The 141,996-nt window shown below is 52.7% G+C and overlaps 3 protein-coding genes across 9 annotated transcripts; 2 read left to right on the forward strand and 1 right to left on the reverse strand.

Annotated features, from left to right (window-relative positions):
• Window positions 1–23,288: 23,288 nt before the first annotated feature.
• Window positions 23,289–83,285, reverse strand: FAM120B (family with sequence similarity 120 member B). 6 transcript variants are annotated; one of them, XM_081044791.1, is made up of 12 exons: window positions 82,789–83,285; window positions 72,556–72,725; window positions 71,508–72,233; window positions 67,361–67,541; window positions 57,843–57,944; window positions 54,768–54,940; window positions 51,711–51,803; window positions 39,637–39,843; window positions 38,327–38,435; window positions 35,984–36,076; window positions 30,284–30,335; window positions 23,289–24,506 (listed from the first exon to the last, which is right to left on the reverse strand). In XM_081044791.1, the coding sequence occupies exons 2-12, from the start codon at window positions 72,652–72,654 to the stop codon at window positions 24,494–24,496; spliced, it is 1,848 nt and encodes a 615-aa protein (XP_080900917.1). In that variant the 5' UTR covers window positions 72,655–72,725; window positions 82,789–83,285; the 3' UTR covers window positions 23,289–24,493. The 6 variants fall into 6 exon arrangements, with proteins under 6 accessions (XP_080900917.1, XP_080900913.1, XP_080900912.1 ...); XM_081044787.1 differs by having other exon boundaries at window positions 23,289–24,305; window positions 71,508–72,725; window positions 82,789–82,878; XM_081044786.1 differs by having other exon boundaries at window positions 71,508–72,725; window positions 82,789–82,878.
• On the forward strand, window positions 46,452–46,887 carry LOC308496103 (calmodulin-binding transcription activator 1-like). The gene has a single exon (XM_081044792.1). It carries the CDS (start codon window positions 46,512–46,514, stop codon window positions 46,752–46,754), a length of 243 nt encoding a protein of 80 aa, XP_080900918.1. The 5' UTR covers window positions 46,452–46,511; the 3' UTR covers window positions 46,755–46,887.
• Window positions 83,286–96,441: 13,156 nt separating the features above from the next.
• DLL1 (delta like canonical Notch ligand 1) lies at window positions 96,442–104,403 on the forward strand. Of its 2 annotated transcripts, none has more exons than XM_081044373.1 (11): window positions 96,442–96,609; window positions 96,758–97,051; window positions 98,011–98,071; window positions 98,296–98,553; window positions 100,262–100,322; window positions 100,782–100,912; window positions 101,030–101,199; window positions 101,288–101,504; window positions 102,590–103,370; window positions 103,523–103,640; window positions 103,724–104,403. In XM_081044373.1, the coding sequence occupies exons 1-11, from the start codon at window positions 96,556–96,558 to the stop codon at window positions 103,727–103,729; spliced, it is 2,151 nt and encodes a 716-aa protein (XP_080900499.1). In that variant the 5' UTR covers window positions 96,442–96,555; the 3' UTR covers window positions 103,730–104,403. The 2 variants fall into 2 exon arrangements, with proteins under 2 accessions (XP_080900499.1, XP_080900500.1); XM_081044374.1 differs by having other exon boundaries at window positions 103,526–103,640.
• Window positions 104,404–141,996: the final 37,593 nt, after the last annotated feature.

Genomic DNA, 141,996 nt, shown 5'->3' on the forward strand with positions numbered 1-141,996 from the left:
TCGGGCTGGGGGAAGGGTGGAGATGGGGAGATGCTGATACCTGTCCCCCTCCAGACCACTGGTTACTGGGAACTCGTTTCTCCTCCGAGCAGAAGCCCAGGTGTAGAGGTGGTAGGGACACACTGCAGGTGCCATCAGGAGTCAGGGAGAGCCACGCCCGCGACCCTAAGTGCTTTGTGGAGTTTTTGTTTTGTTTTGTTTTAAAGATTTTATTGGGGAAGGGGAATAGGACTTTATTATTGGGAAGCAGTGTGTACTTCTGGGACTTTTCCAAATCAAGTTGTTGTCCTTTCAGTCTTAGTTGTGGAGGGTGCAGCTCAGCTCCGGGTCCCATTGCTGTTGTCAGTTGTAGGGGGCACAGCCCACCATCCCTTGCAGGAGTCTAACCGGCAACCTTGTGGTTGAGAGGACGCACTCCAACCAACTGAGCCATCCGGGAGCTGAGTGGCAGCTCAGCTCAAGGTGCCCTGTTCAATCTTAGTTGCAGGGGGCGCAGTCCACCATCCCTTGTGGGAGTTGAGGAATTGAACAAGCAACCCTGTGGTTGAGAGCCCACTGGCTCATGTGGGAATCGAACCAGCAGCCTTCGGAGTTAGGAGCACGGAGCTCCAACCGCCTGAGCCACCGGCTGGCCCCCGCTTTGCAAAGTTGGTGTCCCTCCACCCCTCCCCTTCCAGCTGCCCATGGGCAGCCCTGGCTGATGTTCGGGCCGCCTGCGTTGCTAGGCCCAACCCCTGCCTCTTCTCCAGGCCGCAGACGCTGGGTCCCAGTCCTGGCATGGAAGCAAAGTACTGGGTGGGAGAGGTCCGTGAGCAGCTGGGATGCAATCGTGGTGGGGACCCGACTGGCTGCCCTTTCGGGCCTCTTTGCGGAGACCTATCTCTTCACGTCCCCACCAATGCACATGCCACACAGGAGCCTCACACTTGGTAGGTGCTCAGGAAATGCCCGTAGATTTGCTGGCCTACTAGCTTTGTTCCTATTACTTATTTAGCACATAAAACGTGTGAAGACCAGTCCTTGTCTGTGTCACACAAGCTGGGCGGGGGTAACGGGCACTGGGAAGCCCAACAGAGGCTGGGACATGGAGGTTGTGGGAAGAAGCAGCTGAGGGGCTGATGGGATAGGAAGCCTTGAACCTCAGCTTTGCTCAGACAAGCTGCCTCCACACTCTGTTTTCACCTGACAACCAGCCCGATGGATCCACTGATTCTGCCCTCCTGGAGGGAAGGCGTGTCTGTGCATGTACATGTGCATATGTGAGTCTGCATGTGTACAATGTGAATGCATGCACGCGTGTGCACATCTAGTATGCACGTATCTGCACATGTGAGTGCACGTGAGCACACACATGCACATGTGTGTTTGCATGTGTGCATTTCACAGCTGGGGTGGGTGAGGGCTTTGGGGAACCACACACCCACACAGGTGCTGTTTGTGCCTGAACTTTTCTACCATGTCCAGCGCGATGGTGGGTGTTGGTTTTCCTCACCTCCCCGCCCATGTGTGGCACCATTCGTGGCTTCCTGTGGATTTTGCTAGTGACACTGGACACATCGGTCATTTAAAATTCCTTATGTTTTAGGGAGATGGTATCTTCGCTCACATATGTTTTTCTCTGTCTATTTCAGTACACAGTGTGGGCAGCCTTCTGGGGTGCTGAGAATGTGCTGTGTCTCTGTGACAGGGACACACGCATACACAAATGGAACAATCCATGGAGCTCTGCGTGTATGTTAACACCATAGTAAACAGTATATAAACATAGTAAACAGGCCGCTCTCCAGGACTGTCCTGGGAATAAAAGATGCCTCCAAGTAACCAGAAAGCAAAGCCCAGGCTCTATTTAATTTGAAAGGACGTCCCTCTGTGAAGCGTGTCTTCCTGTGGCTCTATGCCTAGTTCAGTTTAAATTCTATCGTCATGAAAACACCAGAAGTCTTGTTACTGGATGTTATGAAAGCTAACAACAAAATTCTCTGTGATATTTAAATGTGCCTTGATTTGGATTTCTTGTCTTTGCGGGATTTCTGAGGCCCTTCTTGGCACCTTCCTGGTTTCCTTGTTGCAAACCCATCTTGAGGCCTGATGCAGAGCTCCTGGCCAGCCGTGCTGGTCTGCGGTCTGTGCATTTGGGGGACCGGGGAGAGCTGAGTGGTGAGAACACAATCCTGGGTCCAGCAGGATGGTGGCCGTGGGACAGGTTCCTGGAAGTGCACTGTGGCACCCCGACGATTCTGGGACAAGCACCTTAGTCGGGCTTACTGCGTCCCCTCTCTCGGTGCGTTTGTCCCACTGAGCAGTCAGTCCCTGAGGTACCCCACAGTGGCAACCGCACCATTGCTCCGTGCGCTTCAAAGCCGCCCCCACGCTCCACTGAGGCTGCTCCCTGTTGTCCTGTCCCCTGAGCAGCACGACCTGGGCCGAGTCCCCTTTCTTATCCCGCTTTTCTGGGGGGTCCCCCGGCATGCTGCCATCACCCTGGCTGCTACAAAGGGGTTTCAGCACAGCCCATCGCCTTGCTCAGGCATCTTAGCACTGAGGGGTCTCAGAGGGAAGCCCCTAAAGCTTATTTGGGGCGTTTCCTGCCAGTTCACACACTGAGAAAGGCTATGTATCTGCCTGAACTGACAGCTGCCAGCCCCCACACTGTCCCTGGGTCTCTGCACGTGCCCACACTTCCTGGAGCCACACCTGCACCACCAGGGCAGCCCCCTCCATCTTCCAGGGGTGCGGGCGCTGCAGCTGTGATCAAGGTGGCCGCTCTTCAGGACTGTCCTGGGAATCGGGTGTATGTAGCCTTGGCTGGCTGGGCCCCAGGCCTCAGTCACTGGATGCAGATGGGGCCAGCACCCTAGCCAGGCTGTGGGTCATGTGTGACCTTCCGAAGGACACGTGGAAGCGTCTAGAGACATTCTGCTGCTCACAGGGACCTCAGCGCCCTGGGAGGAGGGGCGAGGGACGTGAGGTTTGGTGAGGACCTCAGTGGCTGAGCTGCTGGGCAGACAATCCTGTGGGTACCCCAAGGTCCTATTAGGCCTCCCGGGCTGGGGACACCGCCGTGTCCCCGGGGACCCACGCTTGCTCTCTGTCCAGCAGCAGTCACCCCTCCCAGTGCAGCACCTGCAGCTGCCAGGGCCTGGCTTGTCCCCTGCCCTCGACGACTGTTTCCTTTACTTCTCAGCCTGAACGTGGTCCTAGGTTCCTGTGAGTGTCTCTTCCTTTTCGGAGGCCATAACCGCCCAGTTCCTCTGCTCCCCATCTCGGGGCCAGGCCTAGAGAATGTGAACCCCCTGCCTGAACCCTAACACTGATCCAGTGCACAGGGTCTCCAGGTCCCCAGGGGAGGGGCCGCACAGCCTCCTGGGCAAAGGGGGAGGAAGGAGGGGCTGCTGGGTGTATAGGAGCCCCAGGGATATTTTAGCACCAGGAAGCCCCTGCCTACACCTCTGGTGTTGGCTATTCCCGGTCACATTGGGACTGTCACAGGAGCCAGCGCTGGACGGACATGAACTGAGGCGGGAACAGCCCTGGGCCAGCCATGGGCTCTTGTACCTGCACAGGCGTCACCGTGGAGTTTGGGTTTCTTTGATTATAGAGTAAAAGTTACACCAAAATACAAATGTTCTGTCATTCATCTATCGTTCGACAAATACGTGATTCCCAGCTAGTGCTAGGTGTGGTGCATGCTTTGTTTTCCTTAGAGGATAATTGAGCATTTCTTCGGCTGTCACTGAGAGTTTTCTCGAACTCCCGGGCATGCTGGGACTTTTCCTGCAGGTCTTAGTGTTGGGCCAGGCCCCTCCTGTTCTGTGGTTTTACAGCAGTTGGGTGGAAGCCTCTCAGCTGATGAGCTCATGCAAATGCCATAGATTAAATTGTGCAGCAGTGCTGTCAGCTTCTCATCATTGGATGCCATTTGGTACAGGGATTTGTATGCATTTAACCGTTTTATATGTCTAATAGCTATTTGTCTAAGAAGCTTAGCATAATAAACACTGCCGGCCTCATGGGCCCTGTGTGCTCAGCATTTCCCTTGGATTTGCAGCCTCCAGACACCACCTGTGGTCACCATCGCCTCTGCGTCATGGTGGGGAGGGAGCAGGAGCCTGGGCACCGCGTGGGATTCCTCAGCGTTTCTGTGCTAACACGTTCACTTCTGCAAAAGCTGGGGAAAAAAAGGAAGTGAGCTTCAACAATGGACTGCTACTAGTTTGGATCAGGACAAAGTGAATGGTTCTCTGGGGCCCTGAAAACCACACACAGCAGGGACACTGAAATACATGCGGTGTCCTTGCCACTCAGCTCAGGAAGAGGAAGAGGTGGGACAGGTAGAGGTGGGACAGTAGGAGGTATGGTTGGAGAGCTTCTCTGTCTTTCTTGTTTTCTTGAGGCTGGGGTTTCTGAGAACACCAGCCTCTAGCCCCTCTCCCTCCCCGCACTGCTCTCAGCCTCCAACCTCACCGTTTTTTGCCCTCCCTCCTGCCTTGGACACATGACTCCCAGTGGCTGGGAAAGTTCCAGCATTCTGGGACCCGGTTCAGCTGTAGCTCGGTCTAGACAGGGTCTGTTTTCTGCATGAGGCCCAGATGGACCGCATTCAAGAGACGAGCCCAGAAATCTGGACCCTCAGCCCGGGTCTGCATGTGGCCAAAATCCACCAGAGTGGGACCCGGGAGGTCACTGCTTTTGTTTCTTTGGAAGCCCACACCCACTGTCCCAAAGTGTCAGGTGTGCAGGTGGCCCCTGCTTGGGGGGCTGTGTCCCCTGGTGGCCTGAGGCTGGATGCAGGGGGTCACGTGCTGGACGCTGTTCTGGGGGCTCGGTTGGCTCACGGGATTTGCTATGCTGGGCCCTCTGCTGGGATTCTGCCTCGGTCACCCCTCGTAGGTGAGGACCAAGGATTGCTGACACCTGCTAGAAACCAGCCAGAACTGGGTTGTTGTGACCTGGGGCTTACAGCTTGCTTCCCAGAGCTCAGTTTTCTGACCTGCAAAGTGGGCTAAAGGCATGTTGGGTGCCCAGCCGGGGGCCTCACTCCTGGGCCCTGGGCCCTGCATGCAGGGGGGAGCAGCTGGCTGCACACAGGCCTCCAGACCGTGACTCACTGTGCAGAAACAGGTGTGCTTGGAGACGGATGCCTCAAGACCTAGAAGGTGGTACTCTGACCACCCCTTGGGACAAGGCGGGCCTGTGTTAACACCTTCCCATGACGTTTGTGGTGTACTTTCCACCCTTCTCACCCAGTGCAGACCCCAGCCAATCACTGGGGCTGCTCACAGTCCAGGCCACGCAGGGCCGTCTGCGTGACAGGAGCAGGATGGCTGGTGTCCTTCCAGCAGCTTCTGGCTGCACCCCAGCTGTAACCCCATCGAGTGCTCCAGGGTGCAACATGGCTGCTTCAATCGGCTCGTTTGGGCTGCCGCGCTGCCGCACTCAGTGCACATATGTTGAAATCAGTTGTGATCCATGGCTGGGCGGGATGTGGCTTTGTGAATGAAGGGTGAGGGCTAAAGTGACTGGGGACTGGCTATGCACGCCCCCGGCTGGGGTTGGAGACCCTGGAACTTGCTCCCACCAACTTCCCGTGATGGAAGTGGCTTTGCAGAGGATCCACAGGAGTCACCCAAACTGGCCCCCAGTGGTGCCTGGGACCCCGAGCCTTTGTGTCACTGAAGATACACACAGGCCCCTGAGCGTGAGAGGGGGTGCTGAGGTCCACTCTTGGTGGCCACAGCTGACCTTTCTCAGCTGCCGAAGGCCAGCCCAGCCCCAGGACACCAGCTGCCCTGGGCTAGAGAGTGCCCCCTCCTCTGAGTGTATGCAGGTCTGTGATTCTCTCCCTTGATCCTGGAACCATCACGAGGTGTGATCCCACCCAGCTCCCACCCTCTGACTGATGTGCTGGGACAGAGCTGCGGGGTCGCAGCTTCAAAGGCTGTCCCCACACTTCTGCGGGTGGGGTGTGCTCAGCACCGTCCTGGTGATCTCGAAGGTGGGAAGTCCAGCTGCACATCCCTCTGCTGCAGGGCCCAGGAGGCGACCAAAGCCTAGAAAACAAGAAACCCGTCTCTGGTGGGGACCTGCTGGGGGCGCCTGCGCGCAGCTGCCAGCCTTGCTCAATTGCTGGCAGGATGAGCCGGTGGTGCGGTGCGGGGCGGGAGGGCGGGCGGGCGGTGTTCAGCTGTGTCGCCCATAACCAGCTGCGTCAGCAGGAAGTAGACCTGCTGAAGCAGGCTCCCAGGTGAAGCATGCATGCAGTTGGTCAGCCGAAACGTTGCCTTCCGCCCTGGATTTCTCTGGGGTGAGGTGCCCTGGCCTTCAGCGAGCTCTCGAGTGCCGCCCAGTGTCATCAGCAAAGTGTCTTGGCTTCTCACAGCGTGGCCCTGGCCAGCAGCACCAGCAGCCACTCAGACCTTGTTCAAGTGCAGGTTTTCAGGCCCACTTGGTCCTGGACTCTGGCTGGGGCCCAGGTCTGAGGGCCACTGACGTGGTGTCGAGGCTTTAAATGCAGTCCTACAAAATTGCTCCAGGAGAGGAGGCCGAAAGAGGCTGAGCTGAGCGCCCACGATTGCCCCATTCCAGGCGAGAGACCCAGACCCAGTCTTGTTGGAAGAAGGCAAGTGGCTGAGTGGGCACACTTGGGGTGGGTGGGAGTCCTTCAGGTGTCTGAGGGCAGGACAAGTGCCCACATAGTGGTGGTCCAGCCAGAGCCCCCACCCCTCCCTCAAAGTTCAGCCAAATCTCTGCTTTCCAGAGCCTGGCTCGGCTCCTCACCTACAAACAAGATGCAGGGACTGCCTACAGGTGGGCAGGAGGATGTCGCCTGGCCTTGCCAACCTCTGTCTTCTGCTCGGGACAAGCAGAGCTGGGTGGTGATGGGCCGCCCAACAGGCATCAGTGCACACAGAGCCCCACGTCCCTCTGCCGTTGCCTTCCCCCAAATCATGGGGACTCCTGAAGAAGGGGGATGGATAGAGGTGTCACGGTGACCCCGAGAGCTTAGGGGCTGAGGAGAAGTGGGACGAGGCAGTGCTGCCCAAGCCGTGACCCCATGCTTGCCTGGGGAAGCTCTGAATGAAAACTGGATGTACTTGTGCCAGTGGGCATGCCCACGTGTCCGGGGGAGAAGGGCTGCTGGGAGCCACATGTGTACAAACAGCCACACACACGAAGGCCACTGTGCTGTCCACAGTATCTGCAAACTGTGCTAAGTGTGTTCCGTGTACTAATTCCATTCCTGCTGTAACCAGGGCTGGCGGAAGCCCTGAAGGCCCTGTGGTCTGATGGAGTTTGGGGCAGGCAGAAGGCCATTGCATGGCGGTGTCACCACCCTGAGCATGACCCCTGACCCCTGCGACGTGCTCACGAAGGTGCTTGTTGCCAGGCTGCCGATCAGAGCGCCCCTGGTCACTGCTGTGATGGCGAAGGTTCGTCCTCACAGGGCTGAGCGCGCCCTGTGGCCAGATCTCGGTGCGACCTCCAGTGACACCAGCTTCGGTCCTGCGCCTGGGGGTTTGTGTGGGGTCCTGAGTCTGCACGAGCCCTAGGGCTCCCCCTAGCTGAGGAAAGTGATACTCAGAGAGGGTAACTTGTCTACGGTCACAGAACCAGTGTCCAAACCACCCTGGGCCCCACCAGCAGGTGACTTTTGATTCTGGAGTTGGTTCTTTTTTTTTTTTTTTTTTAAATATTTTATTGGGGAAGCGGAACAGGACTTCATTGGGGAACAGTGTGTATTTCCAGGACTTTTCCAAGTCAAGTTGTTGTCCTTTCAGTCTTAGTTGTGGAGGGCACAGCTCAGCTCCAGGTCCCATTGCTGTTGCTAGTTGCAGGGGGCGCAGCCCACCGTCCCTTGCGGGAGTCGAACCGGCAACTTTGTGGTTGAGAGGACGCGCTCCAACCAACTGAGCCATCCGGGAGCTCAGCGGCAGCTCAGCTCAAGGTGCCGTGTTCAATCTTAGTTGCGGGGGATGTAGACCACCACCCCTTGAGGGAGTCGAGAAGTCCAACCGGCAACCTTGTGGTTGAGAGCCCGCGCTCCAACCAACCGAGCCATCAAGGAGCTCAGCGCCAGCTCATTGACTTCATTCTAGAAGTCAATTCTAGAGGGCGCAGCTCACTGGCCCATGTGAGAATCGAACCGGCAGTCCCAATGCAGAGAGCTCGTGCTCTAACCAACTGAGGCACTTGTCCACCCCTGCACTGGTTCTTATGGAGGCAGTGTCTGCCTCCCCCTTGTGGGGCTGGAGGAAACTGTGTGCCGCATGGGGACAGACTGTGTGCCCAGGCAGTGGGGGCTCAGCCCTGATACCCGGCCAAGCCACAAGGGGTATCTGTGATTGAAACCCCCGCCTCTGCTGTCTTCTCCTCCCCTGACAAGTGCCCTCTGAAGTGGGAGCCCCTTATCTGCGGGAGCCTACCCCTTGCTGGGCTGAGAGGCCTCAGCCAGAGGGTCCACTCAGTGAATTGTGACCAATCCCTCGGCGAGGGCACCTGGAGCCACAGGCTCCCAACATGGGCACTGAGCAGGCACTGAGCAGGAGAGGAAGATTCCAGGGCTCCAGCTCGGACACGAAGGCGCTGTGCACTGGGAATGCTTGCAGGGAGGAAGTTCTGCAGCCAAGAGCGAGAAAGGGCTTGAAACAGAAGCAATGTGGGAGTGGCGCTGACCACAGCAGGGACCACAGTGCAGGACGCTGGTTCAGCTGTGGGTGCAGGGTGTGTGCACGTGTGTGCAGGCCGCGTGTGTACAGGAGTGCTGTGTGTGCACAAGTCGCCCATGTGATGTGTGCTTGTGTGAGTGGCTATGTGGTATACGTGTGCATGTGGGGTGTGCGTACGTGTGTCTGAATGTGTGTGTGCATGTGTGCAGACTGCCATACGTGTGTGGTGTGTGCATGTGGGCTTCGGGATGTGTGAATGCACGTGTGTGTGAAGGAGACAGAGTGCAGAGTGTCAGCTCATGGGACCACAGGCTTCGGGGATTCTGGGCCTCCCCTAGGGAGCACAGGCAGTTCAGCCTTGGGGGGAGGACCCTCCCTCAGCATGAGACACAGGAAAGGGCTGGGACAGGGAGGGAGGGGAGTAGGGGACAGGGATAAGCGGCTTGGCGGCACTCAGCCAAGGCCCAGGACACTTGGACACTGTTCCTGCATCCCCGTGTGCACACTTGGCCACTCACAATCACAGCACAGACCCTCCTCCTGTTTGTAAAGACGCATATTGACAAGCATGTGTTTCATTTAACCCAGAAAGTTTACAAAGTCACAATCATAATCACACAGCCTAAACAGAACACCTATCCCTGGGCAAACCCCAAACTGGGTCAGGCAGTAGGCACTGGATTTGGCCCTGATGTACGGCTGGTGACTCACGGACGTCCCTGCACAGCTGCTGGGATGGCAGCTTCCAGAGCCAACGCTTGCCCTCTGGTCACAGCCCTGGGCTCCAGCCAGTGAAACAAGGCACCTGGGAGGAAATGGAACGCGGCTCATTTGCGGGGCTGTGGCTTTCTGCGTGTTACAGACATTCCGAAATACAGAAGGGCACTTTCTTTCATCTGCCCCGTTTTGAAGCATTTGAGACCCGGCTTCTCAACTGTCATCCGTTTGCGCTCAAATAAACTCATTGAAAAAGTACCCGCTGTTTCTTTTCAGATCTGTGAGAACACACCCGAGAAACTTGTGTGGGCATGTGGGGGAGCGAAGGGGGCAGGAAGGACTCCTCAGACCCGGTGAGCAGAGCCCAAGGGTCCCACAGTTACAGACAGAGTGACAGTGAGAGCCACTGCTGGTTGCCAGAAACAGGTTTCAGCGCGGAGCCCCCAAGAAAAACTGCACATGTTGGCCCCCGACAACCCCTCGCTCTGTACTTCCTGTCTGTGGCCCTCTTGGGTGCACCTGGTGCCAGCAGGTGTCAGGAATGTGACGTGACACTGGGGCGGGGATATGTGAGCGTTTCCCCCAAATGTGCATCCGGTTTTCAGAACCCGAGAATTTTCAACCTGTGTCCTTGGTTGCAGAGCCTTCAGTTCTGCTCAGGGTGACTTGGCTCCACCGGACAGCTCACGTCCGCCCACGTCTTCCCCAGGGCTTGTCCCACACACCCACGGGCGCGGCCCCCGGCCGGCTGGCGCCGAGGACGGTGTGAGGCCCTGCTCAGCCCTGGGCACCGCGGACCTCACTGCTGCCTCCAGAGAGTGACCAGGAAGCGCAGCCAGGGGCTTGCTGTGCCTGTTGAATCCATAGAGGCGGCTGAGGGGTGGGAAGCCTGGGCTGCAGTTTCCTCTGCGACTTGATCCACGGGGAGACCCCCCCATGTCAGGAATGGACTGGAAATCACCCGTCTGCTCGTTAGGGGTTTGGCTGCACACCGGACAGAAGCAGCCAAGTGGAGCCGGGCCGGCTGCAGGGGCCGTGATGAATTCAGTCCATGACTCGGACCTCACGGCCCCTTGGTCCAGCGCCCGAGGCGGGAGGCCTTGCTGCCAGGGTGAGTCCGACTGGGCGGCGGAGCGTCGCTGTGCCTCAGGGTGAGGCCGTGTCCCTGGGGTGCGACCCCAGCTCCAGCCTTGACTACAAAGAAACCAGGGCCCCTGGCTTGCTCTTTCCTGGCTAAGCAGCGGCCTCCGCGTCCCCTCCACGCTTCATGTGGCCCGGTTGGGGACGCTGTCCTTTGTGCTCAGCTGCTGAGCCCACCCGTGTCCAGGACCACTCCGGGGCCCACGGGCCTGGCGGGCAGCAGCGCCCCGCCCCCCACGGCGCCCCGTGTGGCCTCGCAGGACGCGAAGCGGGTGGCCAGGCGCTCGCCCCTCACGTGGACCCTGGTTTCAGGGTCAGCATTTGGCAGCGCGGGAGGAAGGAGAGGGTTTGCAGCATTTTAAAAACAGAATGATGCTCAAATTCTTCCCATGTTTCTCAGCATCTACACGAGTATTTTTCTCTTTTGCTCCATTAAATGGTAATTTGGATCAATAGACCTAATATTGAGCCATTCTTACTTCACTGAAAAAAACCCAAACTTTGTCACAATATAGAATCCTTTGAACACACTGCTGGTTCTGTTTGCTAATGACTTAGGATTTCACATTGCTATTTATATATTAGTTGGTAGTTTTCTTCTTACTGATCTCTTCTGTGTTAATGTTATGCTTGCTTCATAAGAAATGGGAAGGTTTCTGTTTGCAAGTTTACATGCTGCTGAAACAGCACAGTGGGCGATCAGCATCTTCCAGTCTTCACCCTGGAAGTGGGTCTTTTATGTGCATCTGTTGCAAGTTAGAAAAAACTGAGATGTGAGGAAATTTCTATTTTAACCTCAGTTGAGATAATGAAGTCTAATACCGTGTTTCCCCGAAAATAAAACCTAGCCGGACCATCAGCTCTAATGTGTCTTTTGGAGCAAAAATTGATATGACTTGGTATTATATATCATAATATATTATATTATAAAGACCCAGTCTTATACTAAAATAAGACCAGGTCTCATATTAATTTTTGCTCCAAAAGACGCAATAGAGCTGATGATTCACCTAGGTCTTATTTTCGGGGAAACACGGTAGTAGGAGTTTTACTCTTAAATCCATTAGGTGCCCAGCACATTTGTTGGTTCATTTGGAAGCTGTTTGAAGGCCACATTTCAATTTTATTTAAATAACACTATCTTATGCTCAGAAGCCACAATAGTGAATGACACCAGAAAATGTGATTTAATAAGCAACACAGTGCCTGCTTTATGGAGCTTAGAATTCTACAGAACGAGGACTTGCCTGTTGGGCCGCTGGACACGCACAGCAGGGTGGGTCTGGGAGAAGCCCCAGCAGCAGAGTTCTGAAAGGTGGTCGGGAGGCGGCAGCTGGGGGCCACTGCTCAGCTCAGGAGAGGCTGTGCTGACAACTGGGGCCGCAACAATGATTCCCAGCCTGTGACCGAAGGGGTGGGGGTGGGGTCACTTTCTCATGCCACAAATGGACCTTTAAGACGATTTAGTGAAATTTTGGGGGCCATTGGCACCCACTGGCAGAGAGCGTTGTGGTGGCCTGGACCCTACGTCTTCTGCCAGCACGTGGGCGTGAGGGGCTGCCCCCACGCAGTCCTTCAGGCACACTGGACACATCGGATGCCGAGGTGCTCCATGTCACCGCACTGGGCCCACAGCCAGGGGCTGGCCTCACGAGCAGACCCCATGCTCTGCCCTCCTGCCTGGTCCCCTGTGCCTACGCCAGGTGGTGCCACTACCTCGATAACACGTGCAGGGAAGGAAGGGGACATGCTCGGGGGTGGAGGGCGGTCGCTGTGGACACAGCTCACCCACAGCAAGGCCTCCATGCACCACGGGTGTGCGAGAACGAATGTCCTGAGCTGCAGAGCAACTTCGGATACACAGCTCGTCCCACCCCAGACAGACGCAGTCCTGGACCATGGGCCTCGTGTCACTCCCAGACGCTGGTCACCAGACTGAGACTGGGGGGGGGGGGCGGGGGGGACACATATGCAACCCAGACTTTGTGTCACTCAATTTAGGGCTCAGAAAATCCCCAAATTACAAAAGTTTAGTTTTGCTCCAGATGCTCATTCCCAAGCCAGGGGTCTGCTGGGGGTCCGGATGGCTCTGCCACCTGTGCCTGACCTTTCAGCACATGGTGGGCGCTCTGCCCCCTCTGGTGACTGCTGGAATACACCCCAACGCCCTGCAGCTTTTTCAATTCAAGTCGGAAATAATGGGACTCTCCAAGGGCTGCACAACCTGGAACCCCTGGGGGCAACATGGAGCCCTGACCAGGGACACCCAGACCCAACTGGTTCCCATCCAATGAGCTCCCCAAACTGCATGGGGGCAGACGTTCCCGCTGCAGGGTGCTGTCCGGGCCAGCTGGAACTCTCTGGGGGCAAAGGCTCAGCCCTCAGAAATCACCCTGGGATTCTAGAACGTTCCCCTGGAGTGTGTGTGTGTGGGGGGGAGGGGGGGCCAGGCAAGCAGAAACAAGCCCCCATCCCGCTCTTGATTGGTCAGTGAAACTCCTAACTGTACGTGCTCTGAACTGTGTGGAGGGGCCAGGCCGGCGGTTGGGGGGACTAGAAGACGTGAGGGAACCTGACCCCCAAAACCTGTTCCCCTTCTCCCGCTGCCTCCCCTCCCCCAGCCCACACCTCCCCTCCCCCAGCCCCATTCCAGAGCACAGATAAAAGTGAAACCTGAGTACTGAATGTTTGTGGTGCCACCGCCAATCAAGGGCTCTGTCTCCACGGTAACGGGGACACTTCATCAGCTCAGGAGCAGATGGTCAGTGAGCAACAGGCAGCATATGCTCCGTGAGCCCCGACATGGGCACAGATGGAGGGTGGGCAGGACTCCGGAACCTGACATTTCCTTCTCTGCCGCTCGTTGGCGCTGCGTTGTCGCGGGCCGCAGGGATTAGCAGGGCTGCTCAGCACCCCACAGGGAGGAGGGACACTCCATGCTGTCCAGGGCACCACTGAAACCCCAGGGCAACTTCAGAGGCACAAAGCGAGTCTGGGCTCTAACGGCGGGCTCCCGAAGGCCCTAAATCATGGGGTTCCCCTGTACGGGGGTGAAGGAGAATGAAATGTCCCCTTTAGCGTTCCGTGGGTGGGGCTGGGGCAGAGACAGGTCCCAGGGGAGAAATGGACTTCAGACTCAAGGTCGGCTCACATCCCCGCTGGCTGGTTGCTGGTATGTGGGACCCAGTGATTCACTCCGTCTCAGGCCACAGCCTCATCTGTAAATACTCTGAATTTCGTTTGACTCCTTGAAAGGAGGTTTAAGTATCAGCCACACCAGGGCCCACAGAAGGGCCTGGCAATGAAGTTGGTAACTGCCAGCTGTGTCACAGCAGCTGCCTTTTAGGGAGCATATACTGTGCACAGACCCTGCAGACACCTTGGGCTTCCCCGGGCAGGTGTTGTCACCAAGAGGCCAGCAGGCGGGCAGTTCTCTGGAAGGCAGTGCTCCGGGTCACTGGACAATGGGCAGGCCTGTGTCCCCAGAGCTGGGAGGACAGCCTGCTCTGGGGCTCGGCAGTGGCCAGGGAGAGCACACACTTCTGTGGACACTCCAGCGAGCTAACATGCGCCCCGGGCCCTCTCTGTCCCTTGGAGCTGCTCCGGGTTGAGCTGGGCGGCCAAAGTGCACCTGTCCCCTCAGCCTCTGTCCTTGGCCTGTTTGCGCTGACAATGCCATGGCTCACTGCACTTAGTAGCATCGCAGACCACGCCCTGGACCCTGTCCCTCCGGGGAAGGTCCCCGGCACTTCCTGCTGGGGCTGGTGCACCCAGTCCTGCCAGGGAGCCCGAGGACGTGCCATCCAAACGCTGCCTCCAGGTCAAATATGGCAGAAGTCATCCTGCCGCTCAGTGACCAGGCAGAGGCGCAATAGCTGTCCTTCCACAACAAAGCACAGAAGAGCAGCCGCCACTGACCAGAGGGACAGACGCAATTTGTTTAAAAACAAATGCCCGCGTGCTCTGTGGGTGCTCTGGGGCCCCTGCCAGTGCCACGTGGACAGAGGGACAACAGGGACAGCTAAGGAGTCTGGGGATGGTCTCTGTGTGTGTTTTCTCTCAGGTCACTTGTGTTCAAACATCCGCCTCCTCACCGCCCGCCTAGACCACAGCCCCGAACCTGAGTCCCAGCGCCCACAACCACAGCAACGGCCAAAGAGACAAAGCCACGTCTCCCCATCCACCTGCAAGGGTCTTCCAGGAAAGGATGTGTGAAACTGCATACATTTTACAGATGAAAACTGTGAGGACAGTGGCATTCCAAGGACCGCAGCCCCACATCCCGGATTCCCTTGGGCCTCACCATATCACTGACACGTCCGTGGGCAGGGCTCTCTGGAGGTGACAGTGTGCAAGGACCCTGGGAGGTACAGGACCGGTGGAGGGCCCCACCTCCTCCGGCCTAAACGCTGGGGAACGGTTCTTACCCTGCCCATCTCACTGCATTAATTAGATGGACACTGCATGGCGTTAGTGTGACTGCACTCTGTGCAGGTGGGCAGACAGCGTACCTTCTCTCCGAGTGCAGTTGGAAAACCAAACCCGCAGCGCTGGACTGTCAACCCAAGTGTTTCATCTGGAGTCAACTGCATCTGGCGCTGATGAGTTTTCTAAGACTTTAAGGAAGGCTAGTGATTTCACGGTGTGTGTGTGCAGGACGATTTATCTTCTCGATTCTCTCCATCTGTCTCTGTCTTCCCAGACTGCCGGGAGGCCACATGCAGGTGGCTTTCTGGTTCCTTGTCTTCCACACTGTCACTGTGGGGCCTTTGGAGAGCACCTCGGTCATTTCACAGCTGAGCATCTCAAATGCCAAGTAACCTCCACCCTCGCAGCTGTAGCACCACCTCCAGGGAGCCCTCCAGGATAGCAGCACACAGGTGTGAGACCCGTGTTTGGGTCATCCCAAAGGCCACCTGAGAACCGGACGATTGTGAATGCCCCCACCCAGCCTGCTCACCCTGCTGACTCCATCCAGGCCATTTGGATGCCAATGTGGATGGACAGTGGGCTGCTGCGACAGGGACCTCCAGTGAGCTTCTCCACATCAGGGTGGAGGGGAGTTTCAGGGTTTAGTCATGGCTTGACATGTGGGAAATGTCCCATTTTTTCCATCGAGTTTCTTAACATTTAAAGTCTTCTGCAGCTCAGAATGGAACACCTTTATCTGATGACTTTTCTTCTTGTTTGTACCTTGGCATTTTCCATGACAATAAAATGCAACACTGGTCCTGATTCCGACGTGGGGCGAGGGCGTGCATGGCACACGCTGGGTGCTGGGTACAGGCTGACTGAGCAGATGTCCTTGGACACTGTTCACACATTAAGACCCAAACAAAGTGCAGCGAGCCTTCTTTGTTCCAAAGCATAACACACTCCTGTTTGTCTTTCATAATAAATGCCGCAGCCCTAAATTTCAGGGTGACTTGCTTGCTCCTGAACTGTTTCTATACCACCCTGTGAGCCACGTCACTGCAAACGACTGACTGCACCTTCACGATGCTGTCCCGATTCTAGTGAATACCTCGGCGGGTTCGGCCCCGGAGCTCCTTGACAGTGGGACTGTCGCTTCCTGTAGCCTCAGCACGGGGCACACAGTAGTTGCTCAATAAACGTGAATGACTGAACAAATGACTGAACAGGTTACAGGAACCCTGTAGCTGCCGAGGAGTCTGTTTTAAAAAGCTTCAGGTTGAATTAAAAAACTGACATAAAATGGTGTATATAAATGAAGAAGAATGACACTGAAATAAAAATGGCCATCACAAAGAAAATTGTTTTGTTTGCAACTTTAGTAAAAGTTTAAGGAAAGTGGATGAAAGCTCTAGGCGGGCTCACTTTGTTACTATGCTCATGTGATGGGGTCGTGCCTGAGATTCAGGAAGACGAGCTGGTTCACTTACCTTCTTTCCTGTATAACGTTATTCCTCTGAGTCTTTTGCTGATGGTTTCTCGAGATCTTTTCCATGAGGAAACAATGAAAAGACAAACTCCCTACTGTCCCGGCGGAAGTGCAGAGAACAACTTCCACCAATCAGTGGGGCAGTCTGGCAGGTGATGGGTCAGCTGCTGACAGCTGGCCCGAGCTCTCGGCAAGGCCGTCCGGGTTACCTGTACAGCTCAACTCCAGGCATCATGGACTCTTTCACTCAGGGCTCTTTTCAAATTACCAGGGATGTGCCAGGAGCTGTGCCAGGCAGGGAGGGGGCTGCACAGGCAGAAGCCTGGCACCTGGGAAGCTGTGGTATGCGGGGCAAGGCCGACCCCGAGCTCACCTACCTGAGCTAGTGGTGTCTGTAGGAGATGATCTGCAGTGAAGGCAGGGATGTGGGTCCCAGGAGGCAGCATTCCCACCCTTCGCCCCTCACCCGCTTTGGACTGTGTTACATTACTTGGCAGACCACTAAAACCCCAATTGTGGATTTTTTTTTTTTTAGGTGTCCTCAATAATTTTTAATTTTTGCAAAAGGGTCCTGTGAACAAAATATTTTTTTTTCCTGTAAAGGACAGTTTTATTTTATTTGTTTATTTATTTATTTTTTTTTACATCCCTCACACCGTGATCCCCCTCCCCCCATCCACCACCACCCCGACCTCACACCGAGCCATCATATTATACACATAAAATTATAGTTGGCATTCATTAATGTTTAGCTTCTGGTGTACAATGCCATGACCAGGCATCCACAGCATCCCTGAGGTGGTCTCTCAAACAGGACACATGTCCATCGGACACCCAACAAAACCAATTGTGGATTTTCTAGGCTAGCGTTAAAATTAGCTCACTTTTCTTAGCAAACGCCAGCTGGCATGAGCGGGTGCTGACCCAGAGAACGCCACTGTGGGGTCAGCCTGCACAGGACACTGGGGTGCTGGAGCACCCCCCGGCAGTGTCCTCCACACACAAATTGACAGGGAGGGACCCCCCCACACACCCTGAGGCTCGTCCTAAGGACAGGGCATTGAGCTGAGCCAGCCACCCAGTGGGCTGGCCCACGTCCTGGCTCCCGTGCATGTGACAACCAGAAAGACAGCTGCTGAGCCACTGCCCTCCAGGCACGCCGTCTACTCCCCATCCCTCAGTTTGCGGTTCTCAGACTCGCTGATTCCTCCATTTCTTTCTAAGCACCTTTAGCTGTTCAGTCCGTGGTGACTTCTCCAAAGACGGTGGAACAATGGCTAGAAAACACCAGTGAGCACGAAGGCGAAACTACAGGCTTCAGGGGTCTGGCTGTGAGTGATCTGCTTTTCCAACCATGAACTTATCTGCAGAAATGTTTGACGTTGGCTAGTTTTGAATCAATTGCCTCTGCATCCCTCATATTTTAGGTATTTAATTTGACCATTTTAGAATAATTTTTAACTTTTTCAGTTACAGTCCTCATGCAATATCGTAGTCTCAGATGTGGGGAACAGTGGTTATTTTATATAATTTATGCAGTGATCCCCCTGACTAGTCTAGTACCCACCTGACACCACACATGGTCATTACATTATTAACTATATTCCCTTTGCTGTACTTTACATCCACATGACTATCTTGTAACTTCCAATTTGTACTTCTTAATCCCTCCCCCTTTTTCACCCTAGCCCCAAGCCGCTCCCTCTGGCAACCATCAGTTTGTTCTGTGTATCTAGGAGTCTGTTTCTGTTTTATTTCCTTTATACTCCACATGTAAGTGAAATCCTATGGTGCTTGTCTTAGTCTGACTTATTTCTGAACTTGACCCTTTTAAAGGCTAAGAGCGGTCTATGAGTTTGAGTGGTGGCACATTCCAACCCAACATCACCACGAAGGCAAAGAGAAAACAACAAAAGAAACAGAAACGTCACAGGATGGTTGCCCTTTGGGGAAGAACGAAAGTTCATTTAGTTTTTCATTTCTAGGACTTTTACAATTGAGATTTCTACCCATTGTTATTTGACATCTTTCGTATTTTTCTAGAACCTACCTGGAGCATGCCTGCTGTCCCTGCCCTTTGCCCTGAGGCTGCTCAGACCTGTGGGGCAGGTGTCTGCACTGGGGGGAAATTCGCAGAAACAACCAGGAGGCCCCCTCCCCAGCACCTTGCAGGCCCAAACCCAAACCGCTAGCCAACGTCACAACTCTGAAAACCCTGTTCTAAGGAGATGATTTTACCCATCAGACTAAGGGACGTTTGCACGCGAGGCAGGTGGCTCAGGGGCAGGAGGGTCCCGCCCACTGCAGGCCCCGCCCCCACCCAGTCGAGTCCCGCCCACTGCAGGCCCCGCCCCCACCCAGTTGAGTCCCGCCCACTGCAGGCCCCGCCCCCACTCCCACCCAGTCGATTCCCGCCCACTGCAGGCCCCGCCCCCACTCCCACCCAGTCGAGTCCCGCCCACTGCAGGCCCCGCCCCCACCCAATCGAGTCCCGCCCACTGCATGCCCCGCCCCCACCCAGTCGAGTCCCGCCCACTGCAGGCCCCGCCCCCACCCAGTCGAGTCCCGCCCACTTCGGGCCCCGCCCCCACCCAATCGAGTCCCGCCCACTGCAGGCCCCGCCCCCACCCAGTCGAGTCCCGCCCACTTCAGGCCCCGCCCCACGCCCAGCCAGTTGAGTCCCGCCCACTGCATGCCCCGCCCCCACCCAGTTGAGTCCCGCCCACTGCAGACCCCGCCCCCACGCCCAGCCAGTTGAGTCCCGCCCACTGCAGGCCCCGCCCCCACCCAATCGAGTCCCGCCCACTGCAGGCCCCGCCTCCCCACTCCCACGCAGCCTCGCCGTCCAAGGCAAGTGCCCTCCCACGAGCTCACCTTTCCAGCATCTAGCGTCACACACGCCAATTTTCTGCAGGAACAGGTGAGCCGCGACATCTGCGCAGCCACTGCTCCCCTCCATCCACTCCCACAGGCAGATCTCTAAACGGGCGTCTTCAAGCCCAGACCCTCGAGGGAACCCGGGCTCCGATCTCAGGCTCCTCCCTCGACGCCCCCGCGAGCGCCGCGCAAACGCCCCGTGGCCGTGACGTCACCACGCCGGCTCGGGCCGCCGGTGTCCCCGGCCCCTCTGCCTGGGCGGGTGGCGGTGCCGGGCTTCCTTTGTATCACCAAGCAGCGACGCACGGGCAGCTGGGCACTTCCCGACCCGGCTCCCCGGACGCCCCGTTGCTTTTTCCGTCTTTTCCCGACGCCTTTTTAAGAGCATGGAACACGTGGCTAAGACCCAGCCCCGGCTGTCGTCCCCCTCGTCCCCTTTTCCAGAGGCTCCGAAATTGTCACTTCAAGGAAAACGATTAGTTTTGTTACCAGTCATGAAATCTGAGCTTTCAAGCAAAATTAGGGTTGGGGGCCCTTGTGAGAGCCACGGCGACTGCAGGGCTGCCCAGGTTCCTCGGCGACACCGGTGGCGCCGTCCCCACGGTTAATGAACTGGACGAGACGACCCAGCGCACCATACACCCCAGAAGACAACCGCCCGCTACCAAGCGGGCAGAGGACGGAATCCGTGCCGCGTGTAAGTCCGCGTGCGGGGGAGACGCGCAGCGGTGGCCCCGGGGGCGACGGGCGCAGGCGCGGACCGGAAAGGCTGCGGGTCGGCGGAGCTGCGTGTCCCTCGCGTCAGCGCTGCACTTTCCACCGGTGAATGCGGAAGCACGCGAGGGCCCAGTAACTGCATCTGCCAACGTGTAAAACAGTACTGTCTTCTCACTCTTTCTAAAAAAACGATGGGGCTGTTTGCGTAAGTTAGCATGTAGTTGGTGTATTTTTTAAAAAACGAGTTTTCCCTTCATTTTTAAGTTTCAAAAAAGTAACCTGGAGTCTTTAATAATTTTTAACTGTTAAAGAATGAGAAGTGCTCCAAAGAGATAACCTGAATTGAGTGAGAGCCACATTTTCTCCGATCGTGTAATTTCTGCCTTTAGAATCCACAACTGCAAGGGTGGTTTATTGTATAAACGGTCTGAGGCTTCTTATAAGTCCTTCAGTATCCAAACATAAGTAGTTTTGACGATTTATCTTCACAAGCTCAGAAATACTTAGTTCAACCACTAGCTCATGATAATGTGAACATTTTTATGAGGCGCCAAGAGCTGAACTCCCTTCACACCATCCTGGGATAAATTCTATCTTAAATCAGCTTCAAGACTTGGCAAGAAGGCCAGATTCTTAGAAGGAAATAGGCTAAATCCCAGAATCTCACACAACAGCAAAGGAAGAGCGTTTCTGAAGGGGGAAAAAAAGAGTATGACTCTTGGGTAAAACCTTTTCAGAATGGAACAAAATTCTATTAACTATAAAATGGTTAGAGTAAAGAGTATTGCTGAGTATCCCTTCAGCCACTGCTCCTCAGAACTGGCTTCTTCCAGGGTCAACTGTGATGTTATTAGAGAATTTCCCTTTCACACTGAACTCACAGGTCCCCTTCACTCAACCACACAGTGGCTTGTCACAGAGCTCTCTGGGACACAAGGATAGAACTGGCTGGAGAATTAATGCACTAGCCTTATTTCAGTGGCTCAGACTTTTTAGTATCTCTTCGCACTTGACAGGCTTTTATCTTGATTTAAAATAGTTAAGAGCTGCAGCTTGAAGCGTTTAATACAGATTGGTGGCTTAATTTAATAGAATTATCTGCTTTCCCTGTATTTTAACAGCTACAGGGATCAAGACGAGTATAATTCAAGCCATTTTACACAAACTTCTAAATCAGATGTTAATGCAAAGATTGATGAAGAGGCTGAATGAATGCCAAGAAACAGATCTTGGACAGTGTTTCCCTCTTGGTACTAAATTTGTCGCATAAATGGGATTAGAAGACAATGAAACTAGAAAAAGCCCGCGAGAAAACCAATAGTCAACAAATCTTCCTGGAAGAGATTTCTTTCCTGCATTACTTTATTCAGTTTTATTAAAAACTTTACTAATATTCAATGGCCCTTAATGAGGTCACTCCATCACAGATTAAGGCTGAATGTGCCAAATATGCAGCTATGCTTAGTGGCCCGTGAGCTCTCGTGCCTTTCGAGTCACAGGCGGGGCTGTGTCACCCTTACCCTGCAGTTCTAACCCGGGAGACTAACATGCTGAGCTGGGTGCCTGAAAGGTCGCTGGGAAAATGCCAGCGTTTCTGCATGTCTGGACACCGACCTCTGGAAAGAATCCACAGCACTGCGGGCCCTCGTCGCCTCTGCCTCCCCAGGCAAAGAGGTTTTTTGGGGAAATCACAAAGACCTAAGGATCAGGCTGCTGCTGCTTTTCTTTCTAGTTCAGTTGGCTCATCAAATAGAGAAGGTAGTTGTCTTCATTTTTATCTGACATTTAACAGACCTGGCAATACCAAAGTCAGCTGGCTTTCACTGACCCCCCCCCTCGCCCCGCCCCCAGGGCTGCTTCTGCAGGCAGGTGAGGCCCAGTGGCAGGTGACAGGGAGGCTCACTGGGGAAAAGGCCTGGGACGGCACCCGAGGCTGAGAGGGATTTGGATGGGTGATGCTTCTAATAATCTAGGACCTTCTTGTGCACTTGGTTCAGCATGAGGGCAAAAAAGCAACTAAAATGTTTGCCAACTGCTGCCCGATTCTGTCATCATTTGACTAAATCCCACGGTTAGTTTGGCAAAGCGAGCTGCCATCCTAGCTCTTCTGAATGTGTCACGAAGAGCACTCGGGAGACGTGAGCCAAGGGAGAAGAGGCACGTGGCAGCGTCCGCTAAAGAAACTGAGGCAGCGGCCTGACACAGGCACCATAGGTGCTTAACTTGCCATCGAAGAAGGGATTCCAGCCGCCAGAGCCCGGGGGGCTCCCGACACCGGGGGAGAGCGCAGTCTGCTGAGCAGGCCGGGCCCCTGTCCCCTGTCCCCGCCAGAGCTGCAGCTTCCCAAGTCACTGCACAGGGTCCTCTTTCCGCTGAAGACAGTGCAGTAAGGCAGACACGACTCCATGGTAGGGAAGCTGGACTCGGGCACGAGGCGATGTGAAGACAACACACAAGGCGCAGTGCACTCCCCAACGGTGGAAATAAATAGGCACAAACAACACGCTGGTATGTCAACGGCGTGCGATGGAGGATGGGCCCGCCACCCACACGACAGACGCTTTGTTCTCCTTTTGCATTGTTTTCTTTAATGTAACAATCAGGACATACCGGTGCCTCCCTACTTATTTTCCTTCCTAAGTTGTGGCAAGTGCCTGAAAGAGCTTGAAATTTTAAAAAGTTCAAAGGATGGAAAAAATGAAATATCGAACCTCGTAGGTGCTGAAACAAAGAAAATATGACTTATTAAATCCTAGCGATTAGTGCTCTAAAAAGATGCATGTTACGTGAGACAGGAACACTGTCACTGGCCACCCGTTTGTCTTTCAGTTACACAATTCATGAAGGTATCTGTGTTGCAAAAATTCCAACAGTACGGGGAAGGCGGGAGCCCCTCTAGAAACCAAGTACCCAAAGAAGACTCAACGTGTGGGTCGGCATGCACGGAGAGCGCGGGTGCCACACCACATGCTCTGCTGGTTCAAGGAAGGGCGCGTGGCTGTGGACTCCCGTCACCACAGGGTAGAGGGACAGGCAGGGTCCCGAGATGTGGCCGGTGCCCTGGGCAGGGTCCTCTGCAGCCTCCCTGTCCCTTCGTGGGCTGGCACTGCAGCCACTGCCCCGTTCAAAGCACAGACCGCTGGCCAGTCCACTGAGACCTCGTATGGACTATGATCACAACCCTGTTTCATGACTGTTTTCATTTCACGTACATGACGTCTGGGACTGAAAGTTGTACTAAGAACATGCTAGCCATGAGGAATCAAATGCATGTTTGTATATGTTTTAATAGCAGAGTAACAACAATAAATCAACATGGGCAAAAAATCACCACTTGTTTTCCCTTTCAAGGGTGTACACATGACTCACATTTGAGAAACCCTGAGCTGAAGCAAACCCATTGAATGAACATGATGACACCAGGGCACAAAGCAGGAGGTGGTGGCCCGGGACCGGCCAGAACCAGGACCTGTGTCGCCAGAGCCCCAGGTAACCTCTCTGCACTTCGCCTGGTGCCTGAGGCCTGGGTTAGACCCCCAAGCTTCTGTGTAGCTCTAGGTATTTAACAATAGGTCCAAACAAAAAACAGGAGCAATGAAGTCAGTTTTCTCATTGGTACCAGCAGACTAATCATTTATATTTGGCTATGAACCACAAATGTGTATTACAGATCACTGTCGTCACATAAAAGGGAGATGCCAAACCCAGCCTGCCATCTGTGCAGCGGCTTCCGGGGCCACAGACGAAGATGCCTCCTGGAGCAGCCAGCAGGTACGGCCGTTGCACGCGCCTCACTGAAATGAGGACCGGCTGGCTAAATGCCTCGGAGCAACACGGCAACCGCCTACAGTCATTGCCACTTTCCAATGGGAAACTCTGAACTCGTGACCAAGTGGCATTTTTGACAAATTTAAACAAGGAATCCAAACCCAAGAGCTGTAACGTGAGGAACACTAGTGACGTGCATGGAGCAGTAAACTTTTACAAGGGTCCTCGTTCAGTGGCCTGGGCCAACCCCGTGAGAAGATAACTTGCTGTTAGAAGACATCCGCGTCAGTCGGCAACGTGTGGACGCAGGTCTCCTCCCCGCTCGTCGGGCCAGCAGGGAGCTGTAATGGCCCCAGCCCCCAGAGGCCCCTGCCGAGCACAGGAGGGCGTCTGCTTCTTCACTGCCTTCCTGAGACACGTCCCCATGGACGTCAACATTCACCACCGTCCACATCGGACATGATCCTTGTGTGGCGGTAAAGCCGTCGTCCTGATGTCTGCTGTGTCCTCACAGGCGTCTGTGGAAAGGAGGGTAACACACAGCACGCCTACTTTATGGCTCGAACATACCTGGATCGGATGCTGGACACGCGTGAAATGTGGGGGCTTCTGTGTGTTAACTGAAGACGAGCAGGATGCGCTGCCCTGACATCTGGGTCCGGGTTTTCTAAGCACTGTCAGCTGTCTGTCCTGTCTCTGCAGAGCGTCAGCTGGACCACCTAGAACACAAGCCACCGTGAGTCTCCCAGTCCCCCGCAACCTAAGCCACCCCTGGGAGCGTGAGTGTCAACGCCGCCTGCTCCTCCTGCTGAGGACAAGTCCCCAGGAGGAGGGACAGGGCATGTGCAGGGTGAGCTGTGCAGACAAGGGGCACCTGTCAGCTACAGTGCCGTGAGTGAGGCAGTCAGACCTGAGGAGGTGTGAGTGTGCATGTTCATGCGTGTACACGCCCACGTGCCCATTTGTGCATGTCTGTGCATGCATGTGTATGTGCAGTGACCTGTACAACTGAAAGGGAAGCTGGGGGATGTCCTGCCAAGTTCCAGAAGGAGCTGAGGGGTCTCCACGGCCCTTGGGGAGCTCCTTTACCGAGAGCGGCTCTGTGGTCGTCACTATTGACCTTCTTGCTGAAACCAGAGGTCACGCCCACCTGGCCTGGGCGCACTCACCGCTGCTTATCGTGGGCTGACCCCGTGGCCTGTCTGTGTTGTCCCTACGTGGTGTGTCACTCCCATGTGTACGACATGGGAAGCTGCTCCTCCCTGGGCAGCCCAGCACGTTACCGCCGGCTCTGAGACATCACGTGGTGTGGCTCTGGTGCCAGCATCTGGTCCTGGTTCCCTGCCATGACTCTCAGCTTACATTCCTGGGCCCCTCTGACCACAGCCGCTCCACCACTGCGGATGTGACGGAGCGTGTGCTCACTGTGTGTGTGTTTGCAAAATGCTGCGTGTACATAAACATTCCATCATTTACTGTCACTCGGGGAGGTGATGGTCCGAGAAGGCAGAGCGTGGAGAAGCCAGGTGCACTGCCCAAGGCCAGGCCCACAGCAGCGGCAGAGCAGAACCTGAACCTCGGTCTTCCAAAGTCTGGGCGCCTCAGGCAACGCACCTCAACGTTACCGCCTGCTCCATGTTCTTTCTCCTCTTGAATCTCCCACCCAAGTCGATGGTACTAAAATCCTAACAGCTCTAGTCAGGAGCCTGCAGTCATTCTAAGGCATTTCTCACTGCCTCCTGCACCCCTAGTTTCAAATGGCCACTTGGACTTTCTTCAGATTTTCTTAAGTCACCTTCCCCTCTATGCCAACTCTCCTGTAAGGAAACAGACCCGCCCGAGATAAAAGCTGACGGATGGCAGTGCCACAGCTCACCAAGGACCCGCACTGAAGCTGGGCACAGGCTTCCTACTACACGCGTGGGAGCTCAAGAGTTACCAGGCGTCTGAGGAAGAAAATCCAAAATGAAAACAAACAAGCACACTGAGAAAGCAACTTGGAAGAACCATCTACGAAGGAGGAAGAGAAAACAAAACAAAACACCACTGGTGCAATCAATATCCTTGTTGCAAGAGAAGATGTTGCAATCGCAAAACAAAGAAGACTGCTATAAAAAAAAGAAACCTTCTGAGTTCTCAGAATTTAAAAACAGTGAAATTAAAGAACTACTAGAAAAGATGGAAGATAAAATTGAGGAAATTTCCCACAAAGCAAAAGGACACAAAGACGTCAGAAGAGTCTAACCTGTACACAAGTGACAACGAGCAGAAAAAAATGAAAGGAAGAAAATGACCATAGAATCCACCCCAGGAGAGTTCCGTCTACAAGATGAGAATTAGCTCTGAGTCACCATCTATGGGGCAGACGGGCACAGGGGACAGGACCATTGTGATGGCCTGTGTGGCTGGGCTGCTCCCAGCTGCCCGAGTGGGGACCCCTCTGGAAGCTCCTGCTGGAGCCGGGGGTGCACACCGGCTGCGCTGGGGTGCTGGGCCCCGGCCTGGGGGCCCATCGGCTAAGGTCTGGCCAAGCAGACATGCACGCCCACCACCTTCCTTCCTCGTCTGAGGCCAGAGGTGCAGGCTCAGTCTGGAGGTTGTTACGTTAATTACACGTGGGGCCATTACACTGCGGTGGCTTTCATGACTCAGCAGCCTATGGAAACAAACGAAAACCTCAGTCTGTCAAGGCCTGAAGGTCCCCAAGCCAAATCCCAGGGCCAAGCAAGCGCAAACAGCCAGCTGCTTGGGCAGCAGCGGCCAGGCCTCCTGCTGGGCTCCCGCCTCCTCCCCAGGGGCCTCTTCTGCCAGTAGTTCGGAGGAGCCCTCCTCACCACGGCAGTTTGCTAATGCCCCATCGCATGGATTTGTGTAGAAAACAACTCTTAATTCAGATTTAATGTGCCTCAGTTTCTCTCTTCGCAAGGTGAAATCATAGTTAAGTCAGCAAAGGAAAGACATGGAGAGCTGAAGCAAGATGGCAACACGCCGCCGACGGCAGAACATGGGCACCGAAGCTTCCCTGATGCTGACCAGAGGGAACCACCTGCTGACGGGAGAAGGGAGGGGCTGACGGATGTGGCTGTGGAGCAGAGGAGCTACAGGGAAGAGGCGGAATAAGCAGGTGGCTCACGAGGGAGGAACGTCCACACTGTCCTCTCTGAACACAGGATGGGAGCGAAGCCTCAGTATACACGAGTGGACGTGCACTCAGGTGGGGCAGCTGGAGGCTGAGAGCGCAAGGCACGATGATAGAGCTGAGGGCCGGAGAAGCGCCGAGAGCGTCCTGTGCTGTCTGTCTAGAACACGTGTCAGTTGCCAGAACATGTGTGATATGATGCCTGACTTAAGGCCCCACTGACCGTCCAGCACCATGGGTGACACTCAGGACCTATCATGCAATTTCAAGGACAGAGAGGACCCTACAAACATCCAGAGACAAAAAGAAAGGTTCATACAAAAGATCAAGAATCAGAAAAATAGCAGATTCTCACTTGGGACACAGTGGAAGCCAGGAGGCAATGGAGCAGTCTACAAAATTCTAAGAGAAACAATTTTCAACCTAGAATTCTGTAACTTGGTAAACTTTCAATTAAAAGATAAAAAGATTTTCCGACCTGCAAGGCCTCAAAGATTTATGTCCTTTTTCTCAGGATAAGATTGTAAACCAAGAAAGAGGAAGATAGAGGATTCAGAAATCCAATAGGAGAGAGAGGTATACAGACTCGAAGATGGTGACAAGGGTGAGAGCCGGGAGGTGGCCGAGAGAGCACCCAGTCAGGGCCACGCTAGGCGAGTGCAGGGGGTGCTGACCAGAAAGCGCAACCAACGAGATGCCCATCGCACGAATGCATTGACAGGAGATATAGAGAACTGGGGGAGAATCTCAAGTTGGATTATGATAAATATACACAGAAAACTAATCAAACTCACAAGCAAAAACAAGAGTCGGTAAGTCTAGGAAAAAACAAATGCTGTGGGGACTCCTGATTTCCAGTTCTGCATGGAAGGAGCTCAAAGTCGCCACTCTGTCCTAACAAGGAAAAGGCTGAACAGACTGAAGAATCAACATCTCTTCTTGGATCCGTAAAGGAAGGGAACACACAGAGCAAACCACTGCCTCCCAGACTGGAGACGCGGACAAGCAGATACGGGGTCCCAGTTTCCTGTGGGGCAAAAAAGCAAATTCCTTAACTTGATAGGTAATTCCTAAAACAGAAGAAACACAGATAATTAGCAAATACCCGATTAATCTGCTGAAAACAGCCTCGGGGAAGGGAGTGATGTTTACTCTGACAAAAACTACACTTCAAATTCAGAAAGAATCAGCAGGCTGGAAATCAAGCTGAGGAATTTCTGTAGGAGACAGTGTTGAAACAAACAACAGAAAATCTGCAAGAGGACAAGAAAGATACACTTGGAACGTTCTAGATTTAACAAGGGTTCCTCCAGGACACAGCCTGTAATCCTTGTAAGAAATCACACTAGAAAACCCCCAGATCTTAGGGGTATGGACAAAGGACCACACGATGCCAAGCGGAATGGATGGTAAAAGGAAAGCCTCACACAAACAATTCTTTTGAAATTTCAGAATATGAAGACAAAAAAACAAATGTTCAGGGGGAAAAAATTCCACAAAGGACTAAAATAGGAGGAGTCACATTGGAAGCAACACACACGTGACATACTGAAGGCTAAGCTATTCCGGAGAGCCAGCCAGGGCCAGAGTCTGAATGGAAAACAACTAAAGGTCATACGTCACTCACGGGACTACCAGTGGTCCAAGAGAGCACCCCAAATAAAGCCCACCTCCCAGGATGGGCCCTGCCTCTGCCCTACCTCGCTCCTGCGACAGCAAGTTCACGCCACCTCAGAACCTCTGAAGATGAATGTCCCTTTCTGGAATGTTCTTCCTTGTGCCAGAAGGACCACGCAGCCTAGGTCAGACTGGCCCTTCTCTGTTTCTGTAACAGGGAATTACTCAAAGTTTGTCAAAACTTATTTGTCAAGCTCTCTGCTTGGGAGAAGGGCAGTGAGTCCCCTTCAGGTTTTCCACGGTGAATGGTCTGTTCAGATGTTTTAGGAGGAGCTGCAGGACGTGGAGATTTATACAAATGGCTCAAACTATCTGGAGAAGATCCCTTTTCTGGTAAACGCTATGGACGGGGTTTTAAGGCAAGACGAAGCCTGGGGCTATGCATACCTGAGCTGAGTCCGGCTGATTCAAGTGCAAGTGTACAGTCTAGCCTGTGAATGTTCAGGGCTTACGTTGTTTTAAAGGGCTCGTCTTCTGGGGGACAAGGGTGAGCATTTCTGAGAGCTGGGGGTCACGAGTCCTGGAGTGTGGCCCGGAAGGGAGCCTGGCCGTCACCCCAGCTCTCCAGGCGTAAGGGAGCCGCCTGCTAAGGAAGGGCCTGACTTTCAACTTCTAACCTAGATGTCTTTCTAGAATCAATACCCCAGAGGTTACTGGGCTTAAAATTTCAGTTCTTGGATTATCTGAACATTCTTTCATGAAAAGATTATTACTCTGAACTTGGATTCACTTTAAGTGTTTTTTAAAATCGAGTCTTCAGGGCTCACAAAGAGCCACAAGCATGCTTCTCAGTCGTGGAAACATGGCTTCTGGCTGTGTAGCTACTGACTGTGGAATGCAGGCTTCCGGACACTCCACTTCTGCCTTCTCCTCACCCGTCCCTATGGGCTTCCAGTCTGCCTGAACCCAGGCCTGTCTGCACGTGCACTGCAGTAAGAAACACTGAGCTGGAGCCGGGTGAAAATCAAACGAGGGGATGACACTACAGGAACAGACGCATGAGTCACACACTTTGTCAGGACCCCCAGGCAGAACCTCCACACAGAGCTCACTACGTCCGGGAAGGGGAGGAGAAAGGCGTCCCCTCCTTTTCTGTACAGACACTTCTGAGGGCTGAAAGATGGCAGAGCTGGGACGCTCACTCTGCTTAGAGTTTGTAACTAGGAAACAACTGTTGAGGTGCTACAGCTGTCGGACGGCACGTTGGGAACAGCCACACAGCCTGGCTCTCCTTAGGAAGGCCCAGATGTCGCGACACCCTGACTGGAGACCCAAGCAGCCCTCCTCTGCACAGGTGATGGCAACGAGTGCTGGTGGCCATGGCATCAGGCACAACCTCTGAAGAGAAGCCACAAAAGCTTTTGAATGTACCGAGGGAAAAGCCACTGCAAAGGCTGTTTTCCTTTTTGCGCAAAACCGGGCCAGTCCCCTCGTCCCCTCTAGCCTCACAGATAAGACGCCGTGGTTCCCTCACTTCCCTCTGAAGCAGGCAAGGCCAAGGTCTCATGTCCCCACTCCTCATCTTTTCCTACCACACTTTTCTGGAGGGAGCAAGTGAACTTAGCCCGTTAGCAGATTTAACGTCCAATTGTTTTCAAGTCTGGCACGTGATGCCAATGTTACGTGCACTGCATGCAGCCTCTGACCGTGGACTCACTCTGGACACTGAAGTGGACTTACCCAGAAGAGGGCGAGTGTCTTTTCCACCGCTCAGGCTCGTGCTGCCTGCTTCCTGCAATAAACAGACAGGGAAACAAACAAGTTACATTTCTGTAAGATCCACAGAACAGCACGCTGAGCTGCCTGCCCCATTCAAGTGGGAGCAGTTAGTTCAGAGGGAGCACGGTGCACGAACTGCTCCCGTCAGCAGCCTCCCCCTACCCGGGGCTGCACCTCTACACCGTCACTGCCACCATCAGCCTGCAAATGGAGCTTCCCCGTCCACAGCTCAGCTCAGGGGAACACTGCACCAAGTACGAAAAAGAGCACGGGGCTCTTTCTCCAGCTGGGCTGAGTGCCCTTCCCTGGGGCAGACAGGGCCCGTTGGGAGGTCAGGAAAGAACCCCCTGCAAGTACAAATGGTGCTCTGCCCACAAAGCCTGGTCCCTGCTGCTCACACCTCTCCCAGAAGTGAGGCTCCCCGGGTCCCAGAAATGGCCGGAATGAAGTTTCCAGGCCTACCCTTGTTATCACAGGTGATGACAGCACTGTCACAACAACCCGGCCTCCTCTGGGGAATCACCACTGGATGTGACAAGCTGCAGAAATCACAGGCAAGTTTGTAGCTACCAACTGTGGAATGTGACACGTCACTTCTCACACCAGAAGGAAGGGGTGCTGTGTTTGCACCTCGGGAGGCTTTGATGTGCAGCACCTCAGGAAGCCAGGCTCACACCTGGCAGCCGAGGGACCCTGGGGACATCCCCATTTGTGGCAGTAACTGAATTCTCACTCTGAGGCATTTTCAGTTTTTCAATAACACAAACAATTTTGCCTGTTAATTCTGTCCTGAAAATAGAGACAACTTTCTATTAGGCTACTTCAATATCTCCAAAAATACTACAACGGCAGTTCCAAGGCAGACAAAACCCACCAAAACATATGCTGGCTTAGTATAGATGACATAACCCACTCACGGTGATTCAAACTGAGAAGGTAGATTCCCTGATCCAGAAAGTGTGTGTGTGTCTGTCTGTCCACCCGTGCACGTGCACAAGACATATTTTATACAGAAACACCTGCAACTAGCAAACATCTGCATGACCCACAGCACTTGCACGGACGCCTCTCCACGTGAGCCAAAGCGACTGTGCTCGCGCTTTTTTTTTTCGTCCTTTAGGGCCCTGATTTCCTCCCGTCCACATTCCGCCCTCGTTCATCCATCAGACTCTGACTCAGCCTTCACCTGAGGGATCCTGGGGGCCAGTGTCTCAGCCCTAACACTCACATGCCACGTCCTGACCTATGTGTAACCCGTGTGTGAGGACGTTGGCCTGCCCGCCAGAGCAGGGGTGTCCTTCAAAGACCTGCGTTTCCAACGTGCGCACAGCGGTGAGCAGTTCCGAGCTCTAGCTGCCCAGGAGTTACTGATTTTCTGCCTTTAAGTGATCAGAACAGAAGAGGGGAAGGTGCTCGTCCGGCCGGGCCCCCAGCCTGCAAACAACCCTTAGAGCTCCAAGTTGTTCCTGAAATCGAGCAGCCGGAGGGAGAAACGGTTTCTGTGTGGATGTCACAAGAGCTGACCGTGTGGGTATGGATACAGCATACCCACTCCACTCCATCACTAGCTGGCAGCAAAGTGAGAACCGGGTGTCTCACTGCTCTTGCCGCTCGGTCACTCCCAAGACAGGACCAGCCTGGCCCTGCTGGTCAGCGCTGCTGGTGGCGGTGCACTGCCTGGAGCGCCGGCCAGTGTGTCTGTAGCGGCCACGGCTGTCACAGCTTCCTGGTATGTGAGCGACTGCAGGCTAAGCACCTGACGCTCCACTGACGTGTGAATGGAGTCGGGGAGCACACCTGTCAGAAAGGGGGTGTGCTGACCGCGAGCTACATTTGTATGCACTCAATTTACAAGAAAAATGCTGGGCATGTCCCAGGCTTGGCACGCCCCTGGGGCCCCTGGATGGTGTGTGTGCCCCGCCTGCACCGTGATCCCGGCCTGGGACGTGCTCGGTGCTTGGCAGTGGGGTATGACACTGAATAACAGGGCTGTGCAGGGCCCAGAGCTCAAGGAGGAAACGTCACCGGGAGTGGCGGGAGGCACGCAGGACCCATGAGGAGGCCCCTGTTCTGGGCGCTGCTGTGCCTGAGAGCCAGCTGATCCCCAAAACACGCTCGCAGCTCGCTGGTATACAGACACTCTAGCTTCTTTGCGATTCGGTCCTAAAGCTTCCCAGGCCTGTTTGAAGCTGAAAGGAGTCAGGAAGAACACAGCCCAGCTGGAGTTTCCTGTCTCCTTGGCAGTTCAGACCCAGCTTCTCAGTCCACACCCGTGGCAAGGCCAGGTCTGGGCTCCTGCTGGTGACAGCCTTACACACTCACACACACACACCACACACACACGGGGTGACAGCCACACACCCCCCCCCCGCCCCCCAGCCTTAGTCAGTTCCTGGAACCATCCCTCCCGGGAACCTGAAGCCCCCCCAGCACCGTGGTCAGAGCCCCACCCTGCCCCTCAGCTTGGCACTGTCCTCCTGGTTCAGCCTGCTCACCCCCAGACGTGTGGCCACCCACTGCTTTCTTTTCACCATCATGGTCGAGAGCACAGCCTGAAGGGCTCTCAGCCTGACCCCACCTGCCCTGAGGACCAGTCACACGTAGGATGCGAGAAATCAGGTGGCATCTGGGCCTCTGCCAGGCCAGCAGCCACGCAGCTGCAACAGCAGAGTGTCACGCAAGGGGCCTGCGGGAGGCCACCAGGCATGACTGTGGGCTTCTAGGCTCCAGCAGGAAGAAGAGTCACTATTTTGTAAATGTACACGAGGAGAAATTTCCAGACACAAATCTCTGCCAACAGATTTAGAAGAAACCTCTTCGTTCACTATAGATCCAAAGAAAACAGGTTCCCTTCTCCAATTTCAACGTGTCCACGTGACCTCTGCCATCACCTACCGAAGACTCAGCCGACAATCACGACATCTTCCCCTGGGCTGGGCTTGCTGGCCGTGCCCTGGGGACACCGGGTGTCCAAGCACAAGGCCTCATGGGGCTGGTCAGCCAATGGCCAAAAGGACACAGTCAGCCCACACAGTCAGGCTTTGGCTTGCATGCTTTTTAAATTTTCTTTTTAAAAACAGTTTTACTGGGGCAGCCGGATGGCTCAGTTGGTTAGAGCACAAGCTCTCAACAAAATTCCCACATGGTTCAAACCCCACATGGGATGGTGGGCTGCGCCCCTGCAACTAAAGATTGTAAACGGCAACTGGACTTGGAGCTGAGCTGCGCCCTCCACAACTAGACTGAAGGACGGCTTGGAGGTGTTGGGCCTTGGAGAAGCACACTGATCCCCAATGTTCCCCAATAAAATTAGAAAAGCAAAAACAAAAACAGCTTTACTGTGGTACAATTGACATTGTTTAGTTTTTAACAGAAAAGACTCTAAAGCAGTCCACTTTTAAGTATTAAGAGCTATGTCAGAATTAATGCCAGGAAACGATTTAAGAAACGAGGGTTGTCAGTTGCACCTAACACTCACTACACTAATACTTTCTCTCGGGTCTCGTGAAGGCCGTGTGGGGAGCCCGATAACCCCACCAGGAGTGAGGACCTGTGTGCTCTGGGCAGGCAGGCCACGGGCCCAAGACAGTGTCTGCCCGTCAAAAGCCTTCGCAGGCTGCCTCAGGCACAGCAAGTGTGACAAGTAACGACAACCTCAGTACCTCAGAGGTCCTGACAGGTACAGCCCCACGTGGCCCAGGGGAAGGTGACGGAGCTCAGCACGAAGGAACAGAATCAGAGCACAGCACTGGGGCTGGCAGGACCCAAGACCAGATGCCCGCTGCGAGACGATTCATCCAGCAGGTGTGCAGGGGACCCAGGGTCCATGTGGGTGTGCAGCTAGGCATAACCCACGTCCTGCCCAGCCTGTGCCAGCGGCAGCCGGCAGCCCTCCCCAGCCGGACGCTGCATCAGTTCGTTTATCCCAGCTTCCTGAGACCCAGTGGGGAGGAGGAAGTCAAGGTCACCGTTTGCCACCACACCAGGCCCTGCGTGGGGACACCGACAGCAGGAGGACAACTAGGGGTGGCCTTTCTTGTCCACTCAGGAAGCCCAGGTGGGCTCTGCAGCCTGCGAGACTCCACTGGGGTCCCCAGGCCCTCACTCTGCTGTCCTGGGCCGGCGGGGTGTTCTGAGCCTCAGCCTCTGGCCAGGCGGCTGGGGCCCCACTGCACTCTAAGCCCATCCCCTCAACACCCCTGCACCTCATCACAGCCCGATGAAAGCCTGCCAGCTCACGGCACGCTGGTGGTGCCATGGAGCGTGTCCCCTGGAGGAAAGGCAGTTCTTTCGAGAGCCTGAGGCCAGGCCTGCTCCTGCTGCCCACCCGTCCTTCCTGCAGATGCCTCACGGCTGCTCCCTCCCTCCTCAGGCCTGTACTCACGCAGCCTTGTCAGACACCTTTTCAAGGACCCTCACGTGACACAGCAGAGAGGGCGGGGGAGGGGCCGTCAGCTCCACCGTTCAGGCCACAAGCTTTGCTCCACATTTTCCTTTCTCTGGTTTGTCTGAAGAAGGCCTGACAGCCTTGGAGAGTGAGAAATTCAGGGTGGTCCCCAAGCCGCCCCAAGCAATTTCACAGCCCAACCAGAGGCGGGCAGTCTGGTGGGTAGATGAAAGCACTGTTCATGGCTGTGGGCCCCCACGGCACCGGGGAGCCCTGGAGGGCGGCACTGCTGCCACACATGGATTCCTGAGGGCGGCAGTGACCGACGGGCCCTCCGTGTGACACGCGGAGTGCAAGTGAGAACTAAGGGTGTCGAATGGGACTCCACACAGAGTGTCCGCTCCCAATACTCAGTCAGGGCAGAGGCAGCGACCCTGTGGCTCTGGGTGTCACCGTGAGATTCTAGGTCCACACACACACCCTGTCCCTTTCTGGCTCTCTCCCAGGCAACCTTCCAAATTCAAACAATACACATACACGTGACGTGTGTGGGAAGGCAGGGCCCTCATCTCGGTTACTGACCCAGCACAGACAGCCACAGCTCGGCCTGCATCAAGTGGGAGTGATGCCCACGCTGGCACTGACTAGAGCCGAGGACGGTGGCGTCACTAAGTGTGTTCACTCAGACCCCTGGGGGCTCCCGCACAACTGGCGGCCTGATCTGGTGTTTCAGAGGGACCCCTAAGGTAACTGCACATGGGAACTTACGTGGCTTCTCTCCCCCAGGGTGGCATTTCAGAAACCTCATCAAGAGCCCTGGTCCACACTGCTGCTCAGTGGACTCTGGACATGCGCTGAGTGTGCACACCCGCTGAGATCCCAGGACGACTTGGCACTTGGCCGGGTGACGGGTGGGGCCGCACACACCTGGACGCAGGCCCCGGACGCCCGTAAGGCCACTCAGACACAGACCAGGATGCCCAGTCCTGCTGGGTGTCCGTGGCAACGTGGGCGACTTGGGACACCAACACCCACTTTAGAGGTTGCAGAGGTAAAAAACAGTAATTACATTGTAAAAACAGTCTTGAACAGATGCCTGAACGGACAGGAAATAAATGAATAAGCAAGCGGCAGGCAGACGCTTTGCCTCTACTTCACGAAGGATGGCACGAGACCTATCGGTGGCTCACCTGTTTATTCACCTGCAAGCATATAAGCTGTGATGGAAGCAGACACGAGCCGCATGGGTGGCGGGGGGCCTGGCGCCCTCTTACCTGGCCCCTGGTCTCTCCAGTACTGTCCTTGGCCAGACCGGCTGTACCCGGAGCTCGTCCTGTGGGAGCCGGATCCCTGTCTCTCCCACCGCCCTGTGGAGACAGGAGGTCAGCGTGTCAGCAAGCTACCAGATACGTAACCCCAAACGACACGCTGTGTGTAACACTGCAGCAAGGTGGCACTGGGCTGGCATTTTCAAACTTCTGGTGTCTTTGAATTTCAGGGAAAGCCCATGCAAAACGCAGGTGTAGGGCCCCGTGCCAGCGAGTCTGGGCAGGGTTGAGGGCTGCACTGGGACGAGTGCCCAGGGACCATGCTGGTGATGGGAGGGGCAGGCTGAGGACATGGGGCCTTCTGCTCGGTCCCCTGCATGCAGTGGCTTCACAGTGAGTTCTGACTGGCTCTGCCTCCCCGGGGAGGCAAGCCCCACACCGCTGGCCACCAGGAGGGCCCTGACCAGCGCACCCGCCACCCATGTGCAGGACTTTGTGTGCCAGACCCAGATGCTGTCGTCCCAATTCCCTAAGCTTGTGTCATGCCCAACTTTCTTACTCTCACATTCCCTCTCCTAAAGCCCTAAATCCTACCCCTCTACCCATCTACCGGGGTTTAACACCAGAAGGCCTCCCGAGGTCAGATTGAATGTGCTTTTAGAAGCATCCTGATAGTTCACGGGGACCCACCACATGGGGCCTAAGTTTTCCTTCTGCAAAGCAAGGGGCGCAAACCAGACAGCATCAAGTTGTACTTCTAAAGAAATGATGACGTCAAGGGAAAAAGGAAGTTTCCCGATCATGGAGATCGACTCATCATCTCTCCCGAAACACAGTTTTCTTTGTTAACTTGAATATGACAGGATCACCAAATCCCGCCCATCTGTCAGTGTGCTTCGTTAAAAAGTAATCAAACACACTTTCTTTTAAAGATTAAAAGTCACCGTCCTACAGCCTTAAACGGAAACACATGACAACTCTGAAGCCATGCTGTCCTTACAGGCTTATCACACATGCCATCCCCTTAGGCCCAGCGGGGGATGCCTGCCCTCTGAAATGCAGAGGGAGCTTCAGGCGTCAGAATCCCAGTGCCGGCTGCTGGCTCAGAACAGCCATCTGTGAGGTCCCAGCACCGTGTCCCTGCTCCAGTGACAGGCTGCCAACCAATTCAGGGAGCAGATACTGTGGAGGGAAAGCTGCACATTTATTCTGCAGGGAATAAACTTTTGCTCTGGGGTCTCACACTCTGCATATCTACAGCTGGTAGGAGAGAGTTAAGAGGGAGTAACAGGACAGGGCTGGGGGAAGTCTGTCCCTACTAGGGCCTGGGGACAAAGAGCCGTCCTCACTGCCTGCAAGTCCCTGTGGTCGGACCTCACGCCTGGCACCTGGCTAGGCGGATGCCAAACAGGTCTGCAGAAGACAGTCTGGTGGGTGGGATGTTGGGGTAGGTTCTCTTACTCCACCGGGAAAAAAATGGGGCTGCTCCTAAATCTTACAGGTACAGATCTCAATGAGGCCGGGAAATAATGATCAAAATAAATTTGCAGATAAAGAAGAGGTCCTAATTCACTGATAAACAGATGCAGCCAACTGATGAGGTATGCCTTTTCATCTGTCAAATTAGCTAAAAAACAAACTTTTACATGCTGTCCAGGGTACCATGAAAGAGAACTCTTCATCACAGGATAAACATATATAAAGTGATGAAAAGGTTTTTAGGAAACAAGTTGGCAACATCATTGTAGAATTCGATGATAATTCTGTAAACTGTGGTACTCGATTTGAAGGAAATAATGCACAAAAATGTAATCTGTCTAATGAGAAAAATGGAAGCCACCTGAGCTCAAAGCGGGGAGCCATTAAGCAAACAGGGTGTGTGCGGTGCTAGGGCCAGAGTGTGGGGGCCCCGTAAGCATGACCTTGGCTGGGCTGTGGGTGAGTGCCAGCGGAGAAGGGGACACACAGCTGCACGGGGTACCCAGTGGGACAGAAGCAGACACTGCCAAACGCATCACCCGTCGACAGTTACCTCTGGGTGACAGAACAAAAGGTTATTTGCATTTCCTCTTCAAGTACTTTCTCCACATTCTAATTTTTCCTAATACACTTTTATTACAAGGAAAAATAAACCCAGACGTCTGTCAAATAAAGAAACATTACCCAAGCATCACTGGGCCTGCACCCAGAGAAGAGTTAACTTTGCAATTAACTCATGAGCCCTCTGAGGTTTCTCCCTAAAGGGAACTAAACACGAGCTGCTGGTGGCACCCCCTGGCTTTGGTCCCTTCAGCCCCTGGCATTCTTGACCATAGGCCGCACGGAGAAGCAGTCATGCCTGCTGCCCACCTGAGTGGTGTGGTCGCCACTGCTGTCGGCTGACGATGTGTCTGTCCTCCCTCAGGCAAGCCTTGCACACGATGGACTTGAGGCTGTGAAATATGGTGAGCCGGGACCTCTGCAAACAGACTCGAGTCAGCACGGGCACCATGCTCTCCACGCGCCTGGGGTGAAGGCGGGGCAGCTTCCCTCCATCAGCACTGGGACCTGACGACAGGCCCCAGGAAACTATGTCCTGAGGCCCCGGCAGTAATGCTGGCGTCTCTCTTCTGTAGGTCAATGACTTCTCCAAGTCATCAAGCTCTACATGACGCAGGTCACACCACATGACCTCATCTCAGAAACCTGTGCCTATAACACGTCACCATTTCCATACTTCGTTGTCAGGTATCAGTCACGTGGGAAAGGCTACATGGAATGGAGGAGGGCATGCTCTCCCTGCTGTGTTTTATACTGAACAGTCTGTCCTGTCTGCCTAGTCAGGAGCTAGGAACAGGAAGGAAACGAGGCCCATGACCGGTGGTTCAGAGGCTTGTCACCCTCCGTCAGCTCAGTGGTGACCAGCCAAAGCCGAGGAGCACTGCTCCTTCCTGTCACTGTCCCGCGGCTGCTGTGTGCCTCTGAATTCTCAACACTCAGATTCCCATGACAGCCCGCTCTGTGTGGGAGAGGTAACCACGGCGGCCGCCAAGTGCTTTCTACCTGCCTGGAAGCTTGCAGCGTGCCCTGATAGGCCGAGCCCTCAGCCTGTCACACACACACGAGCGTGCAAGCCCACCGAGGCCTCCCTGGGGGTCTTTCCAGGAACCACACAGCCTGGACTTATAGGGAGGGAACAGCAGGCAATGTCCCCAACTGGACTGCCAGCCTTCAGGGACATTTCCAAGTAATGAACTGTCGCACTGCTACTGAGAGGGAGGGGCAGACCTGAAGGCCAGCTGCACTTCATTCAGGGGTTGATGGCACTTGGGAGGCCTACGCCAGGCTGGGCACTGCTGGCCTCCCTCATCCAGGGACACATCTGGGGCCTCGGCACCATGGACTGTTCTGGAAGAAACCTCGTGCTGGATTATGCGCTCTGGCTTTTGGAACAGGCTGTCCTGTCGCGAGCAGCGGTGTGGGCGTGTGGGCAGCAGCCTGAGTGTGACCTGTGCCAGCACCCGAGGCCGGGTAAATGCGCCCCCTCCACAGGTGTTTTAGCAGCATGCCTCTTTTCCAGGCCCACTGACCAGAAGGCAGCAGGCAGGCCTGTGTTTCATGCCTTCCAGGCATATTTCAAACCCGAGATGGCGGGAACGCGCGACGCTGAGAAAACTCACATTCTGCTCCACGAGGACCTCCGCGGCGCACCCCTTCTCTGACTGCAGGTACTTCTCATGGAAAAGCTTCCCGTCGAACACGTTCCAGGGCATGAAGTCGTCGACCCTCAAGGGCGAGCCGCACACGCTGTTCACCAGCATCACCATGGTGAGGCCGCGGACCAGCAGGGCGCCCAGCTGCACGGCTCTGGGGTCCACGCAGTCGAGCTGGGAAGCAGACAGGTGGAGGGCGCACAACTGTGCACGTGCCGGCAAGCGCTGGGGTGCAGGCCGCGGGGACAGGGACTGGCCCAGGGTCGCTATGCACTGTGCCCACGGCACACATCCCACCCCTGCCGTGTGCGGACGACCTCCAAACTGCTCATCAGACGCGCCTGTCCCTGTCCCGTCCCCACAGCAAAGCACTCAGGCAGAAAAGTGTGGCCGGGGTGTCACCCGGGCCTTCTCCTCTTACAATTGTTCTTTAAAAGTAAAGGAAGAGATGCCAAGAGCCTCACTTGAGGTGCTGAAAGCCTCGCTGCACTGTGAACACGCACTCTGATGTCCTAAGTATTCTAAACATACCATTTTAAATGATTATTCATCACTTGGGAATAAAATGGCTTATTATCCCATAGGGCTGACAACTGTTACAAATTAGGAAGGTCATTCCAACATGAAATTCTTCTTTTTGTGCCAAATCCACCTGATGTCAGACATTCTTACTGTTCGTACCCAGAGACGGTTCTGGCCACGCTGAAAACCATCACCTTTCGTGTGCCACAGGCTTCTGGGATTCTTGGTCTATTGACCACACACAAAGCCAAGTGGCCACTATTCTGTCAATGAGGTAAGAACAACGCAAGCTGTTCTCTAGCTTATCTGTTGCTGAAACTAAACCGCGGCTATCAGGTGTTGTTGCGTATCTAATGTCATGCATAAAACTGAACTAAATCAGGGAAAGTGCCCCTCTATGTCCTTTACGAGGAAGGCTTCACTTCACTGATGAAAATAAAAAAGCTTGATCACTTTAGGAAATTGATTGTGAATTGGGACTATCCCAGAGTCGAAGGTTGAACGCATGTGTGCAGCACTGCTTTTTCAATTGTCTGGAACAGGCTCCCAGGCTGAGGTGAGCCTAACTCATGAAGACTGGACCTGCTCCCTCTCCCCACGGGGACCGCGCCTGCCCTCAGGCTGCTCCTCAGTGTCACAGGATGTCACCATCAGCTCACTGCTCCAAGGCTCCATCAAATCTGCACAGTAATCAATGCTTTTCTGTAGATGTGGATTTCCATGTACACATTCATGTCATCTGCTAAAGTTTCTTTCTTTCTTTCAAATCCTACAGCTTGAATTTCTTCCTTCTGACTTCTGTTCTGGCCGGACCGTGCAGTTCAGCAGAAGCGACGGAGACGCCTGATTCACCCCCACTCCCCTGGACGCACTCCCACTGTGCACTGGTCTGCCTCGTCCCCACCGTGGGTTTCTGGAGACACTCTTAGAAGGAGGATGTTCCCTTCTGGCCCTCGTTTGTTGAGCTGTCTTCCCATGAGCTTAATGTAAACGAATACTTCCTCTGTATCCATTAAGCAAACCATATGCTTTTTCTCATTTATTGTGTTAATAATGTGAATCGCATAGGTTTTCAAATGTTAAATGAACGTTGTATTCCAATAATAAACCCGTAGTCACCAGTATTATCAGTTTATTTGTTAGCATTTTGTCTGGAAGTTTTGGATTTATTTCATGACACAGAAAGGCATGTAATTTTCATTTCTTGTCTTGTCTTTGTAGGTTTGGTATCATTTTGAAGGGTTGTTTTGAAAAGACTATGCAGCAAAGCCTAAACTGCGTCCTCCCTGGCCTGGCACAGAAGCAGCTGAGACCTCTACCCGTTCCGGAGACAATGAGCCCACAGGCATCACTAAGGGTATAGTATGACAGCGCAAGCAAAGGCCGGGTCTAATCAGCATGGACAAACCACACCCAGAACTACGGACAATTTTCAGGTACACATGGGAAACTGACTGAAATTCTAAGAGCTCATTCTTAGCTTGCAGACTATACAAAACCAGGCCACAGGCCAGATCTGGCCCACTGGCCGCGCTGGCTGACCCCCCTTAAGAATGTGGACGTGACTACTTGTCTTTTCAATTCTGTCAAATTTCGTTTTATTTATTTTAGAAGCTGTGCGTGCTCATTTAGATTCAGAGATTCATGACGTACCCCAGTGGGCTCACCATCATTACAACAGTTCCCTTTTTCCTCTAGTAATGACTCGGCCGGAGCCCACTTCTTCCAATGCAGCCCCAGCTTTCCGAGGGTGGTAACTGCACAGCATGTCTTTCCCTGCCCTTGTTACTGCAACCTTAGTGTCCTTTCACCTCAAGTGTCTGTCTGGGAGGCAACATGTGGTGGTTTGGGTCTGTTTTTAAACTTTTTATTTGGAAATGGTTCACAGGAAGCTGCAAAGGCAGTAGACAGGGTCCCATGGACTTGTCACCCAATCTCCTCAATCTTACCTGCTACAGTAGCAAAAGCAGGACCTGACATTGGGACAATCCAGATCTTTCACTGATGTGTGTGTTCTCCGCAGAAGGGTCTGTACAAGGCAATGTGTTGATTCCACTTCATCGTGTCACGCTTGTTTACAAGGACACAATGACTGTCTTCTGTGTTACTTGCCTTACAGACTTACAGTGGAACACCGGGCAAGTGTCTGACTGCACATACGCGGGGGACCTCCCTGTGAGCAAAAGCAGGTCACAAGGTGCCCACCCCACCTGTTAAGAACAATGAACAATGCTCAGAGCTGTGCTCTGCCAGCCCCCACTCTAAAAGGAATGGAATTCACAGGGCTTTCGCTCTGTGAGACCCTGTTGTCCACGTGCCGTGTACGATACAGACAGTCCACAGTGAGTTGTCTAGTGTGATGTGGAAACAGTGCACAGACTACAGCCACAGCCACGCAGCGGGCGCACACATGGTGGGACAGCCTGTGCTGTAGCAGAAAGGCCTAGACCACAAGCGGCAGCTTTCTCACCCTCGCCAGGCTGCGTGCGCAGGTCATGGCACATGGTGTCCCCTGGTTCCACTGGTATAACCAACCACCAGTGCTAGCGAGCTCTCCACAGCAGGTCACTCTGCTTTTCCCAAATATACAGGACTCACTGTGCTCCCATCTCACAATTTACAAACAACTGACCTCGTTGCTCAGCCCCAAATAATCACATAACCACAGCGGCACATAGGTTGGATGTCAAGGAGCAAGCCTTTGAGGGGTGCAAGGAGAAAATGCAACCCAGTTCTGCAGTCTTAGGGGGTCACAGGATAGGGGGTGACATCAGTACTTCAGGGGCACTTTTAAAACACGAAGCTTTATAGACATGAATTCAGTTTCCTACATATGGCTCTCTTTCCCTCCTGTAACTATCAGCGGGTAAAAACCCAGGGAGAGCTGGGGACACAGTGGCACACGGGACACCAGCTCGAGCTGGCTCTGGGGCTCGTCCCTGCAGATTCAGCAACCACGACATTTGGTCTCTCCTCAGCAAGGCGTTTGCGCCTAGAAGGAACCAGCACATCAGAGGGGCTTTCCTGTGCGTCCTGGGGTCTGGGAGGCAGAAGATAACACTTTAAGTGTTGTGGCTGCAACATTTTTATTTCCCAGAATATGTTTAAAAGTATTTCTCAGCCATGTTTGCCTTACTTTATTTTTCTAACTATAATAAATGGTTTAGAAGATAAACTGCCTTTCCTCCTCAACAAGTCTGATGGAAGGGGATTCAGGGCTGCAAAGACATCTTTGAAGCAGCGGAGAAGCTGGGGGCTGTGAACAGTGTGCTGACCGGGACCCATTCCAAGTTACTTACAGACAGAACACGGCTAGTTTAGGCCAAGTGGGCCTTGGTGGAAAACAGCCCTCCCACAGGCTGTGCCACGGTGACACCCTGATGCTCTGACGTCACCTTCCAACAGTTCTTCCCCAGGACTGGAATTCAGGGGACGTCCTAGGAGGCGAGTCAACGGGGCAGAAGGCTGACCCCAGACGGGGCTCCGAGAATGGCCTGGGAGCAGGTGGCTAAAAGGTATGGTCTTACAAGTGAAATTAATATGGGAAAGCAGCATGTGTTTTGGAAACAAGATTTAAGATGTTTGGGAATAAGGACAAGGAAAAGCTGAGTGCTTCCTGCAGACCTAATGGAGATGGGGACACGGAAACCAGAAAAACCAGTTCCAATGGCTCAAAGCCTCACAGTAAATATTTAACAGCAAACAGCTCCACTGGGTGGTATTTACATGCTAATGAGGTTCATTTACCGGGGTTTATTAGCAGTTTGTAAAACGGTACTTATATGGACTAAAAGTACTATTTGCTAAGTCAACCTAAACTCAAATTTCAGAGATAACAAGGTGGAGAGGCACAGGCCAGGCCAGCACCCTCTGGTCAGCTCACATTTAAATGACTCTCCCTCTGAAGTGCAGATGCCAACACTAATCCCATCTATTCCTCTGCAAGCATGTGCACGTGTGCATGTGTTTTTACACGTGCTGTATGAGCAAGTGTAAGCTGCTGACAGAGCAGTGAACACGCATGTCCTCCAGAGCTGTAAGCTTAGCACACACGGACAGTTACATATGTGAGCAGGAAAACCAGCAAACACAACCAGCTCTGAGACACGACAAAGCTCCAACTGGAAAAGAATGGCTGTAATACGTCACACGCCCGGTTCTTCACACATGAGCTATCTCAATGCACTAGTGTCTCTTGTTATCTGTGTGCCCACCCCTGTGTGTTATAAAATAAAGCTGGCTTTTATTAAAATCAGAAGTAATACAGACGTCCCCGTTATCCACAGATTTGCTTCCTGCGGTTTCAGTTACCCCTGGTCAACTGCAGTCAAAAAATACTAGATGGAAAGCTCCAGCAATAAACACTTCGTCATGCTCTGAGGAGGGAGATGAACTCATGTCATCCCTCTCCACCCTCCCAGGACGTGAGCCATCCGCTTGTCCTGCATCCCCACGCTGCAGACGCTCCGCCCGTTAAGTGTCGTGGAGTCTCAGGCTTGTGTTCAGGTAACCCTGACTTTACAGTCAGGCACCGTGTGACGACATTTAAGCCCATGAAGGACTGTATATCCGAATGCGGTAACACAGACTGTAATGGAGACACACTCCTGTGAGAAGCGGAAGGTGTCCAGCTCAGGAGGAATGTTTTCTCCGATGGCAGCACTGTCTGTGGGGCGTGGCAAGAGATTCCCGGTCATCACAGGACTGCCCTCAGGACTGGGCAGTTACACGTGGGTGCAGTCAGCCAGCACAGCCCATCCCCAAACAATGTACAAGGTCAAACTGTGGAGTCCTGAGTCCCTGAGACTCCCCATTAAACACCCTTCTTTTTCATGCACACTTCCTACCACAAAGTTCTTTCATCTGACTGCTGCTCCAACATGCCATAGCCCAAACCACAGCACCATGAGCCTCTTATGTTCCTTCATCTCTCCATCTATCTTGGTTTCTGATTCCTACTGATCACCAGGCACCTGTCACTCCCTCCTGATGGCTACTGTCATGGTGACCTACACCTCACACAGCTAGTCTGTTCTCTGTATTGCCAATCAATGCACACACATCCCCGTTCATGGAGCAGCACGGACACAATCCAGGTCCTATGTCTGACCCTTCGGAAGGAAGCAGGGGGCGGGCCTGTGGGACAGTGTTGATGAAGTCCCAGTCATATCCAGCCATGTGCATTCATGTCCTGGGCCGTCACATCCACTCTCCACTCACTGCCTCACCCAGACCAATTCCCAGTCCGCAGGCTCCATTCCCAGGTGTACCATTTTTCAGTGTTTATACATCTTTACCGTACATTTTCTATCGTTAGGTGTGGTTAAACACACAAATACCACCACGTTACAACTGCCCATAGCGTTCAGTGCAGTGACAGGCACTACGGCTGGTAGCCCAGGAGAAACAGGCTGTGCCATCTAGCCCAGGTGTGCGGTGGGCAAGATGACCGAGGTGTGTGAGTGCATTGTGTGATGTTCGCACCACGATGAAACCATCTAACGACACATTTCTAAGAGCAAATGTTAATGTTGATAATGGCCCCAAGTGCCAAGAGTAGTGACACTGGCAATGTGAATATGCCAAAGAAAAATGCTTCCTTTAAGTGAAAAGTATGTATGTGTAGGAAAAAAGTTTATACGAGGTGCGATACCATTCACGGTTTCAGGCGTCCACTGGGGTCCTGGAATTTATGCACTACGTCTAGTTAAAAACCTCCATCCTCAAAAAAATACTTCATACAAATGGAAATGAAAAGAAAGCTGGAGTAGCAATACTTATACTAGACAAAATAGACTTAAAAACAAAGACTGTAACAAGAGACAAAGAAGGGTGTTAGATACTGACGAAGGGATCAGTCAACAAGAGGATGTACTATAACACTGGAACATCGACTCACCGAGTAGGGGAGCACCTAAGCACATGAAGCAAATATGAACAGACAAGAAGGGAGAGATGGAGAGTAACACAATCGTAGGAGGGGAAGGGATGTTAGCATTCCATTCACAGCAATGGGCAGATCATCCAGACAGAAAATCAACCAGAAAACAGCAGTCTTCAGGGACGTATTAGAGCAGGTAGACTTAATAGATATTAACAAAACATTCCACCTAAAAACATCAGAATAAACATTCCAGTGCACACGGAACATTTTCCAGAAGACCACATGTTAGGCCACAAAACAAGTCTCAGTGAATTTAATAAGACTGAAATCATATCAAGAATCTTCTCTGATCACAATGGTATGAAACCAGGGCTGGGCCGGCGGCGGCGGCGGTACGAGGCGCGCGCTCGGGGTCCCGGTCGCGAGGAGGAGGAGGATGTGGCGCGCGGAGGGGAAATGGCTGCCGAAAACAAGCCGGAAGAGCGTTTCCCAAAGTGTATTCTGCGGAACTAGCACCTACTGTGTTCTCAACACCGTGCCACCTCTAGAAGATGATCATGGGAACAGCAATAGTAGTCATGTAAAAATCTTTTTACCGAAAAAGCTGCTTGAATGTCTGCCGAAATGTTCAAGTTTACCCAAAGAGAAGCACCGCTGGAACACTAATGAGAGATCATGATGCAGCCGTCCTTTTGGATTTCTTTTTAATAATGTGTGACCCTTCACCTTTGATCCCCTGACCTGCATTACCTTGGTAACCATTTCATTTTTTAATTTAATTTCATTTTTTAATTTTGGTGTACAAGCTGTAACATTTCATCTCTCAAAGTGTAACACGCTGATTTCTGCAAATAGAGATATCCCTTTGAGCGATAAATTTGCAAAATACTGTCTTCATTTTCTGTATTAAAATTCATTTCAGTTTTTTAAAAAAAACAAAACAAAAAAAAAACACAATGGTATGAAACCAGAAATAGACAACAATAAGAAAAATTAAAAACACACAAACACGTGGAGGCTAAATAACATGCTACAAGACAATGAGTTAATGAAAAATCAAGGAGAAAATAAAAAAAATTTCTTGGGACAAATGAAAAAGAAAACACAATGATTCAAAATCTATTGGACACAGCAAAAGCCGTTCAAGGGGGAAATTTACAGCAGAGAGAGGCCAACTTCAAGAAACAAGAAATATGTCAAATAAACAGTATAACATTACACGTAAAGGACCTACTAAAAGGAACTACTAAAAGCCCAAAGTGTGTAGAAGGAAGAAAATAATAAGGAGCAGAGCAGAAATAAATAAAATAGATGCTAAAAAAAAAATCAGAAAAGAACAATGAAGGTAAGAGCTGGTTCTTTGAAAAGATAAACAAAATTGGTAAACCTTTGGTTAGACTCATCAAAAAAGAGAACCCCAATAAATAAAATCAGAAGTAACAACCAACACCACAAAAATACAAAGGATTATAAGAGAATACTATGAACAACTATACACTAGCAAACTGGAAAAACCTAGAAGAAATGCATCAATTCCTTCCACAGCTGAATCATGAAGAAACAGAAAATCTGAACTGACTGATTACTACTAACGAAACTGAATCAGTCATCAAAAACTCCCACCAAAGTCCTGGACTGGATGGATTCACAGGTGAATTTCACCAAACATTCAAAGGAGAATTAATATCTATTCTTCTTAAACCACTCCAAAAACTTCAAGAGGAGGGAAGGCTCCCAAGCTCATTCTATGAGGCCACCATTACCTGGATTCTAAAACCATATAAAGACATCACACAAAAAATAAAATTATAGGCCAATATCCCTTTTGAACATTGATGCAAAAATCCTCAAAAAATATTAGGAAACTGAATTCAGCAATACATCAAAATGATCGTACACCACGATCAAGGGGGATTTCTTCCTGGTATGCAAGGTTCGTTGAGTATCAACAAATCGATTATGGTGATACACCACATAAACAAAATGAAGGATTTAAACCATGTGATTGTATTAATAGACATAAAGTGGGCACAAAAGGAAAATACCTCAGCATAATAAAGGCCATATACAACAAACCCACAGCTAAAATAATACTGAATGGTAAGAAGCTAAAAGTGTTTTCCCTAAGATCAGGAGCAAAACAAGGACGTCCACTTTCACCACTTTATTCAACATAGTATTGGAAATACTGATTGCCACAGCAATCAGACAAGAAAATGAAATAAAAGGCATCCAAATTGGAAAGGAAGAAGTAAAACTCATTATTTGCAGATGACGTGATACCATCTACAGAGAGAATGCTAAAGATTCCACCAATGGGGTGGCCGGTTAGCTCAGCTGTTTAGAGCATGATGCTGGTAGCACCAAGGTTGTTGGTTCGATCCCTGCATGGGCCACTGTGAGCTGTGCCCTTAAAAAAAAAAAAAAAAAAAAAAAAAGTTTTCTTAAAGATTCTACCAAAAGAAACTATTAGAATTGATAAATAAATTCAGAATTCAGTAAAGTAGCAGGATACAAAATTAATATTCAGAAATCGGTTGTATTTTTATATATCAATACCGAACTATCAGAAAGACAAATTAAGAAAACAATCCCATTTACAACAGTATCAAAAAAAATTACCTAGGATTAAATTTAACCAAGGAGGTAAAAGACCTGTACTCAGAAAATTATACAACACTGAAGAAAGAAACTGAAGAAGATACAAATAAATGGAAGCACATACCATGCTCATGGATTGGAAGAATTAACATCGTTAAAATGTCCATACTTCCCCACTCAATCTATAGAGTCAATGCAATCCCTGTCAAAATACCAATGACATTCTTCACAGAACTTGAAAAAACAATCTTCAAATTTATAAGGAACCATAAAAGACCTCGCGTAGCCACAGCAGTCTTGAGAGAGAAGAACAAAATTGGAGGTATCATGCTCCCTGATTTCCAACTATACTACAAAGCTACAATAATTAAATCAGGACTGTACTGCCACAAAACAGACACAGATCAACAGAACAGAATACAAAGCCCAGAAATAAACCCATGTGTATGTGGTCCATTAAATTTATGACAAATGAGGCAAGAATGAACAGTCTCTTCAATAGATAGTGCTGGGAAAAATGGATAAATACATGGGGGAAAAAAATGAAACTAGACCACCATCTTACACCTGATACAAGAATAAACTCAAAATGGATTAAAGACTTAAATGTAAGACCTGGAACCACAAAACTCCTAGAAGAAAATACAGGCAGGAAACTCTGACAATGGTCTTAGCAACATTCTTTTTGATTATGTCTCCTTGAGCAAAGACAAGAAAAGCAAAAATAAACAAGTGGGACTACATAAAATCAAAGTTTTTGCACAGCAAAGGAAACCATCAACAAAACGAAAAGACAGCCAACTGAATGGGAGAACATATCGCTAATGATACATCTGATAAGGGATTAATATCCAAAAATCTATAAGGAACTCAGAAAACTCTGGGCCAGCCCAGTGACTCAGGCGGTTGGAGCCCCGTGCTCCTAACGCCAAAGGCTGCCGGTTCGATTCCCACAAGGGCCAGTGAGCTATGTACTCTACAGCTAAGATTGTGAACAACAGCTCTCCCTGGAGCAGCTGGAGGTTGGCGTGAGCTGCTGCAAGTGGCTGACTGACGACTGGCGACCGACTGCCTCAGCTGGGGGGAGCACAAGGCTCATAATACCAGCATGGGCCAGGGAGCTGTGTCCTACACAGCTAGACTGAAAACAACGGCTTGAACCGGAGGGTGGGGGAGGCGGAAGAAACAGGGGGAAAAGAAAAAGAACTCAGAAAATTCAACATCGAAAAACAATCAATAGAGTATACAGATGCCGTATTGTAAAGCTATATATCTGAAATTTATGTTATTATCTAATGTTACCCCAATAAATTTCATAAAAAACACAAAACCCAAACAATTCAATAAGAAAATGGGCAGAGGACACGAATAGACTTTTCTCCAAAGAGGACACACAGATGGCCAACAGACACATGAAAAAGATGCTCAACATCACTAATCATTAGAGAAATGCAAATGAAAACCAATGAGATACCACCTCACCCCAGTAAGAATGGCTTTCATCAATAAATCAACAAACAAGTGCTGGCGCGGATGTGGAGAAAAGGGAACCCTGGTGCACTGTTGGTGGGATTGCAGATTGGTGCAGCCACTATGGAAAACAGTATGGAGGTATATCAAAAGATTAAAAACAGAACAACCTTTGACCCAGCAATTCCACTCCTGGGTATTTATGCGAAGAAATCCAAAACACTAATTCGAAAAGACATATGCAGTCCTGTGTTCACTGCAGCGTTACTCACAGCAGCCAAGATATGGACGCACCCTGGGTGTCCGCTGACAGATGACTGGATGAAGCAGAGGTGCATATAAACAGACACAACGGGGTGTTACACAGCCATAAAAAGAATGAAATCTTAACCACCTGCAACAACATGGATGGACCTAGAGGGTATTGTGCTGAGCGAAATAAGTCAGACTGAGAAAGACAAATACCATATGATCTCACTTATATGTGGAATCTAAAGAACAAAACAGAGATACAGAGAACAAACTGATGGGTAGAAAGGGGAAGGGATTAAGAAGCACGAGCCTCAGCTATAAAAAGTCGTGGGGTGTGAAGTACACACAGGGGACAGTCAGTGTTACGACAACGACGCCTGGTGCCAGGCGGTTACTAGACGCATCGTGGGGACCACTTTGTACCTTAATGTAAATGCTGAGCCACTGCACTGTGCACCTGAAGCTAGTGTAATATTGTATGTCAACTCTAATTTTAAAATTAAGACCATTAACAACAAAACAGCAGAAAAGCTTCCATCCTCTTTGAAAACACTTTGCACACCACTCTGGTGGTTGCTGGGCCCATTTCCACGTGCAGAACCAGCTATGCCGTTACAGTAGTACGTAGAAGGAGCCAATGGTTAGCGACAGTGGCATAGGTCCCACTCTTGCTGGAAGGAGCTGATCACTGGGAAGGTCCCTGCCAGCAAGGGGGAGGCCTGCGAGGCCATTTTGTTACGTCAGGGTAAGAGCTCACGCAGGGCCACGTCCGAGTGACACCGCACCGGATGCAGGCCTCCGGAGACGGCGCATAACCATCACCAAACACGCCCACATGAAAACCCATGCAAGCCAGGCGCCGGGGGTGACACTGCCACCCGGAGAGCCGACATGGCCTGGGAGACTAGGCCCCGGGGCGAAGAAGGCAGGACGGGGCGCTCATATCCCTAACGTGGGTGACAGGTTTATAAGAAGCCAAATAAGCTGCTTTCTCCAATGACCAGAGCCCGAGACACAGTGAGGACCCTGCTCTCAAAGCTGTCACAAGGGTGCGCTGGTACAAGAGCAGGTTTGGTCCAGCTGCTCACGACGACGTGGGGTGGCCATTGCCACGGAGACGGCGCAGTCTGTCCCCAGCCCCTTTTACAGCTTTCGCTAACTTGGCAGGACTCGGTCTCAGCTGCTGGCGAGACGGACCACACCACTGTTACCATGAGCAGGAAACAAGGGCTGGCTCGCACGCTGACCCCCCACCCCCCGGGTCAGGCCGGCTGCCCTCAGGGTGGTGACAGTCCGTCAGTCCTGTCAGTACCTGCAGGGCCTCAAGTTGCGCGGCTGACTTTCCTTGTAGGCACAAAGCCTGGGCGATGAAAGCATGCAGGTCCTCCAGGCACAGCGTGTCCACCTGGAGGGGAGAGAGGCAGAGCCCAGCGTTAGCACTTGTGGGCCTAGGCGAGAGGAGCCAGCAGGCTCTCACACGGCACCCTCCCAGCTCCAGCAGCAGGCAAGTGGACAGTGCAGGCGACTCGGGCCTCATCTCCCACATCCAGTCCTTGGGGCGCAGCTCTGCACCCTGCCCAGGGCCGCGTTGGACAGAGGAGCCTCGTGCCTCCCCAGCAATGTGGCAAGTTCCAATGCCTGGCAGCTGATCACTGTCAAGGACAATTTCCAAAGCTGACATTCAGACGGAGAGCACCAGTAGCCCGAGCTGGTGGTCAGGGCTGGGGTACATAGCCACTCGGCCAGCCCCAGGTGACACCTGAGTCCTCGAAAATCAGTTTAAAGGAAACCAGGATCCCCGAAACATGAGACCCCACCAATCCTTTGTGGAATCCAAAGCTCTAACGAAAGTGACAGAAACAAAAAGACAGGTTTCAAGTAAACGAGGAGTGAGGAGGGGGCTCGAGAGCCAAGAAGACAGAGCCGGGGGAACACTGTGAGACTGCCTCCCCACCGTGTGTCCCCTCACAGCACCAGGCACTTCCCCACTGTGGTGCCGCCTGCTGAAAAACCCACGGCCACAGTAAGAACGCAGAGTGTGCCCTGGGGAGACCAAGATTAACACGGCTGGGCTCGAACGGCACACTTAACGGCTGGCACCGCTTCAGCAATTGTAGTTCCCTTTGTAGAAACGACAGCCACAATTATTTCAGGGGAAAATGGAACATCTATAAATGGACTCCGCCCGCCACTGGCCAGCTCCAAAGAGGCTGATGTAAAACTGTCAACCATGGGAAGAGAATCACGGGCTCCTACGTCACGTCTGTCACACGACGCCCATCTCAGACTGGGCACCATCTGTGGTGACATCTACAACACACCAGTGCTAGTCCTGGGTATGCACTTTTTAGAATTCCAGGAGATGGACACTACTGATAAAGGGTCTGCTCCACTCCAGACTGTTTCTAAAACGTGCACGTTCTAGGATGTAAACTCTCCCTTCCAGAGATCCTCTCAGATGAGTCTTTAATAAAAAATTCTGTTAACTTAGAGGTCAGACGAAACAAGAGCATTTAGTTTCTGTGCAGGTTTGTACACTGAACATATGTGCTCTCATCCCATCTTACACATAAAACACCTAATGTAAGCATAAGTGTATAAAAGTGTAAGAATTTATAAATGCACCTTTTTAGACTTATCCTGAAAGAACAATTATCCCCATAAACAAGGATACACTCGCTTCTTAACCTAAAAAACACCGACTGCTGCCGTGTCCACCTGTTTTCTAGTTTGAAAACTTCACGACTGTCCCCTGAAGTGAAAGCAACGCGGTCGGCCTCATGCTGCCTGCCACTAAGGTCACTGAGAGGTGATGCCAAGTGCACTGTCCCTCCCGCTGCCTCACAGGCAGGAGAAGACAGCACGTTCTGCGACCTAGGCTGTCTCTGCGGGAAAGGGGTTCCCGAGCTGACCGCCATCTGCACAAATGACGAGTGAGCAGAGCTGTGCTGTGTGACCACGACGTGGAATAGACCACGCAGGGCGCACGCCCGAGCACCAATGCTGGCCCAGCTCAGCGCCGAGACCGCTGCCCAAGGGAAATGCTGGCCACATGTACACCTGTGTACCTGTGAACAGTCTCAAAGGAAATGCACTTTTATACTGAAATGTCACACACTCCTGCCACCCTGTTAGTCCATACTTTGCTAAGTCTGGTGCAAATAAAGAAACATTCCACTCAAAGCAGTAAAGTGAAAACTAAGTGTACGCCACTGCCTATGCGACCAGTCATGAGGCATAGAACCCCTAAGAGTCATGTGCCCACGTTTACAAAGCGGGAAATGCAGCCCTGGCTGTAGAATGGTACAGCCAAGAGAGCACTGACAAAGGAAGTCAGTGTAAGGTTCCCTCGAAATGTAATTCTATAGTGAAGTAAATTTCTTAAGGACAGCCAATAATTTGTAAGGTGAACTCAGGTCTGAAAATCAGAATCACACGACTCCGTTCAGGGCGGACGAGGGCTGAGAGGGTCAGAGAAAGTCCAAAGGGGCTGAAGAAACAGACGCCTGCTGCCAGACTTTCTATCACTGTTGTTATGACATCATTTTAAAACAACAAGCTGGGAGGGGAGTGAAGGGGCTGGAAGGCATGTTAAGTCCTCCTCGTCCTGAGGGTCCAGACACTAACTACCACGTTCGTGGGCAACTGCTGTAAGGCGCATCTTTTCTCGGTTTGTGCAATTTTCATAGAAAAACTAAGTGCAAAATGAATGACAAAGCAACTGTCCCACTCGTTGAGGGTTGGTGACAAGACTCTAGAGCCGCGTGCACGTGTGGCTGGTGGCTGAGGAGGACATTGACAATGGCGGTGAACCTTGCGGACACGTCACCGTCACTTCTGCAGGGAGCTTCTGTTGCCCCACCATGCGCGTCTCCAGTTACACCAGGAGGCAGCCATTACTCGCTCTCAGGGTGGAACGTGAAGGTAAGTGCTCAGTAAAATCTGTCAGCCGGGTGAATGAACGACTGTGGCTGAGGAAAGTGGAAGCCATGTGCCCAGAAAGGAAGGCAGGGACGACAGGCTGGTCAGCCCGAGTTCAGAGCTAGACCATTTCACCCTCACCCGAGACCCCAGGGGCAGAAACAAGCACCCAAGCAGTGACGGGGCACCCGAACAGGGGATGGGACGGGACGAACCGCGTGGGAAGGAGAAGCAGAGCGAAAGCAGGTTCCTTCACCTAAAGGGGAAGCCTCTGTCAAATGTGGGTGCATCACAGACGGCAGCCAGGTTTCTCTAACATGGGGCTCGGGTTTAGAGCATTTCAGAGCACTAGTGCTCATGGGAGCGGCACCACACAGTGACGCAGGGGCCTGGCCGTGGCTGCGCCCCAGAGCACGTACCATAGGCAGGCCAAAAGAAGCAGGGTTACCTGCACAAACAGGTAGGTCAGGAGACAGCACAGCGCCTGGAAGGGCATCTCGACTGCCTGCAGCTCTTCCCGCGAAGACAAGAGGTCGAAACAGGCCAGGAGCGTGTCCGTGCGCAAGGCCTGCGTTCCCAGCTCCTGGTTCAGCCACAGCAGTTTCAAACTAGGTGTCCCGCCTAGGTGGGAAAAGAAGTCCCGTCACCTTCATGCTTTGCACTAGCAAGTTTCACGTGCCTCCTGCAGAAACCCCCTCAAAGAACAAGAGACACGAGCTGCTTCCCTTCCTGACAGCCTTGGGCTTTGAAGCTTTAGGACTGGACGGTAAGCACCACGGAGCGACCTGGTTCAGACAGAAGCCCTCACAGGCCAGTGTGTATGTGCTGCATGGAGACCCTTTCCCTCCTGCGCCGAGGCACCCCCACTTCCTGTGCCACACCCTGTCGCTGAGGAGCTGTTCAGACATCACCACACAGGCACTGCCCTGAGTGCGAGCAGGGTCACGACCACCCCATGGCTGCCTTGCCCGCTACTCTGCTCGCCCAGCCCGAGACCCACGGCTCCCAGACATCAGTTCACAAAGGACCCGCCGCATAGAATGCATGTTCCTGGGTTCTGTACACAGGTGTGGTGCCTGCAGACCTGGAGGCAGGTCATCTGTGAGCTCCATGCTCTGGGAAGCACGTCTCCGGAAGGGTTATGCAAAAAATTCCTAAAATAAAAATTTTCATGTTTCGCTTATTTTATATATACGAGTATGTCTGAATTATTAAAATCCCCTTGCTCATGTGCTCAATGAAGAGGTTTCTTATGGGACTGGGAGGGGCAGCATTGGCATGGGACGACACGCTTCCCGCTGTCCTCCCTGCTGCCATCTACCCCATGTCCAAGCAGCTGTCCCCCAGCACCTGCCCCTAGGGACTCCCACACGCCGGCCATCATGGCAGGGACCAGAGACTAACACCTGCCTTCAGGGACAGCACACTGGCACCAAGCAGGAGTGTGCCCCAGAGCATGCCAAGGCTCACAGCAGAGGACTGAATGCGGGCACAGGGCCACCATGGGAGGGACACGCGAACAGCCAGCAAAGAGGGAGCTCCAGGGACGGAGGTATCGGTACCAAGGCTCCTTCCTAAGAGTGCTGGGAAGGACGGAACTTATCCAGGAGGATGCTGTGCTCAGCTCTGTGCCTGAAAGACGGCTCAGGCTGCAGTGGGAGGCAAGGGGCGGGAAGAAGACGTGGACCTCAGAGGTGAGCAGGACACACACGGCCTGGGCAAGAGGGGGGCTCCAGCCTACGGCTTCCCCACTGCAGCAGGACGTGACACCGTTTCACAGGATGGCAGGCTGCAGCCCACGGGAGGGGACTACTTCAGTGCTCAGCCTGCACAGGCAGCCACAGGAAGGGAGCACAGGCTTGTGAGCGAGCCGCGGAACTGGGGGCTGGACTGTACTTTCTTTCGCTGTATCTCTTACCAGATCAACAGCTACAGTGTCACCGGGGGACTTGCTAGAAATGCATGTTCTTGGGCCCATCCCAGACATACATGCATGTGTGCACACACATACGCACGCACACATATGCAAGTGTGCACACAATACGTGTGCACACACAGGCATGCATACATGCACACACTCGCACACACGTGCCCCATACATTTCTCCCAAAGCTCTGTGGGCAGCTGAGATGTTTCAGAGAACACCAGAGACTAAATAAGCAAGTGCTCTGGTTGCCAGGTCACCAACTAATGTAGCATCACATCCAAAACCCATGGGCTTCAAAACCTCTCCACGTCACTTGGTAGAAGTGTCTGTGTGAGCAGATGGACAGGGCGGCCCTGCCATGTCCATGCCACTGCTCACATACACATAAGCAGTCACTCATCAAAATCACATCCCCAGTGTGCCAGTGCGGGGATGCGGGCCCTTTCAGACATGGCTTCTGCGCACAGATCGGGCTCCCAAAGCTGAGTCAGGATAGCCTGACGCGCACAGCCCCGCTGTCGCCGAGCCCCAGCAGCATGTACTCTGATGGTCACTTGATGTCCTAGGACATCCAAACATCCTATGAGTGGCCTTCGACACGCACTCACAACATGACGAACAGACAAACTCTGATTCGAGCCACCAAGAAAACCATTTAGTCCCTTTCCATAGTATTTTCGGAAAGACATTACAAGATGGAAATTACATACATAACAAAACATTTCTGAAAATTATTTTGGTTACCCTTTAAAAATACTTCCTGCTGTAAAAACAAGTGTCAATTCACGTGGATTTGTGTTTGTGTTAAGCACCTTTTCAGGTTCGAGTACATCACTGACTGAGAAAATAAGGCAACATCGTCTATAACTTTCATCAACTTCTCCAATACAATCCCATTTATAAAGAGATTTTTGCAGTGCTCTAATCCTCCTTTGGTAAATTACAGGCTGTGTGATGGAAAATAACAGCCACACAAGAAAATTTAATGCCTACAATTACGGACTACCTAAATCTTAGAAAAATATTTGTTCTCTGAAGCAGTGACAAGGCTACTAAAAATAAACTCTAAACCTACCCCCTCTCCTTTAACTGTCTCCACGTAACACACTATCCCCTAAGGTCATAAATTCTTGACCTTTTTCAAAGGATACTATGACCCCAAAGGAAGAAAGGATTTACTTCAGCTGATTTTTGGACAAACCTCTTATTCCTTCCCTCTCATTACATGTTTCAAGATATGGCTCATAAAAAGGAAACTTACTTTTCCCATTAAAATAACTTTCCTTTATCTCCCCTCTCGTGTTGTCAGTTCAGTACAGGAAGAAGAGCTGACATTAAGCAGAATGTCAAGAACCCAATCCCGCTACTGCAGGGGTGTCAGACCCTGGGGGCCCGGCCCGGGCCAGGAGCCTGCCTGCTGGCTTCTCCTGCACTGTCTCAAAACCACAGTAGGTAAGTCCCTTCCCTTGGGACCAGGGCTGACACAGAAATGAGTACCTGTGCACTTCTGAAAAACCATGTTCCTGCAGTGAATCCACCATCGGGCTGGTCTCACATGGTAGAGCATTAGTGCTTACCTAACGAAGGCTGTCGTACCTGGAATGTTCATCGGCAGAGGCCTGACGAGGTCTGGATGCCTCAGTGGGTTCCCAGAGTACACAAACCACTCCCGGACAGTGGGGCAGCCGCTGGCGCCATCTGCGAGAGACAGGGGGTCAGTGATGTGCGTGGGTACCAACATTCGTCAGCATCCTAACAGTTAACGGGCCCACTCTGCCGGGACCAGCTCAAGGCGGCAAGCACATGAGTTCCCACACCCAGGGTCACTGACAGGGATCTCGGGCATCCGAGAGTTGACCACTACCTTGCAATCAAGAGCCATCTGTTTATTCCAATCAGAACTGCAGCCTGGGGGTGGGGGGATAGCCTGGGTACGGAGACAGGAATCTGGGGTACAATCCCCACCTGGGGGATCCCCAGTGTCCCTCTCCCCTTGCCTCCCACCTCACATTGCTCCAGAAAACAGTCATGGAAAAGTAAGGACACGACAGTCCTTTCCGGCCTGAAATTCACCATTTTGTGTCACTACCGAGACTACTGTCACGTGAGACAAATCAAAAAGCTGGTGGCAACACGGAGAACCACGGCAGCTCTGATGCTGTTGGGTTGTCGGCTGCTGCAAACGTCCAGCTAGATTCTAGGCTGCAGCTTCCTAGCATGGCGAAGGCGGAAGGAACACGGTCCCACTTGACCTGCCCTGGAGCCATCAGGCTACTTTCTGTCCAGCCCCTGTAACCCTGCAGCACACCCCCCTCCCTCAGCTGCCACACAGCCTGTCCTTCCTCCCTGGAACTCTCTGCACCCCACCTGCTCCCTTCTGGCTCTGTCACCACTCTTGTTAGGCCAGCCAGCGGTCACACCTCACATTCAGTCTCATGCCCCTCCAAGTCATTCTCCAAGCAAACTGAGGCTACTGGGTTTTGTTTTGTAAATAAAAATATTTGCCAGGTTGCACTAATTAAGACCCCCCACCCCCAATGGCTGCCCATGGTGCCAGAATAACAGTACAGCCCTCGGAGCACTGCCCTTGGCCCTCCCATTGCCTGGCTCTCCCTCCAGCATCCTCCCCAGGTCTGTGTCACAAGCACCCAACACACGTGAACACGTCTGGGCCTCCCAGAGTCTGGAGCACAGTTCTGGCGGGTGCACCAAATGCCGTCCCAAGGGCCCAACAGCCACGGCTGCAGCTCACGAGGCTCCTGCCCTCACCATGGCTTTCGTCACCCCCACATTTGCACACAGCCTTCCATGGTCTGGACCCTCCCCCTCTGAGGCCATGTCTCACACAGGCACTGGGCTCACACTTCCTTCCTGTCCCTCCAGCTCAGGCACTGGTACCTCCACTGCACAATGTCCTGCATGCGATGAGTTTCGCTGACCGCACAATCTGGCCACAGAACAAGACTTATGTCCCCAGAATGCTCACCCTGTTTACGACACACAGTCTGGACATGAAACTCTTAATCTCTGTGTGTGACACTGACTGGCCAGAGGTGAAAGGTGAAAGAAATCAGGTCTGCTGATGTGAATTTCCCCTCCCTAAGTGAGATTTCTTTGACACTGTGGGAAGGACACAGGAAAGGATATTCAACAAGTACTTTCTCTAAGGTGGAAGCAGGTAAAGGGGTGTGAAGTCGGAACTGGGAGCAGGTCACTGACCAGTAGGGACAGGTGACTTAACAGACCTAGACACGCCTTCTGCTATTACAGGAGGGTCAGACGGGAGGCGCCCAGAGGCTAGAAAATGGCAACATTCACAGAGACTACGGTGTTTCCCCGAAAATAACACCTAGCTGGACCATCAGCTCTAATGTGTCTTTTAGAGCAAAAATCAATGTAAGACCCGGTCTTATTTTACTGTAAGACCGGGTATAATATAATATGATACAATATAATAAGTATAATAAATAATAATAAATATAATACCGGGTCTTATAGTAATTTTTGCTCCAAAAGACGCAGTAGAGCTGATGGGCCAGCGAGGTCTTATTTTCTGGGAAACAGGGTACATTTGGTAATCTGGGAACATCTCTATCCAAACCTAAATATTCAGATGGCACCATTTCCACTTTTAATCCAGATTATCCCTTCTACACACGTAGTCACAACTCCCGGCTCCTTCCAACCCACAGCTAGGGGTTCATGTCACCTGAGACCTCCTTAAGATAAAAAGGAACACATTTTGCTGGAAAATCCCAGAGCTCGCCCCATTCTCCGGGGAAATGAATCACTGCTGAGGTTTTAACCTGACATGCACCTTTGAACCATAGCAGAAACATCTGTAGTACTTTGGTCTGTCTGAATTAAAAGGAAATAATCTTAAATGCCTACACAGCAAGAAAAGCAGAAGAGGAAACTGGGTTTGGCGATTCCAGAAGGAAAAGGCTGGTTTTCTCACTGAGACGTTCAGTGTACTAGGCTCTGAGCTCAGAATGCAAAGGAAAACGCTCGAGCAGAAGCTGTCTGCTAGTCTCTCGTTCACTACGTACAACTTTACACATGGAAACGGAGAAATACAATCAACCTGCCTGCCAGGCCCAAAGGACACCCATGACCCCACTGTGAAGGCTCCTGCGTGTAACTAAGACTCTTTCCTGGGAGCAGGGTGTGTGGCGGTCCACACGTCGGACTGGATGCAATACAAACCCCCGAGGGCCGACTCCTCTCACAGGTCTGGGGGGCTGCACTGCAGGGGAACAGAAAGGAGAAGCACCGTGGATTTTAACCTCACAGTTACTACGATTTTCAAGTTGGTAACGATCCTCCACTTTTTTTTGGGGGGGGGGCGCGAAGGGGAACAGGACTTTATTGGGGAACAGTGTGTACTTTCAGGACTTTTTTCCAAGTCAAGTTGTTGTCCTTTCAGTCTTAGTTGTGGAGGACGCAGCTCAGCTCCAGGTCCAGCTGCCGCTGTTAAGTTGCAGGGGGCGGAGCCCACCATGCCTTGCAGGACTCGAGGAATTGAACCGGCAACCTTGTGGTTGAGAGCCCACTGGCCCATGTGGGAATTGAACCGACAGCCTTTGGAGTTAGGAGCACGGAGCTCTAACTGCCTGAGCCACCGGGCCGGCCCCTCCAGACTTTTTAAACAAGTTTGTCCTATGGTGGATCTGCAGCATTTTTATACTGCTATTTAACGTATAATTGTTGTAGCCTTAGCCCTTAAAAAATAGAGTAACTCCCTATTCTTGTGAATATTTTTGAAGACAAGCTACCTTTTAGGTCAACACCAAGGATTTCAATATGCTGGTGGCAGTAGGTGCTCTGCAAAGGCACCTCACCGACTGGTCAGTGATTATTCAGTGGCAGGGCTGACGACCCCGTCACAGGACCATCAGGCTCCCCAACCCCATGTGGAGCCCCAGAACGGTCGCTGGGTGAAAGTGAGGAAAGGTGGCCAGGAGCAGGACAGCTGCCGCAGGGGGCTGTCCTCCAACACTGTTAGCTGCTGAGGCGTCAAGGACAGCACAGGTCTTGCCTTTGCAGCTTCTGAGTTTCTTCTATTTCCTCAAATTCACAAGGTTCTAGTGACTTAAGCTGAGATGATCATTAGGGAGACTACAGATCAGAGACAGAAGTGAGAATGGGTACCCTGTGCGGGCTGAGGGCGGAGGATTTCAGGGCTGGCCCTACACCCGGCCACCCAAACACCATGCAGCCAACTAGGAAACCCTGCAGAGTGACCGACCTGCCACGCCACGTGATCAGAAGGACGGGAGAGTCCAATCAGGCGGTCATCCACATCATCAGGCCTCAAGTATCAAGGCATCGATCAGGGCCTGGGGCTCTGGCCATGACCTCTAGTGCCCACAGCGCACAGGTTCAAGGCCTGGCTCGGTGCTGAGCGTCCAAACTGTGCAGTTAAAGGCACCTCAGATGTCACACGCACTTTAAATGAGTGGGCTCGTCCTGCCCGTTATACCTGCTGACACTGGAGAGACCATCATCTCTCGCCCTCCTGCACATGAAATTCAAGCTTCAGACTTGTCCCTTTCTAAGGAATGCCTTGCTAAATGCAAAAACTCCTGGAAAGGTGGCACTTAAAACATACACTCAACAAACATGTATCGATCACCTCAGTGTGGTAAAATGCCACCTGGACACCCCTGGCCAGCTCAGCCACAGCCCAGCAGACAGTGACCATGTGAAAACATGTGCACCAGCTGTGGTGGCCTAAGGGTGAAAAGCACACGGTACCGTCAGATAGGACGGGGGGAAAGAGGGGATGTGGAGGGGTTCGTTTTCAAGGGTTGGCGGGATGCACAGAATTGATAAGAATGGCCTGAGACAGAGAAATAAATGCTGCACTGGTCAATACGGACAGTTTTTAAAGCAATGCAAGTGAATGAGAGCCTAGGCACAAGAGGCCAGTCCAGCTCCGAGGACTGCCACACACGGAGGTCGGCAGACAGTGAGAGCCAGGAGGGGAGGGTGGAGCTCTCACCACACCCAGGGTCCAGCAGGGACCAACCATGCAGAGGAGAGCAGGGATGGGCTCCCCCAGAGCACCAGGACAGTGGTCTCGATGGACAGAGGAAGGAGAGAGGACAATTTATCCACAGAGTAGAGAGTGAGTTGAGCAATGGTCCCATAAAGCAGGGAAAAACAACCAGGAATTGGAAGATGAAGCAACACAGAATATCAACCCCGGAAGACCAACACCCATCTCTTAGGAGTGCCTGTAACAGAAAACCGAGATAATGAAGGGGAGAAAAATTTGTGAACATAAAGGATAAAGAGACTAATCTAAAACTTTTCAAGAGAGAAAACGTCACCAAGAAAGGAACAGGAATTGCACTACCACTTCCCTTTGTCAGCACCTGGAGGACAAGAGCACTGCAGGGCCTGGCCGACATGGCGCGGGGCTGCCCACCTGTCTGCCCACCATCAGTGACTCGCCATCTGGACAAACCCTCACATTGCACAGCCTTCACCCCAAGTTTCCGCCCAGAGGCACTGTGCACCACAGCCCAGGAAGAACGTCGGAGATGAGGAGAGCCTGCAGGGTCAGGCTGTCAGCAGCGGGGACCCCAGGGCAGAGCCCCAGAGAGCTGGCGAGCTGGTGCTGTGCGCCGAGGACTACACGTCCAGCCAGGGCACGACTCAGGCCAGGCAAGATGACCACAGGGGAGTCCTGCTGACCAACCACTGGGGCCTGCCAGCGGGGTCCCAGCAGCCAATGTGCAGAGCCCTCATTAAATACCTGGCTAGCACTCAGGTGACAGTGTAGGAGGGCCAGGCCACAGGAGTGGGGCCACACTAGCTCTCGAATCAAATTTCCTACAGAACCCACCCTCACCCCTACCAAAAGCTTGAGGCAAGCCCTAACGGATCAGGAAAGAGCAACACTCAATACTCTTGATAGCAGCCAAAACCTTCCAGCAGACGATCATGAAATACTGCACATGAGAACACGTAAGCAGGACCATATGGACCCATTGTGAGCTGAAAAGTCAATAAACAGACACAGGTCCAGAAACGACAGGAAAGAAGGAATTAGTAGAGTAAGACTTGAAAACAGCTACCGTGGATAAATTTAAAGACTTATGAAGACAGGGAATACAGAAACAGAAGATTAAAAAACAGTATCTGAAATGATGATTTCACTGGGTGGGTTAACAGCAGATTAGACGGGGGGGGGGGGGGGCTTACTGAACTTGGAAACAGCAGCAGGAACTACCCAAGTTGAAGCACAGAGAGAAAAGAGGCTAAAAGAAAGCAGCCTCAGTGCCTGAGGGACACGATGAGGTGCAAACCACATACGAGTAATTGGAGGCCAAGAGTGAGAGTTGGGAGAGTATAAGACAGAGAACAGTATCTGATGAAATAACACTCAGCTTTTTTCAAATTAGATAGGAAACATAAACTCACAGATCTGAGAAGCTCTAGACTCCCAAGCAGAATGAACAAAGTATAAGCCACTCCCAAGCTCAGCTGAAACAAACTGAAAACCAGGGATCGAGAGAAAAACCTTACCGACAGCCTGAGAAAAACACTCATTGCATACAGGGAACAACAGTAAGAAGGACTATTGTTGGGCCAGCCCGGTGGCTCAGGCGGTTAAGAGCTCCATGCTCCTGACTCCGAAGGCTGCCAGCTCGATTCCCACATGGGCCAGTGGGCTGTCAACCACAAGGGTGCTAGTTCAACTCCTCGAGTCCCACAAGGGACTAAGATTGAGCTGAGCTGCCACTGAGCTCCCGCATGGCTCAGTTGGTTGGAGCACGTCCTCTCAATCGCAAGGTTGCCAGTTCAAAAAAAAAAAAGGACTATTGTCATTGCATGAGAAACAACACAAGCCATAGGCTACATGACATTTTTAAAGTGTTAAACAGAAAAATACCCCAAATTCTACATCCAGCAAAATTATACTTCTTAAAGATGTTTTCAGGAAATAAAACTCATGGAACTAAAATGAGCGTCGCAAGAAATGTAAAAATAAATTCTTCAGATGAAGAAACTAAAGATGAAGAGCTTGGATGGCAGAACAAAGAAATTAAGAACACCAGAAATTGTGTAGCCTGTAGAGGACTTTCTCATTTATTAATTCCATAAAAGACAACTGACTGCTTAGAGGAAGGGCTGGAAAATTACAGCCCATGGGCCAAATGTGGCCTGTTCGTTTTTATACAGTCTGAAACCTAATAATGCCTTTCATATTATTTTAAATGACTGGAAAAATTATCAAAAGGAGAATATTCTGTGATACAGGGAGATAATATCAAATTCAAATTTGGTGACATGGAAAAACTAGATAAAGCTTTATTAGCACACAGCCACACTTCATCACCGACGTACCATCTGCGGCTACGTCTGCACTCCAGCAGCAAGGCTCAGTATTTGTTACCAAGACTGTGGGGGCCCTGAAAGCCTAAAATGTTTATTACCATCTGGCCTTTCACAGAAAAAGCCTGCCAACCCCTCGTTTAAAGAAAAAATAAGAATTGTGTATTATGGAGTCTAAGATACATGTATAATCTCAAAAGAACATATCTGTTTCCATTTATGTAAGTCTCCCAACAGACCAAAATCCAGAGATGGAGGACAGACAAGTGGTCATCAGAGGGCAGGACAACGGGGCAGTACAAGGGAGCTCCTTGGGCTTGAGAAGCTGTGCTTTGTCTTGACATGGGACCAACCTGCACAGCACGATGTGCACACACAAGTGAAAGAATGCAGAGTGAGCAAGGTCTGCAGGCTAGTGAAGAGCAGTGGACAGTGTCACTTTCCTGCTTTGTACTGTGCTTTATTATATAGTCTGTGGCCTCCACTGTGTGGCCTCGACTGGAACTCAGTGTACTATGTAACTCCAAAAGTTTTAAAAATATGCAGGAGACATAAAGCAACAGTAACAAAAACAATGGACACAACAAAAGTGCACTGTTGTAGGTTTTTACATTACACGTAACACAATATGCTACTACCTTAAGGCAGACTGTGATCCTTTAAAAATGAGTATCATAAACCCTAGAGCAACCACTAAAAAAGAACAAATCTAACAACCCCAAAGAGGATATGAAACAAAATACTAAAACTTTTTCAACTGATCCAAAAGAAATCAGAAGAGGATAAAATGAGGAAAAAAATAACCAAAACACCAGAGCGAAGTGCAAAATAGAAGATGTAAAACCCAAGCATGTCAATAGTAACTTTATCTGTAAATGGTCTAAACACGCCAGCTGAAAGAGATTTTTTTGGTCAGAGGATATGCTTGTCAGATGATATGCTGCTTGAAAGAGGTGTACTTTAAACATAAAGAACTAGTTTAAAAGTAAAAGGACAGAAAAAAGATACAGCACGCAAATATTAACCTAAGAAAACTGGAGTGCTTATATTGGTGTCTGACAAAGCCAACTTGAAGGCAAGAAATATTACTAGATTTTTTCAAAGGGAAATCTCATACTGTTAAGAGACATTTCATTAAGAAACATCATAATCCTCAATATACATGCACATAAGAACAGAACTTCCAAAGTATCTGAAGCAAACACTAACAGAACTGAACATATAAATAAAAATCACAACATCTGAATATTTCAACACTCTACCCTCAAGAACCAAGGACAAGTCAACAGGAGATGGTACAAGACCTGAACAGCCTTATTAATATTGCTAATATTTACGGAAGGATATGCTCCACCGTAGAGGGTATTTAACGTTTAAGCACACACATAAGAATAAGCCACTCAAACAACGTAGAATATGCCTCATCAGTACTGTAAATAAACCAGCAACAGAAGCATGTTATTTTCACATCCTAATACTGTAAACTGCATCACAAAACCAAAAAGTTGAGAAAGAAAAAGGGAAAGATCACTTATGAAGACAAGTTCACTTACAGTGAGTCTTCCTGTTACTATGGTCATCTACTGAAGTTACCTACGTGACTGGAAGTAAAGTGCATTCACAAAGTATGGAATTTAAGTTAGTGCACTTCATGTATTTTAACCTCAGTTGAGAAAATACATTTAACTGAGTAGCACAAGGTCCAGTTATTCCTGGGTTTTAGTAAGTGGACCTGCGCAGTTCAAACCCGTTTTCCAGGGTCAAGTGTATTCTGAGCCACAGTTGGGGAACTGTGGGTGTGGAGGACGAGGGCAGTTATACTCGGGCTTCTGACTGAGTGGGGGGCCAGTGCCCCGAACCCTGAGTTGCTAAGGGTCAGCTGTGTTCTATAAACAATTCCAGGGAAATTTTATTCTCTGATATAAAATGTTTCTCATGATGAAGATGTATTTTTTTAATCTTAATCAATGTGCAATCATTCATGTTCAGAAAGAATACAGGCAGAGCCACATAAGACTCATTCAGACAATATTTGGTCCCAAAGTTGATTACGTAGGTCCTTTCGGTTCTGTTTGTAGATCAGCTTCTGTCTCATGATATAAACCCATTTCTCATCCGAGCCCTCTTCCATCCGACCACGGTAGTGCAGTCGGCCTGCCTCAGTGAGCAGAGCCTGACCTCAGAGGTCACTAAATGCAGTAAGCACCAGCTGTCTACTGCAAAGCGTCTTCTCCTGCCCCTCAGAGGATTACAGGCCTGACTAACTGCACACATGGTGTTAAATAAAGGTCCTCCCGACACACTCGCTGCTACTGAGCAATGGAATATAGACGGAAGATGCACAGACTTCATTACGAAACCCTAAGGAAAATTCTGTTTGTATTTTAAAATATGAAGTACTGGATTTTCTACAATTCTTTTATGAAAATCACATTTTGAGGTAGAGTAAATTGACACTGTCTTCTAATAATAAACACACCCTACACTCCTACAGGAGGAGAGCGTTTTCACATTTTTTAAAAAGCACGTAAAAATATAACATTTTATACAAGCAATGCACTCTTCCTGTAAGGAATCAACAGGCTGCTTGCTGATCAGATGGAAACGTCCTGTGGCATTTACCTAACTTTGTACACACAGCAGCAGTACCCTCAATTTCAGAGAAACCAACCCTGTTTAGCAGTATCTGTCCCCTGAAAGGACGCATGCGCCTTGGTCTGGCCAGTCAGTCACAACTCGGCCCAGACGGCACCATCTGGGACCCTCACCTTGGCCGCGTCCGAGCAGGAGGGAGTAGACACGCTGTCTCACGGGGCGGTACACGAAGGCCTGGCTGGGCAAAGCCTGGTCCAGTGCATCCTCCAGGGTGTTGCTGCATTCGATCTCCCCACTGGTCAGGATGTTGTACACCAGGTAGCTTTCCCCATGGACGTGGCGCATCCTGGCAATCTGCTCAACAGTGAAACACATGAGTTTCTCCTCGAAAACAAAACCAAAACTGCAGCCTGCAAACCGAACAGCCGACACCTTTAAGTCACATGCCAGTGTTTTTCAAGGCACTCGAAAATGGAACAATTGTCATTCAAACTCAGGACGTGCAGGTGGCATTTCTGCTTCCCTTCCGCTGGGCTTCTAGGCTCCAAGCGTTGAATATGCAGCCCACTGCACCCCCAGTCTCCAACCACCCAGCTGACCTCCAGTGGCTCATCATTTCATCCTCCTGCGAGAAACAAAGCCATAAAAGCCTCTAGCTGAGCCCTACCCCATCTCTCCCCTCTCCAACCCAACCTGCCGTCTTGCACACACAGATGCAATCACTACTGTCTTCAAAGCATCTGAACGGCTGCCACAGATTCTTCACCCTAATCTTCACTCAAGACCCCACTTCACAGCGCCTCCTTTTCCTGCACAACCATCGCGCCCTCATAGAAGCTGCTGCAAGCCGATCACATGGCACACCCTCACGGCTCCTCAGCACGCAACCCTCCCTGCCTTCTCCTGTGTTCTGTAACACTTCTGTCCCTTCCAGCCCCTCCCAGCCTCCCACGTCACAAGCCTCTTCCTTTTGAGGCTCACCCCAGTGTCACCTGTCCATAAACCCTTCCCTCCTCTCCCAAAGCTCACCTCCCCCTGCCTCATGACGCTCCATTCACACGGACCCAACACTGTTACCCTGTCTGATCCCCCCAGGAGTAGAAATGGTAGCTCACTCAAGCACCTGCCCTGCCCTACTGAGTGAAACGTGTGCTGAACACTGACCGGTTTCTGCCTGGCAATGTCAGCAGCCTTGGCACGTGGTAGGAGACAACACACGATGTAAATTGATGCCACTTTCTCATTAAATAAGTACTCAGAATCGAAAGGGCTACCATAACCTACACACAGCTTTGATTTTTCCGGATCATTCTTATCACTGCAGGAGAAAATTGGTTCCTGTTCAAAATTTAAACCCAAACAGTCCACAGCTAAAGGCATTTAAAATGTGATATTAGGTAACGTGGAATAGCAAAATTCTGTGAATCAGGCTGTCTCATTATTTATACATACTTAAGTAATTCCAGTTAAGTTCATTCATTATTGGAGACTTGAGACTGAATCACCTTCTTCATATGTAAAATAGGTTTAATAAAAGTGCCAATCTCACAACACTGTGAGGATTAAGTGAGGTAATATGTGAACTGCACCTAACACGCGGCCTGGCACACAGCGCACGGTCAGTGCTAACTGTTATTACAAGGCAAGATATCCCACAGTGTCTGTCGTTGCCAAACTTTCTTTAAACCCAGACAGCAGACAGCTGGCCACTTTCAGGTCAGTAAGGCTGTAGAAAATATTTTAAAGATTACCTGATACTCTAACCCACTGAAGATTATCAGACGTGCTCTATTTCTCTATGTGCCCCTTCTGATACAGAATCTATCAGAAGTGTCACAGGCATGTATTTTATGATCCTTTTAAGGCAGAATAGCTTCTACTTTATTTTCCTATTCCCTCTTCCATTTCGGATTCTTTTTATTTCAAAAGAGTTGGTATTCTGACAAATTTATCTAGAAAGTTATAATAAATTATAGTTACCCTACCAAGAAATCTAAATTTTGGCAATTGTACACAATTTGGGAAGTAACACTCTTGTCTGGATGTACAAGGCGTTTTCAGATAAATTCTCTAAACTATCATTTTAATCCATGAATAGTTCAGTATCACCTAGTAAGTGCCTTTTATCTGTGCCTGTGACTGTAGATACAGCATTCCTCACTTGGAAAACCCTTATTCACCTCATCTAAAAATTCTAAAGCTAGTAATAATTCAGTTTACCCAACATTATGTAAACCACGGAGGAAAGACAGGTACAGGTAGTGGGGTGTGCCTAGGGTTAATTGCTGGTTTCTAGGGTGCCCATATGTGGTCAAAATACTCACATGCTATAATTTTGGTTACCTATTTGATAGGGCTATTTGCAAAAAAATTTAAGGAAAAACAAGGGGAACTTAGTAAACTTCAACATTATTTTCAAAGATGTAATTAAATTCAATAAACGTCATTGTGAGCATATGGCACCCTCCTGTCGGCAGACAGGCCCGCCCACTGTCGGACTTCCGGGGCTGGGGGCACAGACCCCACCTGCTTCAGCCCAGGCACCTTCCCCGACGCCTGCAGAGGGGGCTGCAGCCAGGCCCGGTGCAACCAGTCTCCGAGACCACCAAGCCCTCGCTGCCAACCTAAGGGCCTCAGTTCCCAGCCGGTCACCTGTGTGGCACGGGGCAGGCAGTCCAGGGCTTTGTCTGCTAGGACGGGTCCTGCCCCTTTGGCTGCCCCCTGCTGGCCCGGCCCACCTCCCACCTGCGGGGGTGTGGGGGTGGGGGGGCACCATGTGGGGTGCTGTACAGAGGGAGGAAGAGGTCACGAACAAGCGAATCTACAGCTGCAAGACAAGGAACAAATATGCACTCAGGATCCAAGGAGCAGCTACTACGACACAGTGTGACAGGCACAAGGGGTTTGGCAGTGAGACATTAATCAAACACGAAATCCCAACAGGCATGTGCTACAAATGTCAGGCACACTCACCAGCAGGCATCACAGACAGGGGGGGTCCTCCGGGGGTTTCTGAGGGTGTGACTACCCAGCTGTGACAGAAGAGACTAGTAGAAGGGCAGGACAGCTTTCCAGAGCAAGAAGAGACGTGGGAGTGGCTAGGTCAGGGTGCGCTTTGGCCACACAGAGACTAGTGTTCGGTCCTCAGAGAATGAAATGCAAACGTGGCTTCCTTCCTGCATGCATCACAGACCGACTGCAAGGGCACAGTGTGCAGGCCAGACAAAGGCTGGCTCCGTCTGCAGTGGGAAGCCGACAGGTAAATGTAACAAGATTGGGAGAGACGGGTTATGCAAAATGGGACAGCTAATTCCTAGCTTTATAACTTATGTACAGTGGTACCTTGGTTTTCGAACGTCTCTGTTGACGAACATTTTGGTTTATGAATGCCGTAAACCCAGAAATAAATGCTTCGGTTTTTGTACACGCCTCAGAAGTCGAACACGTCCCATGGCTTCCACTGAGGGCAAGATCCTGAGGCCCAGCTGTCGACTGTTTCCGAACCTTTCAGAACTCGAACGGTCTTCAGGAACAGATTACGTTTGAAAACCGAGGTACCACTGTAACTAGATGAAAGACGGCGACACTCACGACGCCAGGAACAGTAACACGTTTGTGGGTAATGAGTTTGCTTTTGAACTTATTGAGGGATGTGGACATGTATCTCACCTGTAACATCAGGATTAAATGGCATAGTACATGTAAAGCACATAATACATGTAAAGCACATAATACATTTAAAGCACATAGCACAGGACCTCACACAGAAGTGGTTAAATCGTGGCCCTCCTGTCAAAACCCCTCAAGGCCTCTCTCTTACTTTCAGAACTAAGTCCAAATTCTTGGTGTGGTATTTAATAGTCTTCACAATCTGGCTGCAGTCTAACTTTCCCCAATTTTCTCCCTACTTCCTGCGTCAAACCCCATGTTCCAGGCCACTGTTTGGCCACTGTGCCCAAAGTGACACAGATCCCACACTCTGCACCCTCCGTGCCCCCACCACCAGTCATTGCCTGTTCAAAGTCAATGTCGGCCCCCATTAAAGTCTGGCTCCAGTTCCACTCTTCTGCGAACTTCTGTCTGTACCTTAACCCACAGCGATGACTCTCCTTCAAATTCCTAGAGCTCTCTTCTGTGTCACATATAGTTTATAATGTGAGTTTTCACGGATTGTCACATGAAACTAAACTCCCAGAGACCTGGTCTATGTCCCCACAGTGCCTTAACCGCTGCAGGCAGGCAGGATGCACTGACTCGAGTCCCTCGATGGGTACATTTTCAACCCTAATATATTAGATTCTGGTGGGCATGTTTACGTACCTTTAAGATTTCAGTGTCTGAAACCATGGTTACTTGTTGCTTGATTTCAGGCTCCATATTCATGGGGTCTTCTTGTTTAATTTCAGGGTCTGAACACACAGAAACTTCTTGGTTGGATACAGGGTCTATACACATAGGACTTTCTTGGTTAGAGTCAGGATCTGTACACACAGAAATTTCTTGCTTGGATTCAGGGTCTGAACTCATGGATACTACCTGCTTGTGCAAAGTTGCTATATCTTTGGGGTTTTGGAAAATCCACGGAGATGTCTGTCCTGGCAAAAGATACGATGTCACCCCTTTATAAAAAAGAGCTTTGTTTGGTCCCAAAGGTAACATCTCTTCTAGCTTTTTCTCACCTTGATGTAAGCGAAGAACTTTAGCTATGTGGTGTGCTACAGCTGAGATAGTGTTCCCTTTCTTGTCAAAGTTCTCTTTCACAGAGGTATAGGAAGACAAGCACTTGTACCGGAAGCTTTCAAACACGCTGTCCGGGACTATGTCGTTGCCAAGCAGGCAGGCCAGAAGAGGAAGGTCTGCCAGGCCGAGGTCCAGACTCTCACAGAGCTTCTGTCTACAGAGCATGATGGTGTCGAGACTGTCCAGACAGAGCTCGCTAATTGAAAAGTAGGGACAGGTATCATAAATTAAGTAGTCGGTGTCTTCTCCAAGAATCCCAAGACAGTTATTTTGGAGACCATAGGATGCCACCTCATAGTCAGCCTCCTGTAATGAACACAGAGTTTCCTGACTCAGGGTCTTCAATGCAAACCGCGTAAATATGGCCAGCCCTGAGGGGATGAAGAACATGTTTCTGCCGGGCTGCTTCCTGTGGGACTTGATATAATGGAAAATCTTGGCTATCTCCCTGTTGTTCTTGAGTCTTCGTTTCACCCACACATCTCTCTTATCCTGCTCCACCATGCCATCAAAGAAGAATATCAACTTGATGCCAACAGTTGCAAAGGTTTTAACAAATTCTCGCAAAGCAGAAAAGTACTCTCTCCATTGGCCACCACAAACCCACGACTCGGGAGTGTACCAGTACCTGAGGCAGCACATAGCGTCCACCACGATGGTGGGCATGCAGCCGGGGTGCTTGCTCCGGTGGCGCTCGGCCAGCTCTTTCAAATTCACTACGGTACATATATGTGGGCAGGTACTCGCCACAAATCCCTGTAAGCCTCTCACACCCATAGCTGAACTCCTGGAAAGGATCTGGAAAGAAAAATAAAGTAGTAATTATGGCATTATCAGTAGAGATGTGGCACCTTACAAAGCAAACACAAGACAATACTTAATACTTATTCTCTATTTCCAAGAAACCCCCGGTCACCAATATGACATATCAACACGATGTGCTGGTCGGGAGCGTAAAGTGTTTTCAATGGAAACGCATGAGGAACTTTGGATTTTCACAAGGACAACACAGTGTAGCATCTTTTAAGATTTTCACAAAGACTATTATTCAACAGATTTCTCAACTAATTTCAAAACCAGATGAACAGTTTTCAAAGAAGTAATATTTCCCATGTAGGAACTCAACTAGAAGTTAATTTTGAAAACCTAAAACATAAACTGGTACATGCAACCTGGCTGCTTCTCAAACTAACTTTGCTGAGTGAAAGAGCACACACTGTGTGGTTACAGTGACATCAAGATTCTAGCTCACTGCAAGTTGAGCTCATTTGTAGTGACAGAGAGTATTTCAGTGGTACCCTGGGTGGGAGCAGGTGGGAGGGAGGGATTTACAAAGTGGAATGCCCCAATAAAGGCATTACAAAAAAACTACGGTGTACCCTTGAACAATGTGGGCACCGAACAGCCGCACACTTGGAAATCCGCCTGTACCTTACGTCGGCCCCCTGCCAGTGTAGGTCCCCAACCTCGGATTAAACACAGTACGGTACATGAAAATTCACAATGACAAACGTTTGTATTTGTAACATCTGAGGTGGGGAATAACTGACTTTAAAAGGAAAACTGCCCACCCTAAAATGTAAAACATACATGGTTCACAGAGCTAGAATTCAAAATCTGAAAAAACCTAAGCAGAGTACTTCACAATAAGTGAGCTGTCCTTGTAAATAATAGAAGATGTGACATCAGACATTATTCGAGTAGGTAATAACATCCATCGAAGGTCACAAAAGTCCCAAGTGACATCTTTTACTTTAACAGTTTATCCCTTTCACTTTGGTTTTCTTTAAGAATCATCAGGACTTAGGGTCCTTTGATAAAACAAAACAAAAACCCTTATTACTCAAAGAGCAACACAAGAACAAATGATGCGTCCCTCCGTAGGCTTAGGACGGAGAGCAGCAGAGCCATGCCTCAGTGACAGAGGCTATCAGTCACAGCTCTCGTATGGCAGTGAGCTCCCCCCACACATGCTGGGAGCTCAACACAAAAGATCTCCAATCTTTCCAACAGCCATGACGGGTAAAAATCTACAAGCTGCATTTCACAAATGAAGAAACTAAATACGAGATTGAGAAAAGGCGTCATCACAGGGTTATCATTTAAGAATTTACTGCCTGTTAATGGGCAGTGGCCCCTATCAGCACAATTTCAAGTTATCTGTTTAATAGCCATTATTATGAAAACCATATAAAAATTGAGTGGACACATGCAGCACATTTATGCTGAAATTTTGGGAAGTCCTGCTTATTAAGTTATTAAACATAACAGAGTGCACGAATCCATACACCCCAAACATTGCACAGCTACCATGTTTCCCTGAAAATAAGACCTAACCGGAAAAGAAGCCCTAGCATGATTTTTCAGGATGACGTCCCCTGAACATAAATAGTGTGTCTTTTGGAGCAAAGCTTAATATGAGACCTGGTCTTATTTTTGGGGAAACACAGGATTACTAGCGGAGCATTTCTCTTGGGAACATTTACCAAGGGATGTGAGTTCTGAAGCAGAAACTGGACTTCATAAAATGATTATCGCAACTACAAGGTGGTCCTACAGCGTGGACGGTCCTACAGCTTGGACGGTCCTACGGCGTGGACGGTCCCACGGCGTGGACGGTCCCACGGCGTGGACAGTCCCACGGCGTGGACGGTCCCACGGCATGGATGGTCCTACAGCGTGGACGGTCCTATAGCGTGGACGGTCCCACAGCGTGGATGGTCCTACAGCGTGGACGGTCCTACAGCGTGGACGGTCCCACGGCGTGGATGGTCCTACGGCGTGAATGGTCCTATAGCTTGTACCTCTGGGCACGGATCCCGTGCCTCTGACGGCTGCGTGTACTTCTCCAGCAGGAGGTTCCAATATGGTAGGTAAGAAAGCACAGGTTTGGAAAGGGGGGGCTAAGAACAAAAGAAGGGGAGGTCAGAAGGCTCTGACTTCACAACCTCTCTCTAGGTTGACACTTGGAAAAAAGCAGGCTTGCTGATAAGTGAAGCAAAAGCAAACCTTAAAATCTGGAGTCTGCCTCAGTTTCCGCACTGAGGACACTCCCCTCCTTTCACTGGGACCCAGGCTGGGTGCTGAGCATGGGTTCCCAGCAAGCCCCAGCCGCCCTGGGAGCCGCCCACTGGCTCTGGGTGCTCTGGGCGCAACAGAACCTGCCTCCAGCCCCGCCCCCAATGAGGCCCCATTGGCAGCTCTGTCACATACGGTTGGCTGCCTTCCCTTACCAACAAAAAGGGATTTTTGTTTCAAGCATTTTTCTATTAAAACTGCAAGTGACAACACTGAGATTCTCAAAACACTCTCCTCTATTTTACAAGAAGTCAGGCTCAACTCTGCCCTGATTTTATTCCAATGTTTTCCCTCCTTCCTCACCCAGGAGTGAAAAGCTCATTATTTTAATGTAACACACACTGGTTTTTCCTGTCTTCCACACAACCAGTTTCTCACATTTTGAATCACAAATTACTTCAGGGATGTCACCTACAATGTGCTCTTCTATGACATTTACAAAGAAAAGTTTGAGAGGCAAAGATTTGGGCACTTGTGACGTTAGAGGCGGCCTTCTGGTATTTCAACTCCTCGAAATGTCCAACGCTCCCACTGCCTTACTGTAGTTAGTATGCTGGAAAACTAAATGCTTAAAAATATAACTTTTGTGGATACTACCTTTTAAAATATTTCTTTGTTTTTAAGCCTTTTATTACTAAGAACATACACTGAGATTTTTCATTCTCTACCTTTAGGTAGTTTTTAAAACAATTATATACATATATAATTTCGTCTACTCTACCTGCAAATTATAAGGAAACTTTCATTAGAAAGAAAGAAAAGTTCTACCTCATTCGCTAGGAATCTTAGTACCCCGAGCACAGCCTGAGAATCCCCCCCATCAATGAGCCTCTCCAGAGCAGATGATGTCACTCTGTCGTAACCCTGACACCTGCAGTGTGTGGCATGCAAGAGGCCCAGTATTTGTGAATGAGTGAATAAACGGAGGCATCACAGTGCAGCTGTATAGAGAAATCAGGAATCAACGAGTCTACCGACTCCAGATGTGGGGAAAGGACGCATAAGAAGTCCTGTACGGCCCGCGAGCAGCTGACAAGCTGGTTTGGCAACAGCGTCAGTGCAGGAAATTTCGAAGGAGCGGCTGCAGGCACACGGGAGAGTTGTCGTGCTGGAGGCAGCCTCGTTCCTAGGAATGGCTTCCTTTTACTCACAGCCACACAAATCCCAACATACTGCGTCACCAGTACATGAGGAAGTGGACAGAAGTCCAGAAGCTCCTTTATTCACAATCTCTGCACGGACAGAGAAATGAAGCGAGCGGTATGCCTCACTCGGCAAAAACCTATCAACCCTACCTATCACTGACAGACGGGTCAGAGAGGCCACGTGCAGTCAATGTGGACACAAGGACAATGGACGCAGACAGTCAGGGGACACTTCCCATGAAGAGCAGCATTTGCAGGGCCACCAGGACCAGCAGGACCAGCGGTGTAGCCACCTTAGCGTACACCCAGCTCCCAGTGGTGGCAGGACCAGTGGTGTGGCCACCCTAGTGCACACCAAGCGCCCAGTGGTGGCAGGCCGTCACCCCTGCACACACACACTGATGAGGGAGCCTGGGGACACTGAGTCAGGGGCTTGACCAGTTGGAGTTGACCACAGTAAACTTTTCTCAGTCAGAGACAAATCAGGTCAATGTCCATGGAGCAACAAAACCATAACCTTTGGGTTTATCTTCATCAGACAGAAGTACTCTGTCTACAAGACAAAAATCTAGGAATTAACATGTAACATCGCAGAGCTTGGGCTCTGAGCAGGAGAGAACAGAAAAGAGAGAGGCTCATCCTATTAGAAAGTTGAATAATGTTGGGTGAATTTGTTAAACAACGGTCCAGGATGACAGGGACAAAACACGCAGACCTATTTTCTGTTCCGCACTTAATTTCCAAGTCTTAGGGAATTGTCTGTTCTTTCACTGGTAACATGCTGGCGGGGCCAGGGCCCGCGGTGAGGTCCCCTGATGCTGTATCTGAAGGCCACTCTCCTCTCCTTTCCTCCCACTGACCCCACCCAAGAGAAACCCACAGGGACCCCAGACACAGAATCCCAAAGGTCTGTCCCACGCCACCACAAGGCAGTGTTTGCTCCATGTCTACTGAGTTGTGACAGACACGCGAACAACCAGGTAAGGCAGTAAACGAAGGGGGGGCCCCCTAGGTGTGTCTCCATGCTTCAGAGACCTCCACGCAGGACTCATCCAGCACTGACAGAGACGCTGTCCTGGAGCAAACGCCACCCAGGCTCCTGGGCCCTCTTGTCCACAAGGCCTCGACCTCAGGGCCAGCTGGTCCCCACCGAGGCCAGTGTCAGCAGTCCTGCTTGCTGGGTCAGTTCAGAGAATCCCCCCCCAATATCTGATCAAAACCCACAGCCCCTCAAGCCGCCTGTAGCCATAAATCCCGTCCTTGGACATTCGAGGTGACTCCCCTCTCGCTCCACACAGCAGCAGTCTGGGATAAAGTGTTTCCTCACTGTTCTCCGTTTCAGAATAATTTCTTCTTTAAGGAAGCCTGTGGCTACTGCAACGTACTTTATATGCCTGGCTTTAGAAGTCCAGACCCGGATGGCCTGGAGGAGCCTGCAGGGCAGCGTGGCTATGACCAAGAGTCACAACACGGCAGGAGCACCTCTTCCAGCTGTGTGCTGGGAGAAGGGCAGCTGCTGGGCAGGCGGACGGCAAAAGGAAGTCTCTAGAACAAAACTGCTGAGTTCAAACTCTAACCTCCACTTCCTAGCAGTGAAACGCTGAGCAACTTACTTTCTTATCTGCAAAATGCTTCCTAAGACCTACTCTATAAACTGCTGTGATACAATGTCATTTAGATTATAAATTAATTCATCTAAAGAACACTTCTTATCAGTTGCCTAAAGTTTAGTAAAATCTGCCCAGCAACATCCAAAATTCTTAATTTATCTAAACATTTAAAACAAAGCCATATAAATGTTAGCGAGGGTTTACTAAGGATTTTCATAAGCTAGATCACTCTTTAATATTGGGAATATATTTATTTGTAACATTTTTTTGCTGATTAAAAAGGTAGCCATGTTCTTTGCAGAAAATTCATAGACAGAACAAAGAACAAAACTACTGATAATCTCACCTTCCAAAAATAATGGCTACAATAAATATTTTAGAGTACATACGTATACTTTTTTATTATTGGCTTTAAAAATTGGGATCATGCTTTTCTATGATCTATTTTGTATATTAATTTTTTATGAACATATTTCCAAATCATTGTTAACCTCTTACGGTGTCATTTTAACGGATGCACAATGTGGGTGTAAAATGAATTATTTGAACCTACTGTTGAGTACTTACATTATTTCCAATACTGCATGCCAGAGGTAAGAATGTGAATCACATCTGTGTATAAAAATCTCTGAGCACATCTTGGATCGTTTTCTTGGGATAAATCTGAGGCGTGAAACTACGGAGTCAAACTAAAAACACATCCCGGTAACTTTTCTCCAACAGGCTGCCCATCTACAGCTGTAACTCTAACATCCAGTTCTCCTCAACAATACCAGGGTAATTTTATTTGAACATAAACTTGGTCTATTCAGTCAGTAAGCAGCTTCGTGCCAGTCACCACAGCGACACTAAGAGATGAACAACACAGACAGGGCCCTGCCCGCTAGCGCCTTACACTGCAGCAGGAAAACATCCCACAAGCAACAAGCACGAGGGCAGAAGAGTAGGACAGAGAAGGGCAGAGAGCGTGGGGACCCTTCAGCAGGAGCCGCGGCCCACATCCTGGATCCACGACAGCTGTCCGAGTGAGACGATGAAAAGGCAGGAAAGGCAGGCAGGCCAGGTAGAAATGGGAGAACGGCGGGAGGCATGAAGCAAGAGTAATAAGAGATGCATTTTTAAAAAGTCCCTAAGGTGTCTTTTTTATTATTAAGTGGATGTTTCTAAGATGCTTAAAGCATCTGTTCTGTTACGTAGTTTAACCTGCAACTTTATGTACATTACAAATGTGTTCCTCAAACATGGAAAATGGAAGTAACAAAGCCAAACCCTATGTGTGCTAGAACCTCTGCTCTACGGAAGAGCGAGGAGATGAGGCTGCAATAGGACAGGCCAGATGGCAAAGGGGCTTGCAAACTACACACACGTGTTCACACTTCATCGGAAGGGAAATCCAGCGACGTTCAAGGTGTTTTACAGCGAGCATTTTAGAAACACTGCCCTGCCTACGTTGTGGAGAAGGCGTGGAGGCAGGCAAGACAAGATACACGAGGGGCTGTCGTGGACGCCGGTTTTCTGGCTGCCCACTATCCAACACCCCTCCAGTTCTGGAAGAACCCTATTTCCTACTGCAAAAGACAAAGGAGGGCAGACGACCCTCTGCTGTCCCACCCCCACCCCAGTGAACGAAAGGCATGAGATGTACATTGTCACATCCGCTCCATAAATATTCACCTAGTACTCCAGGCCTCCTGCCAGCAGCTGGGGACACAACAGCAAAAAAACAAAGTCCTGCCTGAGACCTGAATCTCTAAAGAGGGCGGCAATATAAGACCCAGTCTTATTTTCGGGGAAACACCATATGTCAAAACGCATCAGACTGTACACTTTAAAACGCTTTTCTGTTGCAGAATTTTCTGCAAAGAACACCGGTACTTTTTTCACCAGAAAGCCCACAGGAAACAGGTCCTCTAGTCCCACAGCCCCTTATCAGTTTTGTTCGGACGCCACTGGAAAAGGCACGCTTCCAGCAGGTGTGCTGCCTTCAGTCACCTGCCTGAGGCTGCAAACAGTGGCAAACAGTGACAGTAACACTGGGATTGGAACTCGAACCCTCCCCCATCCAAAGCCTGTGCTCCTTTCACTGGGCCACAGCCCACCTGACCCTGCTGCATTTCAGAGCGATCAGATCACTCAATGCTGAACTAAGTCCAAAGATTGCCTTTCCTGGAGGTTCCCCCAGTCCCAGGACTGAAGGAGCAACGCAGACCACTGGGCCCTGGGCCTGTCCCACCCACCGCAGGGCGACAAAACCGCTTCTAGATCTGTGAAGCATGATGTGAAAACACAGTCGCTGATCAGAGGAGGCAAATGTGTGCACACCTGTAAAAAGGTATGCTTCACTTATCCAGAATTCAGGATACGAATCCAACAAAAAGTTTGAAACTCATGAGTTAAAGCTAAAACGATTTACTCACAGGAGACTTCCTCAGGCTCTGACTTCCCATCTAGGGACTAGTCTCTATCCAGTTCTAAGTACCCCTCAGCCCACAGCAGAGCAAGTATGGAAGAGCCCGTGAGGCAGACGTACTGCCTGTCAGTGGGAAAAACGGCTGAGAGCCAACCTACGGAGAGGACAGGACAACAAACAAACAAAAAAAGCTGAAAGACATAAAAACTCCAAACAGATAACAGGGACACAGCTGTGTATGCTTCTACAGCATTGACACTGCTTACATCACAATGCAGCAAAGTATGTTTCCTACGTTTATTGAGATTACAGAAAGCTTACGTCATTCAACACATTCTATTAAGAAAGCATGGAAGTCATGTATTTTGGAAAGATTTCCATCCTAAATGGGAGATTTACATGCTTAATGAGCAAAACCTCAAAATTAAACTACCCAGAAAACTCTGCTGTTCAAAAAGACTTTCCTATTGCCATGGCTGGCAATGATTTTATTCTAAGTGACTTCACGATAACTTACATAAATCCGTACTGAGTTCAGTGGGCTACAGTACTAATGGGGACAGCACGCCTACCGACATTTATAAAGCCCAGCATACCTACGTGGATGCGTGTAGCCAGACAGATATGCTGACGGATGTAATGTGGCCCATGGTATAGTCAGAGCTGTGCAGTGAGCCCAGACTTAAATGGATTCCTCCTTATTGAGTAATATTTGTTTAAAAGAAGAGGGTGCTCAGGAACTGGGTCTCTTGGCTCATAAAGGCCCTGTTTTACTGTCCGACTGAAGACAAATCATTTAACCTCTTTGTACATCATTAATTTCCTCAGTCTTAAAAATAACCTAATGACTTACTTCTCAATTATGTGGATTTTATACTCTTATAAAATCTTAGAAATATCATATTGTATTTATATAAATAATTTAAACTGTAAATAACATTTTAAATCGCTGACTCTTTTCCAACAGAACACCTTACAAAGAAACAGATGTCTGAAAGCAAGTTAAAATGGTTATTTATACTTGTTATACAGTGCTATGAAAATAACTGATAGCATAAGGGTTGCCTCATTTTCAAACTAATAAAGAAAGAATGCAATTCCTCTGCATTTGCAGTGTATAACCTTAGTTTCCACGGAGATAACACTCGCTTTTATGGTCTCAATTAAGAGGACTTTCCTTCTGACCATTGGCCTTTCCTTGAAGGACGGGACACCCAGCAGTTACCTAACAGCGTGCATTGTCACAGAGGTGCCTGTGCTGAGCTGCAGGTCTCTGCCATGTCCCTCCCCAACTGGAGAGCAAACTAAACCAGGTTGTAGCAGGAGTCCGACAGCACCATGCGTTCCTATTTTCTCTCTCAGCCTCAGCAACAAGTACACACAAGGAGTCCCAGGTGGGGAACGGAGGAGTCTCAAGGACAAGAACACAAAACCAAAACAGCAGGATATGACAAATGGCCAATTCCGCAGCAATCCAAGCTGTGTAGAGCCTGAAACTTATGGTTCAGGGTCCCTCTTTTCAAAGAAAAAAATTATAAACAGAAGACCACTGAGGTCCTTCCCAGGGACTTGTAAGAGGCCCGTGAAGCGAGGAGCCTGATGCCTGACCCGTGAGTGACACCCAGAATTCAGGCTCGGGGTGGGGAAGAGCCTGGGGATGCCGCAAACCACGTGTCCTCCGACGGCACCCACTGCAGTCCTCTCAGTGCGCGGTTTGCAGGCAGGAGACCGCCGTGTGCCTGGAGGTCAGATGGTCAGGAACGACGGCAGGAAAGTCGGGAGTGACTGGTCAGGAGGAGGTCACCCCCAGGGGCCTGACACAGCCATGGGGCCGTGGGAGCCAGCGGCGACAGTGTCGTCAGTGCTTTCCATGGACACAGCTGGGAAGGAGGCAGGAAGACGGGAGGGGGGGCGCGGCGAGGGGACAGCGGCGGGCGGGGCCGACGGGTGGGGGCTCAGACGGGAGCAGACGCGCCGGCCGCGGCCCCCTCCCACCGCCGGCCGCAGGCGGGGCAGGCCGGGGGCGCAGGGCGCCGGGAGGCCCGCGCGCGGCAGGCAGCGGACGACGAGGGCGCGCCGGGCCTGCGCCACGCGTGCTCCCGCGCGACCCCGGAGGCCACGCGGAGCTCGCCCCGGCTCCGCACTCCCAGCCCCGCGCTTTCCGCCTCGCCCTCGTCAGCTCCCCGCCGCCGCGCGTCTTCCCCGCACCTGCCCGCGTCTCCGACCCCCCGCTGGAGACGGCCCCCGCCCGCCGGAGCTCGCGGCCGCAGCGCGCCCCTCTCCCGTCCCCCGAGGACCCGGCACTCGCCGGGCCAGCGGCACCGGGCGAAGGCACAGCGCTGAGGCGCGCGCAGGGCCACCGCCGCCCGGGAGAGGAGCCCACGGCCGCGCAGCGGAGGCCCCGAGCTGCCTGGAGCCCACAGGACCCACGGGCTCGGGAGGGACCGGCGGGGAGGGGCGCGCCCACGCCCAGGAGCGGGACTGCGGGGCTGACCCCCCACGGGACTCACGGCCGGGCGGCCGCGACGGCGCAAAACCGCGAGCGCAGCCAGCGGAGCCGAGGCCGACGCGCCGCGAGAGGCACCCGGACGGCGCGGACGCCGCAGGCCCGGCCCTACCTAGAGACGCGCCAGCCCCGCCGCAGAAGCGCCCGCACCTCCCTCGGCTCCGCCGCAGCCACCGGCGCACTTCCGCTTCCGCTGGGGGCGCTTCCGTTCGACGCACAGCCCGGCGGGAGGAGGAGCGAGCCGCGCAGGCGCTGGGGTAGCGTCGAGCCGCGCAGGCGCCGCAGAAGCGAGCTGCGCAGGCGCGGCGCCCGTTGCCTGGGAAACCGCGCGGTGCCGCGGAGGTCGGCGTCCAGCCGTCCCAGCTCCCAGCACGCGCTGCTAGGGCGCCGCCCCCTCCAGCGTTCACTGCGGGGCCTGCACTGCCGGGTGAATTGGTGGGCAGCTGGGGAGCCCTGATGCGTGGTTCTGCGCGAGCACTGAGTGTCCACTCTCCGCAGCCCCGGCCCGCTGAAGGGCTCTCAGTGCGTCGGAGCCCACGTCCGCGGGAGGCGTGGCCGGGCGCTGGCAGCACCGAGCGGGGGTGCGCTCGCCGGCCGCGTGACCTTGGGCACGTTGTTTAACCTCTGCCCCTGGGCTTCCTCTTCCGTACAGCGGGAAGGTCACGGTGCCTCCCAGACACGCCTCCGAGGGTGGAGCGGAGCGCCTGGCCCGTAGGAGCCGCTGCTGAGGAGCCCACGTTTCCTAAGGGGCGGGCTTCCCTGCATGGTGTCAGCCTTCCGGCGCGACGAGCAGTGGCAGGCGAGGAAGCGAGGCCGTGCAGCAGCTCCAGTGACTCGGTGTACACGCGAGGGAGCAGACGCACATGGCACTTGGCGTGGACAGCGTCGCCTGACCGTGCCGGGTCTCCGGCTTATCGAAGGAGTTTGCAGTCGACGCCACCATCGCGACCTGATTTCCGAAGTTGCTTTAGGATGAGTGAGATTCACATCCAGGACATGCTCCTTTGGGCTCGGAGACAAGGCATCCTCACGATCCCCATTCCTCTTCCCTGCAACGCCTTACCCGCTCTGTACAACCAAGAGAGCATTTGAGCAGCCAAGCGAAAAACCAGTCTAATTGATTTTTTAAGTAAATTATTGACAGACTTCAATTATTACTAGTACCAAGCTATTTAAGATGCGTCCCGAAACCCATCTCTACACAGCCTGCCTGAGGACTGCAGCAAGCCCCAGGGAGCAAGAGACTTTGGTCAGGGAAGTAAAATGACCAAATATTGTTCCTGTCAGAGTCTCTTGCAAAGCAGGTGGCAGATCAAACACTCAAAAAGAATTACCAAATTGAAGTGACACCTTATGCATTAAACAGTTTGGGAAGTAATCTCTCCTTTTCGCACAGAAGGCATTCATTTCCTGTTGATATTTTTTCCTAAGTAAAATCGACAGTGCTGAGCACCTGTTACTGGCTGGGTGCCGTAGGGTTACAGCAAGAAGTGTGTGAAATGGTCTCTGGTTTTAAAGGCGCTCACGTTGTGATTGGGGCGACAGCCATTACATTTAGAAAACAAGCAAAGCACGGGGTAAGGCTTATAATGTGCGAAAGAAGAAGGCGGTAAGCAAGTAATGTGCCAGATGAGCTCGGAAGGAAGGGTGGGATCTGAGCAGGATCAGAAAAGGCAGGGCTTCCAGAGGGCAAGCCTAGCAAAGAGATGGAAGTGGGAACTCAGGTGTGTAGGGCGGACACTGGGACGTCTGGAGTAGGAGGTTCACACGGACAGACAGTAGTGGAGACGGAGGGAGGCGGCTGCCCAAAACCCTTCTAATTACCTTAATGTGAGTCCTACCGCTGGACAGTCCTCATCTACCCCACAGAGCTTCCAAGAAGCATTTCTGCTTCCTAAATATACACAGATGACCAAGGATCAACAGACATTTGAGGAAGACAGGCAGAAAAAAAAGGGAAAACAACAGGAAGTAGAAGGGAAAAAAATGTTCTAAAAAACTTTATTACCTACAGTCTCTGAAGATACTATTACACCCATAAGAGAAAGGTATATAAAAAAAATTCAGAAAATAAGAAAGAGCTCTTGAAAATTCAGAAAGCAATAACTTTAATTTAAAAATTGATAACAGAAGATAAATTTGGTAACTTTCAGATAACAGAACAAGATGGAGAAAGAAAACATAAGATGATTCGAAGATTAAGAAGTTCAACATCTGAAAAATAGGACTTTACAGGAAAGAGAACCGAGAAAATGAAAAGGAGGACATTACTCAAGAAATAATTCAAGAAGACTCCCTAGATCTAAAAGACATATCCTCATATTAAAAGGGCACAGCAAGTGCCCAGCATGCCAAAGCACGTTATCACAAAATTTCAGGGATAAAGAAAAAAATCTTAAGTTTCCTTCGGAAAAAATAAAAGGGTCTCATTTAAGGATCACATTAGAACAACATGGAAATTCTCAATAGAATCTCAGGAAGCTGAGATTCATAGAGCATTCAAAATTCTGAAGAAAATAATTTTAACATGGAATTCTACTCTCAATCAAAATATTAGTTAAGTGTGAGGGTAAAAATATGTTCAGATATGCAGCTCAAAAACATTATCTACCAAGTACATTATTTCAGAAACACACTGGAGGATATTCTCCAAAATTAAGAAGTCAAGAAAGAGGAATATTTGGAACCTAGAAAGCAGGACTCCAACTGAGAAAGAAGAGGGGTGTCCCAGGAGAAAAGCTAGAGACCACCTAGATTGGAGCAGGAGATCCCTGGAGACATGTCTTCAGGAACAGAGTTACACATCAAATAGCTGATGTGTTTGAATATTTTAAAAGATCTGCATAGTTTGGTGACTAAGTAATAGACACAGGAAAGTTATTAAGCAAATAAATTAGGCCATTGTTGAATCCAGGAAAGACAAAATGTACAAAAAACAGAATGTAATCATAGCATGTGCCTCAGCTATGAATAATTAGGATTACATAATTTTAATAAGGTAAACAGTGAATGGTAATTTATTCTAAAAGGATGCCGTTACTATTTTTGGAAACTGGGAGATGATCTTAAATGTTTATAAACGTGTTGAGGGGGACCAAATTTTGTCCAAAATATGCTTTTGGGGATATTGACTTTAAGCTGGTTATTAAGAAGAAAAAAAACTCACAAAGCACCTTTGACCCTCCCCCTTGACCTGCTTAAAAGGAATTCAGATAGAAAAACCTGCTTAAAGGAGAGACCATCACCTTAGCAGCATAATACCCACTGGATGTGGCAGACAGGGAGGAAGCTAGCAGAGCCTGCATGCTGAACTCCCCTCTGTGCCCCATTGTTTCTGGGTGGCCCAGCAAGAATTTGTTTACCACGTGTTTGCTCTTTCTCCTCTGCTTTGTCTTTGAAATCCCAGACTGCTGCCTGCTTCTCCTTTGTCCAAAATGGCATATGAACCTCAACTTTCCAATGCGCCATGTCAGGTCTCATGGTACCCCCGCCCGTACATCATAATAAACTTTGGGCATTTTCTCCTGTTAATCTGGCTCATGTTAATTAGATTATTAGCAGGAAGAACTCAAGGGTGGGAGGAAAGTTATTTTTCTTTGACCCCTCCAGTGTCTAGGAAATCAGGTGGCAGAGTTAAATCCTCATCTACTAGAGTGAGGGAGCCCACAGACAATATACACACCTGAAAAAGAAAGACAAAGCACTAGATACTAAGTGAAACAGTGAGGAAGGGCGTGTGAGTGGGGATGTGTGGTATGTGAGATTGACATCTTTTGTTATAAATCTAGAAATACTGTTTGAATTTTAAAATCTGTAAGTACACTACTTAATAAAAGTGAAAATTTTAAATTTAAGTTTTAAAAACTGGTTAAGTAACTTGTACAAGTGGTATAAGGGGCACAATTGTTACTGAAACCCAAATCTGTCTAAACCCTAAAGACTTTTAAAATTTGTTTATGGCTACAATACACTACAATGAAGGAAATCAAAGATTACTTCCACATCTCTTTCCTGGAAGACGAAAAGACAAGTTGTACGTAGAAGTCAGTGTAATAGGAGCAGAAAATAAAAACTACGTGTGATTGTTCCCGTCCTTTGCCCTGCCTCCTCCCGCACAACGCACACACCTGCCCATGCCCTACAGTGCACATCAGATTTATTGGTTTGGGGAAAATCTAAAAACGGGATGGAGAGTTTATGTAAAAGGGAAAAATAGGCAAGGTAAAAAAGGAAGAAAAGAAAAACTAGGTTGAAAGTAGTGAGAAGTTGGGAATTAAGGGAGAGTAAACTGTTAAAGAGAAGACTTCACCTCTACTATGAGAGAACAGAAACATGAAGTGTGAAATGAGTTCTGGGAAACGACAGGCATTGGGACAGGTTTTCTTGGTAAACTGATCCTTTAAGTAGCCTTCAAGGTTTGTTTGGAATCAGTTTTAATTTTATTTGAATGCTGGACTGAATTTCTTTGAATGCTGCAACCACATGGGCCCTAGATTTTACTTGAATAATAATAGTTCACCATCCAAAACTTGGGAAAGAAAAAAGCCACAACCATATCAACATACTGACTTGTACATATTTGATTCACATTTAATATTCCTGAAGTGTTTTAACTGCTGATGAAAAGCGTCACATGGAAAGAAAATGTCCCTCTTCCTCTCCTCACCATCCTATGTCTGTCTGTGCCCTGAGGCCCTGCAGGAGTCATGAAGCTGGGCAAGGGGGCTAACCCATGGCTGAAGCCCCCAGCCAAGAATGGAAGAGCCGAGAGAGGGAGGGCACCTTGTGCCTTGGTAGGTGCTGGAGCCAAAAAGTAACTAACACCACTCCACCTCCTAATTCCATGGGTTCTAGAAGACGGTATCTTTTCATTATTTTATTTAAAGGCTGAACTGAATTTCTTTACAGTTAAGAGTATTGAATTAGGGTTTTCTGTTACTTGCAGCTGAAAGTCTGTTTCAGCTTCAGTCCATGAGGGAATAATTCCTACAAAAGTCGTCCTTCCACTCTAAACAACTAGAAAACTAGACAAAAATATATGGTTTTACTATTTTCAGACAGGAGACAACAAGAAGTGAAAGATGGAGAACCTTGAAAGAAGGGGAACGATGAGATAAACCCAATGACTGCCCTGATTTTCTGCCTACATCAGCAGAGAAAAATCAATGAAACAAAAGGCTGGTTCTTTGACAAGATCAATAAAACTGGTAAAGCTGTAGCTATACTGACCACAATAAAAAGAGAGAAGACACAGATTACCCTTACTAATGATGGAAGAGGGTATCACAGTTTTAGTTAAACCGAAAGGCTAAAAGGAGACTATTTCAACAACTTTAGATGAGATGCAGAAATTCCTTGAGCCATACAAATGACCAAACCTTGACCAAAGAAAAACTCAAACATCTGAGTATTCCTATATTTATTTATTATATTAAATTTGCAAGTAAAAACCTTCCAACAAAGGAAAGTCCAGACACAGTTGGACACACTGATGAATTCTCTCAAGCATTTAAGGAAGACATTAATCCCACACAAACTCTTTCTGAAAATAAAAGAGCAGGTAAGACTTCTTTACTCATTGTATAATTTACATAGTTGCAGAAAGTGTTAGAGTAAGGGGCTCACTGTCCATACCAGGACATCGGCTTTTGAGAAAAAAGCTTTTATTTGGGGGTCCATTGGCATGAGACAGGAGGCAGCGCTCGGGTCCCTCTCACTAGCCCAGGGTTCAGCCAGGATTTTAAGGAGTTTCAGCACTGGGTCCTTCTAGACAATGGTACTTTGCTTCAGAAAGGGTTCTGCAGGTCAGATCCTGGTCAAATCCTGGTCCTTTGGTTCTGTGGGGCGGGGGGGGGGGGGGGGGGGAGCAGTTAAGGGCTCCCAGGTGTCACTCATGAGTGATGTTTGTAGGTGGGGTGGACTTTGTTTCCAGGTCTTGTTAGAAACAGGATAGGACCGGTTTGAGCTGGTTCTGTGGTTACAAAAGCAGCTCTAATTTCATTTTGGACCTCCAGCCTCTATGACCAGTGAGTGGATGAACAGACCAGTATATGAAGTGGCCTTCTCGCCGCCACGTGCTTGGGGCAGCTGGACCCCACGCTAGCCCCAGTTGTGGACGGTGATCTCCAGAAGGATCCCGGTTTCTCTGCTTGCTGGGCTGTGGTTGGTTCAGCGCTGGCCTGTGACTTAGTTCTAGCCACTGAGAAACACTATGGCTGGGTCTTTAAGAACCTGAAAACAGCTACATGTCTTGCCTCAGTTAACCAACTAACGTTAACAGGAACAGTTCCAAGTGCCACTGAAACAATTCATAGCTTGTGATTGTGCCTGAAAAATCCAGACTCACCAAGCACGCCCCACTTACCTGGCAACAGCCCAGTGTGTCCATTTTGAAAGCACTTTACAACTCTCTGTACGTAGTGAATGACAAACAGCCCCTGCCCTGCTCCCATTTTCCTTAAAGAAAATATTAATAGCATTTTGAAAACAAATCTTGATGGTAAGCCAGTGCTGTCCTTATTCTGTTCCCTGGGAGGTGGCGGAGGGCAGGGAGTAAGAGTTAAAATGACAAGAAGGAAACTGTTGAACAGCAAGGAATGCAGCAGCGTTAGAAGGTAGGTCTTAACATTTTGAGATGAAGAAATTGTGTTGAGCCGAAGGTGAAAACCATTTGCCTAAATTTGTGCCCTCTGTTTTTCTCCAATACTTAGGCTGTTTATTGGGGTCCCTTTCTCTCCAGCCCATTTACTGGAGCAGGGCTTTGCAAAGCCCCGTTTCCTAGCAGCCGAACGCAGAAGGCCCATTCATATTACAATGGACGCAAAGGAAAGAAAGAGCTTGGTTTGTTTAAACTGCCTCTGTCTTCATTCACAGCCTGATGTCCGTGCGCATTGTGACGCCCACAATGGCACTAAAGGACTCATTGTGGCTGAAAACAAATCAAAACAGACTAAGGGACGCTAAGATAAAAGAGTCATGCAACAAAATTGCTTAAAAAAATCTAAGTCTTACATCTAAGATTTATGTTACCTTTTGGCTGTGTGGCCTATTGACCAGTGTTTATTAAAACCACTAGAGTTTAATAAACAAAAAGATAAATGGGAACTTTATGGACATTTTTGAAGGCGCTTACACAGAAGGGATGGGTCTGCTGGGTTGCTCTGGAAGCTGTTTAATAATTATCGTTTTTTGTTTGCACAACATTTGGGGAGCCCACTCCCACTTTGTGTTTACTTTGCTGATAAACATGCCCAGCTCTGCCCATGTGGCCCAGCCGCGGCCCCCACAGTCGCCTCCACCCACCCCCCAGCCCCAACCCACGTCAGATGCTGCAAGAACCCAGCCCAGCTCAGCAACAGGTGGAAGGTTGAATAGCTTCACACGTTTTTCGGGAGAGGGGGTGGGGAGAAAGAGGAAAAAAGGAGGGCGGGAGGGCAGGCTTTGGGGAGCCGATTTGAGGATTAGATCAGATGTTATTGCTCGTGAAAAATTAAACAGCCCGGTGCTCTGGGGAGCGCAGATTAATCTATTTAGTGAGTGCGCGCACAAAGGCCGCCCATTGTGGCCGCGTCTGAATGCCTGTGAATAGGATGGAACATATGCAGCCTGTCACCGCAGGTGCCCACATCTGTTCTTCCCCGGGCAGATGCTCACAGAAAAGAGGAGGTGGGGAGGCCAGGAAAGGACAGCGTTGTCGAAAGCCCCGCCTCACCCGGGGCTCCTGGGGTCCAGCAGGGACACTCCGCGGGGAGGGCGGGGTCCAAGCACCGCGCGCCGGGTTAGGGCCAGGGGCGCGGCGTCTCCGGGGTGACTGCGTTTCAGAGCCTGGGGCGCCGGCCGCGTGATTGACCGGCCGCTCGGGGACTGGGCGACAGGTGCCCGCGACCTCCCGGGTGGGGCGCATCCCGGACCGCGAGGCCTCGGGGAAGGCCTGCCGCGCGCCGCCCTTCCACACCCTTTCTCTTCCTCCTCTATTGTCGTACAAAGTCACGGGCCTGAGATTTCAAGGTCCGAGCACTGATGCAGGTGACCCCGCCGTGCGTCCCTGCACCGGGGTCTGGGGCCCCACGGGCGCGCCCCTTGCCAGTGCACAAAGGCCCCGCCGCCCACCCGCGGACAGTACGTGCAGCCGCCCCTCGGGGGCCCACAGCGCTGACTCTGGAGCCCCTCCCCAGCCTCAGCCTCAGGGCGCGTGGGCATGCGACCCCCCGGAGGCCCCTGGAAGCGAGGGGCGACCTGCCGCACCTCCCCGCCCACCCGGCATCACCCAGACGCCCCGCAGAGCCAGAGCCACCACCGCCTCTAGGAAGCCCTCCGGAGCGCGGCCGCCCAAGCTTGGGGCGGCGGCAGCCTCTACCTAGTGCCCCCTGCCGAGCCCGGCACGTTCTATCCGGGAAAGGTCCGAGGGGCCGCTGGGGGGTGGGGGAAGCGCGCAGCGGAGCAGCTGCGCGGTCATCTGATCCGGGACAAAGGCGCGCCCGCCGGGGCCGGGGCCAGGTAAACACGCGCTTTGTCATGGAGATGGGCGCGCAGCCCCGAGCAGATGATCCGCGGTTTGGGGCGAGGCGGCGGCCGCGCGGGAGGCGGGGGAGGGGAGGTGCTGGAGCGTAGGGGCGGGGAGTGGCGGGCGCGGGAGGAGGGGCCGAGCGCTCCTGCGCCGGAGCCACGCGACCCGCCCTTTCTCATGCAAATCCGCACATGCCTTTGCAGCGTCCCGCAGACCTGCGCGCTCCACCTCCCACTCGGCGCACCCGCATGGGTGGCGGGGCCACAAATGCACCGCACCGCAAACAACAAAATAAACCACGTCGGGTTGGGGCCTTCCATCCTTCCCTTGCCACCGCTGCTGGTTCCTTGAAAAAAACGAGAGGTTATGTGACACGCCATGACCCTGCCCCACAGGGACATCGGGCCACCACCCCCTCGCGGGGTCTCCGGCGGCCGGCCTGCGGTCGGAGGGGAAGGCTCAGGAGCTGTCAGAGCCCGCTGCTCCTTTCCGGGGTTTCTGTCCTCCTGTCACGCCACCCGCCACTCACTAGAACCCGATGGGCCCGGGGTGGCGGTGGGGCTGCGTCCGGAGGGCGGGGACGCGCAGGAGAGGGAAGCCCCCCGGGGCTAAACGTAAGCCGGGTCCGCCCTCCTCTCTCCCGGCCGCGGGTGAATGGGGGGCTGCGGATGGGAAGCTTGTTCAACCAGAGATGCAGGCTGAGCTCAAATGCCAGCAGGTCTGTGTGTACCTTTGGGCCAGTGTGTCGTGTAAATGTCCGTTTGTCTTGGTTCTTAAGAAGTAAAGAAATGTCCGTGATGGGTACATCGCAGACACGTGGCGTCTCACCCTTCGAGTCTGCGAGCGCCTCCCACATTCACAACCAGCGCGCCAATTCCTCCGCTCTTTTAACCGCTTTAAGATTCCGAAACGGTGGCTGACGGAGAATGGGCAGGGGGTGTGTTGGGGGGAGGTGTGACACTAATACTAATTAATCAGCATGCTCCAGGGCCCCCCCCTCTTCCTTTTTTTCAAGTAAGCTGGCATGTTTGATCAACACCAGATTTGCTGCCTGGAAGTTTTTTATTTTGTTGTTCTGAACAAGGACCCTAATTCTTCTCGGGAATAAGAGAACCTCTCTGTTGGGTATACAGTATTCAGTTGGTCTATGAAAACACAAACCCCACTCAAGTCTCCAGACTTGTTTACACAGAAAACTGAACCTGTGGCTGGCTTAGAGTCGGAAGCCTATTCTGGGCATTGTTTATTGCAATCTGCCCAGACCCTCCGCCCCCACCCACAGCCAGCACCACACACACACACACACACACACACACACACACACACACACCTTGAGAACGACCTTGCTTTGGGCGAAGGGGGTTGACACAAGATTGGGGGACCACAGTGGTAGGCTCACACTCTGCTGAGGAGGAGCACCTTTAACTCGATAACGTGGCCTAACAACATGGTTGGTAACGTCTCAGGGTGTCCAGCACACAGAACCCAGCTGTGGTTGTGTGGTGGCCCCGAGCCTGCCCTCGCCACTGTGGGAATTTGGCTGTGAGCTGTGCATGCCAGGCAGGAACAAACCGCCACCAGGCTTCAACTCCCTCAGCCCCTCTGCACTCCTGGGCCTGATGTATTGGGTACCTTCTCAGCCCTAATGAGCCTCACTTTGTACAGTGAATTTGCAGAGACATCAAAAAGTATTTAAAAGAGTTTCCTGCTTTTGCCTAACGAACAAGGTGAGGATTTATGGTGTGTGGGGTGGGGTACGGGGGGGGGGGCAGCACAGGGCCGTCAGCTCACCACCCTGTAGCTTCAGCCCCCTCCTGCATTCAAGGGGTTTGGAGCGCTGAGTTGCCGGAGTACAGAGACATGCAGTTCGGGAGTGAAAAAACGCCATTTGGTTCGGAGCAGATGGCTGGCTAGGGGGCTGATGGCGTCTAAAGGCGTGTCATCCCCCTTCAGCCTGAATCCCTAAGGGCTCCCCTTGTCTTCCCAATCAATGAAAATTAAAGTGCAAAGAAAGGGTGAATAGTTGGACCTCGAGTCTTTCCTTTGTTCATCTCGGCTACTGGTGTGCAGGAGTTAAACTACAACAGGCTCCTATAGAAACACTGAAGTTAAACAGTCTCCCCTTAGCTCAGCTTTGAAAGGGAGAGGGGGAGAGGAACTACCGTGGAGTGGGAGAGAGGGAGGGAGTGGGGGCAGCAGGAGAAGGAGAAGGAGGAGAGGACAAGGAGGAGAAGGAGAAGGAGAAGGGGAGGAGAAAGGCGCGTTCTGCTTGACTTCCCCAATACAGAATCGCGTGGCATAAATTAAGTTGGAAAAGAATGAGCGCTTTGGGCAGGATTCTGATGGATTTTACGATGCCTTTCAGTTCCGCTGTGCCGCTGTAATCGAGAAATCTGTGCCATGTCAATTTAACAAATACTTGATACTGAGGGGGGTTTGTTAAAGATTTGGGGCAAGTCCCTCTGCCCCCCAGGTTTAAGCCCTTGCGCGTGGAACTTTTTTATTTCTAGTTTCCTAAACAGGCATTCAAATGAGCCCGTTTCCCACTTCCATTTTCTAATTAAAAGGTTCCTGATATTTCATTTCTTACTGAATCTACTCTCAGTCTCAGAGGCAAAGAGGATCTAACACTCACATTCCTTTCCTCCTCTCCATCTCCCTGCTCCTGGAAGTCTGACCCCCAACCCCCGGTCACACACTCACACACACACACACACACACACACACACACACACACACCCTAGTTTCCTTGCTGTAGGGAGCAGAGTGCTCAGAAATTAGCTTTCAGAGGAAACACAGATGCAGTGAAAAGAGGGTGCTGACACTAGGTGGCAAGATTAAATTAGGATTCAAGCTGGCAGGGGAACGCAGTGTCCTCACCAAGTCCCCGAAGGGCGGCCAGGCTGCGATCTCTCTGTCCTGGGGGCCAGCAGCTTCTGAAGCCTCCATTTGTTCCCCAGCAAACAGCAGGGGTCCTGGTGGGCTCCAGCCTGCCTTTCTCACCTCAGCCTTAAACCTCAATGCAAGGTACTTCCGATTAAATCTTTGCTTCTCTATGAGGCAGCAGGGGTGGAAGTGTGGAGGTTGGGAGTGGGGTGGGGTGGAGGGGAACCTGGAGTGCTGAATCTGTGGGTCCCCAAACTTTAGGGGGATTGGGGATCAGAGAATCAGGGCTCCGGCTAACAGCTGGAAGGCCCGCGGTGGCCACGTGGTTTTTAGGCTGCTGTTTGCAGCAGTTTTACCTTGTATTTAGGATTTTCGCTCTCCCTGTGCATTACGTGACAGTTGGTGATCTCCACATCTGCTGCAATGAAAGTCCCGTTTTGCCAGGATGGTGCCTGTTCCCACTGACAAGTGGAACATAGCACCTACAGTGAGGCCACTGTGACCAGCGGGCTGTGCAGCCACCCAAGTGACACCTACTGCAACACTGACACCTTCCGTGCGGATAAAGCACCGTAGGGTGTGTGTGTGTGTGTGTGTGTGTGTGTGTGCGCGCGTACGGAGCTGGGTGCTAGAGCAGGAGTCTGTGCCGTGACTCCGCCTCGCGCCCGCAAGCAGGAGAGCAATTTAGATAATTCATTGTGTGATACGCGTGTTCCCGGTCCTCCCAATAAACTCATTTCCTTTTTTAAAAATGGACACAAAAGTTGCAGCTCTGACGGACGCGTCAAAACCTAATCAGGTGATGGTCGTGTGAAGGTGGCGGCTGGGGGTCCGCGTGCAGGTCCTCGGAACATGTGCCGGACATTGTCGCAGCGGCCGCGGCGCGCGGAGGGGGCTCTTTCTGTCGGCATTGTGCGGGAGCAGGTGCGGTCTGCATTACCATACAGCTGAGCGCACAAAGAGCCAGTGATTCAGGCTCGCACAATACCAGGCGGCCTCAATGACAGCCACGCGAGCGACACACACCGAACTCACTTTTTACCCGGCGGAGGGAGGCCGAGGGGGAGAGCCCGGAGAGAGAGGCGGCGGCAGCCGCGAGTCGCCGGGGACGGGAGGGGCAGTAGCGAAAGGCGGCAGGACCCCGGGCTGGGGACACGCTGCGCGGCCAGACGCGGAGTCGCCGTCCTCTCCGGGTGGGTCGGCGTCAGGCCTTCCCAAACTTCCCGCAACTGCCGCTGCGCTCTCGCCACCCTGCCCGCGGCCCCCGGGCGGAAGGCGGATCGCTGGGGCCGGGCCTCCAACTTCGCCCCCGCAGCTCCCGGAGCCCCGGACGCGGACGCGAGAGGACGGTGGGCGGGCGCGGGGCCGGGACGGTCTCCCCGACCGCGTCCAGCGCACAAGTCCGGCTGCGCTCCGCGGGCGGGAGGCGCCGCGCCGCCGCGTGTCCCAGGGGGCCTCCGCGAGCCTGTGGCCCGGGAGGGGGCGGGGGGGGGCACCAGCGTCGCGAGCAGAGGGGATTCTTGCGGTGAACATTTTGCAGGAATGTAAATGAGTGCGTTTTGTGTTGAGAGGGAGGAAGGGGGGGCTGGGGGCGGGCGCTGGGGGAGGGCCGGGGGCGGGGAGGAGTGGGGGCGGGGAGGAGGGTTGCACATTTTACAGCTCACTGACCATTTGGCGATCCATTGAGCGGAGGGTTTGGAAAAGTGGCTCCTTTGTGACAGCTCTCGCCAGATTGGGGGGCTGCTCATTTGCATCTCATTAGCCATGCGGGCGGCCGGCGGAATATAAGCGCGCGGCGCCGGCGAGAGCCAGACCCTCGGCGCGCCACCGCTGGGCCCGGACCGCTGCGGAGCCCCCGCCGCCGCCCGCACGGCCTCCTCCCGCCGCCCGCCTCGGCTCCGCGCGTGTAGACTTGGATGGCACTGGCCGGGGGCCGGCACGAATCGGGACGACACGCATTTCTGCGGAGGCACAGGAGAGACTAAGGGCCCGGGGTGCCCTGGAGCCGAGTGACCGCCCGGTCCGCGCACCGCCGGCCGGATTACCGCCGCGCCCTCCCACCGGATTCGCAGGAGCCTCCGCGGCCGTTTGGGGATTAAGCCGCGTGTCCCTGGGCGCTGTCTCCCGCCACCCCTGTCCCTGCGAAGACGCTTGAGCCAAACCAGGCAGCGGCCGACCCTCACCTACTGGTGGATTGAGAGGGAGCAGGAGCAGGACCGAAAGCTGCCGCCCCGGGCGCGCCCCCCGAGCGGGCCGGCCCCCGGCGTCCCCACAGCCGCCCTCCGCCGCCGCGGGGCGGGTCTGCGAGCCTCGGCCTGGACGCGCCGGCACGGCCTCCGCGAGGGGAGCCCCGGGCGTCCGGGTCCCGGCGGAGCGGCCTCCGCCCGCCCGCGCTCCTTGGCGCTCGGCCACCGCGCTCGCGTCCCCCGCGGCTTCCCGGGGAGGAGAGGGGCGACGCCGGGAGGGCGAGCGCGTCCAGCGGGCACGATGGGCCGCCGGGGCGCCCTGGCTCTCGCCGTGGTCTCGGCCCTGCTGTGCCAGGTAGGTCGGCAGGCGGCCCGGGCTGCCCGGGGGCTGCTGCCCCGTGGGGACGCGGCGGGCTCGCGCGGGGCAGGGCTCGGCCGGGCGCGCACTGCAGGCCGTCCAGCGACCGGGAGCCCCGCGCGCTCACGCCGCGTCCCGCCCGCAGGTCTGGGGCTCGGGGGTGTTCGAGCTGAAGCTGCAGGAGTTCGTCAACAAGAAGGGGCTGCTGGGGAACCGCAACTGCTGCCGCGGGGGCGCGGGGCCGCCGTGCGCCTGCAGGACCTTCTTCCGCGTGTGCCTCAAGCACTACCAGGCCAGCGTGTCCCCCGAGCCGCCCTGCACCTACGGCAGCGCCGTCACGCCGGTGCTGGGCGTCGACTCCTTCCGCCTGGCCGACGGCGCGGGCGCCGACCCCGCCTTCAGCAACCCCATCCGCTTCCCGCTGGGCTTCACCTGGCCGGTGAGCGCCGCGCGGGCGGGCGGGGGGCGGGCGGGGGGCGCGGGGCGCGGGGGGCGCGGGGCTGCGGGGGGCGGGGGGCGCGGGGCGCGGGGCTGCGGGGGGCGGGGGGCTGCGGGGCGCGGGGCTGCGGGGGGCGCGGGGCTGCGGGGGGCGGGGGGCTGCGGGGGGCGGGGGGCGGGCGGGGGGCGCGGGGCTGCGGGGGGCGCGGGGCTGCGGGGGGCGGGGGGCGCGGGGGGCTGCGGGGGGCGCGGGGGGCTGCGGGGGGCGGGGGGCGCGGGGGGCTGCGGGGGGCGCGGGGCGCGGGGCGCGGGGCTGCGGGGGGCGCGGGGCGCGGGGGGCTGCGGGGGGCGCGGGGGGCTGCGGGGGGCGGGGGGCGCGGGGGGCTGCGGGGGGCGCGGGGCGCGGGGCGCGGGGCTGCGGGGGGCGCGGGGCGCGGGGGGCTGCGAGGCGCGGGGGGCTGCGCGGGGCGCGGGGCTGCGGCCGAGGGCCAGGCCGGCCTGCAGGCGTCGCGCGCAGGTGACAGCCGGGCGGGTGAGGCGGCCAGGCCAGGCCAGGACCAGGACGCGGGACGCTGCTCCGGGCCCGGCCCCCGGGGGATGGGCCCGTCCGTGGGAAGGTCCTGGTCCCGCTCCGAGACGGGCCGGTCGGACCCGCGGCCTCGCAGCGTGGTCCCCGCTGCAGACTGACGGCAGCCCGTCCGGCCCCGCCTGCTCCCGCAAAGTCTATTGTTTTTAAGGTGATATCCTGTAATAACAGGCTGAAAAACACTTCAGGAAATCACTGTTTCAAAAGTTCTTCCATTTCCTTGAGGAAAGTGAACCGGGACAGATGTAGGGAGACACTCCCAGGATGTGCTGGGCACACAGACGTGCGGCCACCAGGCCATCACTGGCTTGTTCCCGACGCTGTGGATCTTTAGGAAAGGTTTTCAGTTTGTCTCGTGTCCCCCCTTCCCCCAGGGCACCTTCTCTCTGATCATCGAAGCTCTGCACACAGACTCTCCTGATGACCTCGCAACAGGTAAAAACAAGCCGGGAATCCTGGGAACTCTGTACACGGCCCCCAGTTAGCACCTAGTTCCCCAGAACCATTCCTGCACCTTTCATGGTGCGCCTCCGTCTGGGGTTCAGGGCTCAGGGTCCTGGGCCTCCTGTCCCGGTAACAGACATCCGCCCACGCCCACGCCCACGCCCCGAGCCTCTGGGCTCCGTGTCAGAACCAACGGCAGTGTCCTCTGCCTACAGAAAACCCCGAGAGACTCATCAGCCGCCTGGCCACGCAGAGGCACCTGACGGTGGGTGAGGAGTGGTCTCAGGACCTGCACAGCAGCGGCCGCACGGACCTCAAGTATTCCTACCGCTTCGTGTGTGACGAGCACTATTATGGGGAGGGCTGCTCCGTCTTCTGTCGCCCCCGAGATGATGCCTTCGGCCACTTCACCTGTGGGGAGAGAGGGGAGAAAGTCTGTAACCCTGGCTGGAAAGGCCAGTACTGCACGGAAGGTGGGTTCCATGGGGGGAGGCTACCTCCCTCGGCTCACCCCCTTCCCAGGGAGCAGGGCAGTGCCCGAGGCTAGGGAGCTGGAGACACCGGCTCAGACCCCAGTCTTCCAGTCGTCCTTTGGGGTCAATGCTGATGTTTCAACTTCCGCTGTGGGAAGCTGTCCTTCTTAATCAGGGAGGGTTTGGGGACAGGCCAGGGGTCAGGAAGTAAGCCTGAGGGAGTGGGAGGGGAGGAAGGAAGGGAGGGACAGAGCAGTTTGTGCGTGTGGGGCTGCTGCAAACCAAGGTCTCTGCTGGGATGGCATCTCGGCGTGAAGTGCTCAATGTTCTCTCTGGAGTTGGTGTGCTTGGCCTCTTATCAGAGCGCGTGCATTTGTAAATATCCCATGCGATGCACACACACTGTGAGGCTGGCACTTGTGGGGGCCGTGGACACAGGAGGGTGGGGATGGAGGCCTGGGTGTGCAAGTTCCACGTGGGGAGGGCACCCCTGCCCAGTTGTGGGCACTGCGTCCGTCTGCTTGTGTGCGGGCTCACACAGCACCTTACTGGGAAGGGAATACCTTCACAAGAGTGACCTAGGCCCTGCCTGCCCTGGTACTGTCCAGGCAGCCCAAGCAGCTGCTGTGAGGACACAGGAAGCCAGGCGGGGGTGGGGGCTGGGAGGACCCTGCTGGCTTCTGGCCCTGGTTCAGCTGGACCCCAGGAGGCCTCTCTGGCCTGCCCAGTCCTCACTGCTGCTCTGCACACCTGGGTGTCCGATTTCCCTGCAGTCAAACTGGGTGGGTCCTGAGCTCCCCACAAACCCTGGAGCTCTCGGGTCCTGCCCTGGACCCTGGAGGTGCTTTCTCAGTGTTCCTCTGTACCTGGGGGGAGGGTGGGCCGCCACTGTCAGCGTTGTTGTCGCCCAGCTCTCCACTTGGAGCTCGGCCTTGGCCTGAATGGCTCTGTTATCTTAAAACTTGCAGAAACGGCTTGTTAATGAGTTTCATAACCAGGGCAGGTAGCCAGCAGGCCCGGCCGCCAGCCTGCTCCCATCCTCACCGTCATCCCTCTTCTTCTTCACCGTGGGGCAGCCATAAACTCAAAACTTTTTTCTTCTTGTTCAAACACTGGAGTCGCTCCCCGCCCCCAGCTCGCACGTGCCACCCATTAGCTCTGTCCGGACACAGGCAGCAGCGACCCTGCCCGCTGCGATTGGCGGAAAGGGCGCGCGTGTGTGTGTGCGTGCGTGCGTGCGTGGTGTACACGCTAGGGGTGTGTGTGCAGTGGGGGCGTGGGGCTGAGGGCCTGGTATTGTTGCACTGGGGCAGCTGCTGGGAGAGAACAGACAATAGAGCAGCTGTCTTGCCCTGGTCCTCTGCAGACCAGCTGTCCACCCTTATCTACTCACACACTTTCTGGGTATTAAGAGGTGCAGCTTTGTGCATAGAATTGGGAAGTGGGGGAGGAGGAGGGGGAAGGACTTCTGACCTCTCTTAGAAGAAAGGGGATGGGTGGGGGTGGGGGCTTCCGAGCTCTTTTGTGCTTGAGCCGCTGTGTTAAGAAGAATGCTCATGTCTGGGCTGAGTAAAGTCCAGTTACCAGGCAGGACAGGGCAGCCACAGGCAGACAGGAGCTCAGCTGGGCTGTGTCCCAGCCACACGCAGCGGCCCCTGGCCGCCTGGGAGGTGCTGGGGCTTGACCCTTTGCTTTCTCTTTGCTGTAGCAATCTGCTTGCCAGGATGTGATGAACAGCATGGGTTTTGTGACAAGCCGGGGGAATGCAAGTAAGTTTGCAAAAGTACCTTTTATCCTTCTTCTCATTATGCTTTTACACCCAGTGCATTTGTAAAGCATCTCTAGGCAATCATTTGAAAAATTTGGGTAAAACTAGCTGGCGGGGCTGTTATTCTGATGCTTCTATTTAATAAATATATGGAAATGTATAAGGTCACAGGTTGTCGCTCACCTCGGCTCCATAGTTGTCAGAACTCACAGATAGCTGGTTGAAGAACTGGCACAGAAATGAGGGTGTTTAGTTCAATGGTTCTCCAACTCAGTGGCACACGAGCACCCCCTGGGCAGCCTCTGGAAAGGCCGCCTGAGTCAGACCTATGGGTGCACCCACAGAGATTCAATGTCGCGTTCCTTCCAGCAGTGCTGGAACAGTTTCTTGTGAGTAGGAAATGTCGTGCCATGAATCCAGGAATGTCCGTGCCCCTCTAACTGTCCTGCTCTGTCCTAAGGTGCAGAGTGGGCTGGCAGGGCCGGTACTGTGACCAGTGCATTCGGTACCCAGGCTGTCTCCATGGCACCTGCCAGCAGCCCTGGCAGTGCAACTGCCAGGAAGGCTGGGGGGGCCTTTTCTGCAACCAGGGTAAGCCTCCTGTCCCCTTCCACGCAGCCCTTGGCTTCCCTGGCTTTGTCACGGGGAGGTGCCATCTTCCTGACTCTGACCTGGGCTTCCCTCCTGCTCCCTTCTCCACCCTCCCAGACCTGAACTATTGCACGCACCACAAGCCCTGCAGGAATGGGGCCACGTGCACCAATACGGGCCAGGGCAGCTACACATGCTCCTGTCGGCCTGGATACACGGGGGCCAACTGCGAGGCCGAGACCGACGAGTGCAGTGCCAGCCCCTGCAGGAACGGAGGGAGCTGCATGGTGAGTCCGGGCGTGGGTTTGGCATGCACGCAGGCCGCCGGGGTCTCTTGGAGCAACATTGGCAGCTTTCTGGTCTTCTCCATCACAGGACCTTGAGAACAGCTACTCCTGCACCTGCCCACCTGGCTTCTACGGCAGGCTCTGCGAGCTGAGTGCCATGGCATGTGCAGATGGCCCTTGCTTCAATGGGGGGCGGTGCTCAGACAACCCTGAGGGCGGGTACACCTGCCGTTGCCTGGCAGGCTTCTCCGGCTTTAACTGCGAGAAGACAGTGGACTCCTGCAGCTCCTCTCCTTGCTCTCACGGTAAGGACGGCCCTCCGCCAGCTCTCCTGTGCTCAGCGCTGGTGACAGGGCCTTCAGGAGCACACATGTTCAGTTACAGATCAAGCAAGAGGCCCTGGGCTCCTAGAACCCTTCCGTTTGCATAGCCAGGAACTCTGCGCAGGTTCAGTCCTTGGGCTTGGACCTCCTGGGAGCAAGAAAGGCAGGCGTTTATTCTCAGGCTCTACAGGGAAAGCCCAAAGCGCAGAGGTGACACGACTTGTTTAAAGCCTGTGGCTCCTCGGTGCCTGAGAGTGGGCCCTACTTCCGTAGACCCCACTCAAGGGATATTCCAGCCACTCTGGTTTTGGAGGAAAGCCCAGCTCTGCTCTGTCACCCAAACACAGCCGTGTGGTGTGCTGCGTGTAAGGAACTGTAGTCTCCTGCCACACCTCCTGCCACTGGAGTGGTGGGGTGCCCTGAGCCAGTTAACAGGGGCAGGGCAGGGGCCCAGACAGGCGTGAGCACCCTGGAAGCCTCTAGAGCTTCACGGTTCTACATGGTAATCAAGGGAACCTTCCATGCACAGAGTACCTTCAGCCCTGCTCTCCATGGGTGCAGGAGGCGACCGTCCTGAGGGTCAGGCTCTGTCTCTGACAGTGGCCTCGGACGCGTCATTTTAGGGGGCGGCATGGCTGGCGCTTTAGCGGACCTGGCCCTGGACGGACGTGGGCCCCTCTGTCTCTTTCTTTCTTGCTTTCTTGTTCTCTGTGTCCAGTCCCTGCTCGTCCCCTGGCAGCTCCCATCCTCTCTCAGCCTCGGTTTCCTCCTCCGTGAACGGGGCCCTTTGTGGGGTTGCTGTGCGGGGGCCGTGATGCAGGCCCAGCCTCTGCATATTGTGCATCCAGCCCGAGTGCCCTGTTGTTGACAGTCACAGAGCCGGGCCAGGCTCCGTGGTGGGTCACTGGCGCTGGGAGAACTCGGCGCCTTAAGCTATGGCTGCCGTGAGGCCACAGGCTGTCTGGTTTGTCCTCGTGTCTCGTGTGTGATGCAGTGGCAGCCAGCCAGCAGGTGCCTCGGTCCGTTTGTGGGTGACAAGCAACTGACTGCTCACGTCCTGTTTCCAGGTGCACAGTGTGTGGACCTGGGTGACACCTACCTGTGTCGCTGCCCAGCCGGCTTCTCGGGGAGGCAGTGCGATGACAACATGGATGAGTGTGCGTCCTCCCCGTGTGCCAATGGGGGCACCTGCCGGGATGGCGTGAACGGTTTCTCCTGCACCTGCCCCCCCGGGTACACAGGCAGGAACTGCAGCACCCCCGTCAGCAGGTGTGAGCATGCACCCTGCCACAATGGGGCCACCTGCCACGACAGGGACCGCCGATACCTGTGCGAGTGCGCGCAGGGCTACGGGGGCCCCAACTGCCAGTTCCTGCTCCCCGTGCCGCCGCCGGACCCCGTGTTGGTGGACCTCAGTGAGAAGTATGTGGATGGCCCGGCTGGGCCACTGCCCTGGGCCGCCGTGTGCGCAGGCGTGGTCCTCGTGCTCGTGCTGCTGCTGGGCTGTGCCGCTCTGGGCGTCTGTGTGCGGCTGCGGCTGCACAAGGGCCGGTCCCCCGCCGAGCCCCGTCCAGGCGAGACGGAGACCATGAACAACCTGGCCAACTGCCAGCGCGAGAAGGACACCTGTGTCAGTGTCGTTGGGGCCACGCACGTCAAGAACACCAACAAGAAGGTGGACTTCCACGGGGACCATGGCGCCAAGAATGGCCTCAAGACCCACTACCCGAGCATAGACTGTAACCTGGTGCAGGGGCTCAAGGGCGACACCACCGTCAGCGAGCGGGCGGCCAAGTGCCAGCTGCAGGGCTCCGCAGGGGAGGAGAATGGCACCCCGACACTCAGGGGGTGCGTGCTGCGGCTGGCTGGGGAGGGCATCCCCACAACTCGGGTCCCGTAGGCTGGGCCCAGCGGGGCAGAGGGCTGTCCTCCTCCAAGCTCGGGTCATTTTACTATTAAATCATGTTCCACGTGCTTACTGTGGTTTATTGTCCTTTTAGTAGAGAAGTATCGGAAAGAAAAAGGCCAGACTCCGTGTATTCCACTTCAAAAGACACCAAGTACCAGTCGGTGTACGTCATATCAGAGGACAAGGACGAATGCGTCATTGCAACTGAGGTCAGTCAGCGGGCGCTGCGGCTGGGGTCCCCGTGCTGTCTCCATGCCGAGCTGACCCCCGTTCTGTCTGTTGGCCCCTCTAGGTGTAGAGTGAAAGTGATATGGCAAAATTCCCGTTTCTCTTAAATAAAATTCCAAGGATATATGCCCCAACGAATGCTGCTGAAAGGAAGAGGGAGACCCTCACGGACTGCTGCTGAGGACCTGGGTCCCGAGCTGGTCTCTTCCCGGCTGGCCAGGGCCTGCCCACGAGCGGGCTGCGGGCTCCGCGGTGTTCGAGGGTGCCGGTGGCACGGCCTTTTGTGACGTCTCCATTGCACTATGGACAGTTGCTTTTAAAAATATATATTTAAATGAATGGACTTGATTACTGCATAAGAAGCATGCACTGTCTGAAGTGTATATTTTGGATTCTTATGAGCCAGTCTTTCTTGAATTAGAATCACAAACACTGCCTTGATCGTCCTTTTTGATACTAAAATGTGTTTTTTTCTAGGTGGAAAAAAATGTGTGTTATTTTTTTGGACTTGTAAAAATATTTTTCATGATATCTGTAAAGCTTGAGTATTTTGTGATGTTCATTTTTTATAATTTAAATTTTTGGTAAATATGTACAAAGGCACTTCGGGTCTATGTGACTATATTTTTTGTATATAAATGTATTTATGGAATATTGTGCAAATGTTATTTGAGTTTTTTACAGTTTTGTTAATGAAGAAATTCCTTTTTAAAATATTTTTCCAGAATAAATATTACGAATGACAAGGTGAGGTGTGCTCACTCACTTGCAGGAGGCCCCCAAGGACAGACATGGCCTCTGATTTTCCATTTTTACCGCCTCTGCCTGGTTTCATTGGGTTGATGAACAGCAACTTGCCTGGCTGCTATGCCCTCGGAGACCCTCCCATGGTCACCGCGGAGACAATTAAGAAGCAGGCCGGGTTGCAGGGTGACAGGGGCCCCTGTGAACAGGGGTGACTGAGAACCTCGTAGCCTGGCAGCTTCCCTCTGAGCCGGGTGGCTTTTAGGACCCAGCGGGACCTCACCTGGGTCAGAGGCCCACCCGAAGACCTTTGACATCTTGGTAAGGACTCTTGTCTCAAAGTATTAACATTGGTTCATCGGTGGCTCATGGGTTTATTTCCAGATAATTCTGAAGAGTTAGTTGTGTTCCGGTTCGAGTATGGCTGTGGCAGGAGAGGTCGCAGTAGTGAGGAAACACTGAGTGCTTGCGACGTGCCAGGTGCCACATTAACCTCTGTCCAGGCGTCGTCTCATTACTCCTGGTGGCAGTCCCCTGGGAGTGTCGTCATCACCCCCATTTTGCAGTTGAGGAAACAGGCTGGGAAAGGTGAGTTGCTGGCTCAGGGTTTGCAGGGGGCAGAGTGAATATGAAAGTGGGTAGTCTGGATCCAGACCCCACTTTCACCATTGAGCAGTATTTGTAAGACCCTTGGCTCCTTCTTGAGGACAAGATGGCATTTAATAGACTGCCTCGCTGGTGCCGTTTGCTGGTTTCAAAGGCTCGGCACCGGCTGCCAGCTCTAAGACCACAGATAGGTCCATACTGAGAAAGGCGGTTTATTTCCGGGGTTGGAGGGAGGCAGACAGAGGAACATGCTCCAGTGACTGTGACAAGGTCATTGCACTGGTCCTTATTGTACAGTCAGAAATTCTGGAATCTTCCTGGGGAGGAGAGACAGGCACGCATGTGCTGAGTAGGCTCATGCCCACCCTGTGTGTATAAATGACGGACCATAGAGACCAACAAAACCACATCAGGTAAGGGGGCAGAGGGCACATGCGAAGCCCAGGACACTGCTGAGCTTCTGTGAGGGACACAGCCCAGTCTGCCCTGAGCCCTCTGACCCCAAGACAACGACACCAGCGGTTGATCAGCCCCGGGAAGAAGGACGACAGTGGCAGGGCTTCTGAAGCGCCTGCGTCCTCGGCCTGTGCCCTGCTCCCTGGAACGGGCGTGGCAGCACGTTCTAGAACAACCAAGGGAGTCGCCAGTGTTTGTCCAGGGTCAGGCGGAGGGTGACCTTGTGCCAGCTCACACTTGTTAGCCTGCTAATAACGTCTTTTTCCTTTCAGAAGTGACCTGACTTGGATCATAAATTAAGTGGCTCATCTATTTTTAGGAATACAGAGCATGCTGGGATTCTTGTCCAGTCCATTGCATGGAAGACAAAGAACCTCAAAGTTCTTACAGGTAATCTCACTTTCATCTCTCCAGCCTTCTTGTGAAATCAGGGAGTAAACTCATCTTTCATCCAGGGCAAGCAAGTAACTGCGTAAGGAGCAGACCAAGACTTAAAACGGGCAGCGTGGGAAGTCCCCCCGCTCCGTTGGGTGAAGTTCCACGAGTCCCTTCTGGCACTGATGTTTTAATCTGACGTCTCATCAGCTGGTCCCTCCGCTTTCAGGCTTTATGTCATTTGTGCAGGAAATCCAGGCATGCCCATCAGAACCAGCCAGAGAAAGACACGGGCACTGTAGTACCAGCTACGGCTCCTCGTGCCAGGCAGGGCCCAGCGTGGACAGCCTGTGGGCGCGCTGTCCTAGGTGCCACCAGGAGCGAGGGGGAGGCACAGCGGCACCTGAAACGATGAGTTAAAATCGCAGGTCCTCTGGCGGGAGCAGGGCTGGTGTGCAGGGTTTCCCAGTGCTGAGTAGCGCCCTGGCCCCTGGGAACCCCACGCCGCCTGGAGGGGGGTCGGCCCGGCCCTCTTGGTCCCATCAGCCCCAGGCTCCAAATTCCTGGGACTTCGTTGACAGCAGTGAGGAAGCAGAGGCACACATCCTGTTCCTTAGATTTTTTCCCCCTTTAACGTTCCATTTACACGTCATTGTGAACTTGCAGAAATGGTGCAAGAATAGTACGAAGAATTCTCATCGTCACAAGGCCGTCTTCTCTCCTATATCGATGGCGCTCTCCAGTAAGGATGAGTGGAGCCCTCTCCGTCCAGTGTACAGCCCTGAACTGCTCAGTGGGTCCCAGGCCATTGCTGTGGTCACTGTGATGCTCAGATCGTCCCAGGGCTGGGCAAGGTCCCTCGTCGGCTGCCTGACCCTCCGGGCGCCTCAGGTCCGGCTGTCGCTGCGTTCTCTTCAGGCCTATCCGGGCACACCTCCTTCTTTTTTATTTATTTATTTATTTAAAAGATTTTATTGGGGGAAGGGGAACAGGACCTTACCAGGGAACAGTGTGCACTTCCAGGACTCCCCTCAAGTCAAGTTGTTGTCCTTTCAATCCCAGCCGTGGAGGGTGCAGCTCAGCTCCAGGTCCAGTTGCCGTTGCTAGCTGCAGGGGGCGCGGCCCACCATCCCTTGCGGGAGTCAAACCAGCAACCTTGTGGTTGAGAGCCCACCGGCCCATGTGGGAATCGAACCGGCAGCCCTCGGAGTTAGGAGCAGGGAGCTCCAACTGCCGGAGCCACCGGGCCGGACCTCACCTCCTTCTTTTAAGCGGAGAACGGCAGCAGCTGCGTTGCCAATTTCTTATTTGTGAACCCCAAAGTAGGAAAGGGTGGGGGGAATTATAGATCAAAAGAGACGTGGCAGTTAAAGAAAATGCTTTGCTCCAACTGCAGAAATGTAAACACTGACGTATATTTTAATGATGTTACAGCATATTTACATTTCTGAGAGGTGAGAGGTTATTACTGTTCAGGGAAACTAAAGAGACTCCTTGACTTTTAGAGAAAATTTCTGACATTGTGGATGAGACAATGTTACTTCTGGAATTTGCGTGGTGGCAAGTGGGGTGTGGCCGAACCAAGGAGGGCTGCTGCTGTTGGGCACAGGCCAGGCTTGTTCGGCCACTGTCTCCTGGGAAACATTCCGTGAGCAGAAGCAGTAAGAGGAACCGCTCGGTGACCTAGGTGACCGCTGTGCCTGTTGCGTGGCACCTGCAGCGCCGTGCATTTTGGGAGCTTTCCTGTTTTTGCAGGCACATGCCCAGATCAGAAACCCAACAAATCAAGTGGGTCGTGACGCTCAGTGGTTTGGTCCAGATTGGGGCTCTGCCTGCCCTGGAGCCAGGCTCCTACGTGACTGTTAACTCTGCTTTTACCCAAAACCTCAAAACCCTTAACTTGGTCTGTCAGGTGTTTGCGTAATCTGGCTCCTGACTCTCTTGTCGTCCGTCCTCACTGTCCCTTTGTCTCTAGCCACACTGCCCATTGGCACATGACACTCTACCCTCCCCAGCTCCAAAACCTCCGTGTGGCCTCTGGGACGCTCTGCTGTCACTGCAGCCAAGTCCTCGAAAAATCTAGCCATTTGGAAGCCCTCTCTGCACCTCCTGGACGGGGCCACCTGCCCCTGTGTGACGATGGCCTCCCAGCAGCTTTCCTGGTGCCTAGTTGATTCGCGTACTTATTTGTTCAATGTCTGTGTTCCCTGAAACTGAGCCAGAGAGCACGGGGCCAGCAGCTTTCGTCCTCACCACATCCACCCATGCTTCGTGCTTGGTCTAGAGGGGCTCTCAGCACACGTGAAAGCACATACGCGTGCTCAGAGGGACACGTGGAAAAGTGTGTAAGGATGCTGATCGCGGAGGCAGATTTATTCTGGTGTTCACGCTTATCAGTGTCGCCAGTAGGTTCGGACCATAACATGAAGTCAAACGTGGATTTTATCTGAGTGGATTCTATCATTGCTGCAGTTTTATTCTAACCAGCACCTGCTCCCGTGGCCACATCAGCGTGTGCTGTGGGGCACTTGGCGCCGAGCAGACAGAGGGACGGGCAGCTGGTGTCTCCTCCACCTGTGAACTTCGCAGAAAGCTGGAGGGAAGCCACGGTTTTCCTGATGAGCAGCTGCATGTCTGGAAACATCAAGGTGAAGACCAGCATTTGGAAGGCACCCAAGAAAAGTGAGGTGAGCGGGCCTCGTGCACGGGACTCAGAGTGTGTTTCTGTTCAAGGTGGCAGCTGGCACTCAGGTGTGGACTCAGACACTCTGACGACGCCAGGCCTTATCATTCGGACGATCTTTGGGGCAATCTTAAAGATGAAATGTGTCCATGCACAGTATTAGCAGTTTTTGTCTGAATACCTCCAATGACATTCATTTGCTCAAATAAACAAGTATTTGCATTTTAGGTCACTCATGCGACCTGCGTCATTTTACTGCCCTTGTTTTCTTGCTAACGAGCCTGAAAACAACGCACCCTCTTTCTCGTTCTCCTTGTGTCTCAAGGACATATCTGCTGCCCACACCTGCCACTTGCTGAGTCCATATTCTGCAGCTTATGATCTCAGAGCAGCCACCAGAAACAGAGTGGGATCCCTGAAGAAGCTGGCACGAGACGGCCTTTTACATGGATTGCAATACGAGTGTCAGGCTCCTCCATTTGGGGAGCACACAGAAGAACAGTGACGATGTTTACGTCACTAACAGCAGGGGCCAGGGTCCCCGAGGAGAGGAGAATGCCTGCAACTGTGGGGGAGCGTCCATTTCAATCAAGGTGCAATCAACCCCGGAAGTCTCCCCTTCAATGTGATTTGTACAAACTGTGTAAACGTGCCCTGGTCATCGATGGTTGACGTGTGTGTGCATGAGGACCTGGAGTCCTTCTCAGTTCTGGCTTCTGCCAGTTTCCTCTCTGACAGCTTTGTCTGTGCCCGTGAATGCACTGGTTTTTTCCTCTATCCCTATCAAATCAATATCAACAAAAAGTTAGAAAATGTTTAAGATAACTTGAACTTTAAAACGGTTGGAATAGAAGGGAAATGTCTGTTTGTAGCCCTGAGTACTTTACAGGAACATTCACGGTGTACTGAAGTCTTAGCTCTGGATACAGAATTGGAAACTGAGGCTTTCTGCCGCTTGGCTTGACATCTGAATCCAGGTGACACCCTAGTTTAGAAACGACGGACCTGGATGGCAGTGCAGACTGCGTGTGCCAGACATGGAGTCAAACTTTTAAGGAAGTGCCCTGCGATGTTTCTGATGGGATTAGTGGGTTTCCCAGGTTGCTCTCGGGCGGCAACCCGTGTCCTGACTGTGAGGGAAGGAGGTGCGTCTGGTCTCAGACGCCTGCAGTGTGAGCTGCTCCTCTGTGGAGAGGGTCAGCACGGGTGCTCTAAGCTGTAGAATGGATTTGTTTGACAAGAATTTCAGCCCTTAGAAGTGTAGAAAAAACTGGCATAAAAAGTCATCACATGCAATATTAAAAAGGGAATATTTGCAAGGGAAAACATCCTGTATTGGGGCGTTTCAGTTAGGATGAAAAAGCAATGTGAAGTGGCTTTCTGTTCCTCAAAGCCAAGTTCCTTCGACCCACGGAGGGAAGGGAGCAAGTGATGCAGGAGAAGTCCCCAGGGTTCACGTGGTTCCCACGCAGCAGGGTCACTGGGCAGTGGGTGGTGCAGGATGGTGGGGAACAGACAGAAATGAGGGAGGCCTTGTTTGGTGGAGTGAGAGTCTGCACTTGTCACCTGTAGGAACACACAGGGCCGTGTCCCTCCGTACCTGCTCCTGCCTCCTACCGCCTTCCTCACTGTCACAGAAATACTGGTTCTGGGCAAAAACAGGAAGTTATCCAGCTCCAGCCAGTAGCACTTGTGGGTAATGGCTCTGTCACCGTCCTCACGGTGCTGCCCGGCCCTGCCCGGCCTGCTCCTGGCTCTTCACTCCTCCATGACTTTAAAAAAGAAAGTTTAAGATGGAAACACACCTGTTTGGAAAGGCCATGTGGCTGAAAGAACAGGTCTCCCTGATTTGTTTTCAGCTTACTGAACTGGGGTCAAGCCTGTGTCCCACTGTTGCTCCGCGTCTGTGTCGTGGAGACGCCAACACCTTTCCTCGTGGCCTCTCTGAGCCCTGCCGCTGAGCTGCTGTGCCCACCTGTCCTGGAGGGGCTATCACCGCGCATGCCAGGCCCTCATGCCTCCGTGGACATGAGCAGCTGGCTGCTCAGGGTCACCAGAGCTGTGACAACCCCAGGAGACCGTGGGTCCCAGTGACACAGACCAGGCGCCCATCACATTGCCGCTGCAGCCTCTCATGCCGACGGGGGGAAGCGTGGCCCTAGGCCTTCGCGAGGCAGGGGCAGGGGCAGGGCCAGGCAACAGGGAGCTGAGGGCACCTGTGCCGGATGAGAGGATTGCTGGGCCTGTTGTCCTGCCGGAGGCTGGACAGAGTGTAGGACAGTGAGTTGGTAGGTGGAGACGCCTTCGTCACCATGCAGGGAGTTGGGGATTTGAACTCTTGTTCTCAGCAGAGCCAGGATGTAGCTTCCCCAGCGCCATGCTGAGGGCCACCTCTGTGCATGGCTGTCCTGTCACATCAAAGTGAAGTGAGGCTGCAGTGCTGTCCCCGCTGTGGCACCATCGCAGGGCCGGGAGGGAGACAGGCCCGTGTGACGGCCCACAGCCCCGAGAAGTGGGTCAGGTGGGGTACCCGTGCCCAGAGGGGTTGGCACTCTGCAGCGCCAGCCAGCACATGGGACCACACTGCTCAGGCTGCCCCACGGTGGCCAGGAGACCCAGTGCTGTCACAGGAGGCCGGCTGATCGCGGTCCCTTCCCACAGACTGAGCACATCACCCCACACTGAACACCTGCTCTCCAGCTCTTTCCCTCGATACAAGTGAGATGAGCAATTACCTAATTAAGTTGAACATGTTTTTAAATAATTCGGAACCTAAACTCGATATCACGGTTCAGAGGATCAGCTCACACTGATGAAGCTAACCAGTTCTTAGTAGGAACCACCTTGGACGTTCCATAGACATAATCCATGTAGACAAAGACGTTAGGCCCCAAACTGGAGACTCAGATGCGAGAAGCTGAGCACTGCGCGGCCCCCTAGCTGCACAGGACAGCTGTCCTGGCCAGAGGGACACGGTGCCGGAGCCACAGTGACAGCACGTTTGGTTCCGTCACGATGGGCTCAGCACGAGGCAGGGTTCTGGCCCGTCGTCCAGCCTCTTCTGGTCCCAGAGGTGGCCCCGCTGTGCCTAGCCGTTGGACAGGCCAGGACCTCGGCACTGCCCTTTAGGACCAAGCCGCAGCCTGCTGTTGCCAGCGCGGGGCCCAGGCGTCCGTCCCAGATGCGGGTCCTGCTCTCAGCCACCTGACTGCACGGGGCTCACAGTTGTTCTCAGATGCAGAGGGAGGCTGGCGGTCATGTTGCCAGCAGATGCCAATCCCAGAGACTGCTGACCTTTCCTCACACTGCACGGCTTCCTGGTGGCCTGCCATGTCATGGAAACGCGTGTCCCTAGTGAGTGCTAAGGGTCTCAGACTCTGTACTGAGAGGACGACGGACTCTAGGTGGAAGACACAATCTCCCTTCTGTCAGGGGAAACTGAGGCTGGAACTGACAGTGGGTCTGCATGCAGGCACCCACTCACCCAGCCCACTGCTTCTGGGGAAGCCAGCCTCCCGGGGCACCAGCGGGTCACACTGCTGTGCACTGGTCGTGCCGGGCCTCCCTCCCCAGGCCAGGGGCTCCCTGCACGTCTTTGTGGTCCCTTTTGTGCCTCTGGTCCTGTCACACCTTAGGAGCCCATCATCCTGGAAGGGAGGAGACAATGAAGCCAAAGAGGTGGGGCTGACAGGGGCCTTCCTGGTGGCACGCTTTCTCTCTCGTCACACTTTATCTATGACCCTCCAGCCCCCAGCTCTGTCAGGCAGATGTCTCAGCCGGGGCTCCCCCCAGCATTGCAGCACCTGGGGGCCTGGGCTCAGCCTGCTGGAAATGATGTGGAATTCACCTGCGATGTACACCGCCCTTCCTGGCTCTGGGTAAGAACCGTGCGAACAGGTGTTCAGTCACTTGCCCAGCCCCACAGCTCGTACTCAGACAGCTGCCCAGCGACATAGGCCGTTCTTTCCAGGGACGTCGGGGACGCTGGATGCTGTGAGCGGCTCACTGGCTGCACCGACAACCCATCTGCCCACAGAAAGTCCCACTGCTGCTACGAGTGGATGACATCCTGGGAAGCAGGCTTTGACGTCCCTCTGCTTCCACACTCTCACTTTGGTTCCAACTGGGCAGAAGCCGCATTCAGATGCACGCGTCCTGGGCCCTGTGAGGCCACGCGTTTCCACACTTTCCTGGGGTTCCCATCACCCACCCTAGTGCTGCTTGAGGGAAGGAGAGGAGGGCCGTGTGCCGGGACGCTGTGTGTGCTGTGCCGCCGTCTGTGTCACAGCTGGACCACTCTGGGGCTGGTCCCCTCTGGTGGCTGCTCAGGATGCTGTCCTCCTTCCCGACCCATGGCCAGGAGCCCCGGGTTGGGGGCCTCCTCCTGTCCCTGGTGACCCCAGCAGGGTCTGTATGCTCAGCACCACTTCAGCTGGCAGAGAGCGGTGGGAGAGAGGGACCCTTCCTGGCGTCCTGCCTGTCTCAAGTCCTGAAGGAAACGCGGCCCAGGCCAAAGGGGTGGTGACAGGAGGAGGCCCCAGGTACCACCTCCAAGCGCTGGCCCTGGGGGTCTGTCTCTCTATGCTGACAGGACTTAGCAGACACAACCAAGTGAAGGAGGTTAGGCTGGGATGTCGTCCTGCGTGACTGCGTGGGCCCCACGTCCTCCAAGCATCCTTGTAAGGGGGGCCCGTCCAGCAGGAGAGGTGAGGAAGAGGGGGCAGGACCAGCCTGCTGACAGCAACTGACCCGCAATGCCCGGCATGGCCTTTCAGGCTTCCGCCCTCTGGCACTGTTAGGTCGTGAGTTCTGAGCTGCTTGTTACAGCAGCAGAAGAAGCTGGTCCCGGCAAGCTCCTGGGGGGCGGGGGGGACGTGGCAGACGAGCAGGGTTGACCGTGGCCCTCCTGCTCCCACCGCGCCTGGGTCCTCAGAGCCTTGTCTTTGCGCCTTGAAGACTCACTGAGAATATTCCATGAGACTGAGCGTCATAGCCAGCCAGCACCGTCATCCTGGCAGATGGGGTCCCTTGTGGTGCTGGAGTAGAGACCAGGTTGAGGACACACAGAGGGGTGGGGACGGGTGACTCCTGGAGGTGAAGGCTGGTCCTGCTCCCTCATTTCCTGGGGGTGGGGGTTGGTCCTGCTCCATCTCCTGGGGGTGGGGGCCGGTCCAGCTCATCAAGGTACCTCGCAGGTCCCTTGTTTCAGCCAACAGTTGGGTGCCGTCAGTGTGTGGACTCCAGAACCCAGAGTATTTATGCAGGAAAAATGCTCAGTTCGTTCCAAATGCCACGAGGACTTCAATGGCGGGAAGAAATAACAGGTGTGGGAGCAGCTGCTACTGGTTCATGACTCGTCTTCTGAAATGTGCTTTCTGGGAGGAACCAAGGGCTTTCAGAGCATTTTACTCTGAAATATTCAAAGAATGTGCCTTGCTTTTTCCTCCGCAGCCGCCGTTTCAGTCCTTCCGCTGAACCACAGACGGGCAGCCACCCCAGCAATGTGGCCGGCTGGAGGGAGCCGTCTCCATCCCTTGCCCAGCATGTCTGTGAGCTGAGGGGCAACCTCCCTATGAGACGGCGCGAAGTGTGCGGAGCTCGCACGCCAGCCTGGACAGGGGTCCTGGGCCCGTGTGTCCTGCTCCAGGCCTTCCCGGTGGGTGTTGTCCCGGGTCTGCTGTCCTGCAATGTCCCCAGGCCTGCTGGTGGCTGACCTCTAGCCTGCACCCTCTAATGGCCCCTTTACACTGGGCCGTGTGTGTGGTGAGCAGAGCAAACATGCCTGTGCTCCTGGGAGAGTGTTTATGGTCACAAAACAGATGTGAAATGCCCGGTTCTGTGGACAGGAGGTAAAACAAGGTTTCGTGTCTGCGGACTGGATCCCTGACAGCATCCAGAGTCCGGGACGCCCACCAAGCGTGTGCACTTTGAGCTGTGCAAATTCCAAGAATTCCCACCTGATTTGTACTCGTTTCTCACACTTCCTGAAAAGTGTGAGTTGCATAGTTAAGCTGTTTCCTTGCCGACTGCTGCTGCTGCCACACAGCCCAGCACGTGGGCAGGATCACGCCTGGCTGCAGACACTGTCTCTGGCACACACAGGCCTGTTCTCTGGAGCGTTTTACAGCAGCGGGCCGTGTGTCCGACCTGCGGGAGGGAGGCCTGCTGGAGCCGTGAGGACGATGGCACCACAGCCATGTCTGGGCCCAGCTCACCTTCCAAAGCCCGGAGCACAGCCCCCCACGGACATCGCACCCGCTGGGTCCTTAGTACATTTGAGAGCTGGAGCGGGTGGTGTCCGTGGTGTGGATGTCACGTGCCAGCCTCGGGCTTCTTGCTGTGGGACAGCGAGTCTGGTCTCTGGCCCTCTTCTGCTGATTCTCAGAGTGAAGTGGGAACTCTCCAGTTAATTCAAGCCAAGAGCTTTGAGGCTGCTGTTGAGGGCTGAGGTCCGAACATCCTCCTCCTGGGCCTGGGGCACAGGCACCCTTCCCGGGGGCCCAGCAGCCCCGGTGCCTGAGGCTGTGGGGTGTCACCCATCCCCCGCCCTTCCCGCAGCAGGCTCTGAGATCGCCTCCAGCTCAGAGGAAGCCTCCAGCCCCCGCTCTGGGGACTCCGAGCTTGATCTGGACACAGTGCCAGTGGTTTTGCAGGCTCTTATCTTGGGAACGAGTTGGGACCTTCTGTGTTTCTCAGGCACTGCATTATTTTGCTGGTGCTGCCATAACAAATTACCTCAAACTGGGTGGGTTCAAACGATGGATGTTATTCTCTCACCGTCTGGGGGCCAGCAGCCTAATGTCAAGGTGTTGGCAGGGTGGGTCGCCAGAGCTCCCAGAGACAGTGTCCCGGCTTCTGGGTGGTGGTGACAGTGGAGACAAACCTTGGTGTGCTTTGGTTGTGGCTGACCACCTGTCTTTGTGTCCATGTTCTCATGGCCATCTCCCTGTGAGTCTCCTGCTTCTTACAAGGACATTCGTCAGTGGGTTCAGGGTCCATCCCACTCAGTGCAACCTCACCGCCATTCTTCATTATCTGCAAAGACCCTATTCCAAATAAGTCACATTCTGAGGTTCTGGGTTTGGAGGGAAGTAGAGAGACTTCCATTACCATCAATCAAGTGACTTCTTAAAAAGCATATCTTTTTAAAGTTTTCCTCAGTGAGCATTTTCTGGAACTTGCCTGTTCACAGCACCAGGGAGCAGAAATAAAGTATCAAACAGCGTTCCCGAAAGCTACGCTATGGAGAAGTCCCAGAACTAGGCAGACCCCTAAGATGGTCTATGTGAGTAGACATGGGATGGAACGTTCTAGACTAGACACCAAGTGCTCACAAACATTGCAGGAATAACAGGGAGCTCCTCCATGGCAAGGGGATTCGTATCATTCCAATAAAAATGACACTGAATGGACATTGACCACAGCCCTGTCAGCTGAAGACCTGCCGATGGGCACGCGGCCCGGGTGCGACCCACGACCCCGGCGGGGGACGGGAGCTGGCGCTGGGTCTCAGAGCTCCCTGGCCTCCAGCCTTCTCATCTCTCACGACCCCTTGGAGGCTGCAGGGAAGAAGGAAAGTCACCTTTCTTTTGGTCTAGAAAAATCCATTCCACAGTTTTCACCATCCCTTCCTGACAAATAGGATTTTAAATCCCTTTATCTGGAGACAAACAGAAAGTGTGTTCTTGTGGTGAATAATCTGAGCTGATATTCTTGCCAGCTGTTAAGGGACACATGCAAAAAAAAAAAAGAAAGAAAACCAGTGACATCTGGTCAGCACTGATATTTTGTGACAGAAGTATTTTTTTCCTACAGGGTGTTTTCCAACAAACCACATCTCTGAATCCCTGGTCTCCTCATCCCACAGCCCCTTCAGCCTCCAGCGCCCAACCTTTGACCTCCTTGAAAAACAAAAAAGAAAGTGATCATATTGACCAAAGCAACTGTAACCCAAAAGGCAGCCAGACAGGGCGGGGACGCGGCCTGGGCACAGACTGAACAATGGCCAAGCAGTTGCCTCACACTCAGCTTTCAGCTCTGACTTCCCCGAGAGCCGCTTCGGTGGGAGCCTTGCCGAGACAGAGACGCTCAGGAGACGCACAGCCCTTGGTGTCCTCACTCGCTGGGCTACAGTGTCCCCCCCTCTGAGCCCTTCGAACCCCTTCCTGCTCCTCTTCCCTTCTCATCACTTACACTCGGGCATTTCAGCTTTAGTTTTATACAAAGTTAACAATGTCACGTAAATGCATTAAGTGTCACTGTGACTGCCTCCCCCCCAAAATTGTCGAGTCTTCTTTCCCGTGTTTCCCCAATAATGCTGATGAAACGGGCCGGTTTTAAAAGGGGTGTTCGGGAGGGCACACTGTCTCCAGATCTATGACACCCCTTCTTGGTGAGGTGCTGCCTTTCCCGCTGGTGTCAGCTGCCCTGGGGTGTGGCCACACCCCTTTCGCTGAGAGAACAGCACACTCCAGCTCACAAGGCCTAGAGGGTCCCCTGGAGGGGGCACCTGCTCAAGGCTCTCATTTCAGAAAGGGAGATCCCAAGGCCCAGTCCCACACTCTCTGAAGCTCATGCGTCAGATCTGCGGGCAGCCGTCGGCACTGGGGCCAGCCCTGTGTGTGACAGTTGCTTGCCCCTCAGCTCTGCCTCGCCTGCTGGGGGTGGAGGTAGGGGGAATATGTCCTGCTTGCTGCGTCGGCTCTTTGCAAGGGAGCATACACAGCTACTTGGGTGGGTAACAGAAATCTTAGAATGGAGATGTGTGGGGAAAGCTCTCTCCTGGTGTCAGCAGAGGAGGGGGCAATGACTTCAGCCAGCCCAGAGGGACACCAAGCTCTGCACAAGCCAAGCTTCAAAGTCCCATTCCCAGCGAGGGACCAGGCAAAAGCCCACCCTGCCAGGTCCACCTTGGGCAGCTGGGCACCGCCTGGTGACTAGCAGTGACCGGCAGGTTGGGTCATGCAGGTGTGAGGGGCAGTGACTGCGCTCCTTCCTGTGGTCAGCGCTCTCCCCAGGTGGGTGGTCCCCACCCACCGTCCGACCTCTGGGTGCCACACATGCTGGTTGCCAGGCCTGTCTGTGGATGTGGGGCATCTCCTCCTCTAGAAATCACACAGAGCCCCACAGTGTCCCGACTGGGCTGAGAGAGGCAGGGCTGCCGTGTGGGAGGTGACTGTGATACTGCGAGTCCGTGATTCCGTTTGGATCACTGAAAATAATCCCAATCCTTCCTCATAATTCAGTACAAAAATGGAATGGGACACAGAGCGTCGGAGCACGGCGCCAGAGAGGCTGAGGGGCCAGCCTCCAGTCGCAGAACGGGGGGGAGGCTGCACTGGGCTCGAGTCGGTGGTGACTGTCCACCTGGAACATGTTTGCTTGTTGTTAACAGACTTCAGCGAAGGTGATGACAAATCTGAACGAAGGTGGTCGCAGGCTACTGAGTGTTGGACGACTGGTGACAGGCTAGCCCAAGACAGTCCCGCCCCAACTGTGTAGACGCCACCAAGAGTGCCACTTGTGGCCAGGGCACAGCGTCTGGAGCTGGATGTGCTGTCCACTGGGAGCTTCTGTTAAGACTGGCCTTCCCACGAGGCCCGCCGTGCAGCTGACGGCAGGCAGGGACGGTCACTCCAGGCCCCAGTGCTCAGGGCAAGGCTAGGCCTCTGCACGGGGGAAGGGTCTTCTCAGGCACGACTCCCCCCACCGCACTTTTTCCCCTGGACACGCAGTGCCAATGCACACAGCTGCCACAGTGAAGGTTCTGGGTGCTGCCGCCTTCTTTCCGAGAAGCCGTATGTACCAGCTCTAGTCTTAGGCTCTTCAAGTGTCATTTTAAGGAGTCTCAGGGACAGACGTTCAGTTTGCAGTTTCCAAACACAACTCTCAGTGCAATGTGCTGGCACAACTCGACTCCAAGTGCCATGAACTCGACAGGTGAGCACCTCAGGCTGCCTGAATCGTTTGCTGCAGGTCCCACTTTCCCAAGAGAAGCCGCGGCTGGTGTGCTCCGTGCCACAGCAGACCCCTGTCCACGCCCGTTCGGGAGAGTCTGAGGAAGTCCATGGGCCGACTGTACACACAGAGCCCTTTACAAGCCGAGCCCAGCCCAGGCTGGCGCCTGCTCCCTCCCACCAGGGGTCGGCCGTGCTTGCCATAGGATAAGGAAAGGTGTGTTTCACAGTGTCCTTTGGGGATATTCCTTGCTCCAGCCTCCAGCTGAGAAGATGGACGTACCCGGCTTGTAGTGCACTCATCTCAGCCTGAGTTTCCAGGCCACACAGCTGGGGGAGAGTCCTTCCCCGGGCTCAGTGGCCCCTTTGTGGGATTCAGGGTGGTTCTGTGCATCTAGAACTCAACTCTGCAACAACAGTGACGATGACACACATGGTGATGGCAACAGTCCCATTTCGCCTACATTAGCCTTTATAGGTCCCTGATGCTCATTTTCTTGTTAATCTCAGCAAAACCAGGGCCCCCAAGTTCAGAATGAGCCACATAGGGGAGTAGTGGGAGATGGAAGCATGGAAAAATATTTGCAACCATCTATTTTCGAGAAGATTTTAGTTAGTGAATTTACAGTGAATTTAGTGAAGTACAGAAAAAGTTTTTGCATATTTTATGCTTGTAATTGTCACTGTGAAAGAGTTGCTATTTCATGGAGTGACACAAAATTTGAAAAAATGGTTATATTATATTGAAGTAACTTTTGGAAAAGATCCAAGATGGAATAGATAAACCCTGTGTCTGTGTCCTTCCATGAACACATTAAAATTACAACTAAATTATAGAACAATCAACATGGAGAACCGTCTGAAGTCTGGCTGAACAAAAGTTTTACAACTAAGGACATAAAGAAGCCATGTGGAGTCTGGTAGGAGGGGGAGGGGCAGAACGGGCCTCACACCTGTGTGTGGCGGATGAGAACCAGGTGGGATGTCTTGGCCACACAGGTGCCCCTGCCCCCTTGTCCCCCGCCCCAGAGCGAATGAGCCCAGCCCCACAGCGGCCTCCCCAGCCCAGAGCACTGATGTCAGGAAGAGGAGCCCCCCCACCACACCGACACCATCTGGCTGTGAAAAGCAGTGGTGATTCTGACCGACTGAGTGGGACAGAAGGTGGCGGGAAACCCAGGCCTCCTCTTAAACGGCCCACGCACACACTCACTCATTCGCAGGCACTCACCTTAGGCTCCAGCAGGGGATGGTGACTTGGGAAGCATCAGAGACATACAGGGCGCAGGCTGAGGTGTGTGGCATCAGGGGCAGGACCAGAGGACAGTCGCTATTCCCCTGTGAGGCCCTCCTCCTGTGCAGCCTGCAGGTGGGCTCCATCTTTCCTGTGTGGAGCCCGCCCCCTCCGGCCAAATCTGAATCTGATTGGCCTGGTGAGCTCTGCTGCTCCGCCCTGCTGACTCAGCTGAGACCCCATCCAACCCTCTCACACACAGCTGGAGGCACTTTCTCTGTGAGCAGCCAGCCCTGCCTGCATTGCACTCTTTCTTGGAAAACTATTGGAGGCCACGGTCCCCAGGCAGGGAATGACTGGCCTCAGTGAGCTCTGAGGCTTTTGCTGAGTAGCTCCAGACTCAGCACTGGCACCAAACCAGAGTTTACATTAACCTGGTGACCACAGCTCTTCCCATTTTCGTTATTCCCTGAGACCCTGCCTCATCCAACTCATGTATCATACGATGCTTTATCAGGGGCTGAACCTTAAGGGAATTGACAGGTGGCAGCTGGCCTTGGGGTGACCTGGCTTTTTGTGGAGCTACCCCCAGTTCTACTGGGGGCAGATGTCCTCGGTTTGCAACGTGGCCTCTCCCACATGCCTTCAGGGTTAGCACAGGTAGTGAACAATCTCAGATCACTTTGTAGCTCCTACCAGGTAGTCTCTGACCTGTCACAGGCAGTGAGTGACCTGGGCCTGCACCGGAGCCCCTCCCAAGAGGCCCCAGTATCAACATACTTGGAGATTGGCTTCAGACCACAGCAGAGCACTGTCTAATTAGCCCCATGAGTGGCACACCCAAAGGGTGGTCTCAACTGAGCCCACTGGGGAAAATCCCACTCAGTGGGGTAAGACTCCCATACAGCAGCCCGTAAGCTCTGGACATGGCCAAACCCCACAGCCAGTCACTTGAGGGCCAATCCCAACCACTGATGTGCCAATAGCATCAGGGCTCAACTATAACAGGAGGGCACACACAACCCACTCAAGGGACACTTCTGGAGCACCCAGAGCAGGTGACCAGGGAGACTGTGCAACTGGGCCCCACAGGACACCTACTACGTAAGGCCACCCGGCCAAGACTGGGAGATGTAGCAGGTCTACCTCATACATAGAAACAAACAGAGAGGCAGCCAAAGTGAGGAAACAAAGAAATATGTTCCAAAGGAAAGAACAGGAGAAAACTCCAGAAAAAGAACTAAACGAAATGGAGGCAAGCAACCTACCAGAGGCAGATTTGAAAACACTGGTTATAAGGATGCTCAAGGAACTTGGTGAGAACTTCAACACAGCGATCGCAAGCATAGAAAAGCACACAGGAACTATAAAAAGAATGAGTCAGAAGTGAAGAAAACAATAACTGAAATGAAGAATGCACGAGAAGGAATCACCAGCAGACTAGATGAAGTAGAGGATTAAATCAGTGATTTGGAAAACAAGATAGCAGAAAACACCCAATTGGAACAGCAAAAAGAAAAAAAGAGTAAAAAAATGAGGACAGTTTAAGGAGCATCTGGGACAATGTGAAGTATAACAACATTTGCATCATAGGGGTACCATACAGAGAAGAGGGAGAGTAAGGGATTGACAACCTATTTGAAGAAATAATGACTGAAAACTTTCCTAACCTGGTGAAGGAAACAGACATACAAGCCCTGGAAGTGCAGAGAGTCCCAAACAAGATGAACCCAAACAGGCCAACACCAAGACTCATTATAATTAAAATACCAAAGGTTAAATACAAAGACAGAATCCTAAAAACAGCAAGAGAAAAGCAGTTACCTACAAAGGAGCTCCCATAAGACTGTCAGTTGATTTCTCAACAAAAACTTTGCAGGCCAGAAGGAATTGGCATAAAATATTCAATATGATGAAAAGCAAGTACCTAGAACTAAGACTACTCTACCCAGCAAAACTATTGTTTAAAATCAAAGGATAAAGAGCTTCTCAGACACACATACAAAAAGCTAAAGGAGTTCATCACCACCAAACCAGCATTACAAGGAAGGCTAGAAGGACTTCTTTAAGAGAAAAACAAACAAACAAACAAAACAACAACCCAAAATTATGAAGAATAAAATGGCAATAGCTGCATATCTATCAACAATTACTTTCAACGTAAATTGATTAAATGCTCCAATCAAAAGACATAGGAGGGCTGAATGGATAAGAAAACAAAACCCTTACACAGGCTGCCTACAAGAGACTCACTTCAGATTGGAAGGCACACACAGATGGAAAGTAAAGGGATGGAAAAAGATATTTCATAAAAATGGAAATGAAAAACAAAACAAAACAAAAAACCCCAAAAAGCTGGGACAGCAATACTTACAGCAGAGAAAACAGACTTTAAAACAAAGGCTATAAGAGGAGACAATGAAGGACCCAGTAATCCCACTTCAGGGTGTTTATCCGATGAATCCCAAAACACTACTTCGAGGGGACGTGTGTATCCATATGTTCATTGCAGCATTGTGTACAATGGCCAAGACGTGGAGGCAGCCTGGGTGTCCCACAGATGAATGGATAAAGAGGAATATTGGAATATTGCTCGGCCAGGGGAGGGAACGCATTTTTGCCAATTGTGTCGGCATGGATGGACCTGGAGGGTCTTGTGCTGAGTGGAGTGTCAGACGGAGAAAGACAGATGCAATGAGGTTTAGCTCATATGTGGAATCTAAAAACAAAATTAACAAACAAAACAGAAACAATAGATACAGAAAACATTTTGATGGTTGCCAGATGGGAGGGGGGCTGGAGGTTTGGGTGAAAAAAGCGGAAAGGATTAAGAAGTACAAATTGGGTGTTGCAAAGCAGTCATGGGGATGTAAAGTACAGCACAGGAAATATAGTCAATAGCATGGTAACAACTATGTATAGTGCCAGGTGGGCACTAGACTAGTCTGGGGGGTCACTTCTTAAATTATATAAATGTCTAACCACTATGCTGTACACCTGAAATTAATACAAAATAATGGTGAATATCAACTGTAATTGATAAATTTATAAAAGGGGGGAAGGGAGAAGGAGAATAAGAGACCCAAATTTGCAGGTATAAAACACATAAGTCTTGGGGATGTAATGTACAGCAGGGGAATATAGTCAGCAATATTGTGACACAGAGCTTTGGGGGGGTCAGGTGGTGGCTGGGCTTATGGTGATCCCTCCTTTAGGTATAAAATGTTGAATAACTATGGTGTCCCCCTGAAACTAATATAATATTGTATGTTAGCTACATTTTAATAAAAATTAAAAAAATAAAAATAAATAAAAGTAACTTTTAAGATGAAAATACTGACCTAAATTTTATCATAAGAAACACATGAAAATACAACAAAGAATATGCAGGTGAAAACAAATGGTTCTATTTAAGAAGATAAATACAGCTCTGAATTCTCCATTGAACATTATTCACCTTGTCAGAGGGGCAATTATCCAACAAATCACTTGCACATTATAAGCCTTTAAGTTTAAAACAGGTCAAAATGAATCCGTTTTATAATGGTGTTAGCTGGGTGTTACGTCAGTACTGTGAACATTGATTTTCTGTTCTGTTGCTGCTGGCATCTGTGAGACCACAGGTGGGGCTCCCAGCACAACTGCCCCGCTGCCCCCGCTTGCTCACCTGCAGTGCTCCCAGGTGCTCTGTGGCTCGTGAGGCCACACCTGGCAGCCCCACCGGCCTGGGCAGCTCTGGCTGCAGCCACGTCTCAGAACTCCCAGACTCCTCTTTGTTGTAAAAGTAACTTTAGTGTTAAATTCTAAATTGGTACACCACGTTAGGGAACACTTGGAGAAACAAAACTTCTCAGTCCTGGCGTCCTTACCCTGGCGTTCCCCACTGCCTATGTTTTCTGCCTCCTCTTTTTCCTATGTGGATTTTTGTAGAGTGTAGTCAGTCTGGGAACATTTTTACCTCCTGCTATTTTTTACCAACATTATGTTATTAGCAATTTCTATGTTGCTGCATGGTCTTCAAACATCATTTTAAAAGTCTGCTTCATACCCCATGAGGCCTTTAATTTATTCAGAAAATTCTCGCTGCCAAAGTGACATTGTGGCCAACAACTCCACCGTACCCCATTTTCTCACTGACTTATGATTGTTATTTCACCTTTATTTAATAGGGCATTCATGGTTTTCCTATCAGTTTGGGTGATCTCGTCCCACACTGAGTAATCCTCTTTACAATGTTGCTGTAACTCCTACAGCCCCTCTAGGGTTATCAGAATTGATCAACAACAGTGATATTCTCAATCTTTTCATTATCAAAGGCCCATTTTGCTATTTTCCCCAGAGAGCCTGTGTTCATTTTTACTTTGATATGTTTTATACCATTTGTTGATCAAAGGCATATTTAATTGCCAAAGAGAGCAACTGTTGAGTGTTGGATGACCACTGTCCCCATTTGATTTGAAACAATCCCAGCCACAGTTAAGACCCTGCTTTAGCTAATCTGTGCCGCTCGGGTAACAAGTCCCTCTTCTCAGCTGATGAGCGCAGACAGCCTGAATCCTGTGCCATCCTCTTCTGGAATGTGGTTGGGGTGCAGTTAGGAAGCACTGGTGGCAGGCCCCACTTTCCTGGGCTGGCTGCAGGCATGCGCAGGAGACCACCATCCTCTCTTCCATGCTGCCCTGGGCGTCCCCTGCCTGGAATTTACTCACTTTTACAAAGTCACATTAGGACACAGAGCTTTGGGGGACACATAAAAATCCCCCAAATAATCTCTGCCCCCAAAGCACTGAGAAAGCTGGACCCATGACAGTCATTCCTGGTTGCTGGGAACCACGGGGGTGCCGTGTACCAAGCACCATCCCCAAGCTCCCCGGACTTCTCAAGGTTGCCCTTTCATCCCAGGCTTAAGGACCCTGAAACTCCTCAAGGTGAAGTATCTGTTGCCAGGTGACATAGGCAGTGAACCCCAGTGCAGACCTGTCTGTTCCGGTGACTGGAAGCCATCCGCCCCCGCGGCCACCGGATCTCATCATCTCTTACCTAAAGCTTCAGAGCTGGCGGTTGGTCCAAGGTTCTCGTTTGGTCCAAGTGTGACTTTGCATGGTTCAGACAAGTCACCTAGGGATTTATTTTCTTCTCTGTGTTTCTTCTGTAACTGAAAGATTTTTAACAATAACTGTGTATCAGGAAATACAATAAGTGCTTTAAACATTTTTATGAAGCAAGTGATTTGCTCAGAAGGGCAATAACAGCTGCAGGTCTTAGGGCAGAAGAAATGGCGTTTCCCCAGGATTTTCCTGTCTCTTCATGAGTGGCTCGCCGAGGAAGCCACTAATGATGACATGGGATGGAGTTATGGGTCATTTCCCTTGGGTGGTGGCCAGTTTTCCACAGCAAGCTGAGGTGCCTGGAGAGCGTGAAACGTCTGGTTTGTGATATTCACGTGGTTCAAGTGCTTCGTTTCCCTTAGGTCTTGGGCCTGGACCCACAAAGACCCAGACCTGAGCGGTCAGCAGGGCACAGGGGCCAGACGCGTGCTCTGAACACGGCCGTTGGTTTGCTGGACCACCCTTCAGGAGGTGATCTGAGTTGTCTGGACCTCAGTTTCCCCATCTTCAGAATGGACGGCAGTTCTTCCTCGGCAGTGTGGCCGTGAGGTTCAGTGCACTGAACATGTGCGGAAACACATGGTACGAACCCTCAGCAATTTCATTTCTCCCAGAGAAGGAGCACTGCACTGGATTAAACTCTATCTGTTTTTGAGGCTCGGATCCGACCCCAAGTGGTAAATGAGCCTCCAGGAAGGCGCACAGAAGTCCCCAGCAGGGACACTCTCTAGCTCGGCCGTCTGTGAGCTTGTGAGTCCGCAACCCAGTCGCCATGGCGTGTTATTCCCCAGCCAAGAAGCTCCCCCGGGTGGGTACACGTGTCGGCCACCTCAGAATGTGCCATCGTGTTCAGCGTCAGGGCCACTCCCTCTCAGACACTTGTGGGCCAGTAGCGACCTCGCTGCCTTTTCACGGCAGGTGACTCTGGGGAGGAAGGGCCCATAAATGATGCCTTTTGGGAATAATGATTTTTAAGCTGGTAACTGAGGAAAGAACCCCCCTTTCCTGACTTGGAACTTCAGAGAAAAAGACCTCCTCCGGGAAGGGACTCTCAGGGTGCTGCCCGAGCGCCCGATCCTTCAGTGGTGGGTGGGAGCACAGCACACAGGGCCTGGCAGCTGGCTGCCCTGTGTCCTGCTGTTTCTGGGTTGCCCAGCAAGAACTGGCCTGCCACGTGTGTTCCATCTTCCTCTACTTGTACAGTCACCTGTTCTCGCTTCTGAAATCTAAGACCCCAGCACCCTTCTCCTTTACCCGATGTTGCCTCACTGTCTTGGGAATTGTCATGCTTATGTGGATTCCCCACACACACGCATTAAAACTTGATTTTCTCCTGCTAATCTGTCCCTCCTTATTGGATTGTTAGCCCAGCTGGAAGCACTTAGAAGGTGGGAGGAAAGGTGTTAGTCTTTCGCCCCCACAGGAAGACAGTGGTCACACACTGGCCGACAAGGATAGGCTGTGCTGAGTGGCCTCTGTGCTTGCCACAATCTCAGCGGCTACATGACAGGAGAGTGAAGAGCTGTGAGCACATGTCTTAGCTGAACTGAACGTAGATCTTTGTGGGACAGCAATGAACCAAAAAAAGAAATTCTATTTTGACTTGGTCACGTATTGGCGTGAAGCTTTATTTTTGCCACGTTTGTGGTGAACCAGACCTACTGATGTGTGGTTACTGGGGCCCATTGTGTCCTGGACACAGGACGGATGGGAGCAGCTGACGGCTCCCAGCCACGGCTTCTGTTCCAGCCGGATGAAGTCACTGCAGAGAGCACGTCATGACCTCTTGTCTGCCGCTAATGTTGTTATGACGTTTAACAGTAACCTGAAGGAAAAGACTGGGACAACAGTAAGGGACCTGGGTGGAGGGTGTGTGACATCTGCACACATGTTTACACAGAGAGACACAGAGAACCAGGAAATAAAGGAGAAGAGGGGTGAGGAGGCAGAGGAGGGGGTGGAAGGGTGGCTCTTGCTCTGACCTCTCTCTTGTTTCAAACCAATGGCCCGGGGCGGGGGGTGTCCTCAGAGGCCAGACTTTTAGTGAATGGGACTGGCAATTCTAGAATGTAACAGATTTCACATTTCATCTTCCTTCCAATGTGTTAAAAGAGTACAAAAGATTATATCCCGTCCATCTTCACAGCAATCAGGTGGCAGGTGTTAGGGTTCCATGCGACTTATTTGAGGAGGAGGTGTGGCAGTCAGCAGCCTCTCCAGTGGCTTCGGTGTCAGCTGGGAGCTTGTCCCACTGAGTCTGGACGTGTGGCTTCCTGCTGTCCAGGTGGGAAAGGATGTCCCTTTCATGCTTTGGAGCCCAGTTAGCAGGTGCCATGTTGGCTGCCATGACCTCACCAGCTGGTCACAGGGCACCCTTTCTCTCAGAAGCCGGGGAACAACGTGTCGGGGGGTAGACTTGGTTGATTAGTATCTCACAAAGGGTCCTACCTGAGATTCGAATTTCCCGCTCTGGGTCATTTATCTTCTCTGGGTGGCTCAGCCGGGAGAAGTACTTTCTCTCGGGGGACAGTGGTGACATCTCCACCAGCTTCAAGGCCTTCCCCACTGGTGTCCCCCCACACCTCACCCGAGTCCCCCACACTATCCATGACGGATGAGGGCCCACGATGCAGACAGACCAAGTCCCACGGGGACAAAAAAACTCACTGGCATCTGAGGAGCAAGCGGGGCGAGAGGCTACCCCAAACAAGTGCCACCAGACCCAGGCCGACTCAGTGGTGTTGGTGTGAAGGCCAAGCAGGAGCAGTTTCATGGCTGACCCGTGAATGTTCAGGAAATGGTGGCCTTTCTCTGTTTAAATTATCTCTTCCTGGAACTTTCCAGAGACTGCATTGAGAGCGGAATAGTGAAAGTGAAAGAACTGGAGAACAGTTCCTTGTGAAGAGCGGTGATAAGAGAAAATCCACTTGGGTTTTCTGTTACCTCAGGCAAGTCTGCGGGGCTCGTCTGCTGGTGGAAACAGACCTGCGTAGCTGTGGTGCCTGCCCAGGGGCTGACACACCCAACGAGGGGCTGACACCCTCGCTCGGTAGGTTTGTCATGAAATAAGAACACCCTTTCCACTCCCCTGAAACTTGGAAAGCAAAGACACATCACGGGTGGACTTGCTGTGTTCATGCCACGGGCACAGAGCACCTTCCAATCACACTCTAGGAATAACGTGTTCTCATCCCCACACAGACGACGGGTTCCACAGACGTACGTCAGTCTGCACATAGAGTGTTCCCCACAGAGAGAGCCTTAGGGCTCCCTGGAGGGAGCGCCAGGACACGCGGCATTGAGGGGCTGAAGGTGGCAGCGGTGCACCTCCCACGCCACCTCCCACTGTCCTGCTGCCCACCCCACGGGACAGACACTGGCCTTGGCAGCACACGTACTGGACTGGGGAGTTGGGGCTTAGTGTGGCTGGGATGACACAGCCTGACCACAAGCTGTATTTCACTATGCTTGGGAGGGACGCTGCTAGGAGCTGGGCGTCCACGGGCCACAGAGGGCCAAGCCCAGCTCAGCTCTGCATGGCTCTTGGCCTGGGGGCAGAGACCGGGGGCCCCTGCAGCCTCTGGAGATGAGACCGGGCGGGCAGGGCGGGCTTGACCACGCCTGGCAGTGGCCTCACAATCCTGCAGACAACTTCCATTATTTGGAAACAGCAATGTGTGTGGCCTTTGGTCACTTGCATGTCCCTAAAGCAAGTTGTCCCCTTCCAATGATTCCCACTGACTGTCACTTTAATGGTCCTTCCCCCATTTCAGTCAATCCTCGGGACTGTCCAGTTCCTGGATTTTTGCTTGGGTCTGTGTCATTCCAATTCAGACAATAAAACTTTTGGCACGCGCTGTGCAGGGTTAGTGCTTGTGAAGGTAAATGGGCTGCAGTGCCTGGGGGCCCGGGCCCCTGTGAGAGCGCCACACCCCTCAGCTGCCCGCGGGACCCCCGCACGCTGACAAGAATCTATTTATAAAGTCCTCCAGGGCAGGGTTGCCACATAAAAACAGCATGCTCAGTTGAACTTGAATTTCAGAGAAACCACAAATACGTTTTTACTGTGTGACCCAGATATTACACGGGACACATTTACGATAAAACATTCATTGTTTATCTTAAACTCAAATGTCATTGGATCTCCTGTGTTTTTTCTGCTCCATCTGGCCACTCTTCTGAGAGGCTTCTATGAAGCTGCATTTCATGAAAAGATGGCCCAGAACAGGCTGCCTGACGAAGACCCCTTGGGGAGGAGGGACGGGGTCAGAGTGGGCGTGGCCATCTGTGACAGGTGACCAAGTGCCAGGCATGGCTCAGAAAGGCGGAGGGGTCTGATTTATAGTAACACAAGGTGAGATATTTTAGGCATCTGGCACTGACCCGGGCTTAACTCCAGCTTCAGAAGCTTCTTCTCTCTGAAGCAGCTGAGCTATTTCTAGGGAGCGACTCCCTGTGTCACAGTCTGTCACTTCTAAGGGACGTTTTGCAGACTGAAAGTACTAGCTGTGGTCAGAACTCATTTCTGACAAACGATTGAAAGGCTCTGAGAGAGAGGTGCCAGCTGTGCCCTGAAGCCCTGATCAAATTCACGGGCAGGAAGCTTCCTCCATCAACCTGCAGTGCGTCCTTGGTGTGTCCTCTGGACGTGGGACTCGAGGGCCAGCCCCTTCCTGAGCTGACAGGGAGCCTTGCTCTCAGTTCTGGGGAACGTCTGTTCTTACCTTAGTCTGTAAAGAGCAGCTCTAGGAGACATAAACCGTAGCTGCCGTCATGGATGCCGCAGTGCTGAGCAGAGCACTGTAAGTATGAAACATGTTAGTCTTCTCAGCAAACTTACAAGGAAGCCAGGGTTTTGGAGATAAGAAAACAGGGACACGGGCATTGGGACTGTGCCGAAGACACGTGGTGGGTCGGTGATAACAGAGCTCCAGTCTCAGTCTAGTAATGCCTTCCTGTTCTAGAATACAAGGGGAGGGGGACAGGGAGAGACGCAGAGACAGAGCCAACAGGAGACAGAACTGAGAAGGGAGAAGCCAGCGTGCACCGAGCACTAAGCCCTCACAGCTGGCGCTCCCCCGGGAGCAGGGTCTCCTGCAGTTGGCGGGCACGTGGGGCCGAGGGTGGGAGCGGAGCCCCCCGAAGCGCTGGAGCCCAGCCTCCAGCCATGGGACCCAGGTGCGGAGCTTCCTGGGAGCAGCCACCCTCACCTGTGCTGCTCTTCCCCTGAGGGGCCCCTCCCGGCCGTTCCTCCACCTGGGAGCCGCTTGGCTCACTGTCCTCGATGCTACAGCCCCCCTCCTGCCCGGTGTCCAGCCTCCGTTCCCATGGTTCTCCCTCCACCCATCATTTATACCAGTTCCTGAGGGGTTTGAGGCAGGTGGTCTATGGAGAAAGCCTGAGGCTGCTTCTCTGAGGGGCTGCGTCTCCAGGGGCCGCCCCGTTCAAAACACTGACCGGCGACCTGTGCGCCTTTGTTGGTCTGACAGACCCTGGGTGACACGCCGGTTCACAGCTGAGCCTGGTCCCCACCAGGTAGGTGCTTGCTTGAATGTGTGGTCGACACATGGAGAAGACGGTAAATACTGAGCCGGGTTCACATCAGGTAGATAAGGTTCACGACCTCTGTGTCACTGCAACAGGCGTCCTGCTGCCTCAGGGCAGGCGTTCCCATGTGATTTCACAACGTCGCTCCCTTTCCAGAAGCATCATCCTGTCTCCTCCACTGAATGGGGGCCACCAGCTCGCAGGGCCTGCCCCCCACCAGAAGCAAGCACTGGCCCACTCCGCTGTCGGGGGCCTGGCGGTGCCCAGCGGGCCGTCGCTCACTCGCTGGCAGTGCTCACGGCTGGAGGCGTAGGGCCCCGGGAGGACTGGGGCGCTTTCCTTACTGAAAGTATTTGCATGTGGCAAACAGGTAAGATGGTACTCTGATTCTCTTGGAAATTTCAACTAAGAATGAAGGAGAATTTTACAAAAGCCCACTGGCTCTTTGCAAAATCCGTGCTTTGGGCTGAGGTAACAGAGGGCAGTGACCTTTCTCAGGGTCAGACAGAGAACCTGACCCCTTGCTCCTAAGTGGTGCTTGCGAGGCCACCCACCACGTAGCTGTGACCTTGCCGCTGCCCAGCGCCTCCATAATCTTCACTGCTTTGTCTCTGTCAGGCCCGGGCTCACCTGCGTCCCTGCAATCAGCCTCCATTTCCCACACCTTTCCTGGGTCAGAGCCGCGGCGTCAGCACTCATGCCTGATGGAAGGTGTTTGACCCAGTACGACTCAGCGGCCTCAGTTTCAGGGGTGTGATGAGTGTCCCTCAGGGCACGCAGTGGGTTTCGGGGGCAGCAGGTTTCTGGGCGCTGGCTAACGGGCCGTAAGTGAGGCCATGCACGGCCCTGCCGGCCTGGCCGGGAAACCCCAGCGGGGATGTGCTGGGCTCCCGGTGAGCTGCTTCCCTGATCTGACCGCCGACAAGCCGTCAAAACTCACTGCTTTCCATTTATCCGGAACTTCCTGCGCTGGGCTTGACCGTGGTATGGGTCACACAGGTGGACCTGGGCCTGCACGTCCAGGCTTCAAATAAGCCAGCTCCGGGTCAAGTGCTCATTTGAATGAAATTCTGATGCACCCGCCAAACCTGATTGATGCAGCTGATTAATGATTAAGATGCCGGAGCTGGAGAAAGGCCATTGAGAAATGTGTCACCTTGAGGGCAGGGTCAGCTCTGCCGCTCAGGGTCTGTGACCCTGACTCCTCCTGAGGACTGCAGAAAAGAGTGGGGGCTCAGCAGAGGGTGACAGGGACGAGAGGCTGCTGCTCCTGGCCGCCCCACAGCAATCATGCCCTCGCTGTCGTGGAATTCCACTTGAGGAGGGGACTTTGCTTTCCTTAGGCCCAGGCTCAGGCCTGGAAGCTGCGGCTTATGCAGCATGGCTGTCCTGCGGGGACTCCGCCACACTGCATGGTACTGGAGTGACAGAGGGAGCGGGTGCTGTGGGGACAGCTTCCACCTGGTCTGAGGGCTCCCTCTGCCAGGCCGGGGCCCTTTCTCGCACTGACCTCCACTGACCTCCACTGACCATGCCCATCCCTGGAGACACACACGGAATTCCTTTAGAAAGGGTCACCAAAGCAGCTGACACACATCAAGGCCCCGAGTTTTGGGACAACGTGCATCAGGCACCAGGAGCCCTAAGCGGTGACGATGATGTGGAGCGCTGGCAGAGGCTTCCCGGCTCACAGTGGCCCTGGCACAAGTGGCTGGCGAGGTCATCTCTGCGCCTCTCTGGGGCACAGCAGCAGGGAGTCCCCCACTTCCTGGTCCTCTGGGCCTGCACACTGGCCCTGGCTTCTGGAAGCGCGGGTCCCCTCCACAATGGGCTTGGTGCCCACACACTCACCCGTTTGCTCAATCACTGGGCGTGAGCGCCTGGCAGGGACCAGGCCACAGGGTTTCGTGGGTTTTCTGGGATGTGGCCAAGAGGGAGAGCGTGTGGATTCCGGGGAGCATGGCCCTGCCTGTGTGGACAGCAGGGGCCCTGGGCCTGCGTGAGGTGGGCGTCCTGGATGCTCACTCCCCGTGACGGGCGTGTGGCACCCCAGCCAGACAGGGTCGCAAGTCCGACAGGTAGTGTTCTCCTTGTGCCACCCAGATGAGTGCTTGTCACTCGTGGTTCCATGGGACCGCTACCCTGTCTTCCAACTGAGAGAAGCTCACTTCACACATGGGCGACGAGGTCCCAGGGCCAGCGCTGGAGGGGAGCAGGAACACAGCCCGGGCCTCGCACCCCCAGGCTGCCCTGCGGGGACAAGCTGCTCTCTGATCAGGAGCACAGCCCTGGGCTGCGGCGCCCGCTCTGTTTTAATTTTATTTGAAACTAAGGAGGAATCACTGATCCCAGTCATTCAGCAAATGCCCCATGTTACCGGACAAGGACCACACACCTTGATTTCTGCCTCAGGTGCTGAGCCACCTGCGGGGGCCTCTGAGTTTGCCCAGTGACAAGTGTCTGCACATGGGGGCTCTGGAACGTGATGGGGGCACCCAGGGTCTTCCTTTTCCTTATCGAATCAACTCACTCACGTCTGGACCTTCCCCTCGCAGGACGGCCCTCTCCTTTGCCCGCGGCACTGAAGATGAATTAGGTTGTTTCTACAAACAGGACAAGGTTTAGCCAAAGCTTGGCCACCAAGTTACACACCCTGTGCCCGCCGGTCACCGGCCGAGTCACAGCCCTGCCCCCTGCCTGCCCCTCACAGCCCGGTGTTCCCTGCGGCTCATCTCTGGGCCTCAGCAATTACAACTACCAACCTTCTTTTAAAACTAAAGTGTGCCCAACAGGAACTTTAAAAAGTTAAGTAAATAAAACTTATTTTTCTTTTGATAAATTCTAGTAGCCTTTAAGGCAAATGAAAAGGCCCTGTGGTGCCACCGGCAGGCCTCTGAGTGACTGGTCCTTCAGGCTGGGCGGGACCCACGTCTGCCTGGCCTGGAGAGTCCGCCCTGGGGGCTGCACCCCCACCCTTCTGTGGGGGTTCAGAAGCTCGGCCCCGTGTCCTGGAAGAGCAGGGACATGGCCTGGCATGTGGGATGGGCAGAGACGCTAGCACACTGCAGGTCTGTCACGGAGAGGGTCCTGGAAACACAGACATTCACAGTCTTCCCTTAAAACCCATTCTAGGTGAGTCCTCAAAGGAAAAAAATGGTGCAAGGGAAACACACCAATTCCCGAACAGAGGACAGGGCCGGCAGCTCCCTTCTCTCTGTACGAAGGGCTTCTCAAAAGCGACACACATTCACGTTCATTAACTGGGTCCTGTGACTTCACATGAAAATCTGCCCCTCATTTAGGGGTGGGCTTCTGCGAGCAGCATGTTTTCCGTGCGGGCTGTGATGTGTGACAGCTGGCCTCTGCCTCAGTTTCCCCACTAGTTGCCTCTTCGAGACTCACCTGATAACATCTGTTATCAATTCACTCCTGGTTTTCATGTAAGACTCTGTCTTTTGGGTGAGAAGCAAAGCTGGATCAGAGGCCCAGATTTTGGTCTGGGTTTTGGGTATGTCTGCATTTCCCAGGCCCTAGCGTGGAGGGGGTATCTCACCTGGGATACCTATAATTTTAGTCGAGAAGGTAGACTTCCCACCCTGGACCCGGCTGTGCGTTTAACACCCGGTAGAAAGTGGGGAAAGGAGCGGGACAGGCCCAGGCCTGCGGGGGTGTGGGGTGTGCTGCAAACCCCGTGAGCACGGCCAGCAGTGACCCTGCTCACAGAGCAAGATGCTGCCGGCGTCAGCCGTGCCAGCTCCGGGCACATCTCACCTGTGGGATCCGAGGCCGCAGCCCCCAGCCCCCAGGCCCCAGCGTACGCCCTGGGGAACCCCAGCCTTCATGCTCCCAGCCCCACGTCCTGTGGACCCTAGCCCTCAAGCCCCCCAACCCCTAAGAACCCCCAGCCCCCTCACACCCCACCCGCTGCTTACCTAGCCCTGCGGCCAGTGTCACTCAGAGGGACGGCTCGGGGAGTAGGGACTCCTGAGAGGCTGGCATGGCAGACCCCTGTCTTCATTCTAGTCACCTGTGCTGGCTTCACTTTGGGGACTGGGGGTGGGGCAAGGTTGACGAATTGGCCAGCCTTCGTTCACAGGTCCTTCCCCACCCCACCCTGTCCCCACTCTCCCACCGCCTTCCTTCTCCTTCCCCCCTGCGACCCCTTCCCCTCTGGGGGGCCAGGGCAAGGGAGGCAGATATGTGTGCAACTAAAGGTGAGCAGACAGAGTGGGGGGAGGCCTGAGGCATGGCTCTGCCACGGGGGGGGGGGGGCAGAGTCCTGGTTAGAAGGGGGGGGCCTGCACTTGTAACCCAAACGCGAAGACAGTGGGGGGTGAGGGGAGGGGGACAGGGAGCTGAGACACCTGGGCTCCAGGTGGGAGCCCAGGCTCAGGTGGGAGCCCAGGTGGGGCCTCAGGGCCAGCGCAGGGCAGGTCTGCTCCCTGTGGGGAGGAAGCTGTGAGGGAAGGAAGCCAGCTCCGTTCTGTGACCTGTCTGCTGCTGCTGCCACCTGCACTTGGCTTGTGCTTCCTTTTCCCAGGGCAGGTGCGTAACCAGTGTTCACGGGAAGCAAGACTCCGGTTTCCCTGACACTGGGGTTTAGCTTAATGTCACCTTGGAAGGGGATCAGAAGTGTGCTCTCTGACGAGGCCAGCACAAGTCTGCGTTTCTGGGATCTGCTCCTGCGCAGCCTGGGGAGGACGCCCCGCGGGCACCGTCACCCTGACAGTCCCCAAATGAGACCTGCAGGACACAGCCTGGGCGCTGCTCACACATTCCTCCTGCCTTTGCTCAAGGACCGTGCGCGGCCGTGTGCCCACGGGTACGAGGACTGCTCAGTGGGGGTCATCGCCAGCGTCCACGCGGCGCTCCTGCAGCTGACGTTAGAGTGAGTTAGACAACCAGCTTCTGCTCCCAAAGCATGCAGGGGCTCTGCATGACAAGGTCAGGGTGACAGCCCACAGGAAACAGGTCGCATTGCGTTTTGGTGGTGTGGACGCTGCCCTCGTCGGGCTGTGTGTGCTCCCTCCGACTCATCACAGGCCCTGGCTGCCCAGAACAGCGTTCCCTCTCCCAGAATCAAGCCCTCGCCTCATTAGCAGGCGTTTGGAATTTCCAGCTGCCCCTGGCAGGCCCATGTGCACACGGAGCCCGTCTGCCCTGGCAGGGCTGTCCCTTACCTTTGCCGGTCATGGCTCTGCCTGTAGTTCAGGGTGTGGCCCAGGGGCTCCTGTGTCGTCCCCTCCTTCACTCTCTCCTGCGTGCGTACGGGATGAAGCCATGTGCTAGGAGTGGGCCAGGCCCCAAGGTCCAGTGCTGAAGCTGCAGCTCTGGGAGCCTTAATGTGGTGATTTCTGCTTCAAATTGCAGGGTGATTTGTGGCACGTGAAGGACCATCATGTGATTTCTCTGTGCTCCTGCCTGAGGCCTGCGCGTGGGGCAGAGTCTCTCACACACGGAGAAGTCATGACTGGGGCTTGGGGCTGCAGGAGTCATCCCGCGTCTTTGACAGTTGCCAGGGTGTCTCCTGGACCTACCACTGAAACCCTGTGTGTCCTGGCGAGCTCAGCTCCTCGTGGGGTCCTTCTGCCCAGGGTGGCGTGGAGCTCGCGATGGGCAGGCTTAAACACAGCTCCGGTCTCGCAGAAAGGAGCAAGCACGTTCCAGGAGCACAGGCGGCCAGGGTCTTTACCACCCTGCCTGCCTCCCTGTAACCACACGGCAGCTCAGCGAATGGTATTTGGCGCCCTGGCTATGCTGTCCCGGATCCCAGAGGGTGGGGGTGACCTGCACGCTGGTTTTGTCTCCGTGGGCAGAGGGTGCAGACGGCGCCGCTGTGACGGGCCGGGGGTGGGGTGGGGGTGGGGAGGCGCACTCTTTCTGGGGGCAGCAGCAAGACGCTACACGGCCTGGCACCGAGCTCGCGTTTTATGTGGACGTGAAATGCTAATTGGTGTCCACATGATGTAATTAATCACACGATAGTGGGAGATCACACGAGTTGGTTTGTGAGGCAAACAACCAAACTCATAAAATTGGGTTTCCCAAGCTCCCCCCGGGGAAGGGACAGACACACCCACCATGAAACAACCTCCTTTCATTCCTGCTGGATGCCCAGGAGCACTGGGGAACCACTCTTGGAAAATGAAACCACTCGGGATAGACGACACAGCAGGCCAGGGAGGGCTGAGTTGTCTTTGTGGATTGGGGAACCCCCCCCCCAGCTGCATTTCTGTAGCCCATTCTCTCTCCCACCTTCAGCTAAGAAGCTGTGAAAACATCTGAGGGGCTGTGTCAGAGCCCACCATCCATCCAGCCAATCGAGGTGGGACTTCCTGCATTCTGGGGATTTATGTTTTCATCCATGTTCTGCCGTAACAAAGGCTCGGGGAGCAAGCCCTGGCTGGACGCCTGTCTCATCTGTAAGGGGGGGGCGACCACGTCACCTCCAGCTTTGGCATGAGTGGAAGTGAATTACTTGTTCATACACCGCCCGGTACACAGTAGGCATTCGATAAAAGTCCCCCTCTCTTTACGAACTGCCAATTATTTACCAATTTAGAATACCCGTAACAACTGAGCTGATATTCAATATTGAATTACTTGGGAACGTCAACAATGTTTTAATTCAAGAAAATCTTCTGCTCAGTACTTACTTTCCCAAATCTGGCTGTGCTGTCATCGTATGCAAGGTAATCATGTGGCCTTGGGGTCTTTCGGACTAAAACAAAGGTGCCACAGGGCCTGGAGCGGGCTGGGTGTCTGGAGGCACTGCAGCCTGGGGTCCTGGGGAGGGGACAGAGCACAGAGCGGTTACAAGCTCACACCGTCCAGGGGAATGGCCGCAGCCTGGCGGCTGTCAGGAGGCGTTCGGTGGAGATCCTGGGGCCTCCCCAGAACGCTTGGGAAGGGTGCCGCTGTGGCTGGTGGCCGTGCTGCTCTCTGCTCCTTTTCTGCCTGCTCAGCCTGAGGACCTGTCCACGCAAGGAGGGAGGATGGTGTCACACTTAGAAGGAACTTCCAGGAAGAAGGACGGGGCCACGTGTGAGGATGTCGCCTCTAGAAGCTCTGAACAGAGCCCTTGACGTGCTTCGGATCTGATAGAAGGTCAAGGAAAAATGACAGCTTGGGACAGTGTTCGCATGGGCCGCCAGGCTGCACCCCTCAGCAGGTGTTCAAAGATCAGACACATAAATAACCGCACCCCCCACACATTTTATCATAGTTCTTAACAGCCCTATTCAGGAGAAAGACAATGTGTCCTTTTAGAGCATTTTAAGTTAAAAAAAAAAAAGTGAGAGAAGAAAAAGCTGCCCTGTCAGAAAGCATTTCTGTTTCTCTGAAAGTGAGCGTTATTTTGACAGCTCGGGGGTTGCTGTCATTATTATCCTGTAAACTTTCTAGCTTCCTGGGATTGGCTGTCCTCCCACCAGACGGTCCTCCCTCTCAATCTGCTTCCCCTGCTGGGCTTCATTGAACGTCCTGATGAGCAGGAAAAGGGTTAATGGCATAACCCGATCACACAATATCTTGGGTTACAGACAGCAGCCCGCACAGGCGGGCAGCATGGCATCCAGGCCACACCGTGGGAACAGGCGGGCAGGACAATGACGGGACTGACGGCGAGCATGGAAAGGCCACCTTTGGGAGAAACCGTATCCCACAGCGAGCGGGAAGGTGAGAAATAGTAGCAGATGCCGCAGGCCTCTGAGCAACAGATGCCTTCTGGCCAGGCTCAGCCAGCCAGGCTGCCCGCCCTCGCTGCGCAGGGGCCGCTCCCCGCCCCCTCCCGGTTTCTCACACGAGGCAGCAAACACAAATATTGCAGAGGAATTACAAACAGCAGATGGTGGCAGCAGGATTTGATGAGATCAGGGTCAGGTATGGGCACACATTTGGTGGTAGCATTAATCACCCGTTCCTCTGGGGACTGCGAGTTCAGGTCTCCAACGGCGCTGAGCTGACCACTGCCGGCTGCTTTTACTCACTGGGCCCCGGCCCCTCTCTTTCAGCGGGCTGACCCCTAGATCAGCTTTTAGGAGTCTCATCAGATTTAGCAGAGTTTAAAAAGAACATATGTTGAATATTTTGTTAATTCAATTTGTGTTTAAATAATTGATGTTGGCCAATTCCAAATGTGAAAGTTTAAGAGCCTCATGTGTTCAGTTTGATGCATTGTACCATCCGGTTGCCTGGAGTCCCTTTGTTCTCATTACAGGACAAGTGCCTGCTGCCTTTTCACTGTGGGCTCAGGTGCCTCTTGCCCCCTGCGCTGCCCTGTCCACCCCGCCCCGACCTCGTGGAGGGTGCAGCTGTGGGTCCAGGCGCTCAGCATCGTCTGTGCTCGCAGGGAAAGTCCCGTACACTGTGGTGCTAACAGAGAGGGCCACGCACGACCTCCAGGGAGTGGAAATCCCACTTTGGTAGCTTTCCTGGGGGCTCTTTTTAGTCCCTTCAGAGGGTGAGTCTGTGGGAGTGCCCCACACACGAGATGGGGCACGTGCTTCGGCATGTTTGCACGTGTGCCGGGTGCCCTGGTGTGCGTGTGTGTGCCTGTGCTGTGGGTACGTGTGGCCATGTGAAAAACACAGCTGAGGTTTTACATGCTTTCAGAAATGAGCAGGAGTTCTTACAGTGCATGTTTTAATATTCTAATCCGTACTTGCTTCTTTTCCAGAGAGCGTTTCTCGCCACCCTGTGGGAACCTCGTGGTGGGGCGGCGGGTCTCCTGGTGGGTGAACAGGGCCAAGCTCAACGCACTCTGCCCCAGGGAAGCGTCTGCTGAGCCCCCGAAGGCAGAGCAGGGGCGATGGGACAGATCTGACACCTCTGACATTAGAGAAACAGTTTCCTTCCATGAGGAAAGACACCTAGATGTGACTTTTGTACTTAGAAATAAAATGTATTGCGTGTGCCAAGTCAAAAGCAGTAGCTGCTCATTTCTAGAAAATCTAGAAACAGAGACAAGTAGAAAAATAAAGTCATTTGTGTCCCACCGTCTTCCCGGTGGTTCTCCATGTACAATGCTGGTTGTTTTTAGATAGTTATGTGCATCATGTGTCATTTTATATAGTTTTTTTTTAGGGGAACAGGACTTTATTGGGGAGCAGTGTGTACTTCCAGGCCTTTTTTCCAAGTCAAGTTGTTGTCCTTTCTGTCTTAGTTGTGGAGGCGCAGCTCAGCTCCAGGTCCAGTTGCCGTTGTTAGTTTCAGGGGGCACAGCCCACCATCCCTTGTGGGACTCGAGGAATTGAACCGGCAACCTTGTGGCTGAGAGCCCACTGGCCCAGGTGGGAATCGAACCGGCAGCCCTCGGAGTTAGGAGCACGGAGCTCCAACCGCCTGAGCCACCGGGCCGGCCCTGTAATTTTATATTTTGATTGTTTTGCTTTATATGACGATGTAAGTATTTCTCTGCCCCTTGTTCATTATCTTGTCTATACAATAGTCCACTGAACTCAAAATGATTGTTTTTTAAAACATTTTCTTCTTTTTAATATTTATTTGAATATTTAAAACCGTAAAATTCTTTACTCCTATTAAGAATTCTGGCATAAATTTGTTCTGAAATAAATTTTTTTCTAGAGTTGAATTTATTTCCTGAGGCTTATTTTCTAGAGGTGGAAGGCTGCCTTAAAATGGGTTAGAATGGGAAGACGTGAGCTCACCGAGACGAGACGGAAAGAAGCGAGGCTACGCATGGGTGGAGGAGGAAGGGAATGAACAGGTTGTCCTACGTCTCCCTCTATGTTTATATTACATATATTTTTATCAAAATTGGGGCTGTTCACTTTTGAAACTAGTGTTTTGTTTTTTCAATTGTGGCAAAAAGTAACAAACTTTACCTGCCAACAAACGGTAGTTTACGTTATAATATTGTCCACAACACACACGGTTGTGCAGTGTAACCATCTTTTTAACTCACTGTACGCAGTCCCTACCCCACTAAATATTTTAAAAACACGATTTCGTAATGTGTGCAGAGTATCCTACCATACAGATGTTCTAAAATTTATTTAACGAGTCCTCTTTTGTGGGTTACTAAGTCCTGTCTACTTAGCATTATTATAAAATGAACCTGTGATGAATGTCCTGGCATAAAACTTGTTGCATAACCTTTTAATCGTTTCTTTAAGATAAGTTTCAGGAAGCAGAATTCCCGATTAAGAGCACAACCCCTGTCAAGGTCCTTAGCTCCTGGTTCATTATGGCCCCAGTGCGCACGACAGGCTCACGGCCAGCTCCATGCTGGCACTAAGAATAGAGGCTTCAAGATGCCGCAAACTTGGTAAATTGTAATTTGCACGTTTACTACGTACGGAGTTCACGTGTGTGTCGTCTTGGAGAACTGGCCGGCCTAGAACACTCCAGAGGTGCTCAGCCTGTCACAGCACCGCCTCCTTCCGCTCTGACTCGGGGACGTGGACCCTGGTCCTGTGCTGACCGGGGCTGGCGCTTTGCCCTGAAGGCACACCCAGGACCCCTCCTCGCCCAACTGCAGGCTGAGTGATGTTGTCTCTTCTCTTCATTTGTTAGGAAAATTGAGGCCCCAACAGGACCCCTGAGTCTCAGGGGCTGAGAACTGCAGGGATGGAGAGTGCTGAGGCGTCACAGCCACGCTTCCAGTGTCTACTTGTTTAGCTGGCAGCGCTGCGCTGCGTGTGTTTCTAATAATCAACTGCTACTACAGAGCGGACTCTAAATCTTTGTTACACTGTATCCTTCCATGGGCTCTGATGTCTCCAAAGCAAATGGGAAGTGACCAGGTGTGGGGGGCAGGGGTGCCAGCAGGTTTGCCACCGCAGGCGTGTGCTGCCTCAGGCCTCTTCCTGTGACTCACAGGCTTGGTGGCACGTCCTGTTATCCTCCTGGATCCCTGCCATCTCCCTGCCCCGCAGGGTGAGTCTGGAAAGCTGGCCCGTCCTGACACCCAGTGCCAGCGCCCAGGTGCCCCTGGGGGAGCTTCCGCCTGTTTGGTGGTTGGTTTTCCAAAGACACAGAAGGAATTGCAATGTTTTCCTTCCACCAAATTTGGTCTAAGGTGTGGACAGTGCAGGGGTCAGAGAAAAGGGAAGAAGGACAGGACAGGAGGGCTGGCAGGCCAGTACCACCCGGACCCCACGTTTTTGTCCCGCACCTGCACAGACAGCAGCAGAGGCGGGAAGGTTGGGAAAAGCATTGCGGTGACACTCCTTCCCACGCGTGTGTGCCCTGTCCCCTGCACATCCTCCTGAGCTGCTCCTGCACAAGCCCTTCCGGGCTCTGCCTGGTTTGTCTGCACTCAGCACACCTCTCGTCTGGAGGCCGTGGGTCACACACAGATGCTCTGAGGGGATGAAGTCACTGTCCCAAGTGTGATTTTAAGGGTCATCTGAGAAAGTTTCGTGATGACAATGTGATTATTTTCCTGAGGTGGTTGGTTGACTGACAACATAAAGATGACATGCATCGCTTATTTATGAAAACCATCAGGCTGTATTTCCCTGCACTCAATGGGAAGTTTCTTTGTTTTAATTTTCCCTGTCAAGGGGCCAATTAACTCAGACTTCCCCGTGTACACGGGCCAGCTGTCACTCGTCCCTTTTGCTGAAAGGCCGCTTCCATCAGCCCAGGTTGCTGGTGAATGGA

Source organism: Rhinolophus hipposideros (assembly GCF_964194185.1).
Source record: "Rhinolophus hipposideros genome assembly, chromosome: 3".
Lineage (NCBI taxonomy): Eukaryota > Metazoa > Chordata > Mammalia > Chiroptera > Rhinolophidae > Rhinolophus > Rhinolophus hipposideros.

What these genes read in the sequence shown, in the direction of transcription:
- FAM120B (XM_081044786.1), bottom strand. Translation starts at nt 72,704, where the DNA reads ATGGGTGTGAGAGGCTTACAGGGATTTGTGGCGAGTACCTGCCCACAT. An exon ending in CGCAACTTGAGGCCCTGCAG is followed by an intron (nt 39,844 to 51,710) that starts GTACTGACAGGA and finishes TCTGCTTCCCAG; the next exon opens with CTCGACTGCGTGGACCCCAG. An exon ending in AGGTCCTCGTGGAGCAGAAT is followed by an intron (nt 38,436 to 39,636) that starts GTGAGTTTTCTC and finishes GTCTGTTTGCAG; the next exon opens with AGGTCCCGGCTCACCATATT.
- DLL1 (XM_081044373.1), top strand. Translation starts at nt 96,556, where the DNA reads ATGGGCCGCCGGGGCGCCCTGGCTCTCGCCGTGGTCTCGGCCCTGCTG. An exon ending in CTCCTCTCCTTGCTCTCACG is followed by an intron (nt 101,505 to 102,589) that starts GTAAGGACGGCC and finishes TCCTGTTTCCAG; the next exon opens with GTGCACAGTGTGTGGACCTG. An exon ending in GGCACCCCGACACTCAGGGG is followed by an intron (nt 103,371 to 103,522) that starts GTGCGTGCTGCG and finishes TTGTCCTTTTAG; the next exon opens with TAGAGAAGTATCGGAAAGAA.
- LOC308496103 (XM_081044792.1), top strand. Translation starts at nt 46,512, where the DNA reads ATGTGGCGCGCGGAGGGGAAATGGCTGCCGAAAACAAGCCGGAAGAGC.